This window comes from Mirounga leonina, unplaced genomic scaffold (assembly GCF_011800145.1).
Source record: "Mirounga leonina isolate KUSES-001 unplaced genomic scaffold, KU_Mleo_1.0 Mir_94, whole genome shotgun sequence".
Lineage (NCBI taxonomy): Eukaryota > Metazoa > Chordata > Mammalia > Carnivora > Phocidae > Mirounga > Mirounga leonina.
The window spans coordinates 3,985,975-4,087,118 of NW_023270855.1; the positions used below are offsets into that span (position 1 = coordinate 3,985,975).

Here is a 101,144-nt window from a genome sequence, read left to right on the forward strand (position 1 = left end):
AGTGGAGGAGGAGGGGAGCAGTAGATGGATGCCAGAGCTATTTAGGAGTGGGAACGGTAAGCTCAAGGATCAGGCATGGAAGGTGAAGAAGAAAGACAGGTGAGGAATGATGCTGAAGTTTATGGTCTGAGCAGGAAGATCTGGGTGGGGGATAATCAGGAGTTCTATATTGGCCTCATGGAATTGCCTGTGAGACCTTAGAATGGATAGGACACAGGTGGTGGGATGCCTGATTTTGCTGGAGTGGATGTTTCATACCAATGGATGTTCACCTGGAGACAGACACAGAGAAAGCAGGGAGGTTGGGCCCATGGCCAGGCCAACTTGACCTTAGGTCCTATTAATCAAGGCCTACACCTAGAATGAGGGAGGTGACATTTGTGCTTTATGCTGCTCAGACTCTTCCTGGATCCTGTGCCTGGGACTGGTTGAGAGGAACCAACCAGGATTGGGAGGAGTCTGCAGACACTATTTGGTAAGTGGGACTGGGGAGATGCCACGCTTCATCTTGAGTCTCTGCAGGCTGCCCCAGGCAGGGGGAGGAGGTGGGGCTTATGGCTCCAGTGGCCAGAGCATAGAGAGGCAGGCTCCAGTGTGGTGTGAGCTAGAGTTTCCTCCCAGACAGGTTCCACAGACATGGGGCAGGCTGACCAACAAGGAGGGAGCCCTGCGTTCGGGGAGCTATGTGAGCTGGGGATGGATAGCCTCACAAGGAGGGTGATGCAGATGGTCTCTCGCACTGGGAGGGGGTAAGACCGCTCCTACTCAGCGATGCGGCCTCCAAAGGGGAACAATGTTCCCAGGGAGCAGCAGAAACCACTACTGATTACAAATTGCTCTGTGATTTTTCTCTCGTTACCAGGGCGACGGCAGGCTGAGCATCTTAAGCAGTAGCAGGATGCAGCCAGCTCTTTTAAAGCCATAGATGATTTCCCTTCAGGGTTCTCTTTCTTCACTTCCTCATCCTCCCCTTCCCCTTGCCCTCCTGTCTTCTTCACACCAAGCACACCCTGTGCTTGGCATTAGGGATCATACCTGTTCCCTACTCACTTTCTAAGTAATGTGCCTTCTTCTTGCAACTCATGCCCAGGCTTCTCGCTCACAACTTCTCTGGGCCTTGGTTTCCCCACTGTCGGAACAGGAAGGACATAAGCCTGGATGACCCTACGCATCCCCACATTTGCAAATCCAGCTCACCTGTGGATGTCCAGTGCTAATATTACCTCTGGCAGGAGGACGCTTGCTTTCCCCCGCCTGAAGCATGTTTGCGTGCGTGGCACGCATTCAGCAGCCTGCACCGGCCAGTGCCGTCGCCACTGGCCACAAGGGACTACCGAGCCCTTGACATATGGCTGCTTATGTTTCATGCGCGCAAACATTTCAGATGTATTGGGTTAAATGACATTAAAATGAATTGCACCAGTTTATTTTTGCTTTTTTAGAAAAGCTTGTAATGACCTACGTGGCTCGCGTTCTATTTCTATCGGAAACGACATTAAGCGGCCATTTGTGAATGTGGAGTCTCGAAGACAATGGCAGCTGCTGTGACGGAGCTCGGTGACTCATCTCATCCTGACAGAACCCCGTGACATTCTGTTCATTTTCCTATTTAGTATTCCTACGTGACGGGGGGAGAAACAAGAGGCCTGGAGAAGGAGCCCCGTGTCTGAGGGCACACGGCTCGGGTGGTGGTGGTGGAGCCCCCCAGTCTCCATGAGAGGCTCGAGGAAATCCAGCCGACAGGCATGGTGATTGAGGCAGAGGCCGGGAGGCTTCGCAGCTGGACGGGCGGGTGGCGCAGCTTCTCGTGGCGGGCGTTCAGGTTGCTGGCAATGGCCAGAGGCTGTCCAGGCGTCCAGGGTGTCAGGTCGTGGTAAGCCCTGAGGGGTTCATCACCAAGCCTTACCCCTTTGTCAGCTCATCGCCCTGAAACTCTGGCATCACCACTCCATCCAGGTGGATCTGACATTCAGGTGCCACCTGCCATTCTGTCCACAGGTTACACAGAGGTGACCTGGCCCCACACCAGCGTAGCCCCATTGCAGCTTGTACAACAGCCTGGTCTGTAAGCGTGCCTGGTCCAGCGTTTCTGATGCCACAGGTCTGTAGGATAGGGAGGGAGCAGGAGGGCCACAGCCCACCCCAGCAGGGGCTGCCACCCAGACTCAGTCCAAATGGCTCCAGAGATCTTGGTCTTAAACACCCTGACTGTTGCCCACTAGGCTGGCTGTTCTTTTTACCCTACCCCATTCACTCCCTGCCCTTCTCTACCCTGCTCGGCTCCCAGAGGCTGACCTCTGGGGACCCATCATCCAGGCTCTGTTGCCCGCCTGCTCCCGGCTGGGCTTGGCCAGTGGAAAGGCAGAAGAAGGGCATGGGTGCACCTCGTCCCCATCTTTCTCTGTCCAGGGTCACCGTGGCTGCCTTTCTCTATAGCTGCAGCTCCGGGCATGAGGCCCCCACCTGTGGCTCCAGGCCTTTCCCGGGAACCACTCCCTGCCCCGCCCCCAGGTCCAGGGTGGTGATGGCACTCCCCTGTGCCCAGCCGTGGGCGCTGCTCTGACCCCGGGGGCTCCCTGAGTCCTGCCCAAGCCCTGTAAGTCGGGCCTCCATCCGGGGCTCTTCAGGCACCCTGCTGAGGGGACATCTGTGTCCAGCCCGGACCTGCGTGACTCTACCTGGGGCTTCTCCACAGCCCGGAGCTCAGCTGGCCCCCTGGCTCTGGCTCGCTCTGACTCCTGCTGCAGTCCAGCCGTGGCAGCCCCATCTCGCTCTCCCCGGCCCTGCAGCCTTCTCCTCTACATCTGCTTTGCTGCACATTCTGCTTCCTCTTACTGTTGTCAGTTCCTCTGCGTCTTGGCCTCTTCCCTGGGTCCTGGCCTCACTCAAGGCCTACAGCTCATTATCGCTCAGTGACAGGGTCCTTGACCCCGCTCAGGGGCTTCTAGAGACATGGCTCTACGTCCAGTTCTTTCCCTATCTCCTTTATCCCGGGGCCGGGCACGCAGGTGACCCCAGTACATTTCGTTCAATGGCTGAGAAAATGAAGTAATACAGAATACCCACAAAGTCTGCAAGCAAAGACAGATACATGTATGTGTATGTGAGTATGTGTGTGATACATATATATATAGACACACGTATCTAGTGCATATATACATGTCCGCATATACATGCATGTTCACACACAAACACATAATACACATTCACATACACACACACATATAGATACATATGTATGTATGTATATAAGATGTCATCAAGGACATCTTCAAGTTGTAAAACCATTTAAAAATGCCATGTAAGTGCCAGACTCTGGCAACTCCGCACCCTGCAGATGCCAACTGGATGCCTAGGGGGTAGAACACTTTCTGCAGCCTCCACAGCTTCTGTGGTTTCCTCTGTCCAGCAGAGCATCTAGCGTAGGGCCTCCTGCACACTCAGCATAAAGAAATGGTTGGTAAATGGACGAATAGGCCCTTGCTAGATGGAGGCAGGAAGTCCTTGGGACTTTGTGTCATTTCTGTGGCCATGCCAGGCATGAGTGGTCCTCAGGCAGTGCGGCGAGCTAGTGGATCAATGGGAAGCCTGGGTAGTGCGTGCACTCTGTGGGAGCCCGGGCTCTGGCATTCACCCGCTTTGGGGAGACAGCAGCCTGCCTATTCTCCATAAGTCCCTCCAGATCCACTCAGGGCCCTGCTCTGTGCCCTGGGGGCTGACCTTGAGTCTGCGTCCATGGCCTCCCAGCTCCACCTGGACTGAAAGGGATCAGAGGGTGAGGGGGCCCCCTAGCCCTCCTGCTGGGTGGCAGGTGGCGGTGGCTGCGTCCCCCAATGTCTGCGGCTCGTGTCCGGCAGCCACCCGTCCAGCTGCAGCTGCCCGCAGCAGGTTCTGGGAAGGGCTGTTCTGTGCCCCAGGCCCCAGGAAGGAGCAGCTCCCCGCTGCTGGCAGTGTGCTTCACTGTCCCTGGCTGGTTTCTCTGACGCTGCCCACGTCTCTGCAACCGGCCCCTTCATTAATTACCCATTTGACTGCTGTCTGTTCCCTGCTATGACCCTGCCTCATTTTCCAGGCATGTCACTTCCCAGAGTTGAGTCTTGGCTTCTGTCAAATGGGAGCAGCCTCCAGATAGGGTGGTTGAACAGGTTAAATGAGAGAGCTCACCTGGGAGCATGGCCAGCTCATTGCTAGGGCACAGGAAATGGCTGTTATTTCACCATGCTAAGTGGGGCGGGGGGTGGGGCAGGGGCTGGGAGCAGGGTAGAGTGGTGCTTAGTCGCACGGACCCTGCAGTCAGATGGTCTGGGTTCAGATCCCAGCTCTACCCCATCACAGCTGTGTGACCTTGGGCAAATTACTCGGCCTCTCTGTGCCTCCTCTGTAAAATGTTACTATCTATCACACAAGGGCTGAACACATTAACGGCACGGAATACTCCAAGAGCAAGGGCTGTGACTGCCGCTGCCCAGTGGCCACAGACTCCCCACGTGTGCTGGCTAGGAGGTAAACGTTAGCGGTGGGCGCCGGCAGGCTGCTACCAGCATTTACACGGGCCATTGGCAAACACTACAGATGGCCGTCACCTCCGCTCCCCGTGCCGTTTAATTTTCCCACATTTTCCTGGACTCCGTCTTCCGTGTTGACCGTTGGACCCATGTGGTCAAGCAGTCCTGCACAGCGTGTTCGTGGCCTCTCCCGACAGAGTGGGGGGGGGCGCCCCATGATCCCTGACACCCGGCACACACCCCCGCAGCCTCACGGCCCTCACCCTGGGCGGATCACTCCAGCCCGTGTGCCGTGGACATGCCGGGGGGCCTGCAGCCGGGCCAGCAGCTCCGCGGGCCCTTCCCGGCCCGGCGCCCCCCCTCTCCGGCTCTGTAACTGGAGCCGTGGGCGGCGGAGCTGCCCCCGGCCGCCAGATCGCACAGGTATCGGCTGACCGCCCGTGTCCCGTTTTCCTTCGCTCGAGGCGCAGGTAACAATGGCCGACAGTCCTCACAGGGGGCCCGGCCCCCCCAGGGAGAGGCCCCGGTGTGCTATCGGGCCACACGATCTCACCCCTTAAAAGGCCTGCCCTCCCCGCCGACATATCGCACAAACAGGGCCTTCACTCGCTGCCAGCGACCGTCTGCCGCCCTGGGAGTGTGGGCCGGAACCCGGGCCCCCGTGCCAGCCGGGCCTGCACGGCTTGCCCTTTCCCTCCATGTGAACCTGCCTCTCCATACACCTGACCATTCTTCTCCCCTCGGCCTGGGTTACACCCCGTGAAAGCCCTTTGTTCCTCCGCCCTGGTCGAAACTGGGTCTGGCCCGGCGAGGGGCTGCCCTGCCTCTGCCAACCTAGCCATCTGCCCGTGGGCAGCCCCGGGGGCCCTGAGCCGCTGCGAGCCCCAGGCTGGGGGTGTGGGCGGGGCCGGGGTCCTGCTTTCGTCTCTTCCCTGCCTCAGGCTGCCGGGCTCCTTGCTCGCCAGCTTGCTCTGCAGCAGGGCACAGAGGCCTGGCCGAGGGGTCTAGTTCGGCCCTGCTTTCCTGCATGGAGTGGGGAAGCCTCTGGCGCTCACAGAGCCCCTCTCTTCCTCATCTCCAAGGCGGAAATAACGAGACCCACCTCCCTGTGTTGTTGCGAGGACCGAATGTCCACAGCGCGCGTGGGCCTTCTGGGATGCTGGCTGGCATGGAGGCGGCAGGCCTGTGAGAGCTGCGACAAGGCCGGGGGCCAGGAGAAGGACCCGGCTGGCCAGCCGACACTGGGCTAGAGACCATTACAATGGAACCCGCACAGAGGGGTGGGGAGGGGAGTTTCAGGTTCAGGCCAGGTCTTGGGGTTCATTTTCTTGCACACCCCCAGTGTGGGGTTCTTGAGAGAGAATTCAGCCTAAGTGAAGTCACACCAGCCATACTGGAAGGACTCCGTAGCCACGCGTGGCCAGTGGCCCCCGAGCTGGGCAGGGCAGCTTTAGAGCATTTCCAGCACTGCCGAACGTTCTCTTGGAGGGCACTAATGTAGCGCCTGGTGGGTGACTTAATTCAGCACACACTTGCTGAGCCCCTACAGTGTGCCAGGCCCCACCCGGGGCCATCCACAACCTACCAGTCACAGGCGCCCTCTGAGCTTTCGCTGCTTGATCTTCCCACACACATTAATTGGGCGTGGACCGTGGGCTGGCACCAGAGGGAAGGGCATCGCGCTCTGCCCTTGGCAAGCTCGCAGCGGGCAGGGAGGGAAAGCTTGGATGCACATCCCAGTGACACAAACCTGGGTGTGAGAAGTCCCCTGAGAGCCGTGCTGAGGGAGGGCCCTGGTGGGGAAGTCACCCCCACTAAAACAAAGGATGCTTCCATTTTGCCATCTGGAAGCATGCCAGAGTGTCTGAGAAGAAGCTTCTAGGTCTTTAGATTCTGAGTTAAGCACCCATGACTCCCACTGCCAAGGTTTTGAGTGGGCCTAAGATGTGCTACCATACATCCAGGGGTGGGGAGCTCATTATCTCCACTTTAGCAAAATTTAGCCTAACCTACTGGTGGTAGGCAGGATAATGCCCCCCAAATATGGTCATGTCCTAATGCCTAGAACCTGTCGATACGGCAAAAAGGATGGTGAGTGTGCGAATAAATGAAGGATTTTGAGAAGGGGAGATTATCCTGGATTATGCAGAAGGACCTGATGTAATTGTAATGGTCTTACATGAGGAAGGTGGGAGGGGGGCAGATGTGATGACAGCAGCAGAGATTGGGGTGATGTGGAGCGATGTGCTCTGAAGACAGAGGAAGGGGGCCGTGAGCCAAGAAATACAGGGGGCACTAGAAGCTGAAAAGTCAAGGAAAGGGGTTCACCTCTCAGAGGTTCCTGAAAGATCCAGCCCTGCCACCGCCTCAATGTTAGCACAACAAGACTGATTTCAGACTTCTGACTCCCAGAACTGTAAGGGAATAAATCTGCGTTGTTTTTTGTTTTTTTGGTTTTTTTTAAAGATTTTATTTATTTGACAGAGAGAGACACAGCGAGAGACGGAACACAAGCAGGGGGAGTGGGAGAGGGAGAGGCAGGCTTCCCGCCGAGCAGGGAGCCCGATGTGGGGCTCGATCCCAGGACCCTGGGATCATGACCTGAGCCGAAGGCAGGCGCTCAACGACTGAGCCACCCAGGCGCCCCAGCGTTGTTTTAAGCCACCAAGTTTGTGGTGATTTGTTACGGCAGCCAGAGGAAACGAATATACTAGCTTTGGGGTTAACAGCATGGGTTTTAGGACTGGACTGAAACAGGTGTGAATCCCAGCTGCTACCTTTTCTAACTGGATAATCTTGGGGAAGTAGCTCCATTGCACTGTGCCTCAGTTTACCTTCCCTCATAAGTGGGGCTCATGAGACCCACCCAATAGGGTCACTAAAGGACTTGAGAGAAATCATGAAAGCAGATTATTCAGAAAGTGCTCTCTGCTGGTATCATTATCATGACCTCTTCAAAGGCAATGTGTGGTTTACTGAGAGTGTAATGACCAGAGGCAGACCATCTGGGCTGTAAAATTACTCAATCCTGCCTCCGTTTTTTTCACCTGTAAAATTACAATAATAATGGGGGGGTGTTACAAAGATGACGAGAAATACTCTGCATACGGCACTGAGAATAGGGCTGGCTCCCGGTAAGCTTTTAATCAGCACTAATTATTATTATCGATGTTATTGTAATCGCAGCCGGGATGCCCCATCCTGAGGACCACCCCCTAGGCCTGGCCCCCCAACAGCCATGCCTGTAGGCCAGAGCCCAGGATGCAGTCAGGTAGGCTGCATGGCAAATGCCCTACAGGGGGGACAGGCAGAAGGGGCCTGCGACTGGCCAGGCCAGGCCTGGTTCTCTGTTGCTCCACTTTCTCTGCCCCCCACGCCCCTCAAGCTGTCCAAACACGGGCCGGGCGCCTGAGGAGGACTCCCAAGGAACAGCTCTGGGAAAGGTTGGCCATCCGCAGCGTGCGGCTGGAGGAAGTGGCCCTTGTTTGCTTTCCTGCGGCCCCAGGAGCTTCCTTCCTTCTGCGTGTTTGCTTTGCTTTCCAGCAGCTGCCTGCTGTGGAGGGCTGGTTGCCCAGTGGACCCCGGTCCTGGAGCCCCAGACACTTCCAGACCCGGAGAAGCAGCTTAGAACAATAGCCCAATCCCTGGCCTCGGCTCCCATAATCAACACTTGGACTGCTGGCCCTCAAAACTAATGGAAGAACAATGAAAGCCAGCATTCGCTGAGCACTCACTGTGTGCCAGGCCCCCTTCTCAGCCTCAGTATCCACGTGTATCAGCTCCTTGAACCCTCGCTGAGACACTATGGGCCAATACCTTGCTATTTGCATCTACCAGCCAGCAAACTGAGGCATGGAGCTGGCAGGCAGTGCGCCCAAGTTCTCAACACTCATAAGAGTTGGGTCTCCAGGAGCCCCGCTCCAAAACCACCTGCCCTGTGCACCGCTTGGAGCTTTAACACAGAATCAGAGGCTCGGAATCACGACATCAGAGCATTTCAAAACAGAGTCGTAGAATGCAGGCACCAGATCACAGAAATTCTCATCAGTATTACAGGATCTTGTAATAAAATCAGAGATCCTTATTCTCAGGCTCATTACCTCTCATTGCCAGGAGACCCTAAATGTCCTATGCCCCTCCTTCTGCTCGTCCCTCCTAAGATGCATTTTCTTGCACACCCCCAGTGTGGGGCTCTCCTGCCTCCCCGAGCCCACCCATCCTCCCAGCAGCTTCCATCCCCCCTCCTCTCCCTCCTCCTTGTCTGCATCAATTAGCACCCCTGCCTCTGAACATCTGGTGACAAACAGTGGCACTGATTACAAGGCTGTGCGTTTCTTGTGCAGATTTCACAGGACTGTCCCAGGGGAGGACGGGGGAGTTGCATCCTCAAGCTGGGGGTTGGCCGGAGGCTGCTCTAGCTCCCCCAGCAGGCCCCCAGGAGAGGGAACTTAAGACTGTGGCCATGAAGGAACCTCATACGATTCTCAGCCAGGATCAGCCCCAGAACGTTTGTACGGAAATAAAATATGCTAGTGGGAACAAACAAGGGTTGTCCAGGACAACCCAGAACTTGTTGGAGGAACCCCCTCTGCAGCACCCTCGTGGGTGCTTGTCTAAAGCCCCTGGGATTCCTCCAGCAAAGGAAAGCTCCCTATCTCCTAGGCTTTCCACAGTTTATCCAGGGTCATCCTGCAGGATGATCAACCCCCTTCTCGGGGGAATCCCTCAACATGTAAAAGCCAACACTGTTTGACCCAGAACCCCCACTTCTAGGAGACAAGAAGACTTTGCAGCAAGACTCACACCAGTGCTGAAAGGTAAATGTTCAAGGACCTTTGTTACCATGTTGTTGGTGATGGTGGAAAAACCAACGGAATCCTTGTCCAGATCCATCTACAGGAGGTTGAGGAAGAAAATTTGGGTACCTCCATGTTATGAAATCCTCTATGACTGTTAAAAACAATGAGGCAGGTCTACTTATGTGTAATGTGGAGTTGAGAAAAATACCTTGGGGAAGAAGCATGTCTCTGGGACATATATGTGTATGTTTGCATTCACATACACCAAGTGTGATCCTAGCGGTTCCCTCTGGGGAGCAGGATTTTGGAACATATTTTTATCTTTTACTATAGACACTTCAGTATATTTTAAAATCAGGGAAGGTGTAATGCTTTTGTTATTAAAAGCTATAAAGGAAGAAGATGTCCTTCCTTATCCCAAGGCAGCATGCCTGGAGAGAGCTCTGAGCAGGAAGGACGGGCTCACCCACTCCCATCGATCAGCTCATTTGCTGAGACTTTGGGCTGGACACCTGCCTCTAGCTACAGATGGACACGGCTCCAATCTTACTGTTCTAGTTGGTAATTCCAGTTGCTCTAGCAAAACCTGGGGATCTCGGTGGCTTAATGCAATCGAGGTGACCCCTTGCATTTCAGCAGTCTGGAGTGGGCGTGTGGCAGGAGACAGGCCCAGGCTCCTGCCACCTTATGACTTCTCTGTCAGAACCCACCGGCTTCTTCCCCACGTAGGCCTGGATAGGATGCATATCCACTGCTGCTGCTGGTTCACTGGGGGCAAGCGGTCCTGCAGAGCCGTCTCCTAGACACAGGGGGGCTGGGACCCCCAGGACATGGCTCTGCTCTGAGGCAGTGAGCGCAAATGCTCCGGACCGCTCTGCCTCCACCACCAATAGCTCTTCTTGTGCGGATTCAGTGCCTTGACTTCGAAGCAGGCAGTGCGACTCAGGAGAGAAATTAAGTGGGTTCACCTGAATATCCAGGTGGATCTGAGTTAAAGCTGCCCCAGGAGCTATGTCTGAGTGGTGCTGAGGAAGGTGCACCGGGTCTGTTTGGAGGTTCCTGCCAGGGGCTACCCTGTGCTTGCTATGGACTTGGCATGAGCCAGCTTCTTCACCTCTAAACACCACTGAACAAAAACCTGGGGGCACCCAGGGGGGCACAGTCGGTTAAGTGTCTGCCTTCAGCTCAGGTCATGATCCCGGGGGTCGAGCTCTCTGCTCCGTGGGGAGCCTGCTTCTCCCTCTCCTTCTGCCTGCCACTCCCCCTGCTCATGCGCGCTCTCTCTCTCTCTCAAATAAATAAATAAAATCTTAACAAAAACAAACAATAAAAAGACATGCAGCGTAGTGGCCAGTGTGGATAAGTGCTGAGAAGAAAACGAAATCCGGGTCCAGGGTGACAGGGCAATACATAGTGGTGCGCTGGTGTCTCAGGCGGGGCCGTCTGTCGGGGCGGCCTCTGTGTGGAGGGGACTCCTGCAGGGAGGGAGCCATGCGGCATCCCCGAGGTTGTGGATGAGCATGGCAGTTCAGACCCGGCCAGGAAGTCTTCGCTTGAGCCAGTGAGCCAGCCAGGACATCAGCAGAGGTTGGTGCAAGCAGATGGTGTGGACCCTCGGGCTGGCCATGGCGTTTGAATCTTATTCCAGCTGTGCTGGGAAACGATGGGTGAATGAATGAAGCCGGAAAGTCACAGGTGGGGAGAATGCAGCACGGACAGGCCAAGTGCGGGGAACTGCAGGTGTCTCCGGTGTCCCGTGGATGTATGGCTGTGCAGGCTTCCTCAGGACAAGATACCTGTGGAGCAGGAGGGGCTGGCCAGGTAGCAAGCTCAGAAAAGTCTTCCCAGGTAGTGGGCCAAAGACATAAACAGGCCATTTACAGACGAGAAGACAGAAAAGGCCAAGAAGCCCATGAAGAGATGAGCAAACTCATTAGTAGTAACCAGAGAAGCCCAAGGTATCACTTTGTGACGATTAGACTGGCAAGAATTGAAAAGCCGGGTACTGCCAAGTGCTGGTGCTGGCACAGGCAGAGAGGACCCCCGGTGCCCTGCGTGGGGATGGCAGCTGGTGGAGCCAATCAAGACAGCCACCTCCCAGGGCTCATGCAAACGAAGTCACACCTACCCCAGCCTCCAGGACACAGCAATTCCGCTCCTGGATCCTTACCCGAGACGGGCTCATCCAGGTCCCTTAGGCGACATTTGATGTGTAAGGAGGTGCCCTGCAGTGCTATTTGGGGCAGTGGGCTTTGCCGTATGGATGCCCACCACTCAAGAGTAGTTGGCCATGTCCTGAGCACCTGCTATTTGCTAGACACAGTGTGGTGCACTTGACCTCATTATTTCATTGCAGGAAGAGTCCCTTGTATCCCTGTTTACTGCTGAGGAGACTGAGGCTCACCAGGTGGAAGCCTGGCCCGAGTCACAGAGTTTGGAGCTAAGGTCTGTGTCACTTTGCCTCCCCCAGAGTCAGCTGTCCTGGGTGATTTTGCTCAGCTCCCTATTAAAGGAGCAGCTCCTGCAGAGATGGTGGCCCCGGCTGGGCAGGACCTGGTCTTGCAGGACACATTCTGGCTACCGTCAGGAGCCCTGCCATGTGAGTCTTGGCTCTGCTTAGAAGGCCCATGACGTCAGACAAGTCGTCCCTTTGCTTGGCATCCTCAGGCTTCACACTTGTGAAATGGGTACAGTGAGACTGACATGAGAGACCTTAGTGAGGCTTCTCAGGCCAATGTTTGCTTCCCTTCTCCCCATCGCCCAGTTGCATAGGGGAAATCTCTCATCACCATGCCAAATTTCAATAAGGAAGGCTTCTCAGAGGGGGCGTGTCTAATCATGGAAGCTGGCTTTGCAAAAGTTAGATCCGGGCAAACCTAGCTCTCACTGCTGCTGTGTGGCCTTCGCTTAGTGCCTGTCCCTCCCCCATTGTTAAACCAGCTGGTCCAGGTGAGCAGACACTCTGACCCAAGCACTGCTACTTGGTCAGGGGCCGGGAGCTCTGGGGGCTCTTTGTGAAAGGCGTCGGGGAGAGGCAGGGCCCCCAAGGAGCGTGGATGAATGTGCACACTGATGCGGGGTCACGTTGAGGGGGGCTTCCCAGCGGCCAGAGGCGTCGTGCTGGTGCCTGCTAGGCCCCCACCCCTTCTCTGATCGGCAGACCCTCTTCCATGAAACTGTCCTAGCTAACATACTCGGAGTCCAGCCTCCGCTACCATTAGCCTGGACCCAAATATACCAGAGAGGCCAGGCATGGAGCTGCACACCCTCCTCGTGGGGCCAGCTGGCATTCGGGATGATAGTGGCTGGGGCCTGAAGGCTGACAGAGGTGAGAACAAGAACCACCTGAGGCTTCAAGTCCCGGCCCGTCCCCTCTCAGCAACCTGGGCACGCTATCTCACCTCTGTACCTCCAGTCCCTTGGGGACAACAGTAGTGCCTACTCACTGGGTTGTTGCGTCCACACAATGGGGCAATCAAGGGGCATTAAGCACACAACCCTGATAAGCCACAATCATTGTTATCCTGGCAAGTTCCACCCCTCCCAGAGCAGAGGGGACTGAGCCCTCAGGGTAACCCTCGGGTTGCAAAATCCCATTTGTCAGGACCCTCAGTCAGGTGAGGGTAAGTTATGCTGCTGTAACAAAAGCCCCAAATCCCACTGGCTTAATACAACAAAAGTTAATTTCTCACTCATGCAAAATGTCCCAAATGGGTCAGCTGTGGCTTTGTTCGGCGGCATAACAGAGCAGCAACCACCGTGGGGAGCACTGCCCATCCCTCTGGTAGAGGGGACAAGGGAGGTGGGAGGTGCGCCTGGCTCTTAAAGTGTCCGCCTGGATGTGAGACACATCACTGCCCCTTCCATTCAAACTGGCCAACGCCAGTCAGAGGCTGACCCTAAGGGTGAGGAGCACGACCCTACTACGTGCCTGGAGGATGGAGAGATGGAATCTTTGCAAGCAGAGTTCCAGTGACTGCCGTACCATTCAACCTTCTTCATTACTATTATTGTCGTTATTATTTTACATATGGGATCAAGGAGTCAGCCCAGACCACAGGGCAGTCATCGGCAGAACAAAAGCCATCCCCTTATTTAACAAGCGTTTATTGAACAGCTGCTATGTACGGGACACTGTCTTTGGAATTGGGGAAATTATGCAAAATAAGAGAGTCAAAAAGCTCTGTGTTTAACTTTTTTTTTCTGGTGGTAGTGGAAGCACAGATAAGAAACAGTCAACATAGTAAATAAGTGAACGAGAGCATAAGTGAAAAGATAGAAACAAGAGCAAGGGTAAAAAGGTTGGAGTCCTGGAAGGAAGAAGGCCCTTTCAGCCTTAAATAGGGTGGTCAGGCCTCATTGAGAAGGTGACACATAAGTAAGGACTTGAAGGAGGTGAAGGGGTAAGCCATGGGGATGTCTGGGAAAGAACATTCCAGACAGAAGCTGCAGCAGGCACCAAGGCTTGTTTTGTTATTCAATCAACAGACATGTACTTATTAGGGTCCACTCAAGCTGAGCAGGTGCTGAAACCTTGGCACACAGAGCAGAATGAAATAATCCCTAACTGTGAAGACTTCAGAACCCAGCAGGGAAGAAGGGAAAGGCCTGGTCATTAGTGAATTAACCACCCATCCCTCCATCCATCCCTCATCCATCCATCCATCCACTAAGCATTTATTCAGTGCCCACAGAGTGCCCTGCCCTGCTGGGGCCTCAGTGCAGGATGAGACACAGTCTCTGTCATTGAGTTGTCCTTCTCTGGTGGGGGAGGCAGGCCCCAACAGGCAGCTGCTCTCTAGTGTGAAGAGAGAGGCACGGTGGTCAGGGGAACCCAGGAAGAGCTGGGAGGCCAGGGCCACAGTCCTGAGGCCTGAGTAGGGAGTGGCAGCAGGAGTGATCTTTAATCAGAGGCCAGACATTGCAACTTTCACCTTGTTGGGTGCTGGATGTTTTTTGTGTTCCTGTGACTCTTCTCGAGCTTTATTCGGAGATGCAGTCATGTCACTTGGAAATAGTTTGCTTCCTTCGGGTCTTGCTCTTATGATCCAGTAGGTGGGTCTGGAACAGTGCTCAGTGTAGAGCTAATCATTCCCCACTACTGAGGCAAGGCCTTCCAGAATGCTCCACCCACCACCCTGTGAATTGTGAGACTTTCAGTCTGGTTAGTGGGGGCAAGTACTATTCCCAGGCTTGTGTGACACTGGGTGACCCTGTCTCTAACCCTTGCAGACGGTTCCTCCCCTGGCCTCAAGCAGTGTCCTCCTGTGCATGAACTGATTGCTCTGCTGGCTCCTCGGGCTCCTCCGCAGATCCGGGCGACCCTCTCCTCTGCTGCTCTGCCCTGTGAGCCATGGCTGCCTCGGTCTCTGTGGACCCCAGGGAATTCTAGGCATGCAGCTCCCTGTCCCCGTGCCCCAGCCTGGAAACCCTCAAGGCAGCAAGCCGAGCAACCATCGAGCTGACTTCATTTGTTCCCCATTTTGCAGGGATCATTGTCCTCTGTGGCCTGAAATCCTGTGCTTTGATAATCACCACTTCATGTGTCCTGTCTGTTTTGTTGGTTTTAGGCAGGAGGGTAAATTGGTGGCTGTGGCTCCATCTTGGCCAGAAGTGGACACCCTCAATAATTCTGTACCTTCCTCACCTGAATTAAACTAGATTCTTCTCTCCTCCGTCACCTCTCCTTCTGCTAACTCAGACGGATGTGTGCTCTGGGTCGGACCCTTCACCGTGCCCTGAGGGAGGCCACACGGAGGTCAGAGAGCCTCGGACCTGGAGGGGGCCCAGAACCCAGGGAGATGGAGGGGAGGTTTGCCCTGCAGTGCCGCCCAGGTGCCCGGCAGCATGTATTCAGGAGACATCCGGGAGCCCGGAGGAAGCTCGCTGTGATGTCTAGGGAAGGCCTGTCATCCTCCCCACCTTGAGAGGAGAAGCCCCTCCCAAGGTCACATGGCACAAGAGGTCAGAGCAGGACTTGAACCCAGGCCTGGCAGACTTTGATCTTAATAGCTAACATTTGTTGGGTGCTTTTTCAGTGCCGGGCACTGTTCTAAACACTTCCCACCCTCGGCTGTGCAGTCCCTGGCACAGCCCCATCAGGCAGGAATGCCTGGCGCAGTTTCTAACGGTCAGTGCTGCTGAGGTTTCAGAATAGTGGGCTCTGGAACGGAGGTTTGAATTCCACTTCTAGCTTTTGAAGCATGTGTGATCTTGAACCCATTACTTAAACTCCTTGCCTCAGTGTCCTTACCTATACCCAGATGTTATAGGTCCAATTGTGTATCCCCCACCCACCCAAATTCATATGTTGGAGTCCTGATATCCAGGGCCTCAGAACATGACCTTATTTGGAGATAGTGTCTTTTAAAAGAGGTGATCAAGTGGAAATGAGGCTATTTGGATGGCTCTAATCCAGTATGACTGGTGTTCTTATAAAAAGGGGCATTTGGCAGACACATGAAAAAGTGCTCAATATCGCTCGGCATCAGGGAAATCCAAATCAAAACCTCAATGAGATACCACCTCACACCAGTCAGAATGGCTAAAATTAACAAGTCAGGAAACGACAGATGTTGGTGGGGATGTGGAGAAAGGGGAACCCTCCTACACTGTTGGTGGGAATGCAAGCTGGTGCAGCCACTCTGGAAAACTGTATGGAGGTTCCTCAAAAAGTTGAAAATAGAGCTACCATATGATCCAGCAATTGCACTACTGGGTATTTACCCCCAAAATACAAAAGTAGGGATCCGAAGGGGTACGTGCACCCCGATGTTTATAGCAGCAATGTCCACAATAGCCAAACTGTGGAAAGAGCCAAGATGTCCATCGACAGATGAATGGATAAAGAAGAGGTGGTATATATATACAATGGAATATTATGCAGCCATCAAAAGGAATGAGATCTTGCCATTTGCAATGACGTGGATGGAACTGGAGGGTATTATGTTGAGTGAAATAAGTCAAACAGAGAAAGACATGTATCCTATGACCTCACTGATATGAGGAATTCTTAATCTCAGAAATAAACTGAGGGTTGCTGGAGTGGGGGGTGGGGTGGGAGGGATGGGGTGACTGGGTGATAGACACTGGGGAGGTTATGTGCTCTGGTAAGCGCTGTGAATTGTGCAAGACTGTTGAATCTCAGATCTGTACCTCTGAAACAAATAATGCAATATATGTTAAGAAAAAAAGAAGAAGAAGAAGAAGGTAGCGGGAGGGGAAGAATGAAGCGGGGGAAATCGGAGGGGTAGACGAACCATGAGAGACGATGGACTCTGAAAAACAAACTGAGGGTTCTAGACGGGAGGGGGGTGGGAGGATGGGTTAGCCTGGTGATGGGTATTAAAGAGGGCACGTTCTGCATGGAGCACTGGGTGTGATGCACAAACAATGAATCAGGGAACACTACATCTAAAACTAATGATGTAGTGTATGGTGATTAACATAACAATAAAAAGGGGGCATTTGGACCCAGAGAATATGGAGGGAAGACAATGTGGAGAGGCTCAGGTAGAAAGCAGCCCTCTATGAGCCAAGGAACAGACTCTCTCCTACAGCCCTGAGTAGGAACCCACCTGGCCCATGCCTTGATGTTGCACCACAAGCCTCCAGAACTGTTGGGAGGTCAGCTTCTGTTGCTTAATACCACGCCCTGCCCAAGTCCATGGGACTCTTCTACCAAGGCTGATATCAACACCCATCTCATTTTGTGAGAATTACATGAGAGTCTGTGTAAGGTGTTTGGGAAAGGGCCTGGCACACACTAATACTCAGGCATTGGTGAGGAAGCTGAGGCCCAGAGAGGTGAAGCAACTTTCCCAGGATCACACAGCTCATGGTGTCCGAACCTAAACCCTATGCTCTTGACGACTCAACCGGCTGCCGGAACTGCCATCTAAGTTCTCCCCTAAGTGCACTTTGCCAGAGCTCCTGCCACGCCGTGCCTCCTTTGCCCGTAGTTGGTGCTTAACCACATTCATCAATCATCCTATCAGAGGTCAAAGGGGAAGAAAATGAAACAGCAGAGAAGAGGGCCAGGCTGGCAGGGAGAGGATCTAACTCAAGGAAGTAATTATATATTAAGTGAAAACGTCCACCGGCATGATCACTGACTTAGCCGCACCGCGTCCCCGATGGATATGCGGCCCTGGCTGCCTTCCAGTGGCAAGAGCCGTGTCAGTGTGTCTGCTGCAAGTCATGTCTCTGCCACCATCCAGGTGTAAGGTGGGCTTTTCCAGAGGCCGGATGACGTGCAGGAGGCTGGATGCCGTGGTGGATGTGAGAAGGCAACCGACTTCGATGAAGCCACATGGGAGAGATGGGCAGAAATGTAAAACAAATGCCACTTTTCTCACTGTTTTAGGGGCTGCCAGGTGGGCTGGAGGCTGTTCAGGGCAGAAGAAGACATTCCTGATGGAGCAGCCCGGCGCCTGACTGAGTGCTAAATGACAGGCGCTGGGAGCCGAGCCTCAGTTTCCTTGTCTGTAGAATGGGTGTCACTGGGATGGGGGAGCCCCAGGACCTGGGGGGGTGTTCAAGAGCCTGTTGCTGAGTGGCAACACCCAGCCATGCCTTGTTGGAGGCCAGAGAGGGTCAGGGTGAGGCTGCAGAGAACATAGTCCTCTCTGCTCACCCATGATGGAGGAGGGGTGCAGGGTGGGGGGTGGCGTGTGGGGACATGTGAAGGGAGCAGTTAGGTGGGTATTGAAAAGATTTCCCCAGGCTCTGAATTTGAGAGCAAATGTTACCAGAATGCAAAGTACCCAAGATCATCACAACCCAGCTCCCCCCACCTCTCATCTCTGCCCTGGCGGGAGGGACCATAATGCAGACCAGAGAGGAAAGGCATGATCTTAGGGTATACAGCCAGAAAGTGGTAGGGCTATGCTGCCCGGGGCAGACGTCCAGGACACGGGGGCCCTCAGCCTCCAGAGGCCCCGGGCACAATTTGGGTCACCAGATTCAGCAAATAAAAATATAGGATGTTAGTTAAATTTGAATTTCAAATAAACAATGAATTGTTCTTAGTATAAGTATGCCCCGTGTTAATATATGGTACCTACTTGCACTAAACTTTTTGTTGTTGCTTATCTGAAATCCAGAGCTAACTGGGCCTCTCGTGTGTCACCTGACAGCCCTAGGCATGAGGAGGGGCAGGAGATGGCTGGATTTGGGGAAGGTGGAGCCCTCAAGTCAGACTGCCCGAGTTTGGGTCCTGACCCCACCACTAAACTAACCCCACAACCCCATTTGATTGCTGGAAACTCAGGCTGGGTTTTCTCCTGTCTTTATTGTACCAACCTCATAGACTGGCGTGGGGAGTCCACGAGATCCTTCTAAAGCCCTTAGATTGCGTCCTGGCACACAGTCCAGGCTCAATATATGCTCCCTCTTTGTATTATGGACTGAATTGGGGTGAGCAGAGGAGCTATAATCAATTGCTAGCCATGCATGTAAGGCAGCCGGTCTCAAACATCGGGGTATCTGGACCCCTTAACGTTTAAAGAAGTGATGGCAGGCCCCGAGCTGTCCTGCATGTGTGTGTTTTATCTATCAGTTGTTACAATAATAGAAATTGAAGCTGAGAAAAAAATGTAAATATCTATGTGTTCATCTTCAATGATAATGAGTCCACTGTTTACATAAATAACACATTTTGAGTGAAAATAGCTCTATGTTGTAAAACCAATAAAATAGAACAGTGAGAAAAGTGGCATTTGTTTTACATTTCTGCCCATCTCTCCCATGTGGCTTCATTGAAGTCGGCTGCCTTCTCACATCCACCACGGCATCTGGCCTCCTGTGCGTCATCCGGCCTCTGGAAAAGCCCACCTTACACCTCTGAGTGCATGAGGGTAAAAAAGGCAAGTATCTTAGTATTACCATAAAAATAGTTGTGACCTTCTGATCTCCTAATCCCGAGGGAGGTCCGCGGCTCACGGGTTGAGAATCCCTGTCTGAGGCCCATCTCAGGCAGGCCCCTAGCCGCCCCGGAGCCGCCCGCACATCCTGGCCACGGGGACAGAACTTGGGCTGGCGTGAGACAGTGCTGGTGCAGTCTCGGCCACGATGTCCACTCCCAGAGCCACGAGGAGCCCACCTGTGGTTAGAGTGCACTTTATAGCGAGGTCACTGAGGCTCAGAGGCTGGAAGGGCCCTCCTGGCCCAGGTCCTCCATGGTCAGAGGGGGCAGAGCTGAATGGAGCCCAGGAGTATCCTGGGTGCCCTCCAACCTGCACACCCCTGATTCCCGCCCTGCCCCTGCACCCAACACATGTGCAGGTGCGCACGTGCGCACACACACACACACATACACACACACACACACACTGGGGCCCTGACGCCAAGCAGGTGCCAGGGACTATAGGTGAACAGTGAAGGTCAAGCCAACGTCCAGGTAACCCAGGCTTTTCAATCTGTGAGCGGCCTCTGGGTGTACATCTTATGAGTATGACCTGGCACTCCTTGGCGTGGCCTGTGTGTGTCCCTCAGGGCCTGCCAGTGAGGTCTGCCTGGGGCTCCGGTCATGGCAGATGTGGGCCTGCACTTCCCCTTGGTGAGGGCTTGGTCCCTCCCTTTGCCCCGTGCGGGTCCCTTTGGCTCTCTGGCTCAGTGTCCATGTGCTACGTGGGTCCGCGTGCACATCCACAAGCCTGTGCCATGACGCTCTCTCTGGGTCAGGGGTGGCTGGGCATCTTGGAGGCTACGCTGGAAGATGGCGGCAAAGTTTTGCTGTTGCCTCCAGCACATTCTTCTGGGGCCAGGGGCGTCGTTGTGGCAACCAGTGGCCACCTTGTCGAAGAGCGGGTGTGTCTGTGATCACATTAAGAGAGCTGGGTCTGTCTCTGCACTCCCAGCCGGCCCCTGAGCAGGCAGGCAGCACTCGGGACCCGCCAACTCTCGTCCCCCAGCTCCTTAGCTCTAGAAGCTCGCCCGAGCCCAAGCGGGAGCCTGGTGAATCTGGGAACAGGCTCCAGATCTTCAGTCATTCTGATTCAACAAAGATTTATTAACTCCAACTATGTGCTGGGCACTGGAGACCCAGCGCACCAAAGATAGATGAAGTCCTACACTTATGAAACTTAATAAATGTATTAATACCCAAGCCTCACACTTCCTCAGCCCTGACGGTGTGCCAGGCACTGCGTTTTGCAGTTTGTGTGTGTTAGTTCAGTTAATCACCGCACTGATTCTATTACTGTCCAGGCACAGGTTAGGTTACTGGCTCTAAACTACACAGCAGAAAACAGCAGAGGCAGGTTGGAACACAGGGCATCTGGCCCCGTGCTCTTCACCACTAATCTGCACAGCCTCTAATAAATGAGGAATACCATTTAATATAATGGTAAATGCCACAAAGAAACAAAAATAGTGGATATAAGGTGTTGGAAGCCAGGGTCGCTGGGATTATACTATTGAAGAGTTGGCACTGGAGTTGAGTCTTATTAACCAAAAATAGCCAGCCATGCAAAGGTCAGAGGGAACAGCCGATGCAAAGGCCCAGAGGCAGGACGGAACATGGCACGTTTGGAAGAACAGAAGGAAGGCCACGAGCTGGAGCCTCATGAGGGAGGGGCTCTGTGCTGTCACAGATGAATTGCCAAATCTCAGCGGCTTCCACAACAAGATGTATATTTCTTGCTTGTCAGTGTTCCTGATCAGAAGGTGGCTCTCCTCAAAGTGGCCATTCAGGGACAATTCGGAGCCCTTCCTTCTATGGTTCTGCTGCCTATACTCTATGGCCCTTGGGTGGCTGTGTCAGGCTTGTAGAAGGGAAAGAGCCTGCGAAGTGTTGATGGGCTGGGAGTGGAGCACATCACCCCCACTTCGTGGTCCAGAGCCTAGCCCCCCGGCCACTCTCAACTGCAAGGGAGACTGAAACGTGCTCCAGCAATATGACCTGGAACAAGAGGACCCCAGCATGGTGCGAATGTAGCCAGACTCTGCCACCAAAGGCTGCTGGCTGTGCTGACAGAGAGCTGTCAGATTTGGGTGTATTTTGATGTAGACTAATGGGATTTGCTGATGGATGGGGGGTAGAGGAAGATAAGACCCAAGACTGAGTCCGGGACCAGACAGCTGACAGAGGTGGAGAAGGTGAGGCTCTGGGATAGGGGAGAATGGGAGGATTTGGGGTTCCCTTGGCCAGCTGCCGGGGCACCCCCTGCAGGCCTATCCCTTCAGGGCCCTTGGGAAGGCCTAGATCCTGCCCTGTGGAGCCTTGGGCTAGGTTTAAACTGAAGTCCAGAGGATGTGGGAATGTGTGTGCACACACATGTATGCATGCATATGTATGTCTGAACAACAAATAGGACATTTATCCTTCCCAAGCCCCCTGCAAACTGGGCTGCGGCTGGGTGTACCGTGTTGATGAGAGGCCTTTCCCAGGAGGCACAAGTCCCGCCCTTGGTCTTCTTTCTGCTAGACTTACTGCGTGCCCTTGCATAAAGCCCTGCCCCTCTCTGGGCCTCAGTTTCTCCATCTCTAAAACGAGAGTTTTGGTCCAAATCAGAGGCTGTACGCTGGTGGTCCAAAGGCCAAATTCAGCTTGCAGCCTGCACCATCCTCATGGTGTTTGTCAAAATACCAAAAAGGTGGGAGATTTTACTTAAGTTTTTGATTCAGTCTCTTAAGATTTGGGCCTTTTTCATGTCTGCTTTATTGAAAAGCTATTTTAGGAATAAACCAAAGAGGGGGAAATAACTTTGCCCAACACAGTGCCCAATATTTTTTACCATTGTGTTTGAAGAATCTCATCATTATGGAAAGAATAGTATTAGTTAATAATAGTAATATTTATCATTCATCCATTGCTCTGCAACTCAAAGTGCCATACAATCATCACTAGGAGGACCCCGTGACGTAAATATTATTATCCTACCTTTACAGATGGAGAAATTGAGGCTCAGAGCTCAACTGAGCTGGGGACCTCAGCGAGGGAGCAGGCCTAGGGTTAGGAACTAAAAGTGTGCTAAGGGGCCAGGTGACAGGCTGGCAGGCAACCTGGCCATTCTTTTTGTAGGCCTTGCTGCCCTCATGCCAGACACACTCTTCATCTGGATAGTAAGGAAGGGCATGGGGGTAATTTCTGGTATCTGGGGAGGCTGGTCAGAACCTTCCCAATTCTTGGACACCATGAGGCCAGGAACAGAGGGACTGCAAGCTTGGGAATTCTCTTTGCTCATGGTAGACTCTGGTTTTCTAAGGCAGAGATAGACTGTAACATGGAATCTAAGAAGTTTCTGTATATTTTCTCCTCCCTTACCTACCCACCTACCTACCTATCCACCCATCCACCCACCCACTCCCCCATCCAGATATCCACCCATCTACTTACCCACCCACCTACCCATTCCACCATCCATCCATCCATCCATCCATCCATCCATCCATCCATCCACTCACCCATCCATCCAGCTATCCATCCATCCACTCATTCCTTCACATCCCTACCCATCCTGACACCCAAGTAAAGAAGAAATAAACGGTCCAACGGAAGAAATCAACCAACCATCCAGCCATTTTATTTGTCCATGCTGTGATCCAGGCCCAGTGCTGACACTGGGGAGTCCAACACAGCCTAGACACTGAGGGGCTCCCAGTGCGTGGGGCCATCAGGCTGTGGTCTCAGAGGTATCTGAGTTTCACCAGTGTCTGTGGGCACAGAGTTCAGAGGTGCCATCTCTTGGTGGCTCAACACAATCGCCAAAGGTCCCTGTAGTCTGCCTCACACCACACCTCACCCGCAAGCAGAGACACCTGGGGACCAGCAGATGCACAGGCACACACCCCCCTGAATCTCTCAGGCACATGGAGAGAGACACACACACAGCTGGGTATATGCAGGAGAACACACAATGTAAGCACATCAGCACCGCAGAGGTGCTCGAAGGTGCAAAGTCACGTGACTACCCCCAAGACTCCCAAAGGTCACGCACACACACACAAACACACACACATGCACACAGAAATGCAAACGGACACATATTAGAACACCCACAGCCTCTCGGAGGAGAGCTTTGCAGGTTGGCAGGCACTGGATATAGGTGGACCCAGAGCAAAGAGGACTCATCCACAACTCTCTGCCGGTCTGCTCTAGGACCGCGACATCCAGGAAGCCCTGTTGAGCCCTGCTACTCATGGGATCCCTCACCCCAGTTTTTCTGCTCCGTAACTGAGGACTGTGCCTCACCTGTCAGGACCCACGGCAATGGGAGGGGCATCCTGGTGAGCAGCGGGCTCCCTGAGCTGGTTTTGCCATGTGGCGAACCATCAAGCCCTCTAATGGTCACCCAATGCCAAGGGCACGGGCCTGCCCGCCACATGGCTCATCACAGTGACCTTGCTCAAAAGGCGTAGGCTGGGGATCTGATTCCTTTCCCAGGTAATACCAATGACACCCCAACCCAGGCATCCAGGGGCCACTTCTGCCTGCTTGGCCAACAGAACTCGAGAACCCAGCTATGTGAGGGTCCCCATGGGAACCAGGCCTCGCTCCTCCTTACCCCAAAGCAAGTACCAGAATTAAGAAGAAGCACAGGCCATGGAATCATACAGGCAGACTCGATATAAATAAAATATTCATATAAAAATAGTCTCTTACAAAATATTCTCTCTTATCCAGTGGCTCACTTTCCAAAAGATGGAAACTGCTGGGAGTTTTATTATTATCTTTCCTCTCTCTCTGTATTCCAAACTGGATTCTTCTACTGGTGTAAGTTTGAGCTGGGGAGGACTAAAGGATGGGAATCATAATCTGGGAGACGACTCCAAATCTGGACCAGCTTAAATTTCTGGATAAGTAGCAGCAAACAGCAAAAAAATATAAACGTGTGTGTATATATATCTATATATGTATAAAGGACGTCTGCTCTTAAACATCTAGTGCTGCAAGGGGGGGGGCGGTACTTGCAAAATCAACTAGTAGAAATATCTGCATAAAGGATAATTATGTACAGTTCTACTTGACTCCTTGTCCTAGCAACAAAATTATCCCGCAAGGAAAGCAAGCAGTCCACTTTGATTGCAGAAAACGGATCCCGATGAGGTGGGAGGATTCTTTTTTAATTTAATAAATTAATATTATTTTTTATCAGAATAAATTGTTAAATATTGCTATGTTGAGGCCCCAGGGCCCAGAGCTCCTGGTGCAAAAGGCTCTGCTCCAGCCGAGGAGGGCCCCACCAGGCAGTGTGTGGGGTGGGGCGGAGCAGCAGTGGGTGTGGAAGAGAACAGTCCAGGGCTCTGGGGAGATCTTTCCACCGGGCGCCTGCAGAAAACCCAGGAGAGGTGTCCCCACAGCAGAAAAGACAAGCTCAGCATTCCCCCGCCGAGATCCCGGACAAGACCTGCCAGGGTGACTGCAGCCGGAAGCTGTCCGGTCCCCCCTGCAGTCTGACTTGCAGCTGGAGGCGCCCAGCCGCCGAGTCCCGGGCTCACTTGCACGTGTACACCTCGGTGCGCTCGCTGCAGGTGTTGCACTTGACATAACAGCACCAGTGGAACTTGCAGTTGCACTGCCACACGCGGGCGTACTGGTGGGTGTTGTAGCCGCGGCCACAGCACATGAGGTCGCAGCCGCTGGCCTGCGGGGCCGTCTTGTTGCAGGCGCGGCCCTGCGTGCCCACGCTGCCCGTCACCGGGTCCTCCTCGCAGTAATTGGGCGACTTCTCGATGTACACCAGGTCTGTGTCCATGGGCTTGCGGTACGACAGCGGCTTCTTGATCTTCAGGAAGGTGGGCCGCTTGTTGCGGCTGGCGCGCACGGGCTCCACGTGGACAGCCTCGTTGTACTTGTCCTTGAGCACGTAGCCCAGCTCCCGGAACTGCGGCAGCGTGGTCCAGCATGTCTTGGTGGTGCACGAGCCAGACACACCGTGGCACTTACATTCCAGCTTCATGTTCTCCTCCAGGATCTGCAGGGGCGGGCAGGGAAGAGCACAGCGCATGTCACTGCACACTGCAAGCAGCGGTCCTGGGCGGCCCCCAGCCCGGCCCACCCCCGCCCAGCCCCGCCCAGCCCCGCCCAGCCTCGCCCAGCCTACCCGGCTTGGGCTTTTGTGGTTCTTTGTGGTGGGGGTCTCAGACCTGGTTTCAAATCCCTCTCACCCCTGGCCTCTGTGCTGTGCTTCTACCTGGAGCTCACTTGCTCTCCCGGCCCCTCCCAACTCCTATCTGGTCCTTAGATTGGTGCTCAGGTCAGTTCAGGCCAGTCCAGGGCACACAGAGGGTTCTCTTTGACCTGCACAGCTTTATTTATTTTTTATTATTTTTTAAAAGATTTTATTTATTTATTTAAGAGAGAGAGATGGAGAGCGAGAGCACGAGCCGGGGAGGGGCAGAGGAAGTGGGAGAAGCAGACTCCCCGCTGAGCAGGGAGCCCCATGCGGGACTCGATCCCAGGACCCCAGGATCATGACCTGAGCCGAAGGCAGACATTTAACCGACTGAGCCACCCAGGTGCCCCTGGCCTGCACAGGTTTAAAATCATTTTTGAACCAACATTTAAAAACCAGCAGATAGACTTCCGGGGTTGGTTGGTTGGTTGGTTTCTGTGTTTTGGCAAACAGAAAGGGCATCTGGCAACTCTAGGGTGAGAGTCAAATCATTTACTAACTGGCACAGCTGAGGGCTGACCTACGGGGAGGGCAGCATGGCCGTCCTCTCCCCACAGCCTCTGCCAGCACGGTCACGTGGCAGCAACACCGGGAGCTGTCCCAGCAGCTGCCTCCTTCCCTGGCTGGCATCCCTCAATCTGCCACAGTCCCCACCACTCCATATTGCCTCCCCGACCTCAGAGGTCCTCTGCTTTGACCACTTATGACATCTGCCAGGCACGGTGAACACCCGAGGCTGGGAACCCTGGCTCTGATTTAGCCTTCCCTGGCAGCTTTCCCTGCCCTCCAGGCTACATGGTGTGCCTCTTCTTCTGAGTTCCCAATTCCCCTCAGGCTCCCATCGCCATAGCACTGAGATGCAGCACTATACGGGGAACGAGAAGCACAGATGCTGGACTCTGGGTTTAAATCCCAGATCTAACACCAACCTGCTGTGTGCCCTTGGGCAACCTCCTTGAGTCCTCTGTGCTGCAGTTTCCCCGTATGCAAAACGGGGATGATAATTGTAACTAACTGTAATCATACAACGAAGCACCTGACAGCAACAGAAAAGAATGAACTAATACACACAAAAAGAACAGATCTCTAAGATGTAATGCTGAGTGAAAGAAGTTGGATGCCAGAAAGAACCAACTGTGTGATCCCACTGATAACGAAGTTCAAGGACAGGCAAAACTAATGGCTGGTACGTGGGCAGTTGGCCCGTGAGCCATATTTTGCTGACCCCTGCCTTGGAATATCCCTGCAAGCAAAGAAAGCAACATTTACCAACCCCCCGTGGTACTGGATATTTAGCTTGTTTTCAGGCTTTGGGGTTTGTTCTTTTTAAAATCTTTTCTCTCCCTGCCTTCTTTCTTCTTTCTTTGTTTAAACTATATTATAGAAGGAAGTATCTTTGGAACTAAAGCTTCTCTTCCTTTCTCATCATCTTCAGCCCGATTTTATCCCAACAGACATTTATGAAGCTCCTACTGTGTACCAGGCACTGGGATGGGGATGTACTAGTGAGCACAGTTTCTGGGTCACAGTGTATGAGCATTTTCATGGTCTTCATCTGGACTGGCAAATTAACTTTGCCTGTTATAGAGTGAAAAAAAGAGTGGATTAATGAGTAAATGACTGAACATTTATTAATCACCTGTACACGCACTGGGCCCATGTTTTCGTATGTGGCATTATTTAACTCTATGAGGTTAGCATGATTCCATTTTAGAGGGGTAAAAACTGAGGCTCAGCTAAGTCCTGGAGCTGGTCTGTGGGGCATTCAAAGGCAAGGGTCTTACTGCTGAGGGTTGTGAATCAACTGCTTGGTGGCTCTGCTGACTTGCTTTGTGACCTTGGAATTGTCACACCCCCTTTCTGGGCCTCAGCCGCCTTCACTGAAACATGGAATGAAGTCAATTCCATCTTTTCTTGGCGAAAGCCAGGGTGCTGGAACAGAATCAGACATTCAAAAAATAGTCATTAGCTCTGCCTCTGGGCCTGGGCCGGTGCGGGTGCTGAGGACACAGAGGTGACAAGATAAGTTTCCTGTCTCCAAGGATGGGCTCCTGTTCAGGGTCCTCCCAGTCCTGTGAGCTCTGCTTCCAGGAGGAGGTGACCAGTGCTTGGGTCAGTGGACTCAACGGGTAGGGAGCACCACCCTGTTTCAACCACAGTATCTGGAATCAAATGAGCCAGCAATGCCACAGCATCCAGAATGTTCTGGGACAGAGATTTCAGTTGGCTGAATGCTCTGATTCCAGGACACCTAGTGTGACAGAGCACCTACCGTGCGCTGTCGTCCTCATACAACCTGCACACACGCGCAGCTGCTACTGGGATGAGCAGCCCCCCAGATAACACAGATGTCCCTTTTGGTTGTCAGTGAGGAGATAGTTCCCCAGCGTCCAGCCCGCCTCCCCGCCTGGGCCTGAGAAGCATGGGAAAAGAGCAAGCAAGAAAAGGCTCGGGGGTGTGGCGATGCGCTTTGGGGGCAGGGTTCGGCAGTGGGTTCTGGCTGACTGGGATTGCAGTGCAGTCAGAAGTTTCATGCTGGGGGACACTCAAAATGGATTCGGACGATACTGAGGATGTGGGGCACCTAGAACCCTCAGCACGGCCGGTGGGTGTGCATACACTGCACGGTGTCTGATAAGACACGCTGACCTATGGCTCAGAAATTTCACTTCCAAGGCATATACCTGAGAGAATCAAATGCTTGTGTGCACAGGAACCAGGTTCAAGGACGTTCATAGCAGCAGCATTGAAGGACATATGGAGAGGGCCCAGTGTGGTCTCACGGTATCTTCACACTGGGCACTCTCCGTATGGCCAGCCCTGGTGGGATGGATAAGCTGAGGGGTGCGCTCAGCGGGACACTACAGGACAGTGACGACGAACAGCTACGGCAAAGCACACCAACAGAGGTCAAGCTCAGAAATACAGTGGGGAGGGAAAAAAGCAATTGGAAAAGACGTCCACGGAATGAGTTCATCTGTATCAGGTTCAAAAGTAGGCAAAAGTGGATTGTATTGTTCGGGGGCACCTAGAGAGGCGGAAAGTATAATAAGAAGTCAAGAAATGAGGGTCACAAATATCAAGACGGTGGCTGTCTCCAGGGTGGGGCGCGAGGGGCTGTGGTTGACAGGGGTCACCTGGGGCACTTCTGGGGTGCTGGCAATGTCTGCTTCTTGATACGGATGCTTTATAATTCTTCTTTTATTTTTATTTTTTAAAGATTTTATTTATTTGCCAGAGAGAGACACAGCGAGAGAGGGAACACAAGCAGGGGGAGTGGGAGAGGGAGAAGCAGGCTTCCCGCTGAGCAGGGAGCCCGATGTGGGACTCGATCCCAGGACCCTGGGATCATGACCCGAGCCGAAGGCAGACGCTTAAGGACTGAGCCTCCCGGGCACCCTATAATTCTTCTTTTAAATCAATATAAATGTCCTGTGTGCTTTTTTGCACAGAAGCTATATGTTATAATTTATAAAAATGCAGTGGGTACAACAGCCGCTAAGCACATGAAAGGATGCTCAACATCATTAGGCATCAGGCAAATGCAAATCAAAATAGCCACTTCACACCCTCTAGGATGGCTGACAGAAGAAATACAGACATAGCAAGTGTTAGCAAGGGTATGGAGAAATGGAAACCTTCACACACTACTGGTGGGAATGTGAAATGGAGCAGCCCTGTGGAAAACTATCTGGTAGTTCCTCAAAATGTGAAATACAGGGTTATCGTATGGCCCAGTGCTATGACCTGAATGTTTGAGTCCCACCCCCCAAATTCATGTGTTGAAATCCTAACCCCCCCTTGCCCTCCCAGCCCCCCTAGCCCCCTCCCCCCGGGGAGACAGTAAGTGGGGCCTTTGGGAGATTCTTAAGTCATGAGGGCGGAGCTGTCGTGAATAGGATGAATGCCTTATAAAAGAGGCTCCAGAGAGACCCCTAGCCCCTTCCACCATGTGAGGACACAGCAAGAAGGCACTGGCTTTGAACCAGAAAGAGGGCGTTCCCAGAAGGCGACCATGCTGGTGACTTATCTTGGACTTCTGGCCTCCAGAACTGTAAGACATAAATGTCTGTTGTTTATAAGTCACCCAGTCTGTGGCACTTTGCCTCCTAAAAAGACTAAGACACCCAGCCAGCAATTCTGCTCCTAAGTATATACTCAGGAGAAATAAAAACATACGCCCATAAAAACTTGTAAACCAATGTGAACAGCAGCATTCTTCATAATCGCCAAAAAGTGGACACAACCCAACTGTCCATCAACTGATGAATGGATAAACAAAATGTGGCACATCCACACAATGGAACATTATTCAGCCATAAAAAGGAATGAAGTGCTGACATACACTACAACATGGATGGATCTTGGGAGCATTATGCTCAGGGACAGAAGCCAGACACAAAAGACACCAATTGTACGACTGCATTTATATGCGATGTCCAGAATAGGCAAATCTATAGAGACAGAAGGTAGACTAGCGGTGTGGGAAGAGGCTGGGGGAGATGAGTGACGCCTGAGGGTACACGTTCCTTTCTGAGGTAATGAAAATACTCGAAAATTATGATGGTGGAACATACCTGAGACTATGCTCGAGAGTGCGGAACTGTACGCTTTCCATAAGTGTACTGGGGATGGTGTGTGAATTATACCTTAATAGAGTGGGTTTTCTAAAAAGTCTCTGGAAGGTTTTAGTGAAAAAACCTTAGGTTGTATTTTTGAGGCTGTGACACCCACTGTTTTCGTGTGGCGGGTGCCGGGCCAGGAGCCCCCGTGCCGGGGGTCAGGCTCCGGGGTCAGGCTGGGTGCAGCTGCCCCTCGCGCTGAACGCAGCCTCCCGCACATTGCCTCCCTCTTCCCATGAGGCCACAGCTGGCCTGAGGCCATGGTAGTATTTGTGTGGGCCCCTAATCAGATGATGTCCAGCCTGTTAACCCTGCAAACTCTGCATTTTCCGAGTCTCAGTGATTGCATTATATCCGCGCTAAGCTGGGCATAATCACAGCTGCCCTGGCCAGAACTGGCCACCCAGACGGGCATCCGGGTGGGCACCCAGCCCTCTCCCCGAGGCAGGGGACAACAGCAGAGGAAACAAGTGTGGGACAAAGCCACATTCTTTGCACGCCCCGCTCCCACCCCCAGAGGCCAGGCTGACTGACTACCAGCTTCTCAGCTGTCCAGAGGGACTTCAGGATAAGCTTCCTTTTACACTGGGAGAGTCTGGATTGTGATTCAATGACACGTGTAGTCCGAGGGTCTACGGGCTCTGAGAAGACACAACCCCATGCACTTTCCCAGTGCTTGGCACACAGCAGGTGCCCAAGAAATGCCCAAAGGTAAATTCACCAACAGGGTGCATTCAAACTATTCCACGACCAGCATGCAGCGAGCCTGAGCATCGCCCCCTGACTGTTCAGGGTCTGCGAGGCCCTGCCTGGCTGGCTGGAGGGGAAGTCCAGAGGATCCCGGGAGCAACGATGATGCGGGGACGGGCATTCAGAGGGCTTGTGCAGCTGGGACGGATCCATGTCAGTATTTTATGGCCCTGGCGGCACTGCTGGGTCCCAGCTTACAGAGCAGCAACATACGACTGCTTGGGGGCTGCCATTTTACCATCCTGTGATGCAGAGAGGCCTCGATGCAGCAGGAAAGTAAAGGGGAAAATAAATCTGTGAGGCCCAGGGTCAGGTGTCTCAGAGGGTCTCTGGAGAACACGGAGTTCTCCCGCCTCCCACCCCACCGGTGGCCGGGGGTCTGAACACAGCAAGGGGCCTCAGCTTAGCGGACTGGGGGGACTTTCGGGGAAACAAGAAGTGGCTGCTACAGGGTTCACGTTTTGCCTGATGAACGGAACGTGTTCCCTTCTCTTCTCCACCTGTGGCTGCTGGTCGGCTACGAGGTGGGATTTTATCATGAGTGGACAGGGAAGCCAGTGGAGGCCAGGAACACAAGTCAGGACTTATAAGGACCTCGTATTGGTTGTAACAAATGTGTCTCTCTGGTGCAGAGAGACTTCGTGTGTGGGGGGCAGGGGGTGTATGGGAGATCTCTGTCCCTTCTGCTTAGTTTTGCTGTGAACCTAAAACCGATCTGAAAAATAAAGTCTATTTTTAAGGAAACGATCTCAGAAGAGAAGTTGTATGCAGGGGTGGTCTCCAGCGCTGAGACTGGGCTGTGTCTGCTGCTGACTGGCCGGGTACCCTCGCTGGCCCTCAATTTCCCCATTTTGAACCCAAGGGTCTAAACTAGATGATTTCCAAAGCTGCTTCTGATGCTGTCTCTCTGTCTTCCAACTCTGTCTGTCTTGGCTTTGTATCCATGCTCCTCTTTAACTGATATGGTGTTTCCAGAGCCCTGTCTGATTTTCCTGACACTCCCTGAGAGATGGACGTTATCATTCCCATTTCACAGGTGAAGAAAGGGAGGCTCAGAGAAAGGGAAGGACATAAGCAAGATCAGAGTGTGCCTCCGTAGTCTCTCCAGACCACTCCCCATGCTTCTGCTTCCTGCTTCACGCCCCAAGGAGACTACACGGTCCCCGACCATTGCTGCTGGTGATTGGTTGGTTGGGCCTGGTGCATATCGGTCATGGGACCGATGGGATGCAGCTGTCACCTCTAGGTGGGCCTGACCAGTGGAAGCCCTGGTGGGGGATTAGAGGGCAGGAGGGAAGTCCCGAAAGGTACCCCTCATGCTCGCTCCCCCCTGGGCCCCTCATTCTCATCTCCCTAGAAAGACACTCCATACCTGTTAGGGGTCACTCCCTATTTCTCCCTTCCCCTCAGTCTCAGGCAGCCACTAACTAGCATTCTGTCTTTATGATTTGCCCATTCTAGACATTTCACATAAATGGCTTCATACACTAGGTGGCCTTTTGTGGGTCTAGCTTCCTTCATTCAGCAGAATGTTTTCAAGGTCCATCCGTGTAGCATGGCGTAGCATGTACCAATACGGCCTTCCTTTCCATGACTGAATAATACTCTGTCGTATGGATATGCCACAGGCTGTCCCCTGTTCATCAGTTGTTGGACAGCCATCCCTTCCTAAAGTCTCCTTAATTTCCTTGTCTGAGTGCGCCCAGTATACTGGCCATGACCCCAGCAGCCATATGCCGCTCCCCTGAGGCGAGCTGAGAACGAGCCCCTTCCTCTTGACTGCCATGCCCATCCTTGTCCACCTCTTGGCTTGGCCCCCTGTTCCTTACCCAGTTAATCTTTACTGCCATCTCAGAGGCTCAACCCAACAATTCCACCATTGGATATGTACCCTCTGGGGAGGCTCACGCATGTGCCAAATGACCAAGTGCCTCACGGAGGCGTTATCTGAAATATCAAAAGGCTGAGAGAATCAAAAGATCCGCCAGTGGGGACTGGTTATATAAATTCTGACACTTCTGTGAACTGGAATGTCCTGCAGCTGTTAAAGAGAACCGGGCAGTTCTGTACTTACTAAGGAAGGCTGATCTGCAAGAGACACAGTGAAGAGAACAAAGCAAGGTGCAGAAAAGTACGCAGAGCGTGAGCTCATTTGTGTGAGGAAGAAAAGATGTGCGCATGAGTGTTAGTAAGAGCACAGAATAATATCTCTGGAGAATACATGAGAAATTGGTAAGAGTAGCTACTTCCGGGGAGGGCACCCAGTGCCAGGGATCTGGGGAGACAGGAGCCTTACTTATGGGATTGCCTTTTGTGCCTTTTGAATATGCTATCATGTCAGAAAAAAGTCACCTCATCCAGGAAGCCTTCCTTGATTGTCAGTGACTCCCTCATTGTCTTTATGGCTGTCCTGGGCTATTGATACCTGTCACCTTTGCCCTGTGAGACTGTCCATCTGTCAGCATCTCCCATCAGGCCAGCGGGTCTTTGTGGTGGACATGGAGATATACCATTCAGATGCCCCTTCAAGGGAAGTCTTGTATCAAAGCTACAGCTAGTGATGTACTAGTAAATTTCAGGGGGGGCAAAAAGCCCTTTTGTACCTTTTACAGTGTTTGCTAATTTCTTTGGGATAAATGTTCCTATCACGGCTGATTTTAAGCTACAAATGATTTAACAATTGGCTCACAAATCCCTGAATCTTTAACACTGGGTCTTGTGAGCCCATAGGAGCCAGCTCCAGCACGTCATGGGACCGGGAATGGAATCAGCATACACCCCCAGCTGTCAGATACTCCAGGGCCTGTCCCACCTGCAGAACTGCAGCCTTCCCAGGTGGGCGACAGCCAGAGGCTGAGAGAGGCAGGGGTAACAGGTCTGGCCAGCTGGATGGGCAGTACCTGCTCCAGAGTTCCTTCCAAGGCTTTGTCTGGCCACCATCGCAGCACCACCTCAGCCCAGTCCTGCTCCTCCCCTTTCCCTTTGCTGAGCCCTACTGAACAGCTTGGACCTACAACTCCATCTCAGCCTCTGCTTCTGGAGAACCCCACCTGTGACATTCCTCAGAGGCTGGGGCCAGGCCATTCACCTCCACCTCCCTAGCCTCTGGCAGAGAAAGCCTGGCGTGGAGAAGGTACTGACCAGTAGGAAGCAGAAAGAAGGACCTAGTGTGTGTCTATTCATATTCATTCACTGACTCATTTTACATTGAACACCACCTGTGTGCTATTCGGTATCACCCCCACTGCAGGGGCCCTGGGAGGACCGTGATGCAGGGAGATGCTATCCCTGCCTTCTCTGGGCCTACAGATCCAAGCCAGGAGCAGCCATAATAACCCTCCTGAATCTATAAATTTGGTGCATTCTATGAAGGAGTGGAACAGAATGCAGAGAAAACTTTTGACCCAAGAGTAGCTGCTCTTGTGTGCAGCTTCAGGAAGCTTCCCCCAAGAAGGCAAAGGCTGAGCTGGCAGCCAAATAACAGGAAGGATCAAATAGAATCAGCCAAACTTAGCAGGATGGGAAAAGGGCATTTCAGACCAGGAAACAGCACATGCCAAGGCCCAGAGGTAGGAGGGATGTGGCCTGCCCACGAGAGAAATGGGAAGGGGCAGGGGGGCTGGCCTCAGGGCAGGGAGGAGCCTGGATCACCCGCAAGCTAAGGAGTGCCACTGAGGGCCTTTCAGGCAGGGGAATGGTGAGGTCCGAATGACACTTTTCGAGATCATTCCAGACAGAACAGAAATTAGGTTAGAGAAGGTCGGAGTGGCAGGGTGGAGATGTGGAAAGAAACCGTCCCCATCACCCAAGCCAGAGACGACAGTGGCTCTGACATAGATGGTGGCAGGAGGGGACAGGAGGGGAAAATCAGCAATGCTTGGTGAATGATCCATGGGGAGTTTGTCGGGGGCCCAGGGCAGCTCACAGGCCTCTCATGGATAAGGAGACTATGCACTGAAACAAGGAACCCAAAGAAGGACCAGGTTAGAGGAAGAGCATGCATTGAGGGCATGATGGGGAAATTTCTGGCACAGTGAATACCCCGGAAGAAGGACATCTGGGGAGTCTTTTGGTGCCACTGAAATCTGGCCCTAGTCAGCATGGGTGCCCACAGGAGATAATGTGACTAGAGCCCCAGGCAGGATTCAGTCACTTCACAGACTAAAACATGTGGTTGAAACCAGCCAGAAGTGAGGTAAACACCTATAATCTTTGGTATTTAAAAAAAAAAAAAAAAAAGATTACAAAAGCACAGGATAGGAGAGTCTGAGAAAGACTGAAAGCTTTACATGACCACACTAATAAGCTGCTAAAAAACCTGAGGTCATATTAACTGAGGTCTGGGACCCACAGTAAGGGAGGAGATTGCTATGCGATTTTCAGAATTGAACTACACCCCAGCAGATGGACAGAGACAGATAGAGTATGTATAGGGGAAAGGGCTGGAGACCCCATACCTAAGAAGCTGGAGCTGCTCAGCCTAGAGAAGGAAGTTTCTGGGTGTCCTTGGTCACTGCCCCATCTGCTCTGCAGGTCTGTCCTGGGGCAGGGTGAGTGGGAGGGACTATGTGTCCATCCAGAGGGCACAATGGGGACTTCAGTTGGAGAGGAGTCACAGGATAGCAGATCCCTGCTCAGTGAGAGGCCAGCCCTCCCCACCACGCGACCAGACCTGGATGGGGGGCTCTGGGGAGGGCAGCAGCAGCTGGGGTCTGTGGTGCGGATTCCTGCACAGGGTAGGGCAGGGCTACTCTCAGTCTGCTTCTCTGCCCCCCAACCCAGCCCCAAACCTGTCTGGAGGGCAGGAAGGATTTTCTGCACCGCTGGAGGGAGAAAAATCAATCTCTTTCTGACATGTCCCCCAGGAAGTGCCAATAATGTACCAGGCGCTGCCCAGAGCCCAGAATTACCCAGGGCGGGATTCTTGGGCCTGGGAGGGGCCTTGGGAGAAACTTGGCTCCAGAAAATTCCTTGATTCGTAACACCAAATAGATGCTATTGAAGGTGGCCTCCTGGGCCATGGCAGACTCTTGGGGCTGCCCAGAGGATCTGGGGGGTGAACTTCTGGGAGGCGGAAGGGGTTCTGAGCGAGGTCAGGCAGCGACATCGGCTCCCACCCAGTCCATGCCGCATGGCACTCCTATGACTGGGAGCCTCCGATACCCTCCAAAGCGTTCTGAGGGACGTCTAATTTTTAAAAACCAAAAGCTGTCTCTCAGCATTGAATTCCACTTCTTCCTCTCACATACCCTCCCACATTGAGGCCACTGGGAAGAACATGAAGCCCCCACACAGTCCAGGAGGATAGCCCACCCCATGGCGGTCCGTGCCTCCTGCCACGCCCTCCTCCAGGTGTGCAGCTCTATTCCTCCCTCCATGGTCTAACCCCCCCAACGCTTCAAGGGCAGCCAAAAATGGCCCTCTTCTCAGAGCATCCCGCCCTACGCACTGAACGCCGGCAGGACTCGGCCAGCACGGATTTCTCCCGCTCCCAGTGCCCTTCTCCAGTGCTCTGCTTGTTGCACGGCAAGGCTGGTGTGGCCTTCGGAGCTCTGCAAACATTGACTCCTCAGTGAGGCTTTCCCACAGCCACCCTGACTGCAGTCACCCTGTCAGCGATGGCTCCCAGCTCCTGCCAGTCATCCCTCCCAGATCCCACTGCTCAGCCCTCCCAGTTCCCACTGCTCACCGCTCCCAGGTCCCACCGGTCATTACTCCCAGATCCCATTGCCCATTCCTCCCAGGTCCCACTGCTCACCTCTCCCAGATCCCACTGCCATCCCTCTCAGTTCCCACCAGTCATTACTCCTAGATCCCACTGCTCATCCCTCCCAGATCCCACGAGTCATCCCTCCCAGTTCCCACTGCTCATCCCTCCCGTTCCCACCAGTCATTACTCCCAGTTCCCACTGCTCATCCCTCCCAGTTCCCATTGCCCATTCCTCTCAGTTCCCACCAGTCATTACTCCCAGGTCCCATTGCTCATTGTTCTCAGATCCCACTGCTCATTGCTCATGGTTCCCACTTCTCATTGCTCCCAGATCCCACTGGTCATTGCCAAGGATAGGATCTTGACTCAGGCCAGTCAGGGCCAATCAAAACAAGTCCTGAGGATTCAGTGTGAAGAAAAGATAAGAACCTTTCTGGTTATTTCCCGCCAGATGTGAAGAAGGAATGCAAGGGCCAGAGCTATGGATAGGTATCTTGCAATCATATGGGTGTGAGAATGGAGCTAACTAGGAAAGCAGGACTGAGAAAAAAAGAGGATGATGGGTATGTGCAACTGGTTCCTAGGAATATCATCTGCATCCTGGATCAAGCTGGACTTGAATGCATTACCCCAGGACCATTCAGTTCCATGAATTGATGAATTTCCTTTGTTTTGAAGCTGGCTTTCCTGTACCTTAAAATATCCTAATGGATAAATACACAGCTCCCTTTATTTATAGGAGAGATGCTTTTTGTAAAGCTGATAGCCAGTCCATAGGTTTTAAGTCACAGCATGGACTGGCTAAAGATTGGTTTGCTTGAAAGGGCCTTGGGGAGGCCAGGACCTTGAGGGCTAGAGACTGGGGTTAGCTGGGTATCTGCTGCTTCCTTTCCTTTGACCCCTCCACTGTTGGCCAGGCTGCCTCCTCTGCAGGAGGGGTCAGTTCTGGACCATTTGCACCCCAGGTAATGAGCAGTGACTCAGGCAATCAGAATCGGTCTCTACATGACAACATGTTGTGATGGAAAGCAATCTAAAGCTACCTAGGTAGCCCAAGAACCCTGGTTCAAATCTTACCTCTGGTCACCACATGCCAGTGATGACAAAAATGACCAAAGGGAGCAGGGCACGCTTCCTGTCTGGCTGTCCATTTCCTCATCACAACCAGCCTGCCTCTGACCACAGAGGCTAAAAACCCAAGACACCACTTGATAAAAACAGAGGCCTGAGAGAGTGACTTCTCGTTTCCTATCTTTGGATGCTGTGATGTGAGAGTGTGATTCCTGGCGCTTAGGCAGCCATCTTGTGACCAAGAGAACCAGAGGCTGACAAGGGGACAATGGCGGACCAGCAGGATAGAAACAACCCAGGCCCTCGGAGAATTGTTGAGCCTCTGAAAAAAAAAACTTCATCCAGACTTTATTTTGCAAGAAAAAGCCAACTCCTATCATTGAAACCACTTCAGTAAGATGTTTTGTTACTTGTAACCAGATGCAACCTCAGTGATTTGCTCCTTCTTGTAAAGTAGGAGCAAGTTGTTCCTCAGAAGAAACAGCGGGGATTAAGTGCGAGAAGGGCAATCGGGGCCTGGTGCAGGGCATCTCATCCAACAGCCCTAGCCCGGTGAGTTTTCCTATTTCATTCATGAATGCTGAGATGTATGGGCACGGCCCTAGAAGGGCACAGGCAGGGGAGCAGCGATGTGGAAGCTTGTCCATACTGCTGGCACCTGGCACGGGAGCCCAGGGTATCTTTATGAAGCCCCCAAGCTGCCACCTCTTCTCCCCACACACCGCCCACTCATGCCTGCAGTGTCTCCCCCCATCCCTGTTACCACTGGTGCTTGCTCCCACCCTCAGATCCTAACCACCTCTCCCCAGCAGGACACCTGGTTCCAGAACCTTCTGTGGACAAACCCTGAGTGAGCTGGATCACCTGGGGAAGCTGGCCATTGGTCAAGGAAAGGCACAGAAAGCAGGGGGCAGGTCTGTGGGGCGCAGAGGCCTCATCTCCCTAGGGCTGATGTTTGGTTTCCACAGAAGGGAGGTGACCTGAGCAGGATGGTCACCCAGTCCTGCTGGCTTCCTCTGCCAGGCCTCCATGCCCTAGCCACCCCAAGTAGCATGTGACCCAAACCACTTGCACCAGCCGAGCTGAACACTAGCCCCTCATCCTCTGTGTGTGATAAGGGATGTCCCTTACCGCACATGGGCCACTTCCGGTGCTCCCTACCTCACGGGCACATTCCCAAGGAGCCCGACAAGATGGGGGCCCCGCTGGCATCAAGGCTGGCTCCATCGCTCAACTCCCGTGAGAGCCCAGATATGCTGGGCAGTCTGTCTGCCCCCTTCTCCAGCCCGGAGGCTCACGTGTGAACACTATGCCCATAGGCCCCCTGCCCCCAGCCCCTGGTCAGGTCCAGCCAGTGGGAGACCCCACAGAAGACTGGAGAGCAGGAAGAAAGAGAGGCTGGGACACTTAGTCCCCAGACTCCCTCTCTGTGGGGCCATATGGTGGCTCTCACTGCATTCCCCTACCTATAACCACGGCTCCTAAGTGGCCCCCCTCCTCCAGCTATACTCTCTCCAGTGACATGTTCCCTTCCCTGCCCCTTCAGGCCTCCAGGTAGTAAGAGCTCCCCAGTGTCGCCAACACTCGGTACTGCAACAGCCCTCACAGGATGCCCCAAATGCTGCCCACACCCCTTGAAGTAATCCCTCCATTACACTCTCTTCTGTTACCCCAACTGTATCATCCACCAGACCCTGGCCGGGACACTGGTGGGCAAGGTATGCCACCTCCGTGAGCCTTGGTTTTGTCCCCTCGTTCAGTGGAACGCACCCCCTGGTGGCACGGCCAGGGCCGAAGGACCAAAGGTATAGTGCCAGGCCGAAGGAGGCTTTCAGAGATGTGGCTGTTGTTACTCTGACCTTTAAGTTATTTACAGTGCTGCATGACGTTTTTGTGTTGGACTTGGCTAAGAGTAGGGACAATTTCTCAGAAATGAGCTCCAGGCTCAATAAAAGCTGCTCACTTTGTTCAGCCGCTGTTCTAAATGCTCCACACAGAGGCAGATTTATTATCCTCATCCCCATTCTACAGGTGAGGAAGCTAAGGCACCAGGGAGTCAGAGTTAGGAAGCGTGGGGACCAGTCTTCCAGCACAGGCAGTCTGCCTCAGGAGCTCTGTGGGCCAGCTGAGCAGAAGGAAGGCAGAGGGCCAGGATGGCCTTGTTCCCTTAGGCTACCGTCTCATGGGCTGGTTTGCGTAGTGGACACTGTGGTGTCCGTCCGGGTCCTCCTCCAGGACCCACACTCACCGCCCCGCTGCCCGGGGTGTGGCCGCTGATCCTCCAAGGCGAGTTCCTCCTAGGAGCTGCTCTGCCAGCACGGAACACCTCACCCAAGGTCATGCCCCTCCTCGGGGCAACTCCAGCCAATGACCGGTTGATGCTGGCTACCAAGACCTGGTCTCCCTGCCTCAGCTGGGGACAACTCTAAAGGGCCATCCCAGCCCCAGAGCATCTCGTGGGACCAGCTGAAGCCTCTGCGGGGGCTACAACACAGCCCCTTCTCTCCCTTGCTTCCTTACAGGTCTGTCTCCCCAGAGCCCTTCCTGGAAATGCCCTGCACGTGCACTTCCACGTCAGGGACCCTTTCCAGCGGCCCTGATCTAGGGCAGCGTGTAACTCAGCGGGCAGCTGGCCCTGGGCCATCCCCCGGACACCACAGGTGTGAGCACTGCCCTGGCAGGAGAGGCTGCAGGCTGCCAGCCCAGAATCATCACTGCCTGCCCCTCCTCCTCCTGTTCCTCCTCCTGCTCCTGCTCCTCCTCCTCCTGCTGCTCCTCCCCCTCCTCCTGCTGCTCCTCCTGCTCCTCCTCCTCCTGTTCCTCCTCCTGCTCCTGCTGCTGCTCCTCCTGCTCCCCCTCCTGCTCCTCCTCCTGCTGCTCCTCCTCCTGCTCCTCCTCCTCCTCCTGCTCCTGCTCCTCCTCCTGTTCCTCCTCCTGCTCCTCCTCCTGTTCCTCCTCCTGCTCTTCCTCCTCCTGCTCCTCCTTCTGCTCCTCTTGCTCCTTCTCCTGCTCCTCATCCCTCCTCCTGCTCCTCCCTCTCTTGCTCTTCTTCCGCCCCCTCTTGCTCTCTCTGCTCCTCTTCCACCGCCCCAGCTCCCCTCCTCTTGCGTATCAATCCATCATGAGCAGAAAGCTGCATGTCACTCGGCTGCAGCTGTATTCCTCTGGGCAACTCAGATGAAAGAGAGGAAAAGGTAGCTTTTTTTGGTAAACATTTGGAGTATTTTCTTCTCCGCCACATTCTTTAAGTCATATTGGATGCACTGACTTCAAGCAAATATTCCTGTCTGCCTCAGGTGGGGATGGCAGGGGGAGAGCCGCGTTCCATAGAACAGAGCCCCTGGAATGCAAGCAGGTTAGCCCCGACTGCAAGGCGGGTGCAACGTCCGGCCAGGGCCTCAGGACAAAGAGTGTCAACCCAACCCAGAGAGAGAAGTTTCCCTGGCTAGACTGGGACCTTCTGAAATTCAGTGCTGGCCAGGTTACAACTGCTCCAACACCATCTATGGCTCCCTGTTGTTGGGGTTAAAGCCCAGTCTTCTGTCTGGCTCTCCAGGCCTCCACGAACTTGGCCTCTGCCCAACTCTGGGGACTTGAAGGAAGCCATGTCTCAGGGACAAACACCCCCTCATCCCTAGACTTATCTCCTTCTAGGTTCCCACTCCCCCCAGGACACCTGTCTGCCCCTGCACACAGTCACACACGCCCAAACACAGCCCATGAGTCACATGCACACGCATCCTCCCCATATGCATGGCCCCCAATGACCCCCACGCTGTTCACACCCTGACAATCATCACCACACACTCGCCGGCTCCCTCACTCCCAGTCACACACGTGTGTGTGCAAACTCACATACACGGCCTCATACCACTCACCCCTGCCTAGCACATGCTCATATAGTCCCTCACCCACCCAGACACACACACATAGAGCCCCCCACATACTCACACACGGACACACACACATACACCTCTCCATACACACACATGTCATACACACACACCCCCCACACTCTCACACACGTCAAACACACATACACCTCCCCCCACACACACTCACACACATACAACATACATACAACTCTCACAAGCATGCTTGTAGGCACCATACACACATACACCCCTTGCACACATGCTTGTACACATACACACAGACATCTCCCCTCCCACACGCTCACACACAGGATACACACATCCTCACATGTGACGAACCCAGGCGGTGGAGGCCAGCAAATGGGCTCCCCTGCGCTTCCTAGCCAGGGGCCCTGGGCCAGGCCTCAGCTTTGCTTACCTATAAACTGAGACTCACACAACCCCTTTGAAGGGCTGTGGGGGGCATTTAAGGTAGAAATCCCATTTTAGAGGTGGAACAGACGAGCCCCAAGCGGGGCAATGGCTGATCACAGTGCTGCCTCCTAACCCCCTCCCGTCTCTCCCAGACACATTCTGTCTGCTTCTTTCCCATGAGCTGACTCACCCAGAGGGAGCAGGGTTGACCCAGGGACAGTGGCTGCCCGAGAGACGGGGTCTGGGTGGGGGATGTGGACTGTGGCCGGGAGTGAGGTAGTCAGGTGACCCCAACTATAGCATGAGGGGCAGGGAAGCCAGCAGGAGGGCGCTGGAACCACTGAACCCACATGTTCCTCCCAACTTCTGGAGCATCAGTGAATTGGCCTTGGCATGCATTCGTTCTTTCATTCATTCATTCATGTATGCATTCGTTCTTTCACTAATTCATCCTTCCACCACATGTTCATTTAATCCCTGCTCTGGGCCGGGCCCTGAGGTTGATGGCCAGGTGGGCAGAACGAAGCAAGCTCCCTGCTCTCTGGAAGCTTACACTCTGGGGGGAAGGTGACCATGCATCCAACTGTCCCACAGGCCGAGGCCAGCCCCCACCAATGGTGGCTCTCAAGGAAAGCACACACCTGCCCCTCCTGTGGTCCCAGACCCCAGCCATTCTCCTCCCACAACCTGACTGGAAAAGGTTTTTGAGACAATGCAGGAATCTGAATCAGGTGGGGTATCATACAGCCTTGAGGAACTGTTCATGTTGTTCTGGGTAATAGCAGTACCATTGTTATGTTTTTTAAAAATCCTTATTGACTAGTGAAATAAAATGATGTCTGGGACTTGCCCTAAACTGTTCCAGTTTGGGGGATTTGGGGTAGACACTAAAACAATGTTGATGGCTGTTGGCCAAATGTTGGGGCTGTTGTAGCTGAGGGTTGGGTATGTGGAGTTCATTATACTGTTCTCCCTCCATCTACCCCCATCATCCCCTGCTACCTCTGACCTCACCCTATGCCTTTGTCCACTGCACTCCAATTATAATGCATTCCTTGCTGTTTCTCCAATACACCAGGGATGCTCCTGCCTCAGGGCCTTTGCACTTGCTGTCCCTTTGCCAGGAACACTCTTCCTCACCCTCTCTATATATGGTTCTGTCCCTCCCTTGACCTTTGCTCAAATCTCTCCATTCCAAGAACACTTTCCCTGACCCCTGTTTTCCTGGTTCATCTTGTTCCCTTGCATTAGTAACTGACATAGCACGCATTTTCTTTGTTTGGTTTCTCTTGTCTCCCACTGGAATGTAAACTGCTCAAGGACAGGGACTTGGTCTGTCTGCTCCTGGCCGTGTCCCCAGCACCTAGACCAGTGCCAGGACTATAGCCGGTGCTCAGAAAATACTTGCCGAATGAATGACTGAGAACAGTAATGGTGGAGCCTGACTAGAGTGAGGTGAGGACATATCCTTCTGCGCTGAGAACTGACGTTGAGGAGGATGAGGCTGGACAGGAAGGAGGCAAGGACAGGCCGGGCAGAGAGAACAACATAGGCAAAGGCCCCGGGGCAGAAGAAAGCAGGGAGCAGTCAAGACACGGAGAGAGGGCCAGCCCGGCCTCCTGATAGGACCGGGGCAGAGGGCCGGGGCAGGGGCTGGGGGGCTTGGTATTTGAGAAGCCCCCTCAGGTCATCCTGTGGATGACAGCCCAGAGGCCTGAGCAGGTGCAGGAAGCAGTAAGATGGAGGCTCAGCCAGGCGGAACCACAGATGAAGGGCAAGGAAGCTCACAGAAGCTGGAGGACCGCTTGGCCATTTTCCAGAAAAAGGCCCCTGTGAACCTGCTTTGGTGGTGAATCAGCCACAGCACCTGCTGCCCTTCCTGGCCCTGGCCAGCCCGAGGAGGATGCAGAGCCTGAGCTCCCAGCAGCCCGGTGCCTCTGTTTGTCCAGACCCTCCTCTCCTCACCCCGGGACTGGGCTCCTGCAGGGACAACTCTGAAGATGGCGAACTTCAAAGACCCCTGGTATCTAACCACAAGGACGGTGCAAGAGCCAGACCAGAAACAGGCATCCACACAAAACCTGGATGTGAACGTTCACAACAGCACTACGTGCAGGAGCCCCAACGTGAAACAAGCCACGCGTCCCTCAGCTGATAGGTGGATACGCAAAATGGGGCATATTCGTACAATGGTTTTTCAGCCATAAAAAGGAATGGAGGACTGATAGAGGCTCCACATGGATGGTCCTTGAAAACACAATGCTAAGTGAAAGAAGCCAGCCATGAATGACCACCTCATGTATGATTCCGTTATATGAGTTGACAAATCCACAGAGAAAGAAAGCAGATTAATGGTTGCCTGGGGCTGGGGGAACCAGGAGTGGGGACTAACTATTAATTGCTAACAGGTACGTGGTGTCTTTGGGGGGTGAGGAAAACATCCTAAAATTGTTATGGTGAGGGTAGTGCAACTCTGAATCCCTTCTGTGCGCACTTAATGCCAGGTCTTTCTGAACCCCACAACGCCCATGCCACCTCAGGGCCTTTGCAGCTGCTATTCCCTCTGCCTGTGACACCCTTCCTCGGGTTCCTCAGCTCCAGCTCTGCTCCTCAAAGTGACCCTCGCTGGAAGCCTCTCCACGGTGCCCCGTGCCCTGTCCCCAGGGTAACCCCCTGTCATAGTGCCCCGTTAACATCCTCCCAAGCCCTTGGGGCACTTGAAGATGACTGGTTTGCCTCTCCCCTCCCTGCCTAAATGTCAGCTCCAGAAAAGCATGGCCCTTATCTGCCCTGTTCAGGAGGCATCTAGAGAGGCTTGCCTCTTGCATCTCCTCAGCCAGCATTTGAATGCAATGCAGGAGTGACTGCGTGAGCATAGGAATGAGTTCATCCTGAATCAGGAGCCTCGCCAGCCATTTCCTTCATGGTGGGATCTTGTAGAAGAGGCCCTGACTTAGTCCATAGAAGAGCAAGGTGCCCAGGTGTCATAGAGGGGCTCTATGACAGGGGACATAAGGGATGTGTGCTCTGGAGCATGGAGGAAAGACCCAGGAATGAGGTCACACTGGTCGAACACCTTCTGTGCCCCCAGCCACCCCGCAGATGAACTGCCCTGACTCCAACGAGGCCCTGCCCGGGTGACCAGGTACCAATGAAGCCCTTTGAACCGTTATCCCAGAACAGAGGTTCCCTTGGTGTTGGTGTCCGGGCACAAGAGCTGGTATCTGGGAGGGTGGGCTAGCCTGGTCTGAGGTTCCATGTTGCCCCACATGTCCCAGAGGACATGGGCGCAGGGACACCTCCCTTGAGATATGCTTTTTCCTGCCCCTGATGCAGTCAGGTTTTTTCCAGCCAGGCGACTAGGAAAAACACCCTGGGTTATCTCTGTGCCAGGGCGGTTTCCAGAGAGGTGGGGTGGGGCCTCCCCCCTGGGCGGAGGGGGGCCGTGGTTGAGGAATAAACTCTTCTGAAGCTACCAGGAACTGCCACAGGAGCTGAGACCTGAGGCTCAGAGGGACCCGGGGTTCTGTCCCAGCCCTGCCACCAAGAGCTGTGTGTTCGGAGGATTGTGAGTGGGCCTGGAAGAGCCTCTGAAACCACGTCACACCAGAGGAACTGGAGCATCTTAGAGCAGAGAGAGGAGTTTTCAACGTCCTGACTGGGAGTCCTAACTCGGCCGCCACCTTGCATGGGAGCCACCCACCTGGCTGGGTGACCACAGGAATATCGCTTGACCTCTCTGAGCCTGGTTCTTCAACAAGAAAACTGGGGGTTAAGAACAACAAGACACCATCTCAGGGTTGTTAACTGAGGCAGAGTAGGTGAGGTGCCTGCCTCACAGGAAGGAGCTAGAGGACAGGGCTTCGAGGGGACCAGGTCGGCGCCACCAAATTTTTGCAGGACTGCTTTCTGCAGAGGATGCCAATGGGCCTGAGGACGTGGGGAGCAAATCTGGCTCTTCCCAGTTGTTTTGGAGGGGCAACTCCCAACTGAGAGCCTGCAGGATGGGAGTGGACTTGGAGGGAGAGGGATCCCTCTCACCAGAGGTATGCAAGCCAGATTTAGATCAGTACTGTCCAAAATGGGAGCCACCGGCCACATGAGCGCTCAAACTGTGGTTAGTCTTAACTGAGATGTGCTGTAAGTGTAAAAGCAAATGCCAAGATTTCAAAGACGTCTTATGGGGAAAAAAATAATGTAAAGTATCTCAGTATTTTCAGATTGATTACATATTGAAATGACAATATTTTAGGTGTATTAGATTAAGTGAAATATATTATTAAACTTCATGTCACTTTTTTAACCTTTTTGATGTGGCTACTAGAAAATTTAAATTACATACACGGCTTGTATTAATTTCTTTTGGACAGCTAGGCAGAATCCTTGCTGCTCAAAGGGTGGCCCCAGGACCAAGAGCATAGCCTCGTGGGAGTTTGTTGGAAATACGGATTCTTGGGCCCTACCCCAGAACCTACAGAATAGGAGTCTGCATTTCCACATGCCCCCTAGGTGATCTGTGTGCATGTTTAAATTTGAGACACCTTGCAGATGCCTTGCTTGGAGGTCTGGGAGAATCCCCCCTTCAGGTAGGGAGTTGGAGCCAGTGACCTGAAGTCCAGCCTGTATTATGTGAAATATTAATTAATGCCTTTGTCCCTGAGTCATATACTTGGTCCATAGTGTCCTTTAAACCCCGCTTTCTCACGCCAGGAAGCAAACATACTTTCAAGAGAAAAGGGCAGCTTCATGAGGGACTAGTCTGTCTTCAAAATGAACAGTATCAGGGCACCTGGGTGGCTCAGTTGGTTAAGCATCTGCCTTCGGCTCAGGTCATGATCCCGGGGTCCTGGGATCGAGCCCCACATCGGGTTCCCTGCTCGGCGGGAAGCCTGCTTCTCCCTCTCCCTCTGCCCCTGCATGTGTTCCCTCTCTCACTGTGTCTTTCTCTGTCTCTTTCTGTGTCAAATAAATAAATAAAATCTTAAAAAAAAAAAAGAAAAGAAAAGAAATGAACAGTATTGGGGACTACACCAATGGTTGGCATCCTAACTTTTTAAAGGCTGGGACATATCTCAGAAAATAACTGAAATGTTATGTGTTAAAAAGAAAAAAAAAACCCAAAATGTAACCAACTCCCCCTAAATTCCTCCCTCTTTTTTCTCTCCGAAAACTTGGCCCACAGGCATTAAGTGGCACTAAATATAGAAAGGGTAAGCAAGTAAATCACTCAGAGGTGCCACAGGTTGCCCAGGGCCTGTTTTACGGTTGAGTTGTAAACCATTGAGAGCTGAGAGCTGTAATTAAAATGCTGACAGCCTCCCAACTGTGAACAGGACGGGAGGGAGCAGACTGGGAACCCGCACAGAGGGGAGCAGGGAGGGTGGTACCTTTCCAAATGCACATCAGCCCAGGTTCAAAGTCCACCATTGGCTTTCCAGGACACAACCAAACCCACACTCCTCACCTCACCGGGGGCCAGGAGGTGCTGTGCCCTCCCTCCTCCCAGCCCCACTCCCAGACACAACCACGTGACTTCATCTCCTCTCCCTCTCGCTCAGGGAGGGACACACTGGTCTTGGCCTCAGGCTCTTGTGCCTGTGCTATTCCCTGTGTCTCAAATGCTATTCCCCACATGGCCCACTTCCTCACTTCCTGTTCAGAACTCACCTTCTCAGACTACCCTGACTACCTAATATAAAATAACCCCTCCTGTCCTCCCTGTCTTCTCACTGTGCTCGATTTTTTCATTATAGCATTTATTATTCTCTGCCAGTAGATTCTCTCTATATTCGATGACTTGTTTGTCCTCTGCTTTCCCTCTGGAATGTCAGCTCCATAAAGGCAAGTATCTTCTAATCCCAGAGCCTAAAACTGTACCAGAGACATAAATAGGTGCTTAATAAACATTTGTTGAATTAATGAATGCATGGATTTCCATCCCTTTCTTTCAGCTGGTCTGGTGATCTCACTGGGAAAATGTCCAACTTGCCAGCAATGAGCTCAGCTTTTCACCCATCCATTCAACCAGCCATCTTTCCCAATAACTAACCATTCATCCATCCATCCATTCATCCACCTGTCCATCCATATAACCATTCATCCAACGATCCTTCCAAATACTATCCATCCATCCATCTATCCTTCCAAATACCCATCCATCCAACCATCTTCTAATATCTATCCACCTAATCATCTATCCGTTCATCCACATGACCATCCACCCACCCATCCACACCAACCCTCAGATGGTTAGACCTCCTTTCCTGGGGTCCTACATTCCCCTTTACCAGATCCAGTTCATGCCATCATGAACACATGCAGTTATTCACCATTTCCCTCTGTTACTACAGTGTAAGAACCTCAAGAGCAGACATTGTGTGTCTCATTTATCTCTGATTTCCAGTGCCTAACTCTTAGTAGGTGTTAGTGAAGGTTTCCTGAAGGACTATTTTTTCCTTTCCCCTTATTTACTTATTCTGCATTCCCGAGCAGCCCACTAGCTCCCTGATGGCAAGCACCATTTTTCAGTCATCTGGGGGTCTCTAAAACCTTACACTTGACACAAAGAAGACACGTTGTAAATATTTAACAAATGAGTGAATGAGTGAATGTGCAGAAGAGAGGAAGATAGCAAGAGTATAGACTCTGGAGCCAGACTGCCTGGATTCAGATCCTGGCTCTCTCTGTATTAGCTGTGTGACCTTGGGTGAGTCAATGAACTTGAACACAATGAACACTGTGCTTCGGTGTCCTCATTCATAAAAGGCAGATAATAATAATCCTTACCTCACTGGGTTCTTATGAGATTTTTATGAGTTAATAGATATGAGGAACTTAGAATAGTGTCTGGAGTAAGACAAAGGCTACAGAGGTGTTTAAAAATGAAATCTCCATTTAAAGTTGGCCCATAGGAACAAATATCAACAGCACAGAGTCTTGAGTTTAAAAGGTGGGAAAGAAGCGTCTGTCTGAGCTTGCACTGTTCCCACAGGAGGCCTGCTACAGCAAACACTTTAACTTTTTCCAGCCACACTGGGATCATTTTGCAAACTACCAATATTATGTCAGGTGGTCATAAGTGCTATGTAGAAAAAGAACACATGGAAAGGGACAGGAAGTGGTGAGGCAGATGGGCCCGCAGTTTCAAATAGGGTGGTCAGGAGAGGACTCATTAGGAAGGTAATATTTGAGCAAAGACTTGAGAAGGTGAAGGGGTGAATGTCTGGAGGGTGAGCATTCCAGGCAGGAGAAACAGCAAATGCAAAGGCCCTGAGGTAGGGATATACCCAGTGTATTTAGGGAACAGTGTAGGTGGAACAGAGTGAGTGAAGAGGAAGTAGAAGGAGATGAGGTCAGAGGGTCACAGCGGCCCAGGTCACAATGTCGGACATTGTGAAGACCTGATGTCTACTCTGAGTGAATTGGGAGCCACTATGAAGTTATGAGCAGAGGAAAGATGATTTCACTTAGGCTTGAAAGGACTGCAGGGGGCCAAGGTGGGAGCAGGGAGACAAGTTAGGAGGCTATTGTACTACTTCAGGAAAGAGATGATGGTAGCTTGGACCAAAGGATCACGGACACAGGTTGTTACAAGGGGGAAGATTCTGGATAGATGTTGTAGGTAGAACCAACATGTTGGATGTGAGCTGTGAAAGAAAGAGTCAAGGACAAATCCAAGCTTTTTGGCTTGGGCAACTGGAAGGATGGAGCCGCCATTTCCTAAGCTGGGATGAAGGAAGCAGGAGCCCGTTTATGGGAGCAAGGTGAGCAGGGAGGTTTGGGACAAGTGGGGTTTCCCGCAGACATCCCGGAATGGGGAGCAGTAAGTAGCTGGATGTGTGAGGCTGGAGTTGGGGTGGGAAGTCTGGGCAAGAGACGGTACTGGACAACGCCACAGATCCTGGAATGTGGCAAGTCCTTGTGTGCCTGTGTCATGGGGCCAGAAAGGACAGGGGCAGGACCCTCTCTGGAGGTGGCTGCTCAGACATGACTAACAGACCCAGATGGACCTCCCCTGTCACAGAGAGCTCAGGACCAGGGTGGCATTGCAATGGCTTGGTCCCCTGGCAACCCTTTCTGTTCAGTAAAGTGACAAATCCCAGTGACCTCCCAGACATGTCCTCCCCAGTCCTTCTAGCATGCTGCTTGTCTGGTATGTGGGAAAAATGGAACTTGAGAGCTAGAAAGATCCTTAGGAATAGAATATAGGAATTAAAACCTTACTGTAGCTTTAAAATGACTACTATTGCTACTAATAATAACGATATTCATAATAGTAGCTACTGTTTTCCCAGCACTCATCATGCAGGAGAGCATGGAACTCAGCACTCTGTGGGCATGATAGCCTTCAGTCTGCACAATGGCTCTGGGAAGTACCAGTCATTGCCTTTCTCCTGGTGAGAAAACTGAGGCTCAGAGGCAGAGGACTGCCCAAGGTCACGCCACAAACAAGTTGCAAAGTTGGGATTTTATTGCAGCTCTTTCCACAGCCTATCTCCCAGAGCGGAACAAAGCCCAAGATCCCTTCATGAGTCAAGGGCACAGTGTGACTAGGTGTCCCCTGCCTGGCCTCCCTGCCCAGGACCCTCAAAGCCCAGGAGAGAACAACTCCCCACAGAATCACCCTCCCAGCAGACTGGGTGGCATCCAGCCAGACCCTCAGTTGCCTCATCTGCAAAATGGGCACAATTTCACCCCTCCCTTGGAGGCAAGGTCTGAGCCTTGACCACCAAAGTGTTAAAGAAAGGTTTTGCAAATGTTATTGTTAGGGGCACCTGGGAAAGCATCTGCCTTTGGCTCAGGTAAGGATCTCAGGGTCCTGGGATCGAGACCTGAGTCGGGCTCCCTGCTCAGCAGGGAGTCTGCTTTTCCTTCTCCCTCTGTCTCCCTACCCCGGCTCATGCTGTCTCTCTCAAATAAATAAATAAAATCTTTTAATAACAAAACAAAACAAAAACCCCCAAATGTTGTTAGAATTATTATCTTACAATACAACCAATCCTTCCAGGTTTACCCCCCTGCCAAAATATATATATGTGCACGCATATATTATATATATATCACCACACATATATAGATATATATACGCACGATGTACACTTTTGTGGGCTGAGGAGAGGCTTCAAAGAGCACAGGCTACAAAGGCAGATGGCTGGGAGGAAATCTGACTCAGATGCTTTCCACCTGAGCAACCTCAGTGTACCACGTAACCGTTCTGTGCCTCAGTTTTCCTCATCTGTAAAATGGGAGTGATCACATAGGCCCTACCCTGCGAGGTCATTTGTGGAGAGCACTTGGAATGGGCCAGCACATGTTGTGTCCGGCCTTGTGAGAGGCGCACAGAGCAGCTGAGTGCTGCTTTCCCACTGCCTGCACCCTCCTGGCCCAGGGCCTGCCCACCCCCATGGCCTGGGGAGGTCCTGAGATGAGGTCACTCATTCCGCTACCGCTGGGACTGCCCAGGAGCCCGAGACGCTGCTCAGGTCGCTGCCTGGACCTCAGCTGTCCATCTGTGGAATGGAGTTCACAAGGATTTCCACCCCCCACCCCATTCCCGGGGGTTGTTGGGCCAGTGTAACGGATAGACTGAGTGCTGGGACACAGTGAACCCTCACTACTGTGAGCAGTGTTTATTATCTGCATCTCAAAGACACACTGCAAGGCCCAGATTTAAAGAAGACCCCCTGTCAGGCAAGGAGCCCCTTTTCAGGACACACGAGCATATGGATTTTTCCTCAAAGGACATGCAAGTGTTCAGAATTAGGGGAAATGACCTGTGTGCTCCTCCACATCCCTGGGCCCCTCCCAAGTCTTCCCTCCTTCCCTCCAGGACCATTCCTGCCCCGCCCCTCCCCTCCCTGTCTTCCCCCAACCACTCGGCTCCCCCCCTCTCATCCCAGCCGATTTGATAACACCCAGGAGTCCCAGTCCCCCTCCTGAGGACAAAGGCAGCAATTGTCCCCGGTGGGCGCCTTTTGACTCGGTCTCACCACGGTGAAATCGAGCCCCCGCGACTTCACCTCACTTGGGAGGCCCCGCAGGGCCCCCTCCTCACCTCAGGTCGGTTTCAAATGAGCCCCCTGGCCGAAGGGCCAGCAGCCACACTGGGAAAGCCTTCCAAGAGAAATCAGACGACCACTGTGCGAGACCCCTTGGGCTGGCGAGGGGCCAGGAGGTGAAAGGATTTGTTGCCACCACTACTGCCAAGCCCTTCCCCAGGCCCCCAACACCACCAGTGTCCGCGCCCACTGCCACCCTACGCTGGCGGCTGCTGTCCAAAAGGCCCCCCTGCAATGATGAAACCGTCGGTACGGCCTCACAGACACACGTGGCTCCCGGCCCGTGATGTGCGGACTGCGGAGCTGAAGGTCTCTTACTTGTTTGTAATTAGTTTGAATGTAACTAGCCACACAGGGCCGTGGCAACTGTATCGGACGGACCTTACAAGCACTCCATGTCACTGAGAGCACCTACTGTATGCCAGGCCCCACACTGGGCTCTGGGAGATGCCAAGGCGACTCTCACAACTGTCTGGACGGACGAGGAGAATTTGGCAGGGGGAGAGGATGTGGCCCTCAGGCTGCCCTCACAAGCTGAGCAAGCCCAGAAACCCCGTTAAAACAGAAGGTGCCCCAGGTCCCTGCACAGGTGTGGGCATTCCTGGGCATGGCCGAGTCTGGGCATCTCCTCATGCAGTGGCATCCTGAGCGCCCCCCATGACAGCCCAGACCCCCTCCACACTGGGGGGGGCAATGTGCAGAATTCTCTTCACATAGCCAACTCCCTGAAGTGTCCTCTCCCAGGCAGAGGACGGTAGCCCAGGACTGGCCCAGGGCCATGGTGCCAGAGTGGGAGAGGATTCACAGTGCCTGAGGGGGCTGAGGACTGCAGAGTCTCCAAGTTCCCCAAAACAGGGGATCTGAGAATCTTAGAATCACAGTGTGTCAGAACTGGGAGTGAGAATAAATGCATCCAAGCCCAAGAACCTCTGAGGCTGGTAAGACAGTTCAATGGTTCGGAACCGAGTCTGGAGCCACATGGCTTGGGTTCAGATCTGAGGGTGGCACCCGCCAGCTGTGTGGCCCTGGGCAAGTTTCTTAACCTCTCTGTCTCTCAGTTTTTCCATTTGTAAAATGGAGACAACAACAGAGAATCCTAACCTCATAAAACTGTTGTGGGATTAAATGAGTACATGCATTTCAAAAGCTAATATTAGAATCATGTCTTTATTCTCCCCGCAAACACACACCTGCCCACCAGCCGATCTCACTTTCTGGTAGCCAGTTCTTTCTCACCAGAGCTGAAACTTATATCTACCCATATTCTTCCATTTCATGAGTCCTGGTCCTGTATGCTACCCTACCACCATACCCCTAGCCCATCCTTTGTGACGGGGGAGGGGGCGGTCAGTGACAGCTCCGTGAGGCTGCCCACTCCAGGCTGAGCCTGAGCTCTTCCCAGGCCAGGGTGTCCAGCCACCTCCTCTGGGCCTACCCTGGGCTACCTGTGTCTATTCCCAGGTCAGGGCTGGGAGGTGGTCTTTGCAGCTCACCCAGAGCAAAGGGGGCTGCTGAGCACCAGGCTCCACGGAGCTGGGGACCCAGAGATGTTTGTCTTCCATGTGCTCTTTCCCTGCTCCCCATCCCTGTGGCCTCCTTATCTCACCACCTCCCTTCCCCAGCACCATCCACAGCTATCACCAACGCATCAGTGACTAGACCTGGCTGGGCCCTGCCCTTGCTGTGTCATCAGAGAAAACTGGAAAAACCTCAGGCCTCAGGGACATCCTCCACCCAAGCCTGGGCTGGTTTTCCTCTGACCCCTCCTCAGCAGCTTCCACTCCAGACCTGTCCAGGCTCCTTCCTCTGGGCCCACACACCCCAGCCTGGTCATCCCAGGGAGTTGTCCCCGATGGACCTCCCGGCCCCCACATCAGCACCTCAGCTAGCCCATCTCCCACCTGGGCCAGCCATGGGGACCAGGAGTGAGGCAGAGCTGGGAGTCAGGTCCCAGGTAACATTCTACACCTCCATTCTCCTGGCGTGTGTGTGGTCTTGGCAAGGGCTCGCTACATCTGGTGTCAGTCTCTCTCCTATTAAATGGGCCCAAGGAAGGGATAGTCTCAGTTCTAAAATGATTCTAGAATTCTCCTCCACTGTCCTGAGGCCACTGTCCTCCAGGGAGTGGTAGGGGCTGGGTAGGATTGCCAGGTTGTCAGGTTGAGCACATCGATACGCCAACAAAATGAGCCTTGACCTCAAACACACACCTTAAACAAAAGTTAACCCAAAATGGATCAGAGAACCTTGAGGACACTTTGCTCCGTGAAATAAGTCAGTTGCAAAAGGACAAATACTGCACGATTCCACGCATGCGGTCAAATGCATAGAGACAGAAAGTAAGATGGCGGTTGTAGGGGAGAAGGAATGGGGAGTTAGTGTTTAACTGGGACAGAGTTTCAGTTTGGGGAGATGAGAAAGTTCTGGAGACGGGTGGTGGTGATGGTTGTGCAACAAGGTAAATGCACTTATACCACCAAGCTGTACATCTCAGAATGATTATGATGGTAAGTGTTATGTATATTTTACTGCAATTAAAAATAAATAAATTTTATGGGGTGCCTGGGTGGCACAGTCAGTTGAGCAGCCGACTCTTGGTTTCGGCTCAGGTCATGATCTCAGGGTCCTGAGATCGAGCCACGTGTCAGGCTCCGCGTTCAGCGCAGAGCCTGCTTCTCTCCCTCTCCCTCTGCCCCTTCCCCTGCTTGGGTTCTCTCAAGTAAATCAATCAATCAATCAATCAATCAATCTTTAAAAACAAACAAACAAATAAATAATAAATAATTTTTTAAATAAGAAATTGAAAAAAGAAATAAGCCTTTGTTGATTTAAAAATAACTAGTTAATTAAAAAATGAATCACAGACTTCAATGTAAAATGGAAAACTACAAAAGCTTTTAGAAAAAAACATTGGGGAAAATCTTTGGGGCCAGGAGTCAGCAAGTTCTTGGCCACTACCAAAAGCAGTATCCACAAAAGGGAAAATTGATCAATTGAGCCTGATCAAACTTTAAAACACACTGCTCTGGAAAAGACCCTGTGATGAGGACGAATAGACAAGCTATACGCTGAGGAAAAAAGATTTGCAAACCAGGTGTCTGACAAAAGACTAGCATCTAGAATATAAAGAAATCTCAAAACCCAACAGTAGAAACATAAACAATGCAATTAGAAAATGGGCAGAAGCCATGGACAGCCATCCCACCAAAGGGGATCTACAAATGGCAAATAAGCTCATGGAAAGCTTTTCCACATCATCCACCATTAGGGAAATGCTCATGAAGACTGCAGTGGGATATTGCACACACCTACCAGGATGGCAAAAGCAAAAATAAGTCACAACACCCAGTGCTGGTGAGGATGCGAGGAAACGGGATCCCTCGTACATTGCTGGTGGGAGTGCACTTTCTTATAAAGCTCAGAATATGACTACCCTACATCCCAGCAGTTTCACTCTGGGGCATTTATCTCAGAGGAATGGAACTTTGTGTTCACCCCAAAACCTATACACAAATGTTCAACACAGTTTTGCTTGAAACAGACCCAAACCGGAAGCCACCCAGACATCTTTCAATAGGTGAATGGTTATAAAAAGACTGTGGCACAGGAACACCACGGAATCAGTAATAGAAAGTAACGGACTATGGATAAACACAACACCTTGGATAGAACTGGAGGGAATAATGCTGAACAAAAAAAGCCAATTCCAATAGGTTAGATACCGTAGGATTCCATTTATACGACATTCTTGAAATGATAAAATTGTAGGAACAGAGAACAGATGAGCGGTTGCCAGGAATGAAGACAGGGTTACGGGAAGAAGGGAAGTAGATATAGCTCAAAAGGTGTAGCATGGGAATCCCTGCGGCAAAAATGTTATGTGTCCTGACCGTACCAATATCAATATCCTGGCTGTGATATTGTACTATAGTTTTACAAGCTGTTGGAGAAAGCGGGGCAAAGGTACACAGGACCCTTTTGTGTTCTGACCACTGCATGGGTACTTATAATATGTTGACATATGAAATTTAATTTAAAAATACAAGAAACCCAGAAAGATTCGGATTTGAGTTAAACAACAAATAGTTTTTTAGTGTAAGTATGTCCCACATAATATTTGGGACATACTCATACTAAAAAACAATTTGTCATCTCAAATTCAAATTTAAGTGGGAGTCCTGTATTTTATTTGGCAATCTTACTCCTGGGAAATTCCCCAAGATAGGAGCAGATACTTGTCATTTCATTCATTTCCTCAACAAACACTTCTTGAGCACTTACTATATGCCAGGCACTGTTCTAGGCACGGGAACACATCTGTGAACTTACATCACCCCTACCCGGTGGTGCTGACATTGTAGTGGAAGAAGACAGGCAATAAACACATAATGAGCTGTGTAAATAAGATCATTTCACATGGCGGTGTTACATAGAAAATAAAGCAGGGTAGTGTACAAAGAGAACTGAGGTGGATGTAGGGGAGGAAAGTCAGGGAGAGGGGCTCCCTGAGAAGGCAACATCTGAGCAGAGACCTGAAGGAAAAGAAGGAGCTAGTTATGCAAAGATTGAGGGAAAAACATTCCAGACAGAGGAAAGAACATGTGCAAAGGCCCTGAGTCAGGAACAAGACTGGCAAACTCCAGGAGTGTGTAGCTTCAGACAAAGTTGGTGTCCACTGGTCCTAAGAACCCTGTGTCTTCCCCTTCCCCACATGGCAGATCTGGAAGACCTTGGAAGAAACTGAAGCCCGCCCAAGGTTGCCACTGGCCCATGTCCCTCAATTTGGGCTAGAAGCCTTTCTATCAGAGAAGGTGAGAACCCACATCTGCGCCTGGATCTGGGGCAGAAATGGAGGGCACAGAGGCCTGAGGGGAACTCCTCACAGCCTTGCCTCATCAGCTGGCTTCAGACCAGGCAGGGCTTGGCTCCTTTGGCCCTCAACGTGCCACCACGGACCTCTATATCTGGTCAAATATGCAAGTGGCCTTTGGGACGGTGGAGAGGAGCATAGCTGAGTAAACCTTATCTGGGCCCCGCCCCAGCTGCCAGGGGCCAAGTCCCCGGTGTCCCCTGATTCACAGGCCCACCTGCAGCTAGGGCATGGTGGGAATCCAGCTCCCAGGAGCACCCAGACCAGACAGGGCAGGGCAGGAAGGGACAAGACCAACCCCCCTCCCTCCCGTGAGCAAGAGGCTGGGCAGGGACTGGAAGGTGACTTCTCACTCCGCTGGAATTCCATCCCCCTGAGCTCACCTCCCTTGGAGCAAGCAGCACATTCCAGCAGGGCCAGCCCCGTCCCAGCTGGGCCCCCATCCCCAGGGCTGCCTCTCTGGGGCTCAGTCACCACACCCCCAGGAAGGGATTGCTGGGGGCCCCTCCCTCCCTCAAGGCCCCCAGAGCTACGGCACACTTCCTTTTGCACAGCAAGACCTCCGACAGCCTGCCCTGCCAGGTGCAGTATCTTTGTGGAGGCTCTGAGTGGCGGGGCCCCTAGCCACCTGGCTGGGGTTCCAGAGCTGGGACCTGGCAGAGGCTGGGCTTCTCTGCACCCTCGTTGGGGGCATGCTACCCATGCAGGGGAATGCATCTAGAAAGGCCCACCCCTGGCTCTCCTTCCACCTCCATGACTGCTCTTTTGCTCCCCTCCTGCCCAGTGCTCATTTCCCCAGGGCTGTGCCCAGCTTTCCTGCTTTCCCACTTGAATCCTCCCTCTGGACAAGCCTACCAAGCCTGGGCTTCTGTTACTGCCTCCTGCTGGTGGCTGCCGGGAAGTGGCTCCAGCCAAGACCTTTCTCCAATTAAGATCCAAGAGTCCAGGATGTCCCTGAGGGCCCCCACTTGCAGCCCACAGGGTCTCCCAGTCCCAAAAGCACCCTAATCATTTCCCCCGAGACTGATCTCCCCCTGCCCCAGGTCCTGACCCCAGTGAGAAGTGGCACCCCCCATCCATCCCAAGCACAACTCAAGATGGGTCTTGTCTATTCTGCTTCCTAAATGGCTGTCCCTCCGCACTCCCCTGAGGCCCCCACTAGGTTTGGGCTGCTGCCCTGCCCCTTCACTCTGTTCTCCACTCCGCCCCCAGAGAGGGCCAGAACCCTGCCCACACACTCCCCGATCAAAGCCCCTTCAGGAACCTCCTACAGAAGGGGAACGTCTTACTCCTTGAACTGGCATTCAAGGCCCTGCATTTGGTCCTAGCTCCCTGTACAGCCTCATCACCTATTACCCCTCTCTCCCGGACACACAGAGCACCACACCAGCCACCCGCACTGCCTGAACTACCCTCCTCCTTCCCACCTGCCTTGTGAGTAGGACTCTTACTTATCCTTCAAAGCCCTGCTAAGGAGTCCCTCCTTCCTAGAGGTCTCCAGACTAGTTCATCTCCCCAAAAGCCTGGAAAGAGATCATGCAAAACCACATATTCCGCCATCCAAAGATTTCAGCCCAGCGCTTCCAACACCTCTCTCCCTCCCAACCAAAGATCCTATGATTCCAAACTCCCCGTGTGAGGATGTGAACCAATATTCTACAATCCCCACCTGAACGGTCTGGGATTTCAATCCATAAATATTATGGCCCTAAAATGCCAGTAGGCAGAGACTGTAATTGTAAAATCACCTCCCCAAAAGAGCTGTCGGCACCCCCACCTCTTTCTTCTCACCTGACCACTCTAAATCGACCTTGCGGACCACACAACTGCATGAGACGGTGTGGGGAGGGAAAGCCCTGCTGGCCTGCAGCGGTGCCCCCACCTCCCCAGGCCCAAGCCCCACATCTGCAGGTGAGCGCCTGGCTCTGCCTAGGCTCACGCCCAAGCTGGAGACCTGTAAGGGCAGGGTGCCCCACGGCTTTTATTCTCCCTCATCTGCCAGGTGAGGCGGTGGGCTGCTCTGGGTCTCCCCTCATGGGCCTGCCACCACCTCTGCCCCTTAGGACATGTACCCCTTCCCCGACTTCCTCCTCCTTTCCTCTCTCACCATTGCCAACAAGCCCAGAGCCTGCGGTCGGGTTGAGTCTTGTCTTCTCACAGCAAGAGCGAGGGAGCAGCGATAAACACATCTGTGATCCTTTCCAAGATGCTCAGCCAGGAGCGGCTGTGGGCTGGCCCCCTCTCTCCTGTCAGCTCCCCACCTCTGCTGTGCGTGGGGCCCATGGAAGCCTATTGTGGGGGAGGCCCTGCGGTGAGACCCCTTGCCTTTGAATTATAAATAGCACATTGCAGGACCCTGTGGGCATCTCCCCCTCAGGCCTTCACGTGGCCCTGACCAGCACCGGGGATCAGGTGGCCAAATGGAGGCCTCAAATAGGGATGGGACCCAGAGCTGATATATACTGAGCCTTACTAACCCCAGGCTAAGTGGCTGTCCTTGCTTCTGACTGCTTGGATATGCGCCTGGACCCTCAGGGTGCCCTGTAGCAGGGTGTGAGTCTGGTCAGCACAGGGTGAGGTGGGAAGCTGACTTCCTACTGTGCTCTGCTTGAGTAGGGTGGCCACTGCCCTGGGTGGCCTCCGTTTGCACCCCACAAAGGGGCCGGACTGGTGGTTGCTCCGGTCTTTCCCTGTGTACACTGGGAAGTCCCGAATTCCACCTCTGGGCTCTGGAAAATATACAGTGCCTGGGTGAATGGCCATCCCAGGAAGGCAGCCTCACGGGTCCTCCCAAACCAGAGTGGGGTTGGTAGGTGTGGTGGGCATCCCTTCAGCTGCGTTTCCCTGAACGAGGAGAGTCGTTCCTGCTCAGAATCATCAAGATGGACCCAGCCTGCTCTCTTCCCAGACCCTGTTCCTGACCCTATCCAAGGCCTCACTCAGCCTCCCCGGAGTCAGTTTCTATGACTTCTGCACCTCCTCTGCTCCAGAACCATCAGTGGCTCCCCAGTGACCATCCGGTACTCAACTATTCACTCCGTGTGTATATAGAATGCCTCTGTATGCCAGGCTCTGGTGTGTAGCCATGCATGAGACACACAGGGTCTCTGTCCTCATCAAGCTTATGGTCTAGAGAGAGGAGGAAGCCCCAGAACAAGGCAACATCTGAGACAGGCTAGGAAGGAATTGAAAGGGAAGCTTCTCTGGGAAGAGGATATCTGAGCTGAAACTTGAACAGTAAGAAGAAGGTAGCCACAGGAAAATCTGAGGGCAGAACGCAAGGCCCTCACTCTTTAGCCTGGCAAGTGACCTTGCAGGCTCCTCAGCTGCTGTTACCCCCTCTGGGACCCACAGACCAGCCACTCTGGGCCCCTCGACTCACCCTAAGTCTCCACCTCTGGGCCTTTGGCCACTGCGGCCCCACACCAGACCTGGGTTATCTTTACCTCTCTTCTCTGTCTAGCCAAACCTCACTCATTTGGGAGGCCCACCTCTTCCAGGAAGCCCACTGAGGTTGGTTTTATGACCCCTGACAACTCCCAGCATCTGCATCACCCGAGAGCTGCCTGGAACAGCAACCACGGCCGTATACCTGCTGCAGTGGTGTGGCTTCTAAACCCTTCTCCTGTGTGATATACACAGAGCCTTTCTTACCCCAGATGAAGAATTCTCTCCTTTAGTTCTCCCAGGGGCCCAGCCAGGTAGGCACAGGCCAGGAGAGGGAAGCCACTTGCCTTCCTTCCGTCCGCCTCCAGGGAGTGAGAGCTGCTAGGGCAGGAGGGAGGCTGAGAGCTGTGACCTCAGCCCCAAGGAGTGATCTGACCACAGAAACAGGAAGGAATGAACAGCTGAGAACCCTGGGGGCCGGGGGGGGTGCTGGCCCCAGGCAGGAGCGCCCCGCCACGGGACTGAATAAGCAGGGCCTTACACTTTACCCCAGGACACCATCCTGGGGCAGGCCAGGTGAGCAGCTCTGCCCGTGTGACTCACCGAGGCTGCCTGGGCAGCTCTGACACACGGGATGTGGCAGGAGGCTGGAGAGGAGGAGGAGGAGGAGGAGGAGGAGGGTGGGGGGCCTGGAGGCAGCAGGAAGGGCCGGCTGGCCTGTCTCATTCCTCTGCATCCCAGGGGGGGCTTGCTCCCCTGCAGGTGTGTGGGCTACCCCCAACACCACTTGCCAGACAGACTCCCTCGAACATGACACACGTTTGCACAACTTGTCATCACTCCCAACCTGTGCCAAGTATGAACTTTGTGCCAGGCCCTGGGGTAAGTGCTCTCCACCCCAGCCCTGAGGACACTCCTGACAGCTCTGCTTCTTTCCCGTGAAGGAAGGAGTGACAGAGCCAGAATGTGAACCCAGGCAGCCCGCGCTCCGACCACCAGGCTGCAGCCGCACGCGGCGAAGCAAAGAAGGCCAGCCGGGGAGCCACACGCGCTGGGTTCGAATTCTGACTTTGCTCCTTAGCTGTGGGAACTGCTGCGTGTTGCTGCACGGCTCTGTCCTCCACGTCCTCACCGGTGAAACAGGGACAATGACAAGACCATTGACAGGGACGCCTTGAGAACTAAGTGAGCTGATACATCCAGAGCCAGAAGACGGCCGTTCTACGGACGTGCTCTCACGGAACAAGATCCGTGCCACATCATCATCTGTCCCCGGAATGAGCAGCTCGAGGCCCACACTCTGCAGGAGCTGGAGGTGTCTGAGCCTCTGGTGGTCTTTCTTTTCATCTTTTCTGTAGTTTTTAAGCGTTTGGCAGTGACTACCAGTTCTCAATGCCAACACTTAAAACTGAAGAGATTACACGTAAACTCTGAGTCTGGCCACGGCGGGCTGGCGTTCCTGCACGCCACAGCAGGAGTCTCATAAGTGGGGCCCGGGATCCTTGCTTCACCATAGCCCTGTGCGTGGTCTCCCTTGCTCTTGTCACTCCTGCTCCTGCCTGCGGCCCCTGTGGCCTCCGGTGGTGCTCACATGTGTCCTGTCCCTGCAGTGGTCCGTCCCCCACCCAGGTGGCATGGAGCCCCCCTCCCTGTCTGCCCTGGCTCACAGGCGCTTTGCCATGGAGCTCCAACCAGTCCCCAGAGACTTTCCTCTCCCAGAACCCCAGGGGCCTGCAGGCTCCAGGGTGGGCTCCTAGTACCTTGACCTTCATAGGCACTTCCGGAACCCATTCCCAAGCTCAGGCCTCTGTCCCGGGACACTGCCCACACCAAGCAGCACTAACCTGGGTGCCCCGAGACGCCTGGTCAAGCTGCCTGTACTTGAATACCGCCTGGGATGGGGTGCTCACTTTCTTGATAACTCCATCTGTTTCTCAGTGGCTATAGCTTGTCCTCACACTGGCAGGACCTGCCTCTCTATGACCTCAATCGCCACGGGCCCTCACTCTGTACTCTGGGCCTGCAGACCCTTGTGCTCCCTTGCCTTGAGACAGCCAGCTCCTCATGGGACAGTGTCCAGCCTCCTTTCTATTCCAGCCACCTCCACTAGAAATATCCCAAAACATCCCTGACTTTCTTCTAAGCTGAGCCCAGAATCCAGGAAAATCTGAGGAGGCAACAAAGATGCAACAGTCACCTCCCTTATTTTAAGCTCCAGATCTTGATTAAGGTGACCAAGGACATTTCAGCGGCCTTGGCAGCTGTTCCACAGGGATGATTCCTACTGAACTCACCTCAACCCGTCCCCATGGTCAGAGTTTTGTATGGCTGATTTTGTGGACTCAAGGATAAGACTTCATATCCATCCCTCCCTCTTTCCATCTTGCTGAGTTACATCCAATTGATTTTAACCGAGATTCAGTTATTCAATGTCTCCAGTAACCGACATGCTTCATGCCATACGCGGATCCTGACCAGCAGCAAATGCACAACAGAGTCAAGCAGAATGAGGCTGTGGCTCGCCACCAGATACCCAACACCAGCCATTAGGGAAAAGCTGTTTTCCAGCACATCTGTAAGAGCTGCCCGGCTCCCCTCCCTGGCTGCCTACCTTTCGGCCTGCCTCGTTATTGTGTAAGTTCATGAGAGTCCGGGCATTCTGCTTGATCTCCCGGGCATCCACAAAGACCTTGGCGAAGCCGATGCCGTAGCGGATGTCGGCAGAGCAGCCACCCCACTTCCAGCCCTCGTCCCGGTGGTACTGGCCTTGCTTCTCCTTGTCGCAGCCACAGTCACTCAGGTTGCCTTGGGTGCAGGCGGCTGTGATGGCGTGGGCCACGCCGGCAGCGATGATAGCGTACGTGAAGGCAGCCTCCCGGCTCCCTGTGAGGACGAGAGTGGGAAGACGGGGGTCAGGTCCAGGGCACCCCAGGAGAAGGCCAGGCCTGACTACGAAGGGGGAGCTGGGCTCACTGAGCACCATTCCCGACCCCCCCCCCCCCCAGAGCTCCATCATGGGCTGATGACACTGCCCGACACGCCCCTGCAGGCACACACCCACCTAATCCCGTCACCGAATCCAGTCGTCCGGCCTCTGGAAGGTCGGATGAGGGCACCCCTCTGTCGATTCCCACCCATGCCCCACCACACTTGACGTGGCCGTGTAAACTGAGTGCACGCACACGCTCACAGCATCTGGCGACTCAGCGCAAAGCAGCATTTCTTAAACACCTACGGTGTGCACAGGCTCTGGGGCCAGGGGCCTGGACTTAAATCCCAGGAACATCCATCCCTGGCTCTGTGACTTTCAGCCAGCCATGACCCCTCCCTGTGCCTCAGTCTCTTTAGCTGTAAAATGGGGACAGAGCGATCATACTTTGCTCAGAGCAATGACAGAGAGCATTAAGAGTTTGTGTGTATCAAGCTGTCAGCTCTGTGCCTGGCTCATGGCACCTGCCTGACACAGCAGGTCGTATGCTCACGGCCCCTATTATTATTGTTGTAAGTCACCTGCTGTTTATAGGTCCAGCCCCTCCTCTTCTCCATGGCCCACTCAATAGACCGTGAGCCTCTCCAGAGAAGGCTGGGACCTGGCCCCCACTCACGTCTGTGTCCTCAGGCATCAGTCTGATACAGAAGGCAAGGGCTGGGGAAGGGGAGAGGGACTGCCCAGTCAGGGTGGAAAGGGGCAGGAAGGAACCTGGACAGGAAGGTTCAATGGGGGGAGGGGGTTAGGGGAGCACTGAGGCTGTGCTTTCCCACAGGTCTTCCCAGGTGTTTGGAGATGGTCCTGCCGGGAGGCTGGGAGCTGCCAATAAGGATTTACAAAGGCTCTGCAGGATTGTGCCAGGGCTTTAAATGGGAGTGGGAGGGTCCTGAGTAGCTGGGCACAGTGGCGCTGCTACCCTGCCTCTTAGCCTCTCTGAGCCTCAGTCTCTCCATCCGCAAAATGGGTTCGAGAGCAGTGTCTGCTATACAGGAGGAAGATGAACCCAGGCATGGGAAGCCCCAAGTGAGCCCTCAGCAAGTTCGCTCTCACAGTGGGGTAGGGTGGAGGTTCAGGGAGGGCTCCCTGGAGGAAGAGGCCCCACATGCCCGAGAGCAGGCAGATGAGGCAGGGCTGACCATTCAGGAAGGGGCAGGGAAAAGGGTTCCAGGGTGTTGTGATGCAGATGACCTCATCAGTGGGTGAGGAGTGGGTGGGGCAGCCTCCAAGCTGCTTCAGGCCTCAGGTCACGCTGACCCACACTCAGGTAGATGATTTCCCCATCTACCCCTCATCCACCTCCAGGCCTCCCTCACCCAGGTGGCTAAGACACAAACAATCTGCCCCCCCTCCCAACCACCGCTCTCCCTCTCTGCAGACGTGCAGGCCTCTCCACCTGTCAGATGGCTTTACTATACCAGGCCCTTTGCTTTGACACTCTGTGCCAGCCCATCCCTGGCACCCCTGTTCACATAGGGCTTCCAGTCCCAACTCCACCATTTCCTGCCCGTGGCTTAGGCAAGTTCCTCCTCCTCTCTGAGCCTCAGTCTCCCTGTTTGGGAAATGCAGATGATACCAGTGTCTACCTGATAGGAGCTGCCGAGAAGTTACAGGAGTGTGTGTGACATGCTTAGCCCAGTACCCAGCTCAACAAACATCCCTACCCTGGGCACTCTCTCTTTTTAACTGCATCTCAACCTCTGGGGCGTGGAGAAGGGCATGATTTGCGCACCTACCAGGTTCCTGACTCTGCACACATTATCGATCGTATTGGTATTAGGAACCATATGTGTGTCACACGTGCCCTGCAGAGGGCTGGGCACAAAGCAGCCTCGATAGGAGGCAGCCACAGGGTGGACACATGCACAGACTCCACCTCCGGGCAGGCTGGATATGTGACAACGCAATGAAGAAATGCTACATAAGATCTTCCAGTGCATGGCTGGGCTCATGGGAAGGCAAGGGAACCCATAAGGGCCACGTGTTGGAGACAGAACTGATCACCAGCAGGGCAAGAAGGAACGGAAGGTGGTCATCTCGTGTTGCTGGGCTCTGCAGAAAAGGGAGCTGACGAATTAAGGCCTCAAGGACCCGTGATTGGGCCTTGAATCCCACTGAGGCAAGACATTGGAAAGGAGCTAGGACTTGATGGATAGACTCCCAGAAAGAGGGTAGATTGGGAAAATCACCACTCCCCCCCACACACACACCCAGCAAAGCTAGACAACAAGCAAGCAGGTCTGATATGGCCAGAACAGAAGGTGGGAGGGTGAGGGGTGAGGAAACCAGAATCTTCTGGGAACTGGGAGCCTTGTCCCTGCCTTTGCGATTTGGCTCTGACTTGTCCCTCTGCATGCTCAGGGGCTCCCAAGTCAAGGGGGAAGACTGGCCCCAGGCTGGTGATTCCCTAAGACCCCTGGAGAAGCAAAGACAAAGCCCCCAGATACCAGCTCACAGCACAGACAATCAAACACACAAGAAAGTAATATACTGGAGACAGCCAACAGTGAGATTAGACCCTCGGTGACATCAAAGAAAAGAATCATCAGATAGAGGGTATACAGAGAACAGGATGAGGGGCCCAGGGTCATCCCTGTCCTACCACTTTCCAGCTGTGTGACCTCAGGTGAGTCACCTAAACCGTCTGTGCTCCAGTTCCTCCGCTATAAAATAGGGATGGCAACCATCCACTCTATTAGGGGAGCTGGGAGGATTAGAAAAACTAACAGGGAAAGCATTTAGTACAGGGCCTGGTATGAAGAAGAGGCCCAAATAAATATTAGATTTATTACAATTTCTATTGATGACGGTAGTAACGGTTCTTTATAGAGGTTGGGAAGGTAAAGAGTAGGAAGCTACATTGATCTTCATTTATGGTTGAAGGAACCGAGGCCAAGAGAAAGGTCCGGCTTGTCCAGGCCACCCAACCAGTAGGCAGCAGAGCCGAGCTGCAGACTCGGCCTCTAGACACCCCATACAGATCAAGAACGATTCCCGGGATTAAATGACTTGAGATGCAGCGGGCACCACTGGCAGGTTCCGAAGCTGAAAGGTGACTGTGTCCCCTTTATCAGACCAAGAATGGAGTATGCAAATTGAGGAGGGGGCGGGCAGCCAGGCCTGTCATCTGAGCCCTGCCCTTCTTCCAGACTCCTCCCGGGGGTGGGGCCAGAGGCAGGGTGAGGAGGGGCAGGACCAGCACACTTTGCAATAACACCCTCCCGTGGGTGTTGGTGCCCTGGTCTCTCCAAGCCCCCTGAGCAGCGCACAGGATGCAGATGATGCACGCGGTGAGGGGCAGACAGCTAACTAAACATGGCTTCTGTTCCCAGGCACACCCCCTTCGGTTGGGGAAGGGCAGCTGTACCCCGACACATGTAACTCCCCTGAGTTCAAGCTGGACCCCCCACACCAGAGTGAAGTCCCACCATGGGCTATGCATGCCTTCCGCTCCCTGCCAAGCTGGCCCTCACGTCAGCACCCACTGGCCCAGAGAAGCAAAGCCTGTGGCTTCAGAGCTCCCAGGAACCCAGGTACTGGCTGCTCAAGTCCAATGCCTCTGGATGCTAAAGGGTCACTGTGAACCCCTGCCATTGACCTTGACATTGGGCTTGCCCACCAACATTAGACTGGCCCTACCCAGTCCCACCTCCCTTTCTCCCCCACCACCCACCTGACCACTGAGGAAACTGGCCTGGGCATCAGGCTGGCTGCATAGCTCACTTCAGGTCTGTTAACCTCTTAAAGCCTCTGCTGCTTCCTCTGTGAAATGGGCACAATGACAGCATCTATGCATCATGGGCTACGCAAGTAGACTGAATCACTGAACGAGGGGAAGGTGCGAAGCACAGAGCCCAGCACGCAGTAAGGGTTCAGGAAATGCCAACCATAGTGGTTGTTTTTGTTATTATTACTTCCGAGTCCCATTTTGCCTCATGGTGCTCCATGATGCCCTGGAGGACAAGACAGCCTCCCACAGAGGTAAGTGCAAGGGGCTGATCCAGCCCAGTCTGTCTGTCTGCTCAGCCACGCTTCAGGGTCACAAGAGGACAGGGACCAATGTCTGTCTTGCTTACTTTTTTTACAGCTCCCACCACAAGGTGTGAGGGATGAATGAATGAGCAGGCCTGCATTCCAGCTGCAACCCTGCCGGAAGCTGGATGACCTTGGGCAAGTCACTTAACCTCTCTGCCCCTCCATGTCCATGTCTGTTAGTATCACCTGCTCTGTAGGAAGAAATATATACCACCTAGCACTTAGCTGGTGCTTAAATAACGCTAGTGAGTGTTACAGTGATTATAATTGAGGAACTTACAGGCACACCATTGAGAGGTACAGAAACTCCCTCCACCCCTTGATCTAGTTTTCTCCATAGCCCTCCTGCCATCTTAGATTTATCTGTTGGTCGTCTGTTCCTCACACACCTACCACTCCACCTGGAATATCATTTCCTTGAAGGCAAGCACTCTGTCATGTTCCCCACTGGGTCCCTGGAGCCCGACACATAGTAGGTACTTGGTAAATTCTGTTGCATGAATGGATGGATGGATGGATGGATGGATGGATGGATGGATGGATGGATAAATGGATGAATCAATGAAGGCTCCAAAGAATGGCCAAGAACCACATGACCTTTATTTAGGGCTTATTTGCCAGGCTCCCTGCAAGGCACTTCGGAAAAATATGTTCACCTATTCCTTAGGAAAACCACCCCAGGTGAGGTTCAGAGAGGGTCTGACAGGCAGAGGGGAGCAGTGGTGAACTCGGTCCTTTCAGCCTACTTCCCCCTGGGTATCCGCAGAGTTAGCCAGAGGCTGAGGGGTGGGGGGTTGTGGGGGGTTTGAGGTGGGGGGAGAAGGATGCTGAGCACCTACTATGGGCCAGACCCACACTTGGCTATCTGTGGTATCTCCCAAGAGCCCCATTGGTAGGCACCATTCTCCACAGTATGACAGATGAGGAGACCAAGACTCTGAGAGGTAGACATGATTCACTGAGGCCACCCACCTCCAAACTGGCCAGAACTGGGACTCCAGGCCCAAGTGTCCTTTCTCAGTCCCACCCACCTCCCTTCCTGGCTCCTCGCGGCATCTGAAAGCCCACGGGTAACAGAGATTCCTTTGGCTTAAGGCATGGATGCTTATCAAAATGCCTTTATTTCTGTCAAGAGATGCCATTCACTTATCAGTTAAAACATATCAACAAATAATTTATAAGACCATTGAAATCAGATGGCTTGCTAAGCCAAGAATAGGTTTTGATGGCAGGAAGAAGGTAGAAAAGGACCCCCAAATCTTTTTTTTTTTAATTAAAAAAAATTATTCGAGAGAGAGAGAGCACTAGAGAGAGAGAACAAGAACGAGTGGGGGGCAGAGGAAGAGGGAGAAGCAGACTCCCCAGTGAGCAGGGAGTCCGAAGTGGAGCTCAATCCCAGGATCCCAGGAACATGACCTGAGCAGAAGGCAGACACTTAACTGACTGAGCCACCCAGGTGCCCCAAGGGTCCCCAAATCTTAAAACCTCAGACTCTCAGGTTTAGAGGCTATGTTACAATCCATCCATTCGTGCCTTCTGCACCCATCCCAGATGAGTAACAACTCCTTATTTTGAGGCTCAGAAAAGGGACTTGCCCAGGCAGAACCAGGATGCAAACTTGGAAGTCACCTGCTGTCTCCAGCCACTCTGGGGGACTGCTCTAGACCCTGACCATGCTCGGGACTCCCAGCACAGCCCCTGTCTCAGTTGCCTGAGGAAGCCCCTCCAGTTGGGTAATTTCCCGAATGCCACCTTGCTTGTCTCTTATGAGACATCTGCAAGAGTGTGTCTAGGATGTCTGTTTTATTGCTGCAGAGACCATGCCCAATGGCACAGTTCATAATAAGCAAAGTCATAAAATGCTTACTATTTTCGAGGTTCTTCCCTAAGCACTCAATATATAGATCAACTCAATCCTGGCAACTGCCCTATGAAGTGTGGACCATTACCATCTCCATTTTACATATGGGGAAACTAAGGCCAGAGAGGTGATGCAAACTGCTAGGATTTAAACCCAAATTGCTCCGCTCCAGAGTCTAACCCACTCTCCTTCCCCAAGGTCATGATGCCCATTCAGGCCTACTGACTCCAGCCCAGGCTCTTTCTTGGGTCTCCACAGGAAGCCAGTGAGCAGCCCACACTGGGCTTGGCCATTGCTGACCATGTGCCCTCCAAGAACAGACCTACCCCCTCTCTGTCTGGACCGCCCATCTGTCCCTCCTACCCATGAGCAGAGGAAGAACCTCCATCAAACCTCCTTGACCAGGCCATGTGCCCTGTCTTCACTCCACAGATATTTCTTGAGCACCTACTAGGGGCCAGGCACTGTGCTGGGGGCTGGGCCACCGAGAGGAGAGATTCAGACATGACCTTGCCTTTGTAGGGGGACAGACAGCAAGATCACATCACTCAGTGGCAGCTGAGGACTCTGAAAAACATCGAACAGGGCAGTGCTGGGAGCAGGGGGCACCTGGGGTGGTGACTTTAGAGCTCAGAGAGCAGCCATGCAGCTCTCTCTGTGGGGAGAGAGGGTTCCAGGCCCAGGGGTGGCCCATGTGATGACCCCGCCGTGGTCTAGCCAGTGGCAGAAGCAGGTGAGTCAGGGGCACAGGGGAGCTGAAGCTGGCTCCACCATCCTGCCCTGCACAGAGGCCTCACATGTCCCCAGAATCAGAGAATAGACTCCCAGAGCCACAGACATAAAGCCTATGGGTTCCTCTTGGAATGATAGGTTCATGGAGACCAGGAGACTTGCCCAAGGTCATCAGTGACTCAGTGAGACCAGCAGGACTAGAACTAGGCTCTCCTGGCTCCCAGCATGGGGTCCCCACTCTCACCTCCACCCCATCCTCCTTAATTCTCAGTGCAGGTAAATTTTCCTTCCAGAAGCCCAGGTGGCTGGCTTCAGCTCAGAACTTGGAAAAGATGGAACTTGTCTGTCCCTCCTCTCTACTCCTCATTCAGCTGGGTGACCCTGAGCAAGGACTCTGCTTCCCTGAGCCTCAGCTTGCCCATCTGTGAAATGGAAACCACGAGGAGGACACTGCCAAGTTGCTGTGAGGAGTCAGTGCAACCTCTGGGTAAAGAGCCCAGACCCCGAGAAGGTGCTCAGTAAAGAACTGTGTTATCACCAAGGAGAAAATGGGGAGCCTGGCTAATGCCCTCCACACAGCCCAGCTCCATAACGATTCCAGCGGGTACAGAGGAAATAAACTGATGAGCAAGCCTGCCCGAAAGATTCCATTCCACCGCCCTGTGCAATCGCTGTAAATGGCTTGCACCGGAATATTATCTGGGTGTATTTACGGTATCTTACTGGAAACCACAAAGTGCATTGTATTTTTTTTTTCTTTTGCTATTTAAAGCCAGTGGGTCAGAGAGTGAGCAATCTGCAGTGACACGAGCTGAAATATATGATGATTTGGAAAATATACAGATGGAAAAAGGTTGCTTTTGCCAGTCCCGTGGCATGGCGGCTCACAGCCCTTCTAGGCTCAGAATGCCACAGCTGGCTATCTCCACCCAGAGGAAGCAGAGAGCCTCTCGAGGAACAATCGGAAGAATTGGGGGCATAGGGAGTACCTGTCTGGGCTCAGGCTGGTTAAGGTAATAGGCCCATGGTTCTCCCCTGTCTCGGTTCCAACCACGGGTCTCTCTTCCGACTGGGCAAAGCCACACACACCACTGACCATCCACAAAGGGTCAGCATCCGTCCCTCCTGCTTCCATGCCTTTGTGTGTGCTGTTCCCTCAGCCTGGACGTGCCCTTCTTCCTACCTGCCTGCTGACGGGCAATGTAGCCCAGTGGTCAGAAGCAGGGCTCTGAAGGCCCTGGGTTCGAATCCTGGCCCCACTGGCCAGTGGCAGGACCTCGGGTGAGTTAATTGACCTCCCTAGACCTTAGTTTCTTCCTTTGCAAACTGGGAATACGATGACCTTCTAAGGTTGTTTGGTTGGTGGAAAAACCAAAGCACACGACAGACTCGGTCCACACCAGGTAAGGGATCAATAAACCGTAGCTCTTCCGAGATGCATGCTTGGTTAACCCTATCCTTCAGGGCGCAGCTCCAGTGTCCCCTCTCTGAGGGACCTTCTTGATGTCCCTTCCCTCTGCTTGTGGCCCGGTGCCTTCACTTTCCTTACTTTGTGCTGAACTGAATTCTGTCTCTTCCCACTAGGTTGTGGGGAGCTGGATTGTTTCTCTGCGAAGCCTCCACAATTGACGAATGAATGACAGTGCATGTAAAAGCGTGTGAGTGTGTGTCTGTCTGTCCACCATATGAAAGCTGGAAAGAGAACAAAAGACTCATCTCAAAGAATAGCGTCAGGAGAGCTAAAACCCAGGATGAACGGAGGCTTGCAGAAAAAATGCAAACGAGACAAAAAGTCCTTTGTTGGCTGCGTCCTAACCAAGTCTCAGGAAAGAATAGGTCTTTCGCTCGGGCAAGATGGTGTATTGTTAAGAAAGGGCAGAGAGAAAGTGGGGCTGGCCCGCCCCTTGCTTCGGTCTCTCTCACTCCCTGGAAAGCCTTCGAATCCATCCCTCCAAGCAGTCATTAGCTCACCACACATGCGCTCCAGTCTCTTCCACTGCCTGAAACAGGTAAAAAGACGGAGCCATTTGTGTGAGGCGCGGATTCCCAGAGGAGGGATCCAAGGCCCAGCAGGTCACCCCAGGGAGAGAGGGGGAGCTGCTCAAGCGACCAAGCTCTCAAGAAGTGGTGACAAATGCCACTGGAGCGGAAGTCCAGCAATGCTTCCAAGTCAGCCGGTTTGCAGACATAGGAGGGTGGTACTCCCCTCCCTGGGCCCGAATCCTAGGTCATCTGTGCCCATCCCTGGAAAAATTCCGGCGGGGGAGTACCAAACAGGAGGTCGTGAGTATCTGGAAAAGAATGCAGCCATCCCCAGGAGCACACGGTGGGAAATCACCATTTCTTTGTTGACAATGATGCTGGGGACATTGCAAATTTCTATATGTGCTAAGAATGTGATTATCTTCCCACATCCTGTCTCTCCCCTGACACAGGGGAAAGAAATTCTTCCGACAGCTCCCCTCCCAGGCAAAGCCCTGCCGGACTGATACATGTCCACCTCTCTCTGCAGCCCCTTTCTGCACTCCCTACCCCACATCCTAGAGCCCAGGGAGCCTGGGCCACTCCGGATACCCTGGCTCTGGGCTGGGTCACACCTGCAAGCCTCTCTTTGTGGCTTCTCCCCTGCCACAGCCTTCCCTCCCTCGGTTGTGGACCAGCCCACCTACAGCCTGCCTGCTCCTCTGCCCACTGCCGTCTCCTCTCCTATCAGATGCCAGAGCACATTTCAGCCCCGGCCTCACTGCCTGTCCCCACCAAACTGTGAGCACCCTGAGGGCAGAACCTGTGGCTGATTCATCAGTCTACCACCCAGAAGATTCTAGGAAATATCTGCAGGACAGATAAATGAATGAATGGGTGGACACACGGTGGGGCAGGGGGCGCTTGTGGTCTGTGATCCCATGAGCATTTAAATTATATGAATTCAACCAAAAGCCCCTAGAGGAAAATAAGTGAAAATACTGTATGCGTGGGAATGTAAATTTGTGTAACCACTATGGAAGAGAGTATGGAGCTTCCTCAAAAAGTTAAAAATAGAATGACCATATGATCCAGCAATCCCACTTCTGGATACATACCCAAAGAAAACGAAATCATTCTCTTGGAAAGAGACCTGCACTCTTGTGTTCACTGCAGCATTATTTACAAAAGCCAAGATGTGAAAACAACTTAAGTGTACATCAATGGATACATTGTACATTAAGTGTATATTAATGGATAAAGAAAATGTGATAGATAATGGGATATTATCCAGCCATAAAAAAGAAGGAACTCTTGCCATTTGTGACAACACAGATGGACTTTGAAGACACTTGCTCAGTGAACTAAGTCAGACAGAGAAAGACTGTGTATGATCTCACTTATATGTGGAATCAAAAAACAAAAGAACTATAACATGTATACTTATAATTTAGACGCATACTCTTCCTTCTATACTGTGCATTACTACCTATACATTATATATTCATATGAATGTTTTACGGTAGAAAACCAGGTATTCTGAATTTTGTGGCTGATTTAAGGGACTTTCAAGGGTAATGCTGACTCGAATATGTTTCACTGTGCATGCCAATGTCAGAACTAGGACGTGTCTCTGCTGGAAAGATGGAGGATGTGGTGAGTGAATACACCTAGGTCAATTCCTGGTTCGTTCCAAACCCACGTTAGGAGCATGGTCAATCTGTGAGAGTCTCCAGAGTGGTGGTGTGTTTTGGTGTGGGGGCCTCTGAAGAGCGGCTCCACCAGACGGTTCACTGAGTCCAAGGTCAGAAATGAATGGACCCTCCAGGGGAAGCCTAGTCAAGCTGCTCTCCTGTCTATAAGACTTTTCAGAGCCTTTAATATGCGGGTGGGCATTCTGGCTGATCTTGAGCAGGGAGCATAGCATTCTGAGTTCCCCAATTTATCATCCAACGAACCCCACTATGTTTCTCCAGAGAAGCTGCTGCAGGAGGGAGGGAGGGAGAGAAGAGGGAGGGAGAGAGGGAGGGAGGGAGTGGACCCTACCGTTCTGCCGAACAGACCCTGGGAACAAGTCCTCTCAAATCATGCTGTGAGGAAGGGGTCTTCCCTAGGCCTTGACCTAATCAGCTTTTGTATCCCATTTGAAGCCAATGCAAAGGTGGAAAGGAGAACCAACAGAATGCCAGGCTAAAATGGGTTAAAATCAAAAATGTGCAGGAATGAATGCTCAGTCTTGTATCGGGATCAGAATGAAAAGCATTCACTCCCACAACAGAGGGAACAGAGTGCTTCCCGTGAGCGTGGTACAACCCAGACCTGGGAGTCAGAAGAGAAATAAGACCCAGGCCTTGTCCTCAGGGGCTCAGAGCTACTGCTGGCACACGGGGTAGAGAGGAGCTTCAGGGTGGTGCATTGCTTCATGTGTTTCCTGAGCACCTACTGTGTGCCAGGCCCTGGGGTTGCCCCGGGAGAAGACGATTGACAGGCCTGGGTTCCATGGACACCCCCATAGTCAGGGAGAAGACTGATATTGGACACATCCTTGCAAAAGGGAGCAATGTCACTTCTGAGAATGGTAAGTGCTGTAAAGACATCAGCATGGGGTGACCAACCTTGATGGTCAAGGAAGACCTCCTAGAGGAGGTGGCATCTGAGTGAAGACCTGCATAATGCTGGCATAGGCAGGTTACCTGCTATGTCTTGGAAGCTTCTCCCTCTCACCCTTCTTCTCCATGTCCTGCTCCAGAGGGAGTTAGGGGCAGGTACCCAGTACCCAGGGAAGACCCCACAGCCTCTGTGCCCATCTGTGGTCACCATGCCCTCCACGTGCCAGGTGCTGTGTCAGAGGCCTCTGCTTCCTCACAGAGCTGCCTTCCGGTCCAAGAGATAGATGACAGCAACACCCACAACTATGATTTCCGGAACACACCCTGTGTGCCAGGCACAGTTCTGAATGCTTCGTGGGGAATAAATGATCTCAACCTATGGGACACAGCCTATGGAACAGACACTATCATCATTGCTGTTTGGTCAAGGTCCGGAGCTAGAAAATGGGGAAGCTAGGAAAAGAACCAAGAAGGTGGCCTCAGGGCTGAATTGTCACACAGTGCTGCACAAATGAACAAATAGAGAATATGCCCTGGGGTAGTGAAGTGATATGAAAAATCCGGCAAGGTAAGGGGCAGATAGGGATGGGCGGTCTATGCTACACAGGGGTGTCCTGAAGGCTTCTCTGGGGAGGTGACATGTGAGCCAGAAATGGAAGGACAGAAGAGCATCCAGGCAGAGGCGACAAGCCAGGGCAAAGGCCCGGAGGTGGAAAGGGCTTTGGCATGCTTGAGGGGTCAAGAGAAAGGCAGAGGGTTTGGGGTAGAGATGGAATGGAGATGGAGTAATATGGGGTCTGGGTGCAGATCACTGAGGTCTGTAAGGGACCAGGGGACCTGTCCATATTTTATTCCCAGACGAATAGGAAACCACAACAGGATTTTACACAGGGGGCTGCCATGATCAGAACAATGCTAGGAAGATGCTATGCTGGATGGCTGTGTGGTTGGGGAAGCGGGGGTACATGAGGAGGCTGATGTAGCTGTCTGGGCAACAATTCTCTAAAGATGGAGGTTTTGAACAGGAGGTGCTGGTGGAGGTGGTGAGAAGTGGACAGACTGGCAGACACATTTCATAGGTAGAGTCAAAATGGTGAGCTCGGATTAGCAATTTCACCTATAGCATCTCCCCATTTTTCTCTACATCTCCCCACTCTACTGCACCAAGAATAAAATCTAGTGCATACATCCCCAATTCCTTGAGCTCATCTTCATCTAAGATGGGCATGTGAGCCTCCTGGGAGGGGTGAAGGGATGCTTTCTGATGGCCCTAATCTACAGGTGCCAGGTTCTTAAATCCCGCACAATGCTGGCACCTGGCAAGGTGGGTTATGTGACTCCCCCATTCTGCAGATTAGGAAAGGTGAGGTACTCTCTCAGAGTCCTAGTGGTGGGACTGGGATGGAAACCTGGCCGTGTGACTTTGATACCAATGCTCACTTGGCTGCCACATGGCCCAACAACAAGACAAGGTTCTCAAATATTTGTCAGCTTGGAGAATCTGAAATCTGGCAGGCTCACAAAAACAGAAGAATCTTCCAGCAGCAGGGAACTCACTACCCATCTCAGCTCTGCCACAAAACAGCCATGTGAATTTGGTCAGACTCTGCCTTGCTCAGAGCCCAAGATGGAGGTAGACAGACCTCCTTTTGTGGGGACAGATGAGGTTATATGTGAGGAAGGGCTGTCACAGTGCCCGGCCCCTATGGATCCTCAATGAAAAGACAAAAGGCAGGAGAGTGAAACCCCACATGAGCCACCACCCCTGGGGTGCTTCCTGATCCAGGCTCCCTTCCCTGCACCATGACTCAGTACTACAACCACGATGGCCAAACCTGAGGGAAGAACACACAACTGGATGGAAAAATGGGCAAAAAGCATGAACAGGCAACTCACAGAAGAGTAAACATGTACAGCCAGTAAATATAGGAAGAGAGTTCACCTGAATCACTTCTCAGGGGAATGCAAATCAAGACAGCGGTGAGAAAGCATTTTATACCTGTTCCCTAGGCAAAAATGAAGTCTGAATAATGCCAAGTGTCGGAGAAGCTACGGATCAACGCTGCTGGCTGGCAGGAGTGGCACTCGGCACAGTCACTGTGGAAATCAGGTTGACATTCATACCCTGTGACCATGAATTCCATTCCTCCGTATACACCGAAGAGAAATGCGCACACATAGGCGCCAGGAAACGTGCACAAAGAGGCCTGTGCTGTCAGTGTGACAGCAAACGTTTAGAGGCGTCCCAGATGCCCCACAACCAAAAGCGTGGGAGCATAGACTTCAGTCTATGCTGAAGGAACAACGTAAATGGCTTTTATCACTAGCGAGTGACAAAAGTAAATCCAAAAGATTGCATATAGGGTGATGTCTTTTCTTTATAAAATTAAATACAACTGAACCAAATAATTTACTTCTGGGGACTATATCAATATGATAAAACAGACATAAGCAAGGAATGGGAAACCCAAGATTCAGGATGGAGAAAGCGTGGCTCGGGAGGGAGAGGCAGGGGGTGCATAAGGGATGGTCACAGGAGCAGGTGTAAATTACCCATTCTTTTTCTAGTTGTTGTGTTGGGTGGTGGATTCAAGGGCAGTTCATTGTGTTATTTAAGAAAAGGAAAAGGCTGAAGGGGGCTGAATGCATTCTCAAGCCTCCAAGGGCCACAATGGGTAGCAGGTGATAAAGCTGATGTGGAGCCATACACCACATTCTAATAATCCCTGGCATTTAAGACACCTGAAAAGCTGGCCTGCAATCTCATCTGAGACTACTGACCCCCTGCCTCCTGAGGCTGCAGACAGCTGTTCAAGATCCTCTTAGCAATCCAACATCCATGTCGTTGCCCCATTCTTCCTACCCTTTAAGACCTGGATCAAGGGCCATCTCTATTGTCTAGCCCACTTCTTGCACCTTGGAGTTTCACCTCTGAGCACCCACCACATCTTGTATGCCTTTCCCTGAAGCACAGAGCCATTCTGCTCTCTGGTTGCTCATTACCCCCCCTTCATATGTTGCAACCCTAACCCCCAGTGTTTCAGACTGTGACAAGGGACATTATGTATTTGGAGGTATGACCTGTAAAGCAGTGATTAAGTTGAAATGAGGCCATTACGGTGGGTCCTAATCCAATCTGACTGGTGTCTTTGTAAGCAGAGGAGATTAGGACACAGAGACAACAAGGGCATGCACAGGGGAAAGACCATGTAAGGACACAGGGAGAAGGTGGCCATCTGCAGGCCAAGGAGAGAGGCCTCGGAAAAAATCAAACCTGCTGACACCTTGATCTTGGAGTTCTGGCCTCCAGAACTGTGAGAAAAGAAGCATTTTGTCTAAGCTGCCCAGCCTGTGGTTCTTTGTTACAGAAGCCCAAGCTGGCTAATGGACTTGTGAGCAGGCCCTCTCCCCTGAGACATGGTCTAGGTGGGGCTCCCAGGTCTGGCCAACAAAAGCACTGCTGTCCTTGACCACTGTGATTGGTTTGGGATGGACACATGACCCAAAGTCAAGCTCTGTCAGCTGATCCAGTCGGGATGAACCTTAGGACTTCTGTAGGGGCCCCCAGAGAAAGGCTAATGCTCTTTCTTGCAAATTTAGAACCTGGAAGTTGTGGTTCTGGCACTTTCAGAGCCATCCCGCCACCCCAAGAAGCAGGTCTGGGGTTGGCAGAAGCCATTCCAAAAGTCAGCACCATCCCTGACTTTGCAATGACTTAAGCAGACATAAATTCCCCTTTTTGCCTGAGAGGGCTTGGACTGGGTTTCAGTTTCTAGCATCCAAGAGGCCTTTGTCTGGTACATGTCCATGGCCTTCTCCTGAGATCTAGACAGTAAAATCTAGAACATTCAGGAGGGGAGACAGAGCCATGAAACACAGAACCAGAGACCAGAGCGGAGGCTGAGGAGGCAGGAGAAGATGAGCCTTCGGGTCTCAGCATGAGATGGATAACTATGCCAAGGGCAGCTGCCCACCACCCCAATGTCAACTTTCCCCTTCCTCCTCAGTCACAGACTCTGAGCTGGTCTCAGAGCTACTCTGAATAAAAGACTACACTTCCCAGCTTCCCTTGCAGCTAGGCGAGGTTATGTGACTGAATTCTGGCCAATGAAATGTAAGTAGAAGTATGGGGTTGGGGTGGGGGGGGCGATGTTTCCTGCCATCCAGAGTGTGGCCTTGATGGTCAGAGCTCCTCCCAAACTCAAAGACTACACTCTTGATGCCTCACCTACAAGGCAGCCTTGCTGGTTGGTCATTGCCAGGAAGAGGCAATCCTATAAGGGCAAGAGCACTGAGGGCACTGAGGAAGAGCCCGGGAGTCGAAATCTGAGGCTTGCTTCTTGGTGTCCTCAATCCTCTTGTTCCCCATGTTTACACATGAGGAAACCAAGGCTCAGAGGGAAAGTGACTTCTCAGACCCTTGGGGGTCTCATCTGCACTTCCTTGTCCTCAGCTCCATCGCCACCACCTTTCAGGTTCCAGGCCAGGGTACCTCCTTCCTAACTGGCCTTCAGGTCATCAGTCCCCCTTCATCCTCAGCATCACTGCCAAAGCAGATCTGCACTGCTATCTCTCAGGCCATAGCCAGTGTCACCCCCTGCCCAGAAGACTGGCCCCTGACCCCTCCATAGTTCATTCTATTCCTGGGAGCTAGAGCAAGGCTGCTAGATCCAAAGTCAGATCCTGTCATTCCCTCGCTCTCCATTCACTGGAGGAAAACCCAAATCCCTGACTTGGCCTGACAGACGTCACACCGTCCAGCTCCTGGCTTCTTCTCTGACCTCTGAGACTTCCTCTTCCCCCTGCTTGCTGTACTTCAGCTACACCAGCCCTCTCACTGGTCCTCAAACTGCCAAACATGTTCCTGCCTGGGGGCCTTTGCACATCCACCCTCTTTGCCCAACATGCCCTTCCCCAGACATGCCCGTGGCTCACCTCCCTTATGAATCCAGAGGCCTTTCTTGACCAAACAGGCTGCAACAGCAGCTTCCAGCCATGGTGGGCACTCAGTAAATATTTGGTGAATGTATAGTTAATGAATGACATAAATAAACGAATGAATTTTATAGCCACCCCTTAATGAGACGTCCAAAATTACTATTAGGCTGGATCATATGATGTTGTCATTTTTGCAGGTCAAAAATCATTAAATAGTGGCTGTTTCATACAGTATGACCTTACTTTGGCAGCTAGGCCTTTGCTCAAAATCCTCCAATTGCTCCCACCACCTAGTTTGAGTTCAAACTGCTCAGATTGATGCCATACACCTCCTGGCCCTGGCTCCCACTCACTTCCAGGCCTGTAGACCTATTGCCCTAGCCTTGCTATGCCCCAGGTTTTCTTAGGCTCCTCTCTTTGCTTGGATTCCCTGAGGCCCCTTGACGTGCAATAGGTTCCCTCGATTCTACAACTCTGGTCAGCTGGGAGGGCTGCTGGACAGCAGGGGCTCCTGGCCCCATAGCCGTCCACTGCACCCCAGCATGCGCTATTATAATGCCAGGCTATGGTCTGGTTCTCCAAGGCTGCAGGCTGTTCCAAGGCTGCATCAACCCAGTCCTAGGACACCCTGTCACTCACTTTCATTGACCTCAAACCAGTCCCTTCTGAGCCTGTTTCCTCATCTGTAACATCTCATATGTCAGCAACGTACAAGTTTAAAGTAATGCCAGAGCCCAGACCTGGGTCCCAGGGACAGGGGACTGGGGATGTGAGCAAGAGAAGGCTGAAAAACCACGGGTGCCAACAGAAGGCTCACAGGATGGCAATTTCAGGACCTAAATTGGACTCAGCGTTGATGCCACCTTCCCGTGTGAGCCAGGGCAGCCCCGCCCTCTCTCTGGGCCCCCATTTTCCACCTGAAAAGTCAGCCCCGAGGCTGGAAGAGGGAGAAGGAAGGGCAGGTGGTACAAGGCAAAATTCTAGCCACGAAGATGTCAGAAAGGGCACGCATGTAAAGAGGAGTTCTATAAGAGGAGGCTGCCACGCCCCCTGCCAACCTCACTATGAAGCTGGGGTCTGTCTCCCTCAGGCGTGAGTAAGCAGATGCCTACAGAAGATGGTGATCAAACAAGACCTGCTCAGGACCGAGATGACCAAGAAGGAGGAAGGAAACATCCAGTGGTGAGTGTGATGGGGAGCCCCAACTCTCATGGAGCTGGCATTCCCAGGGGGTGAAGAATGAGTCACAGTGCCAAGTGCTTGGCTGATGGGCTGGAGCTTCGTGATAGGAGGGGGCTTTAGACCCCGGTGATCAAGGGAGGCCCAGAGACTCGAAGGCCGTGAGGGAGAGATGTGCACAGAGAACAGGGGACTCTGGGGTGCTAACTGTGAGAAAGGATCTGAGGCAGAAGGAATGTGTAGTGCTGGGGCCCCAGGGCAGGACCCAGTGTGGTGTGTTTGGGAAAAAAGACAAGCCTGGGTGGGCAGGGGGGAGGGGGAAGATGGGAGCAGATGGGGGCAGAGGTCAGCAGCACTTTAAAAATGAGAGGAAGCCTCCACGGAGTTTTAAGCAGGGAAATGACATGATCTGATTTTCATTTACAAAGGAGGACCCTGCCTGCAGGACGGTTTGCAGAATAGCCAGGGGGCAGCAGGATGATGGGGGCGCCAGGGAGCCCAGAGGCGCCATCTGTGTGACCTGAGGGGGAGGAAGTACGGAGACACGGAGAAATGGCTGGATTTGGGGTGGATCTTTTCAATATCCACTGAATTTACTAATGCTGGGGCTGAGGGAGAGAGAGAACTCAGGGGTGCTTTTAGAGCAGTTCAGCAGGCCGGGTGAACCACTCCAGCCCAAAGAGACTGAGGCAGACTTATTTTCAGGGAAGTTCACAGCTTGGCAGCAAGCATGCAGACTTCCCGGCCCCCCAGTCCAGACACACACAAGCAGGACACATTATCATGGCCTTTTCCATAAATATTGAGGCCTCCCAATGACCAACCCCCTTTCCACCAGGTTTTCCTCACAGTTGCTTTAAAAACCAAAAGTGTGACCTGATACTTTGTGCGTGTTTGTGTGTGTATCTCTGGGTGTGTGTGAGCACACACACACACACACAAACACACATGGACGCACGCCCATGTATGCATGTCCGAGCAACACACAATTCCCACAAGACAGGGGTTGCAAATTCAAATGCCCACAGTGGCCTGGTGAGTCATAAATGGGGACTGGGCGATAATAGGGAGTGGTAGGGACTGTGGCAGTGGCTCCATCTTAAAGGAAGCTTCATTCTCAGCTTGATCCCACTATAACTATGGAGGCACATATGTAAGTTATCAGTAGATCTGCCTATTTTTAAAAAGAAGCCAAAAATTAATACTTTTAGGTAGAAATGTTATTTTTTTAATTGGACTTCAATTTAAGAAACATCAGTGCTATATCAGTCAATTAGCATTTAGGCCACTGGTTGCTGATTTTCAACTTTGCCATAAATGGTTGGAGTGGTCTGGATTCAAATTAGAGATCTGACCTTCCCCAGGAGAACTGATTCAAGTCATGACACCCGCAGATCCCATACAGGGTAGCATTCCAGCATGGGGCAGGTGAGAGGGTCACAGAGGGATCCTGAGGGTATTCTGGTCTCCCATAGCCTCTAAGACCTTGCATAAGTTGTCTGGGTGAGCACATACCCACTTTGAGCTCCTTCCCGAAGACGGTGCGCTCCCCCAGTGCTGAGCAGTTCCAGCGGCCATTGCGGAACTGAAACTGACACTCGTCGAGGCCCATTTGTGAGCCTTCTCCTATGATGATGATGGCGTCGGGTCGGCTCTGGCAGATCGCCCGCTGTCTGGGAGCCAGGCCCGGGATCTTGTTACAGATGATGCTCGCGCCCAGAGCTACCACCGAGGAGAAGCCACTGGAGCAGGGGACACAGAGAAATGGAGTGTTAGTCCAGCAAGGGGGGGGGGCATGGCTTACAGGCGCTCCCAGGGTGTCTGATGCTCTTGTCCCTACTCCCCCTACACCCCTACCCCCCCCCGTTGCTCCCAGCAGAGGTCTCCCAACTTTTTTGATACTGTACCCCAAACCCACATTTATTCATTTTGTGTTCCATATCAGTACTTGTGTAGTATATATATTCAATATTAGTGAGCCTTGATTTTCTTTTAAGATGCACACAAAAAAAGATGACATATATCACAAATACAACATTTTGCACAAAGCAAGTTGCCTTCGGATTTATGGTAGAGTTCAATTGAGATGAAATTTTAAATCATGCAAACTAAAACCCAATATTGTTTAGGAATCGTGTCTATGTGATAACTCTGCAAAGGCAAGCAAGGGGATGATAACTCCAAAGTTTCCTGCAGCAGTTGCCCTGAAAGTTTGTGGGTACACGTTAAAAAAAAAAACAAAAAACCGCAACTGCCTATACACATTATATATACTTTCTGGTATGTATGTATACGTTATTTTACAAACAATATCTTTGAGAAGTAATTGTAAATAGAAGGTCTAGTATTTTCTTTCTGCGTGCCAATGGAGTATGTGTACCCCACGCCAGGCATGACCAGTCTAGAGGATGCCCCTGACTCTTCATACGGTTCCTATCTTCCTAACTCATTCTCTGTGCAGATACATACTGGACACCTATCAGGTGCCAGGCACCATGCTGGGAGAGAGGCCAGGGCCTGCCCTCCAGGAGCTCTGGAAGGAGACTACACCCATTTCACAAATGAATAATAGACCATTTCAGACAGTGGTGGGCACTATGAGGAAAGTAAGTGAAGAGGCCATAAATGAAGAGGGTGGGCTTGGGAGGGAAGAGAGAGGGGCCACTTTAGCTGCGGTGGTCAAGGATGGGAGGTGCTGTGCAGCTGAATGGCTAGGAGCCAGTCGTGGGCAGGTCTGGGGGAGAGTAATTTGGGCAGAGGGAACAGCAGATGCCAAGTTCTCGGGGGTGGGGGGGAGCAGCAACCTGGGATCACCAAGGAACAGAAAGATCCCACAGAAGCTGGTGCAGGGCTCAGGGAAGGAGAGGGTCTGAGGAGAGAACCTTGTAGAGGGCTAGAATTTTCTCAAGTGCATCAGGGAGCACTGAAAGGCTGTAAGCAGGAAACTGACGGCATCCCATCCCTCCAGCCCCATGGGAGAGAGGAACGCGGGGCACCAGAGCAGGAGCAGGGAGAAGGGACAGGCAAGAGGGGGTGGTGGCTTGGCCTTGGCAGCAGCAGGGGTGGCTGCGGATGGAGCTGACCCAACTTGCTGATGGACTGATAGAAGGGTGGAGCTGAGGGGAGGGATGGGGAAGGGTATGAGGGAAAGACAGGCGTCAGTGTGACTCCTGGGTATCTGGCCGAGGGTGGGGCCATTTCCTAATATCAAGATAACCCCAGACAAGCTCCAATGGCAACCCTGATGCTTCAGGTAGCCCTCCCTTTACACAAAGATGGTCCACACATCTGGAGCTTTTAAAGAGAAGACCTCACCCCTGATGCCTCACTCTGGTTATAATAATAAGAGCTTCCATTTACTGAAGGTCACAACCAGCCCTGGGCAAAGTGCCTCACATTTTCCATCCTGGGACTCAGCTACAGGAAGTTGTTCTGGAATTGGAATTTCTTAAAGCAAGGCTCTGTGTACCAACAGTGCAGGAGATGAGGTGACCCCACTTCTCTCCAAGCACATTACTGACCAGTCCTACTCTCTTTCCCTCTACTCCTGCCTCACACCAGCCCTCTTCCTGCCTCCGGCCCTTTGTCCTTACTGGTCCCCTTCCCTGCAATCTCTCTCCTCCCATGAGCTTCACAGGCTTGGCTTCTTGCCATTATTCCTGTGACTTCATGGGGCATCTTCCTTGACCACCCCAGCTAAGGGAACCTGCCTCCCCATCACACCCCTCATAACTTTGCATCACAGTCTCTGTTTTGTTTATGTAATTCTCTGGATTACTTATAGTCTTCTGAAATGTTTTAATGTACATGTTTGGTTCTGTGTGCCCACTTTGTCACTTGTCCTTCTCATTAGACTATGAGCTCTTTGGGGGCAGGAATGATGTCTGTCGGTTCACTAAATGGCTACTGAATGAATGAATGAATGAATGAACCGATGAACTATGGAGTTTCCAAAATATCACTCAAGATAAGTACCTATATGACACAGCAGGTGCCCCTCCCCAAATATGCCCTGAATGCATCAGTGAACTTTCGCAGCATCCCTACCATGCCAAGGCAGTATGGCAGGTGTTGCTGCAAACATGAGATACATGTGACCTTTCTAAACAGCCCTGGTGGGCAGGAATCACCCTTTTCACATATCTGAAAATTGAGGCTCACAGGGATTGAGATCTAGAGGCTAGTGGGTCACTGATCTGAAACAGAAAGCTCTCTAGAGCTCTCGTTCATTCATCTCAGCCACTGAAAGAGAGTCTAGCACGGCTAGAGCTAGAATGTTTGAAATGTTTGAAATGTTGAAAGATTGTCAAGCAGAGATGTTGTGGCCACAAGTCAGGGGGAACCTGTGAATGCCTAGCTTACCACCAGGGAATTTCTACCCCAACAGAGTATAATTGATATATTAGAGTCAAAAATTCAGAGGAACAATAATCTAGCAGCTAAAAGGTCAGGCCTAGGGTACCAGCGAAGCTTCCTTCACATACTAGCTGTGTGGCCTTGAGCAAGTTCCATCCCCTCTCTGTACTTCAGCTTTTCCATCACTAAAATGAGGATATTGATCATTAGCCCTCATTTCACAGTGTTGCTGTGAAAATTAAATGTGTTAAAACATGGAAAGTGTTTAAAAGGTGCCAGGCACCTAGTATGTGCTCAATAATTGTGCTGCTGTTGTGGTTTTTATTATTATTGGATTTGATTGTTATGGGGGGTGGTGCTTGAGTCACTGGAACTATCCACATTAAATAATACCGCGCAGATGCCCTGCCATCAGCCCTGAGCAGGGAGGAACCAGGCACATCCGGAGAGCTGGAAGGCTTCTTAAGGACCTTGGAACTTTACCCCTCATGCCCATTTTACAGATGGATAGCCCGAGGCTCAGGGAGCAGCAGGGCCCGGGCCAAATTCACCGTTCAATTCCTTTTCCTGACCTGGACCTCTCCCCGCCCCAAAGGGCGACTGCGGTGCTGAAGGCCAGCGCCCTCTGTAGCTCCCTCCCTCCCTCCAGGGCAGCTGGGCCCCGGCGGGGCCAATGAGGTCTCCGCGCGCCGGCGGGAGGTCCGGCAGGCGGGGCAGCCAGGGGAGGTTATTTTCTGTTGTTTTCCCTTTCTCTCTCCCTTCCCCAGTCCCTCCGCCCCGATTCTAATTAAAAAGAAGATAAAGCCTCACGCGGCCAGCGCCAATCAGCCCGACCAGCTTCCTGAATGCTGGATGCGCGCGGGGCGGCGGGGCGCGGGCCAAGATGAAGATTAAAGCAGGGAGAAAGAGAAAAGCCACCCAGACGCGGATGAATCAATAACACTTAAAACACACCCGCAGGCAGACAGCGCGCGAGCCCCGCAGCCGCCTCTCCGCCTGCGGTCGCCCCTCGGTCCGCGGTCGCGGCCGGCGGCCGCCTGGTCCGCTCTGCGCGCACCTGCTTGCAGCCGCGGCCGTTCAACTTGCGAAATGCCCGCTACGGAGACGCGGGGTGGGGAAAGGGGAGGAGTGGCAGTGGCAAAACACAAAGGCTCTGCCACACACACCCCCTCGCCGCAGGCCCCGCAGTCTGCCCCCTCCCCAAAGCCGAGCTGTGGGGAGGTTCCCCCCCTGGAGTAGGAAAGCAGGTTGTGTGAAACCTGCCAAGGTGGCCCTTTAGCGCCAGAACCTCTATCAATCCCTCAAGCCCCCCACCCCCACCCCTCCGTGCTTCACACGCATTATCTCCTAAGTACAAAGGGTGACTGGCCCTGCAAACGCAGCTCCAAGACGCGTCCTGAGCCGCCCCCTCCCACTTTCCAGCCGGAGCGCCGCCCCAGGCCCCACCTCCGTGGAAATGCTGGAGTGCAGCAGGGAGGGCTGCTCCGCAGGCGCGCCGGCCGACTCCGGTGCCCAGTTTTAGGGGGCGGGGTGGCCCGCCTCTCTCTGGCGCTGGCTCTTCGAGCTTGTCTCTCTGGGTGTCTAGGGCCATCTCTCGTCCTACCTTTGTGTGTGTTCGTTGGGAATGGGAGGCGCTGTCCCCTCGGCCCGGGAAAGGGCTCTGGGAGTATTGAGGGTTCTTGGAAATCGGGTGGTGTCAGGGATCTGAGCAGCGGTTTGTGTTTTTGCCAGCGAAGGTCCCTCCCTCTAGGTACCTGTTCCCCGTTGCAAGGAACGGCCCCGCCTGCCACCCGGGGACTGCCCTGTCTCCAGGAGTGGCTGTGCCCGCGCCTCTGTGTACAGAGTTCCTCTCGGGCTCTTGGGGCTGAGCTCCTTGGGAGCGGCTGTCGTCCTGACTCCCGGCTCCGGTGTTCTTGTGGGACCTGCTGTTCCTATGCCCTATGCTCGGGTCAGAAGTGTCCCTAGGAGAGGCTGACCTTCGCAGCAGCTAGTTCTCCTGAGTCCCCCAAGCCGGACCGTCCCTACTGGTTGTCTCTGGTTCTGGGGGCTTCCAGACTCAGACATCCTCAGGATGGCCGGACCTCTGCCCAGTGTCTAGAGCTGTGCGCGCCCCTGGGGCGCCCGCCTGCGGGGGGTCTTTGTGCGCCCACAGCTCCAGCACCGCGCCCACCCAGCCTCTCTGAGGGGCCGAAGAAGTTGGTGGCCGGCGGCCGACCCCCTCCCCGGGCCACGCCAACTTTGCCGGGACACGCGTGCAGGGGATGCGAGCGGCCCTTACCCGATCCGGAGGTAGACCATGCCCAGGCTGAGAAAGAGGTGGCCCAGGCAGCGCCGCGCTTTCCGGTTCATAGTCCCCGCTGGCCGCCGGGGCCGCGGGCCGGGCTGTGCTGATCCCGCGGGCCGGCCCCGGCGGGGCTATCCACATAGCCCGCCCGGGAGGCGCGGGCCGAGGCGTCCCGGGGGCCGTCTGTCCGTGCGCCCGTCCGCTCGCTCGGCGCCTGAACCTCGCCGGGAGCGCGGGAGCCACGGAGCGGGAGGAGGGAGGGAGGAGCGAGCGCGGCGCGGGGCGACGCCGGGCTGCGCGCGAGCGGCCGGTGCAAGTGTGTGAGGCGCGGGGAGTGCGGGGGCGCTGCTGCCTCCCGCCCCCGCCCCTCCCTCCCTCCCTCCTTTCTCCCGCCCCCTCCCCCGCCCGCCTCCCCGGAGCGCCCGCCCCGCACCCCAGCGCCCGCGGGACAGGGCCGCCAGCTCCAAGCGCGCGCTCACGCCTTGCCCCACGCGCTCCCGCGGCGCCCCCTCCCGGCTCCCGGGCGCGGAGCGGGGCAGGGGGCTGTGGGAGTCCGCTCGACCCCCACGGGTCGCTAACTCGCAAGTTGCGGTTGAGCTGGCGCCCTGCGACTGCCTGCGGGGTTGAGAGGATCAAGGCTCAGCCGAGAACCCCCGCGCCCTGGCTTGCCTCCTCGTCCTCCCTGCCCGGCCGAGCGCTCAGAGCTGGGGTGTGTGTGTGTGTGTTAGGTGACACCCGAGTTCCCCCTTTCCCCAGGCTTCCGAGCCCAGCTTCAGAGGAGGGCGCCCCCTTCCGCGGAGCGGGGATAACTGGCTCAGTATATTCCTCCCCCACCGCGGTCTATTCGAGGGGATGCGGCAGGTGGGTGCCCAGGTAGGGCAGCCTCTTTTGGAATGCCCCTTCTAGCGGACAGTCGGAGTCGGGCTGAGGCCAGGATGCCCCGCACGGGACCCAGACGTGGGCCTCGCGAGCCGCCCGAGGGCGCCTGGCGCGACTGGCAGTTCAGCGCGCGCTCGCGGCGACCCCTGGTGGGCGCGGCGGGTGCTGTAGCGTCGCCTAGCTCCCCGAAACACGGTGCTCTGAGCGTTCTAGCTGACCAGAGGGGCAGATCCCTTCCTATGATGTACACCCCAGTCCAGTGAGCTAGCGGCTGTTGGACTCACGTCTCAGCTGAAGAAATTGAGGCTCCGAGACGCGAAGGTGTTTTCCCAAAATCACCAGCTAGAAAGTGGGAGAACCAGATTAGAAACAGCCCCACCCACACACACGCATTAACCACCACCTCGCCAGGCCTGCCTATCCTTCAGAATTTTTTTGAATCGTCCTTGAAAACCGCTGTTCATGCCTTCATTCACATCACACAAATGTCTGTGCCAGGGATCATAGTGAGCACAAAGGATATAAGGAAAGAAGGATCCAGGACCTTCTCTCTTGGAGCTAGTGAGGGAGACAAACCAGAGGTAAACAATTATGTAATTTCAGACATCTCAGGGAGAGGTGAAGATAATAAAACAGAGTAGTGAGAGAGACAACATTGGGTGCCCGGGGATTATTTGAGATCTGAGTAGGTGGCATTCGAGTTGAGACCTGAAGGACACAGGATCCTGGGTCCCAGCATGTCAAGAGGGAGGACAGCAATGCAGAAGACTGGAGGTGGGCATGAGCCCCAGGAGGGAATGCGGGGCTGTGCTCAAGAACGAGAAAGAAAGCCAGTGGGATGGATGGGAGGAGATGGGGGTTCACAGATCCCACAGAGCTATGTAGGCATGTCAGGGAGCTTAGATTTCACGGGGGAAGTTCAGTGGGAAGACATTGGAGGGATAGGAAGAAGAGTGACTCATCTGATGTGTGTGTTCCAAAGCTCCCCCTTGGCTGCCCCATGGAGAATCTAGGGAGGTGGGGGGTGAAGGGTAGGGCTGGGCAAAGTGGAGCCAGGCAGACCAGAGAGGAGAATACCCCATGGGTTCAGGTACAAGACGTTGGTGGTTTTAAAACACAGCCACACATGCCTCCCATTGAGAGGTGGGCTCCCATGCTCTCCTTGCTTGAATCTGGGTGGGCTTCTGTGTGGCAGGAGTGATGCTACAAGGCTTTCAGGCTAGGTCATAAGAGGCAATGCAGCTTCTGCCTTGTTTTCTGGAACACTCCTGCTGGAGCCCTGAAGGAAGGAGTCTGGAGGCTGCCATGATGTGAGGAAGCCCAGTCCACAGTCCCAGTTCAGCATTGGAGTTATCCTGGCCCAGGTGCCAGACATGTGGGTGAAGGAGTCTCCAGATGATTTCAACCCCCCACCTCCACATCATCCCTCCCTTTCAGTCTTCTCAGCTGAGGCACTGTGGACAGGGGCTTCCGTAGTCATCCCCAGTGTGCCCTGTCTAAATTCCCAAGCCCCATAACTTGTGAGTGTAATGAAATGATTGTTTTATGCCACTATTTTTGGGACGGTGCTTGTTACACAGCAATTGTAACTAGAACAACTAAGGTGGAAGTGGGGTGCGGGGAGAAGAGAGGACGATAGGCCTGGGTCACAAGCAGCTCTGACAGGACTTGGAAGGTCCCAACTGAGAGGGGGGAAGGAAAGAGAGAGAGAGAAGAAGGGAATGAACAGTAATCCCTAGGCTGGCTGGAGCACTCCCGTGGATGGAGGTAGCAATGAATGACAGTGGTGGGGAGAGACTGCAACAGCCAAGGGCTTGGGAGGAACAGTCACAAAGTCTGTCCTAGCCGTGCTCTTCCTCCTGTATTCCTCCTCCTCCTCTCCCACCTTCAGATGGAGTCAGCACCTAGCTCTGAGCAGTTTTCCTCCAAGGCATCACCCAAATGTGTCCTCTCTTTCCTGTATGCATTGTCACTCTTTTCAACCCAGGATTCATTCACCTCACAAATGTTGGGGGATGCTCATGACCAGGACATTGGGGCAAAGTGCTGGGATGTAACAGTGGGTCAAATAAATCCAGTGTCTGCCCTCCTGGAGCAACTGTTCTGAGGGCTGATTTGGTGATCAGTCACATAGGTGGCACTTACTATGTGCCAGGCCCTGTCATCAGCACCCTGATTCATTTAATCCTCTAACAATACCGTGAGGCAGGTGCCATTCTTTTTTGTTAATGTTTTTATTATTAGCATAATTATCATCATCTTATAGAATGGAGAAGGCGAATCATGGAGGGATTAAATAAAATCCCAAACTCCCACAGCTGTACGTGGCAGAATTGGGATTTGAACCTACACAGTTTTGACTTCAGCATCTGCTCTTAATCCTTCAATTATGCCTCCCATCTAATGGAAAAGAGAGGCAGGGCCACTACAATAGAGAAGAAGGTATTAGGCATCAAGGTGGGAGATGCACAGAGGACTGTGGGGACACAGAGAAGAGGACTCCAAATGGGTGGGTCACTGAAGGCTTCCTGGAGGAGGTGTTCCTAAACTGGGATCCAGAAGGAATGAGCTGGGGTTCACCAGGCAGAGTTTTCAAAGCCAGAGGAAGCAGGGCCCATGGAAGTCTGAGGGGCCTGGTGAATGGAGCATCAGAGGGAATGGGGGTAGGGAGGGTTGCAGAGATGAGACTCAACAGGGGAGTCTGGGGACACAGGGCATATTACTAGGTTTGGGCTTTATCATAAAGGGAAGCAGGGTGTCACACGATCAGATTCATGCTTCAGAAGGCTCATGGCAGCTGTTACAGGGAATTGAGAGAAGGGGGCAGCACACGGAGGCAGGAGGTGTCAACAGATATGCAGGGCGGGAAGGCCCAGCCCACACCAGGGTGGTGACAGGTGGCAAGGAGAAAAGTGGACGGATTGGAGCGCTGCCTTGAAAGCAGAATAGACAGCATGATACGTCCCCAAGGACAAGATTCTGTCCTGGAGGCACTGTGGCTGGTGAGGACAATGCAGAGATGGGACAAGGAGAAGCAGGTCTGAGGGTGATGTGTCTGTGGTCATTGAAGGGGCAATTGAATGAGTGTGCTGGCACTCAGGTGGGCAGATATGGGCTTTCAAGGGGACGGTCTCCAAAGTGAGAAGTGCGCAGTCCTTCAAACCAAGGCATGGCTGAGATTCGGGGAGGCCGAGAAGGCTGAGTGTGGACAGCCCAGCACAGAGCCCCAGCTCAGCACGATTGAAAGAACCAACTGGGGAGGAAGAAGGTAGGAGTGAGCAGGAAGTTTCTCAAAGAGCTAGAGTAGGAGCAAAGAGTTTGCAGGATCAGACCTCACAGGGGAAGCAAGAACTGAAAAGGATCCAAACTCATCAACTCAAGCATCCAAAGATCTTTACAGTCTGGCTCCAAGTCACCTTTTCAGCTTCTACTTTTCCCAAATCCCGTGTCCATTACACAAAAAATTAGTGGGTGGCCACTAATATTTACAAAATGGAAATAGACAAGAAAATAACAGAGGGCATTATACATAATAAGGCTCTAATTGTGTGTGTATACTGTGGGTTGTAATAAAAACAAACAAACTTGAGACTGTTACTCCATCCTGTTATTCCTTTTCCGCCTTTCTCTTTTCCACCTGGCCAACGCCTCTCATCCTTCACAGTCCTCCCAAATGTGAACTCACCTGAAAAGCCTTCCCTGATTAACTTTGCCTCTGTCCTAGGCACTTTGTCTCTTCCTCTTTCATTCAACCATCCATCAAACATTCACTGAAGATTAAAGTGTGCTGGGTATGGGATCCAGCAGTAAACACAACAGACATGACCCCCTCCTTTGAAGAGAGCACATTTTAATGCATTTTTTCCCTTTGTGCTCCATGGCCCTTTAGCTGATCCTGGCAGAGCCCTTCCCATGGGAAGGATGTCTGGGCTCACGTGCCTCCCTTTTACATTAGAAGTTGAGATCCTTGCAGACAGGACCCTCTCTCCTGCGTCTCTGTATCCCCAGCACCCAGCATGACTGAGGACCACCATGGCTTGAGAAAAAGACCATAGACTTTGGCGTCAGAAAGGCTTGGGTCTGAATACCAACTCTGCCACTTAATAGCTGCAAAATCCAGGTCAGTTTTTTTCTTTTAATAGTTGTTGGGCTTTCTCTGGGGCTAAAAAGTTTTCACTCGACTGAGAGCTCCCTCAGCAGGAACTGTGCCTGATTCATTGCAAGACCCCGAACCAGCTGTGACTAACTGTTTCATGACTCAGTGAGACCTACTGCAGAAAGCTCTTCTTTGGCAGAGCTATGCTAATCAAGAGACTTTCCTCACCATTTGGCTCTTTCTGCCTGGATCAAGGGAGAAGGGTGTCTCTTCAGCAGGTGCTGCAACCATAGGAAGCATGCCTGGGGCAGGGGCACAGAGGACCCTGGCCTTTGGCTCCCCCTGCTGGATACAGAAGGAGCAGCTGCATGGGTCCCAAGGACAGCATTGCTGGGAATATGCCCTGAGTTCTGCTAGTTACCAGACCCTATTGTAAATGAAGGCTCTAGAGTGGTTCAAATTCTGGCTTCATTCTGTTATCTCTGTGACCTTGGGAAAGTTACTTAAATTCTCCTCCCTTCAGTTCCCTCATCTGTAAACTTGGGATTATAAGAGTTTCAACCTCCTAGGGTTGTTGTGAGGTTTGAGATGCCACATGTAAAGTGCTCACAGTGTGCTGTGTACGTGACTATAGCATTAAATTGATGGAAAGGCCACGGCCACCACTTGGTGCCACCACCGATCAGGATAGGATGCCCATGTTTAAGACAGTCTCCATCGTCAGATTCCCGGGGTTTGGGTTATAGAATCTTCCCATGTGTATTTGCTTCTTTTGTTTCTTCATTTGTGCTTATAAGAAAACTGTAGCAACACAAGCCAGAGAAAGAGTTCCTATAACTCAAGTATTTAGAGCTGCTGGGAGCAACTGGGAGGAGCAGAGATTCTAGGTTTGGGCTTTATCATAAAGGGAAGCAGGGTGTCACACGATCAGATTCATGCTTCAGAAGGTGTCTGGGGAAGGCTCATGGCAGCTGTTACAGGGAATTGAGAGACCAGTCTTAATAAGGAGCGTGAAAGAGAGTGGCTTGATGGGGCCTCTCGGCCAGTGTGGCCAGAGAAGACCTCTTCAATGAAAACCAAATGACCAAAAACACGCTTTGAGATGCAGTTCCCCTCCTGCAGAAGCCATCCTTGGCAGACTCCTCCCTGCGCTGGCCCGGTCACAGCAGAGAGCTCGCTGCATCACCTTGATTTGTGTGCTGGTCGGCCCCTGTCACCTCACGTGAGCACTTCCAGAAGAGGGTTCACAGATGCCATGCTCGGGCGATGTTCCCAGGACCCAGGGTATCCAGCCCACAGAGAGCCACGAATTGGGAGGAGACGGGGGCGGGGGCGGGCTGGAAATAAGGTTGCCGAAGCTGCTCAGGAGTTGAGAGGAAAGGCCTGTAGACTTCATTCTGTGGACGTGACCCAGTCCTGTGGAGGTTTTCACGAGAGAGGGAGCCTCTATTATCTTGTGGCTGTCCAGGGTCCAGCCCCCCGTGTGACTGGCACCGCAGTCTCCACTTGGGAAAGCTCCCACCGTGTGTCAGGCTGGTGGGCGGTGTGCATGCAGCCTTTCCCACAGAAGCTCGGCCTCCTCCTCCTCCTGCTTGGGGCTGTCGACCTCCGGGCCGAGAAGGAGGTGCCTGAGGGCCACATCCCCACAGCTAGGAAGCAGCAACAACACAGAGACACGCCCCCCCCCAGTAAAATAAGGAACTGGCCCCTCCCTCGGAACTATGATAGCATTTACCATTTATTGAGCATCCACTGTGTGCCAGGCTCCCTGATGGACTCTTAGTTCTTTGCTCCCTGGAAACGCTCTTCTCCCAGGTAGTTTTATCGGCGGTTCCTTACTTGGTTCAAGCAGCCCCGACCATCCATCCTGTCCCTTCACGACACTATACACATCTTACCCTGGCTTTATTTCAATTCCTAGCATTTGCTGCCACTCTCTCCAACTTGACACGAATGTGTTTCTTTGTTGACTTATTTTTCTAAGTCTGTTTTCCCGGCTGCACTGTTAGCCCTATGAGGGACAGATACTCGTCGCCTCGCTGCTGCATTTCCTAGAATGACAGCTAGCATGGCACATAATCAGCCCTCAATGGATGATTGTTGGGTAACTGAGTCATTGAATGGGCCTCATTTACTCCTCGTAACCACTTCATTTTCCAGAAGAGAAAACTGAGACGTTGAGAGGTTCAGGTGCTTGCCTGGCAACTAGCTGAGTGTCCGGCACACAGTGAATGCTTAATAAAAGTATCAATTCCCTTTCTGTCTTCCCCCACATCTCTCCACCCCTGCCAACAACAGGGGCCTCTACGCTGGTTTCAACTCCATCCCAGCCCTCCCTCTGCTCTGCGTGAGGTCCGCTCACTCCGGTCAGTGATTCAGCGCTTAACACAGTGGGGCCAGGATGAGCAGGGCCAAAGCACCCTGACTGGGAGGAGTTGGAACTTGGGCATCAAGGCTGGAAAAGCAGCGTCTCACTCCTCCTGCTGCCAAAGTCCTGTTAACTGCTCAGCTGAGCAGCAAACCCAAAGGCCTGTTTGCAAATTTGGGGCAGAGTATGAAGGGTGCAAGGAGACTGTCCCTCCCCTAGATGGGGAGACTGAATCCCAAAGCAGGTACTAGAGGCTCTCAAAACATGGCTGGCTTGGGGAAGAGTCACATATGAAAGGGTGCTGAGCCCACCACAGCAGCAGATCCAGGCTCAGCCACTGGCTGTGCTATCTTAGGAAAATGATTAACCCCCCTCAGCCTCAGTTTCCTCCTCTGTAAAATGGGGATGATAATAATGCTACCTCTGAGTTACACACGGTCATATATGTAAAGCATCTAGCAGAGTGTCTGGCATATATCAGTCACTCAGCATAAGTTGGTATTTGATGATGATGGTGGTGGTGGTGGTGGTAATGACATATATTGGAACCCAGCCTTTAGGACCAGAAGGCATCTTAAAGATCATCTCTGCCAGGGTTTCTCAAACTTCTTAGTCCATCAGAATGACTTGGTTACAAATACAGATGCCCAGGTCCCCTCCAGATCAAGCAGGGCTTCCTGGCAGAGCGGGGAGTCGCTTTTCTGCCTCCAAGCAGCTCTCCAGGTGCCAGCAATGTCTGGCTTCATTGGAGGAGAGGCTGTTGAGGATCCAAATACTAGTGCAGTGCACAGACCTGTGGGCTGGGAGGCAGGAGCCAGATAGAGCTGGCCTCTGACTGACTTACTCTGGAATCCTGGGTAAGCCCTTTGCCCTCTCTGAGATCCATCCTTCCCATTCATACCTTGAGGAGTTTGGAAAAGTCTAGTGCCTCATCCAGAAGCAAGCATGAGACCTGAGGCCGGGCTTGCCATTATGAGTCGAGCCTGGTCATTTTGTCTGTGAGACTCGGGGTCCACACAGGGAGCAAGTGGAGAGGGAGGGCAGTCCCAGTCTTAGCTTCCTGCTTTGAGGAGGCCAGCTGGCCGAAAGGCAGGCTCCCATTTCAAATCCCACCTCAGCCATGTGACCTTGAGCGAGTGACTTAGATCCAGAGCGCCGTTTTCTCGTCTGGAAAAGTGGAAATGCTCATCCTCATGGTATAAGGTCTCTGAGAAGTCACTTGGGCAATGCATCTGGAGCTCGTGGGCCTTCTTAGATACATCTGAGTGCTCCCATCACACGTGGCCTGGCTGATCAGTGGCCAGCTGACCGCGGGATCCTGGTCACCTTGGGAGGACGGTGCTTATCACAATTCCACCCCCAAGGTCTTCCTCAGGATAATCTGTCCCGGGTGATTCATCTCGTGGGCCGGGCTCTTCCTCTCAGGCCTGAAATATCTCCCTCCCTTCACCATTCCTGGGTCAGGCCTGTGACCCCCACCATGTGACTTCCTCTGGGGACTGGCCCTGGGCCCCTGCCTGCCTGCCAGCCCTCCAGTCCCTGGCTAGTGGCCTATTCTGGGCCTGACATATCAGGCAGGGCTCAGCTAGGGAGGAGGAAGCCCACAGCTTGTTGTGCTGGGGAAAAAGTGCATCCCCATGTCCGGCCCCCACCCTGGCCCAGCCGCACCTCTGCCTTCAGCAGGCTGGGCTTCCGCCGCACATCCTGGCATAACCCGACCCGTTTATCACCCAGCTTCCACGTGGTGCCCTGCCCCTCAGGCACACACATTCCCAGGGAGGCTTCTGGGCTGACTGGAGCAGAGGGGTTGGCCAGTGTACCCCACAACTTAATGGAAGTCACCTTTTTTCTGCAGCCAAGGACAGCTCTTTGGAGAAGGTAAAGAGATGTGGACACACATCCCAGCTCCATTGTGGACTTGCTGTGTGACTTTGGGCAAGTGAGTCTACCTCTCTGGATTGTAGTTTACCTAATTTTAAATAGAGAGAAAAATACCTCCATCTCCAGTTGTTGTGAGGATTAAATAAGATAATACAAGCTTAGGGATGCCTGGGCTTCACCTCCAACCAATTAAATTAGAATCTGAAGGATAGGTCCCAGACATTGGATGCAGCCAGGGATGGAAACCACTGGTGTGAAAAAATTATTAAGAGCCAAAGCTTTGGAGGAAGCCAACATGGGTTTGGATTCTGGCTCTGTTATATAATTATGGACCTTTGAATAGATTATTAGCCTCTCACAGCCTCTGTTTACTTGTCCATAAGATGAAGATAATAGTTCTTAACTTCCCAGTGCTGTTATGAGAAATAAAAGGAGTAATACATATTATGTGCTTTGCACATAGTGAGCACCCCAAAGCGACGCATGTGATCAGATCCTTGTCACTTCACCACCATACACACAACAGTGAGCCCTGTGCCTGACCCACATTTGGCACTTCCAACAAATATCCGTAAATGAGTAGGTGTAGCTGTTACTACCATAGCTTAAAAAACAATGAAGAAATGTCTGTTATCATGAGACAAAGCTTCTGTCTTTTGACAGACTTACAAGATGACATATCCCAGCATCTGGGGCTGCTAGGAGTGGCCAGGACTGTGTCGTGGCCAGAGATGTAGGTGGAAGTCCTAGGTTCTTAGTCCATTGAATTTCCCCTTCTTGGTGGTCCTCTGGCTGCCATCTTGAGAAGAAGGGCAGAATGGAAAGCAAGAAGGACTCTGGGGCTTGCCAGCGTGGATGAGCTGCCATTGTAGCCCGGACTGCACCTCTGGGCTTTCATTTTTTCTCCCAAGTGAAAGGAAAATAGACTTCTCTTTGTTTAGGCTCCTGGTTGGGGAATTCTTGTTGCTAATAGAAGGGAAACAGATGCTTTGGGCTTCCCCATTGTTCTACTGTCTTTTTTTTTTTTCTTTTAATACGGAATGCTTCACAAATTTGTGTATCACGCTTGCACAGGGTCCACACTAATATCTGTATTGTTCCAATCTTCATATACGCGCCCCCAAAGCGAGTACACTCATTGTTCCACCTTCTGTCCATAGTTGTCAGACTCCAGATAAATCTATGCCAAGAGGACCAGCAACCTGTGTCATCAATTCCTTCCTCAGCCCTCTCGGAAGCACCACAGAAAGCCTGCCCAGCCCCGAATCTGACCCCCCGGATCAGAGTTAGCTGCGATCCTATCCAGGCTCCTCTGGCCTCCCTAGAAGGTTCCAGAAGAGAGAGTAGCGTACTCCTTCGCCCCAAGACTAAAAGCTCATGGCTCCCATTGCTCTTCTGAGCACTGTCTCTGGAGTCTGGCGAATATAGATGAGAATCTTCGGCTCCTGCACTCATTGGCCATGGGCAAAGTGTCTTTGAACAAGCCTGATTTCACATTTATAAGTGGGACTGTGCCAACCAAGAGATAAATTTAGACAGGGAACTCGAAGAGGGAAAAGGCAGAGTAACAGGACCAGAAGTAAGCAATGCTTCCAAATAAACTCAGAACTAGGTCTAAACATCCAAGGGAAGGGAGGTGGCAGAATAAATGTGATTATCACAGACCTTGGCATTATAAAAACAATAGCCCAGCAGCAGAATGTTGGGTGTGGGCAGGGAAGAGAGTGTGAGGGACTTAACGTTTCTCATCCTTCAAGGTAGGGAAAAATAGAGCTGAGAGTGAAACATGTAATTTAAACAAACACATGACCCCCAACTTCTTAATGTTCTTTATAATCTTAGGGGGTCTTGTAGGAAATAATATCTGATACAGTAATAAAACAATGAGTAAAGTTAGCAACTGTTTTTATTTCAATTAAATTCTTTTTCTTTCATTAAATTTGAGTATAAATCAGCTCCATATTTTATTTTTAAAATTTAGCACAGTAAGAAACAGGTGTATTGTGAAGAAACATCATAAACAAATGCAAACAAGATGGATGATTTATTCGGCAAAGACTTTTGGAAATGTACCTATCGAAGCATAACTAAGTAATTAACTTACAACATACTAAAGGGTTTATTAAAGATTTTAGTGTAAGTAATGAAACTCTAAAATACCAGATGAAAACAGATGTGTCTTTTTAACTGGTATGAAGGTAAAAAGGAATTTTCTAAGACAAAGGCAATGAAAGAGATCACAAAGGAAAAAATGATGTAATAAAGTTAAAATTTCTGTACATCATAAAAAACAAGCACAAAGCTATACACCAATATAAAAATAAATATTTAGTTGGGTAAAAATAATTTTGACAAGAGGTAGCTATCCTTAAGACATAATAAGAGGCTCTAAAAATCACTATTACTCTAGTAAAGAAGAATATGAATAGACAATTATGGATTGAAAAAACATTAATTACAAAAATATATAAAAAATTACCAAACTCATTGCTAGAGAAATATGCAATAGAGCCACAATAAAATGCTATTTATAATCTGTACAACTGACAAAATATACTTTAAATGTTAATTCTCAATACTCACTAAAACAGGTACTCATGCACTATTTGTGAGGTTATAAATTAATACTAACTTTAGGAAAGCAAACTGAGAATTATTTCAAAAATATTCATAGTCTTTAAATCAGTAATGCTACTTCTAAAGAAATAATCAGAGATAGGTTCACAGACATATATACAAAGATGTTTACTGCAGTGTTATTTATAATAGGGAAAATTAGCAATAATTAAAATGTCCCACTAGAGATAAATAGTAAAATAAATTATGATTTATAATTCATGAATTTGATAGAATATTATACAGCCATTATAATGCTGCTTCCAAAGCATATTTAAAGTCTTGGAAATTTTTCATGATACAGTGTTAAATGAAAATTCAGGACTTAAATAATTATATTTAATAATTATTAAAATAAACATTCTGAATGGAAATAAACAAAAATTAGCATGCCGAGTGTTATCCAAATTTATAGTTCTTTCTTTTCCTTCCTTCCTTCTACCCTCCCCACCTTCCTTCCACCCAAACTTCCTCCTTCCTTCTCTCCTGCTTGCCTCCTGCAATATACATGCCTAGAAAGATATCTGGAATGATGTGGCCTAATATTAACCCTGGATACCTGGGTTACTAGAATATGTGTGAACCCTACCCCCTCATTTTTGCACCATTTTGCTCTATAGCTTGAATTCCTTATAAAAGCATTTAATATTTTTATACGAAAATTTTCCAAAAAATTAGTAATACCTATTTTTGTAGGGTTTTTGTGAACATTGAGTAAGATGACCAGGAAAGCACCTGGCACAGTGTGGCAAGCAGAATTCTGAGTTGCCCCAAGATTCCTGCCCTATGCTGGACATGCCCTGGACATGCAGCTCCTACCCGGAAGGTCCCCTTCCCTTTTCCTTTGGCAGCTTTCTATTCATCCTTCAAAACCTGCTCAGGTCAATGTGAAGAATGCCTGGACACCTATGCCCCATTAGCAGTGAGAGCCCAGTCAGACAGCAGAAAGGGTTGGGGTGCCTTCATATAGCAGTAGTATCCAAGACTGACTGTTCAGAAGTTTTGGGTGCAAAACCACCTGGGACAGCCCAGCTCCTTCCTGCTTTACTGACCCTTGTCTTCAGGCTTCCCTTATTCCACTATCTGCCCAGTATCCTTCCAACAATTTTTTTTATTTAAATTAGTAAATTCCGTTTCTGCAGCCTGCAACTCAAGTACCCAACCATTGCCCTCTCTCCCCTTCCCTCTCTAAACTTTCAGGAACACCTGGCTACTCACCCCTCCCAGAGTAGATCAACTCCTTCATACCTCTGCTCTATGTATTTGTTTCCTTGTTTGGACGTGCTGATCTCAATACTAGACACGAGTATTGCTGAGTTCAAAGCTATTAAATGTTTCTGGAATGAATCTTAGTTACACGGAGGGTTGTGACGAGAGGCTATCCTTGACCCGACCCAGCCCAACCTTCTGAACGACGGAGAATGGGACTGACACCCGGGCAGCCTCATTCTGAGATGTCTTGGGCTGGCGGGGGAGGGCAAGCGCAGGTGGTTGCTGCTTGCGAAAGGAGCTATGACCGCCTTAGGGAGCGGAAACGTAGGGTTCAGTGCGTCTAAGTGACGTGCTCAAAGTCACACAGCTAGAGCAAAGCAGAGGGCCTGGTCTTCTAAAACACACCCTGTTCAGTCTTGTGTGCCCCTGGAGGATGCTGGGCCAGGATCTTCTCTGCGTCCACACTCGCTCAGCACACAAATGGCGCTCAACACGTGCTCACGGGCTCCCTGGTCCTCCCAGTAGCCCCAGGAAAGCGGAATTATCGACAGCTTCATTTTGCAAATAGAAACTGAGACTCCGAGGGGAGAAGGGCCCCCAAGGTCCTCCAGTTGCGGGGTGGAGGACCTGGACGCCACGCCAAGTCCACCAAATGCCAGAACCTAGGACCGTCCCTCAGTCCGCCCGGCCTCCGCAATGACGCAAACCCTGGGACACCCCTGCGGGGTCATGTTGCACTAGCTCCCCCAGAATGCCTGGTAGGAGAGGAGTTGGCAGGTGTACGGGGGGCTTTGCATGTGACTGCAAAAGGGGACGAGGTGCGCGCGGTGGAGCCCAACTGTGCCCAGCACGTGGCCCTGGGGCCGGAGGGGGCAGAAGTGAGAAGATACTGTGTTCTCCTGGCTGAAAGAGGCCAAGCACGTGGGCCGAGTGGGGCCGAGTGGGGCCGAGTGGGGCCGAGTGGGGCCGAG

At 52.5% G+C, this 101,144-nt stretch overlaps 1 protein-coding gene and 1 pseudogene across 1 annotated transcript; both read right to left on the bottom strand.

The window, feature by feature from the left end:
* Positions 1 to 24,741: 24,741 nt before the first annotated feature.
* Positions 24,742 to 87,186, bottom strand: WNT7A (Wnt family member 7A). The gene is made up of 4 exons (XM_034996894.1): positions 87,116 to 87,186; positions 81,997 to 82,223; positions 62,791 to 63,062; positions 24,742 to 25,221 (listed from the first exon to the last, which is right to left on the bottom strand). The coding sequence occupies exons 1-4, from the start codon at positions 87,184 to 87,186 to the stop codon at positions 24,742 to 24,744; spliced, it is 1,050 nt and encodes a 349-aa protein (XP_034852785.1).
* A 10,188-nt stretch (positions 87,187 to 97,374) lies between these two features.
* On the bottom strand, positions 97,375 to 97,474 carry LOC118006129 (annotated as a pseudogene).
* Between the last annotated feature and the right edge of the window lie 3,670 nt (positions 97,475 to 101,144).

Coding starts and splice junctions, on each gene's coding strand:
- WNT7A (XM_034996894.1), bottom strand. CDS start 87,186: ATGAACCGGAAAGCGCGGCGCTGCCTGGGCCACCTCTTTCTCAGCCTG. Junction 82,224..87,115: donor ATGGTCTACCTCCGGATCGG/GTAAGGGCCGCT, acceptor CCCCTGCTCCAG/TGGCTTCTCCTCGGTGGTAG. Junction 25,222..62,790: donor ATAACGAGGCAGGCCGAAAG/GTAGGCAGCCAG, acceptor CCGCCCCTGCAG/ATCCTGGAGGAGAACATGAA.